General features: G+C 43.2%; 1 protein-coding gene and 1 long non-coding RNA gene across 9 annotated transcripts; one reads left to right on the top strand and one right to left on the bottom strand.

The window, feature by feature from the left end:
- Window positions 1-31679: 31679 nt before the first annotated feature.
- On the bottom strand, window positions 31680-40547 carry ZNF302 (zinc finger protein 302). Of its 8 annotated transcripts, none has more exons than XM_019016423.4 (5): window positions 40386-40547; window positions 39244-39320; window positions 35152-35272; window positions 34811-34897; window positions 31680-33824 (listed from the first exon to the last, which is right to left on the bottom strand). In XM_019016423.4, exons 2-5 carry the CDS (start codon window positions 39250-39252, stop codon window positions 32839-32841), a joined length of 1203 nt encoding a protein of 400 aa, XP_018871968.3. In that variant the 5' UTR covers window positions 39253-39320; window positions 40386-40547; the 3' UTR covers window positions 31680-32838. The 8 variants fall into 8 exon arrangements, with proteins under 8 accessions (XP_018871968.3, XP_063557287.1, XP_063557285.1 ...); XM_063701217.1 differs by having other exon boundaries at window positions 34811-34894; XM_063701215.1 differs by having other exon boundaries at window positions 34811-34894; window positions 40207-40479.
- LOC129528493 (uncharacterized) lies at window positions 40438-141556 on the top strand. The gene is made up of 4 exons (XR_008673717.2): window positions 40438-42500; window positions 140553-140742; window positions 140829-141019; window positions 141291-141556. It is a non-coding gene; the product is annotated as an uncharacterized lncRNA (long non-coding RNA).
- The last annotated feature ends 2623 nt before the right edge of the window (window positions 141557-144179 follow it).

Raw genomic sequence — 144179 nt, 5'->3', positions numbered from 1 at the left:
GTTCTAAGAGTTTTTGCTGGTCCTTTTAGGTTTTTCTATATACAAGACCATGTCATCTGCAAGCAGAGACTGTTTGACATCCTCCTATCCAGTCTGGATGCACTTTATTTCTTTCTGTTGCCTAACTGCTCTGGCTAGGACTTCCAGTACTATGTTGAATAAAACTGATGAAAGTGGCCATTTTTTTTTCTTGTTCCAGATTTTAAAGAATGACATTTCAATGTTTCCTTATTCACTATGATGTTGGCAGTGGGTTTGCCATATATTTCATTTATTATATTGGCATACATTCTTTTTACACCCAGTTTGTTAAGAGTTTTTATAATGAAGCACTGTTGAATTTTATCAGATGCTTTTTCTGCATCTATTTACATGACTGTATGGTTCTTGTTCTTCCTTCTGTTGATGTGATGTGTCACATGTATTGATTTGTGTATTTTGAACCATCCTTGCATTCCTGGGAGAACACCCACTTGATCATGGTGAATGATCATTTTGCTGTGCTGTTGGGGTTGGTTTGCTAGAATTTTGTTGAGGATGATGGATATTGGCCTATAGTTGTTGTTGTTGTTGTTGTTGTTGTTTTCTGTATGTATGTGTGTCCTTGTCTGGTTTTGCCATCAGGGTATTGCTGGTTTTGTAGAATGAGTTTGGAAGAATTTCATTCCCTTCAATTTTCTGGAAGACTTTTTGAAGAATTGGTATTAGTTCTTAAATATTCTGTACAATTCTGGAAGAAAATGGAGCCTGGGTTTTTTCTTTGATGGAGACATTTTATTACAGGTTCAATCTCATTACTTGTAATTGCTCTATTCAGGAGTTCTATTTCTTCTTGGTTCAATCTTGGTAAATTTTATGTGTCTAATAATTTACACATTTCTGGTACGTTTTCTAATTTGTTAGCTTATAGTTACTTGTAGCAATCTCTAATGATACTTCGTTTTTGCATGGTATCAGTTGTGATGTCTACTATTTCATTTCTGGTTTTATTTACTTGGGTCTTTTTTCACAATCTAGTTAATGGTCTGATGATTTTTTTTCTTTTAACAAAACCAACTCTTCATTTGTTGATCTTCTATACTGTTTTTTAGTCTCAATTTCATTTATTTCCGCTGTGATCTTTATTATATCTTTCCTCCTGCTAAATTTGGGTTTGGTTTGTATTTGCTCTTCTAGTTCCTTGAAATGCATTAAGTTTTACTCGAAATCTTTCTTTTTTTTTTTTTTATGTAGGTAGTTACTACTAAACTACCTTGTTATTATTGCCTTTTCAGTACCCTATAGATTTTGTTATGTTGTGCAGGTTTTATTTGAACTTTTTCTACATTTTTGATGAAGATATTTATTATCAAAATTCTTGCTAATATTGTGTTTGCTGGATCACACAGGCTTTGGTATGTGGCATTTCTATTTTAACTTGCTTCAAAAAATTTTTTAATTTGCTTCTTAATTTCTTTATTTACTCATTGTCTCATTTTTATATATTTGTTCATTTTAGAAAATTTATCTTGTTATTGATTTGATTTATAGTGTTACTTCATTGTGGTCAGAAATGATACTTGATGTGATATTTTCACGCAGGCAAACGATGTATAATAATCACATAAGAGTCAACGGGAGGCTGGGTGTGGTGGCTCACACCTGTAATCCCAGCACTTCAGGAGGCCAACGCAGGCAGATCACGAGGTTAGGAGTTCAAGACCAGCCTGGCCAACATAGTGAAACCCCATCTCTACTAAAAATACAAAAATTTTTATTTTTTGTATTTTTAATCCCAGCTACTTGGGAGGCTGAGGCAGGAGATCATTTGAACCCAGGAGGCGGAGGTTGCAGTGAGCCGAGATTGCACCATTGCACTCCAGCCCAGGCAACAGTGCTAGACTCTGTCAAAAAAAAAAAAAAAGAAAAAAAGAGTCAATGGGGTATCCGTCACCTGAAGGATTTATTATTTGTGTTACAAATAATCTGATTATACTTTTTCAGTTATTTTAAAATATACAATTAAGTGATTATTAACTATAGTCATCCTGTTTTCCTATCAAATACTAAACCTTACTCGTTCTTTGTTAAATGTTCTTATGGAAAGAAATAATATTTTGCAGCTGTTGGATGAAATAGTCTATAAATATCTGCAAGAGCCATTTGGTCAGAAGTGCAGCAATTGTGTCAAGAAATTTTGAATTTTTCCACATATATATAAACTTCCCTGTTTTCTTGCCAGTTTTGATTTCTGGTTTCATTCCACCATGGCTAGAAAAGACACTGAATATGATTCTGATCTTAAATTTGTTAAGACTTGTTTTCGAATTAACTTGTGTTCTATCCTGGAGACTGTAGTGTGTATTCTTGAGGAGAATGTCTTCTGCTGTTGGGAGGAAAGTTCTGTGTGTGTCTGGTAGATCCATTTGTTCTATGGTTTTGTTTAAGTCTGTTATAGGTTGTCTGTCTAGATGGTCTGTCTATTATTAAATGCGACATGTGGAAGTCTCCTACCATTTACTATTACCATTTTGTTAACATTTTTGTTTGCCCTGTAGTTCTTTTGTCCCTCTGTTTCTACTCCCTAGGTGTCCTTTCACTGTGACCTAGGGTGGAGAGGAAGACAGTGGCAGTGTCCCCCCAACAGTTTTCTCTCCTTGGTTCCTGTGTCCCAGCATTGTGTTAAATGTGCTGCCCATTGTTGTAGGCGTGGTCCTCCAAGTCATGGAACCTTATGAACTAAGTTATGGGGTTAACCATGCTTTACCCACACTGCCTTAGCTTATCGATCTGTGTGATCTGCCTGGCTTCCTGAAGAAATGGATCTCTGGAGAGACTGTGTCCCCTTTGGGCAAGGCTTCTTTAACAGAGTCAATGTGCTAAATTACTTGCTATTATGGCCTGTGCTAAAATATTTACCCCTAGCAAAATGGTTCTGTTTAACCTCTGTACTTAAAATCACTTTACTAATTAAGTACTGCTCTCATTGGAGACAGAAATGAATGTAGGGACCTAATGGTGATTTTTCCTGCTGTTGGCACAGTATAGGCGCTAACATTTGCCTGTGAAAGACATTTTCCTCCTAATTGTTGAAGCTGGAGCTTTCCCATTCACAGAAAGACCTTAGAGGCTGATTTCTAGCGGTGCAAAAAGAAAGAATTGAGAAGCTGCAGTGTTACTGTAAAACACCGGCAATTTGCCACATGAAGAGGATTTATATTTCCACTAGGTGGCGCTGTTGGCTTAGAAATAACATGTGCTCGCCAGAGGAAGGATAGAGATGCTTGTTGAGTTGCTGCACGTGGTGTTTGCTGATCTTTCCTAACAGAACTGTTTCCCTGAACTGTAAAATTTCCTGCACACTGCACACACAGAGGATAGGAGACATAGTGACTGCAGATAGAAAAGAAAGGAAAATTTTGTGACAGGATAGCTGGAGATCCATGATCAACACTTGGATGGGCTGTTGGAGGCTGGGTTCAGTCCCGAAGCCTTTGAATAATGCCAGGGTGTACCCTGGACAGAAATTCTCAGTTACCCTAGGACTTCTCCCAGCCTCATGTGATGGCTAGGAACTCTGTGGAAAAAAAAAAAAACTGGTTTGAAGACAGCCTTGAGATTAAAGGGCAGATTTGAGGCTCACTCCATACTCACCAGTCCAATGTTTCTATCTTCCATTCTGATCCTGATCCTGGATGAGAACCGCCAGATGAAACAGCTTGGTTGACTGGGGTATATACCCTGTTTCTTTGTCTCAGTCGAAAAAAATTCAGGACTCGAATACACATGAGGAGTGGGTTTAGGAGCAGGAAATTTAATAGACAAAGAAGGAGAGAGAAAAGGCTTCCTCATGCTGAGAAAGCAGGTCGCCCAAGAGAGGGTCTCCAGTTTGCAGCAGGATGCAATCGATTTTGTGCAGAGGCTTAGGGAGGTGGTGATTGATTTACATAGGGCCCAGGGGATTGGTTTGACTAGATGTTCCATTTGCATAGCCTGCAAAAAGACTGGCCTTCCCAACCTACTCTTTTATTATGCAAATGTGGTTCTACCTGGTGGGTCACCATGACTCCTACACACACGGTGACAAGGAAAAGGAGAACAGGAACCACCATATTCAATGTACCTGGCTTCCAGGTACCGCTGCTGGCATTTACATATGAAAGCTCCTAGTTTTCATATATGTCAGGCTGCTTTCTGTTGGAGAAGAAATGGTTTGGGGCTGCTTTTTATTAAAGGAAAATTCCACCGAGAACTTTTACCCTTTCTAGCTGCCTAAAAATAATTTCTTAATAAATCCTGTATTAGAAAGACCCAGGGCTCATGGTTTGGAGAAGATTCATTCCATAGTCTCATGTGCTCGAGAGGCTGGAGGCCAGGAGGTCAGAGCCAAGGGTCTAAAATTGAGCGTGAGTGGTGCCATGGACACAGGAGGTCCTGGAGGTTCCCAGGCTAGCCTACAGAGCTGAACAGCCAGAGCCAGCCCACAAGCCCAAGGGCTAGCTGAATCCGCCTTCCTGACCCTTCCCTGCGTCATTGGTGTCTGCTCCCTCCTCTCTACCTCCTCATTCACGAGGTTCCTTTTCCTCCCAGATTCCCAGGGAAAGGCCTTGGTGGGAGAGTACCTTGTCATGCTCTTATTTTAATGCTGAATTTAGAGAAAAACCATATAATACCCTTTTGAATTTAGTCAATATATTCATACATAGAATTTTTGCAAGATTTATTTTTACACTTTCTACCACTTGTTTGAACTTTTAACTTCATATTTTCTAATTTAAAACAATTCTTTAACCCTAGGCAAGAATTTACATTTTTATGCCTCTTATAACCTTTTATTAAAATACATTTTACTGTTGCTACACACCTCACATGTAAATCTATTTCCAGTAGTCTCAATTACATATCATAATGGTAAGTTGGTGGAAGAATAAGCACTCCCACCCACTGCCCTAGAACCAGCAGACCGTCCACCCAGACTAAGGCGCAGGCACACACAGCTGCGCTCACCAGTCCACTGAGCACATGCTGCTTGTCCTCGTCTGCCAATTTGCCATTGATACAGTTCTTCAGCTTTCTAGCATTGGACAATATTAATGAGGATGTTCAGTATTGTGCCACATGATCAACATATTCATCAGGGGTTCCCACCAGGAAGAGATCAACATCCTTTTTCACAACTGGGCAGATGTCACAATCTGGAACACAATGACACGTGGACAGACCCTTGAGAGACACTCATCAGAGCTTACACATCCCTTTCCCTCCATGTATGCTCAAAACTGCCCTTGGATGCCATCAAAGCCCCAGCATCCACATCCGCAGGCATTCACAGCCTGGCACCTACTTGCCCTGGAGATCAGGAGCACAGTAGTGAATAGCAGCCCGAAAGTAGGAGCCAGCTTCATGGTGCCAGTGGCAAGTTCGTCAGGCCCCATTTGAGGCCCTTTTATACCTGTGCCAGGTCTCACAGTGGGGCAGGAAAAGGCCTGTGTCTTGCCATTTGCTGATTATCTCCCCCTACCCATAGATGTATAAGGAGCTCCAATGTGCTGCTACATCCTCAGGGCTCAGACCAGGACCAACACAAAGTAGATGCTCTATAAATGTCTGTTAGATGAATTGAAGGGACATCCCATTGCTCTGGAGTCTATAAACTACACATTTTTAAAACTTATTTTGGTTTCTTATTTTTTTAAGACAGTCTCCTTCTGTTGCTCAGGCTGGATTGCAGTGGTGCAATCAGAGCTCACTGCAGCCTCAACCTCTCAGGCTCAAGCCATCCATCTTAGCCTCCCAAGTAGCAGGGGCCACAGGTGTGCACAACCAAGCCTGGCTAACTTTTTTATTTTTAGTTTTTGTAGAGATGGGGTTTCCCCATCTTGCCCAGGCTCATCTCAAACTTCTGGACTCAAGCGATCCTCCCACCTCAGCCTCCCAAAGTGCTGGGAGAGACACTCATCAGGGGTGAGTCACTGTGCCTGGCCTCTGGAGTCTATGAACAAGAACTTTTACAGATACTTGCTGTATATTTGCTTATTAAATTGCTTTGTATTAGTTAAATAAAGTGAAAGTTTTCAGTACTTCGTTAGTTCAGAATAAGGCAGTTTTTGGCTAGAGGTTCTTGGCTGACCTTTTCTCTGAGTCAGTAGTGACAGAATAAGGTTTGCTGAAGCCGCAGAGTCAAAGGTAGAATGCAAGGTTTTTGGCCTTGATTAGCACCCTGTACAAAACAGGATTCACATCTGGTAAGGGCTCTTGGTTGAGAGGTGCCAAGCAATGAGCTCCAGCTGTCAGCTGTTCATCATGTCTTCTGGTGTGTGACACTGTCTTAGTCCTGCCTTGCTTTTTTATGGCTTTGGTAGTCTTGAGGTGGTGGACATCGTCAAATGCCCACCAAGCTGAGTTTGGCATTTTTTCTCATAATATTTACATTGGGATTAGGGTTTTAGGGAACACACCCTGGAAGTGCAGGACCCTGTGACATCAATGTCTGGGCACTGGTTATCACTTATCACTTGATTAGTGTCATCTGTGTTGGCTTTCTCTACTGTTTTTCCCTTTCCCTACTATTTTCTTGGGAAACATTCAGCACATACTCAAGGTGGGAGGGCAGTAAGCTTGATGGTGGCTAGATGTTTCTGAAGACAAGAGTAGGGTGGCCAGGTGTGGTGGCTCAAGTGTACAATACCAGCACTTTGGGAGGCAGAGGCAGGAGGATCCCTTGGGCCCAGGAGTTCAAGGCCAGCCTGGGCAACATAGTGAGACCCTGTCTCTTAAAAAGTAACAAAATTAGCAGAGTGTGGTGGACTGTGGTCCCAGCTACTTGGGAGGCTGAGGTAGGAGGATTGCTTGAGAGCCTGGGAGGTTGAGACTGCAGTGAGCTATGATCACGCAATTGCATTCCAGCCTGGGTGACAGAGGAAGACCCTGTCTCTAAAAAAGAAAAAGAAAAAAGTAGGAAATGGGGAAAACAGTAGCAGGGAGGGGAGGATCTATATATATATAATTTGGAATTATTCTGTAAGGAATATCTGTCTTTTCTTCCTCATTTATTTATTTGTTCAATCATTTATTTGTATTTTTTTCTTCCCTTTTTTTTGTTTCTTTTTTTATTTCAATAGGTTTTTGGGGAACATGTGGTGTTTGTTTACATGAATAAGTTCCTTAGTGGTGATTTCTGAGATTTTGGTGCACCCATCACCCAAGCATTGTACACTGCACCCAGTGTATAGTCTTTTATCCCTCACCTCCCTGCCACCCTTTCCCCTGAGTCTCCAATGTCCACTGTATCATTCTTATGCCTTTGCATCATCATAGCTTAGCTCCCACTTATGAGTGAGAACATAATCATTTATTTTTATCAGTATAGACTCACATGTAGTTGTCCCTTTGGATTTATGGGGGATTGGTTCCAGGACCTCCCATGGACACTAAAATCCACAGGTGTACAAGTTCCATATATAGAATGGCATAATATTTGCATATAACCTGCACACGTCCTCCAGTACACTTTTAAGTCGTTCCTAGATTACTTACAATTCCTAATGCAATGCCCACATATAACTTCCTTCACATGGATTCAACATAGCGTTCGGTATGGGATATATTCAAGTTTTGCTTTTTGAAATTGTGTGGAATTCCCTCCCCTACTCCCCAAGTATTTTCAATCTATGCTCAGTTGAATGAACAGATGTGGAGCCTACAGGTGTGGAACCCACGGATACAAAGGGCCAACTGTATGTTATTTTATACTATTTTATACTCTGGGTTATAATCCCATACTAGTGATTTATTTCATTGCTCAGATTGTTCCAGATTTGATCCTTGGGAGCTTTCTCAGGCCTCCTTCTGCTAGAATTTTCATAGACAATCTCATCTTGTTTGTGCCAAGAAACTGTTTTCCTAAAGAAGGTTCTCCATGGTATTTTGGCTACCTACAGTGGCATAAACCTGTCCTTGGACCTTCTGTGGCTTTTATCTCCTAATTTTGGGAGAGTGCTACTTTTGGAGCCAGGAAAGGTGGGGGAAGAATGTGGCCAGAAAGCAGAGGTGACAGTTGGGGGTGGGACAACAGAGCATTTGGGGCTGAATGGTGCCACTTAGAAAGGTCAGCTGCAGTTGCTCCTTGGCCAAGGTACAACTGCTTCTCTCCAGAGCCACCAGCAGCAAAATCAACAGCAGCTGGATCAACATCTTTAGCCCTTTGTTTCCACAGAGTGGGAGGGGCTTCCTGTGGGCACCACTTCTCAGGTGAGGAAAGCACATGTGCCAGGTCCCAGCCCACGGGCATTTGTTTATAAAGCAGCAGAAGCCCTGCCCTGAGCAGAACACTCCAGTAGACAACACAATGAAGGGGGCACTGCTTGTGCTGGCCTTGCTGGTGATCAGAGAGCTGTGCTTCCAGACAGGTGAGAGTGGGAAGGAGGAAACAGATGGCCCTCCTATCCTTGCCCCACTCTCTCCCATTATGCCCCCTATGGTGATCTGTCAGCAGCTTCCAGGGACAGATTTAGGGGCCAGTATCACACTGAATGGGCAAAAGCTGGAAACATTCCCTTTGAAAACCGGCACAAGACAAGGATGCCTTCTCTCACCACTCCTAGTCAACGTAGTATTGGATGTTCTGGCCAGAGCAATCAGGCAAGAGAAAGAAATAAGTGGTATTCAAATGGGAAGAGAGGAAGTCAAATTGTCTCTGTTTGCAGAAGACATGATTGTATATTTAGAAAACCCTATCATCTTAGCCCCAAAACTCCTTAAGCTGATAAGCAACTTCAACTTGGCTGTGGGTTTGTCATAAATCGCTCTTATCATTTTGAGATATGTTCCATCAATACCTAGTTTATTGAGACTTTTTAGCATGAAGGGCTGTTGAATTTTATCAAAGGCCTTTTCTGCATCTATTGAGATAATCATGTGGTTTTTGTTATTGGTTCTGTTTATGTGATGGATTACATTTATTGATTTGTGTATGTTGAACCAGCCTTGCATTCCAGGGATGAAGCCAACTTGATGATGGTGGATAAGCTTTTTGATGTGCTGCTGGATTCAGTTTGCCAGTATTTTATTGAGGATTTTCGTATCGATGTTCATCAGGGATACTGGCCTGAAATTTTCTTTTCTGTTGTGTCTCTGCCAGATTTTGGAATCAGGATGATGCTGGCCTCATAAAATGAGTTAGGGAGAAGTCCCTCTTTTTCTATTGATTGGAATAGTTTCAGAAGGAATGGTACCAGCTCCTCTTTGTATTTCTGGTAGAGTTTGGCTGTGAATCCATCTAGTCCTGGGCTTTTTGTTGTTGTTGTTGTTGGTAGGCTATTAATTACTGCCTCAATTTCAGAATTTATTATTGGTCTATTCAGGGATTCAAATTCTTCCTGGTTTAGTCTTGGGAGGGTGTATGCATCCAAAAATGTATCCATTTTTTCTAGAGTTTCTAGTTTATTTGCATAGAAGTGTTTATAGTATTCTCTGATGGTAGTTTGTATTTCTGTGGGATCAGTGGTGATGTCCCTTTTATCATTTTCTATTGTGTCTATTTGATTCTTCTCTTTTCTTCTTTATTAGTCTGGCTAGTGGTCTATCTATTTTGTTAATCTTTTAAAAAAAAACCCAGCTCCATGGGTGGAGCCAAGATGGCCAAATAGGAACAGCTTCAGTCTACAGCTCCCAGTGTGAGCAATGCAGAAGATGGATGATTTCTGCATTTCCAACTGAGGTACCAGGTTCATCTCACAGGGGAGTGCTGGACAGTGGGTGCAATGCACTGTGCATGAGCCAAAGCAGGGCAAGGCATCGCCGCACCCAGGAAGTGCAAGGGGTCAGGGAATTCCCTTTCCTAGTCAAAGAAAGGGGTGACACACAGCATCTGGAAAATCGGGTCACTCCCACCCTAATACTGCACTTTTCCAACGGGCTTCACAAACGGCACACCAGGAGATTATATCCTGCATCTGGCTCAGAGGGTCCTATGCCCATGGAGCCTCACTCATTGCTAGCATAGCAGTCTGAGATCAAACTGCAAGGTGGCAGCGAGGCTGGGGGAGGGGCGCCCACCATTGCTCAGGCTTGAGTAGGTAAACAAAGTGGCTGGGAACCTCGAACTGGGTGGAGCCCACCACAGCTCAAGGAGGCCTGCCTGCCTCTGTAGCCTCCACCTCTGGGGGCAGGGCACAGACACACAAAAGACAGCAATAAACTCTGCAGACTTAAATGTCCCTGTCTGAGAGCTTTGAAGAGAGTAGTGGTTCTCCCAGCACACAGCTTGAGATCTGAGAATGGGCAGACTGCCTCCTCAAGTGGGTCCCTGACCCCCAAGTAGCCTAACTGGGAGGCACCCCCCAGTAGGGGTGGACTGACACCTCACACGGCTGGGTACTCCTCTGAGACAAAATTTCCAGAGGAACGATCAGGCAGCAGCATTTGCGGTTCACCAATATCCACTGTTCTGCAGCCACCGCTGCTGACACCCAGACAAACAGCGTCTGGAGTGGACCTCCAGTAAACTCCAATGACCTGCAGCTGAGGGTCCTGACTGTTAGAAGGAAAACTAACAAAGAGAAAGGACATCCACACCAAAAACCCATCTGTACGTCACCATCATCAAAGACCAAAGGTAGATAAAACCACAAAGATGGGGGAAAAACAGAGCAGAAAAACTGGAAACTCTAAAAATCAGAGCACCTCTCCTCCTCCAAAGGAATGCAGCTCCATACCAGCAGCAGAACAAAGCTGGACGGAGAATGACTTTGATGAGTTGAGAGAGGAAGGCTTCAGAAGATCAAACTACACCCAGCTAAAGGAGGAAGTTCAAACCAAAGGCAAAGAAGTTAAAAACTTTGAAAGAAAATTAGACGAATGGATAACTAGAATAATCAATGCAGAGAAGTCCTTAAAGGACCTGATGGAGCTGAAAACCACAGCATGAGAACTACGTGATGAATGCATAAGCCTCAGTAACTGATGCGATCAACTGGAAGAAAGGGTATCAGTGATGGAAAATGAAATGAATGAAATGAAGCATGAAAAGAAGTTTAGAGAAAAAAGAGTAAAAATAAATGAACAAATCCTCCAAGAAATATGGGACTATGTGAAAAGACCAAATCTATGTCTAATTGGTGTACCTGAAAGTGATGAGGAGAATGGAACCAAGTTGGAAAACACTCTGCAGGATATTATCCAGGAGAATTTCCCCAATCTAGCAAGGCAGGCCAACATTCAGATTCAGGAAATACAGAGAACGCCACAAAGATACTCCTCCAGAAGAGCAACTCCAAGACACATAATTTTCAGATTCACCAAAGTCAAAATGAAGGAAAAAATGTTGAAGGCAGCCAGAGAGAAAGGTCAGGTTACCCACAAAAGGAAGCCCATCAGACTAACAGCAGATCTCTCGGCAGAAACTCTACAAGCCAGAAGAGAGTGGGGGCCAATATTCAACATTCTTAAAGAAAAGAATTTTCAACCCAGAATTTCATATCCAGCCAAACTAAGCTTCATAAGTGAAGGAGAAATAAAATACTTTACAGACAAGCAAATGCTGAGATATTTTGTCACCACCAGGCCTGCCCTAAAAGAGCTCCTGAAGGAAGCACTAAACATGGAAAGGAACAATTGGTACCAGCCACTGCAAAAACATGCCAAATTGTAAAGACCATCAAGGCTAGGAAGAAACTGCATCAACTAACGAGCAAAATAACCAGCTAACATCATAATGACAGGATCAAATTCACACATAACAATACTAACCTTAAATGTAAATGGGCTAAATGCTCCAATTAAAAGGCACAGACTGGCAAATTGGATAAAGAGTCAAGACCCATCAGTGTGCTGTATTCAGGAAACCCATCTCATGTGCAGAGACACATATAGGCTCAAAATAAAGAGATGGAGGAAGATCTACCAAGCAAATGGAAAACAAAAAAAGGCAGGGGTTGCAATCCTAGTCTCGGATAAAACAGACTTTAAACCAACAAAGATCAAAAGAGACAAAGAAGGCCATTACATAATGGTAAAGGGATCAACTCAACAAGAAGAACTAACTATCCTAAATATATATGCACTCAATACAGGAGCACCCAGATTCATAAAGCAAGTCCTTAGTGACCTACAAAGAGACTTAGACTCCCACACAATAACAATGGGAGACTTTAACACCCTACTGTCAACATTAGACAGATCAATGAGACAGAAAGTTAACAAGGATTTCCAGGAATTGAACTCAGCTCTGCGCCAAGCGGACCTAATAGACAGCTACAGAACTCTCCACCCCAAATCAACAGAATATACATTTTTTTCAGCACCACACCACACCTATTCCAAAATTGACCACATAGTTGGAAGTAAAGCACTCCTCAGCAAATTTAAAAGAACAGAAATTATAACATACTGTCTCTCAGACCACAGTGCAATCAAACTAGAACTCAGGATTAAGAAACTCACTCAAAACCTCTCAACTACATGGAAACTAAACAACCTGCTCCTGAATGACTACTGGGTACATAACAAAATAAAGATGTTCTTTGAAACCAACGAGAACAAAGACACAACATACCAGAATCTCTGGGACACATTCAAAGCAGTGTGTAGAGGGAAATTTATAGCACTAAATGCCCACAAGAGAAAGCAGGAAAGATCCAAAATTGACACGCTAACTTCACAGTTAAAAGAACTAGAAAAGCAAGAGCAAACACATTCAAAAGCTAGCAGAAGGCAAGAAATAACTAAAATCAGAGCAGAACTGAAGGAAATAGAGACACAAAAAACCCTTCAAAAAATTAATGAATCCAGGAGCTGGTTTTTTGAAATGATCAACAAAATTGATAGACCGCTAGGAAGACTAATAAAGAAAAAAAGAGAGAAGAATCAAATAGACACAATAAAAAATGATAAAGGGGATATCATCACCGATCCCACAGAAATACAAACTACCATCAGAGAATACTACAAACACCTCTACGCAAATAAACTAGAAAATCTAGAAGAAATGGATAAATTCCTTGACACATACACCCTCCCAAGACTAAACCAGGAAGAAGTTGAATCTCTGAATAGACCAATAACAGGCTCTGAAATTGTGGAAACAATCAATAGCTTACCAACCAAAAAGAGTCCAGGACCAGATGGATTCACAGCCGAATTCTACCAGAGGTACCAGGAGGAACTGGTACCCTTCCTTCTGAAACTATTCCAATCAATAGAAAAAGAGGGAATCCTCCCTAACTCATTTTATGAGGCCAGCATCATCCTGATACCAAGGTCGGGCAGAGACACAACCAAAAAAGAGAATTTTAGACCAATATCCTTGATGAACATTGATGCAAAAATCCTCAATAAAATACTGGCAAAGCAAATCCAGCAGCACATCAAAAAGCTTATCCACCACGATCAAGTGGGCTTCATCCCTCAGACGCAAGGCTGGTTCGACATACGAAAATCAATAAACGTAATCCAGCACATAAACAGAACGAAAGACAAAAACCACATGATTATCTCAATAGATGCAGAAAAGGCCTTTCACAAAATTCAACAACTCTTCATGCTAAAAAAAACTCTCAATAAATTAGGTATTGATGGGACGTATCTCGAAATAATAAGAGATATCTATGACAAACCCACAGCCAATATCCTACTGAATGGACAAAAACTGGAAGCATTCCCTTTGAAAACTGGCACAAGACAGGGATGCCCTCTCTCACCACTCCTATTCAACATAGTGTTGGAAGTTCTAGCCAGGGCAATCAGGCAGGAAAAGGGAATAAAGGGTATTCAATTAGGAAAAGAGGAAGTCAAATTGTCCCTGTTTGCAGATGACATGATTGTATATGTAGAAAACCCCATTGTCTCAGCCCAAAATCTCCTTAAGCTGATAAGCAACTTCAGCAAAGTCTCAGGATACAAAATCAGTGTGCAAAAATCACAAGCATTCCTATACACCAATAACAGACAAACAGAGAGCCAAATCATGAGTGAACTCCCATTCACAATTGCTTCAAAGAGAATAAAATACCTAGGAATCCAACTTACAAGGGACGCGAAGGGCCTCTTCAAGGAGAACTACAAAACACTGCTCAATGAAATAAAAGAGGATACAAACAAATGGAACAACATTCCATGCTCATGGGTAGGAAGAATCAATATCGTGAAAATGGCCATACTGCCCAAGGTAATTTATAGATTCAATGCCATCTCCATCAAGCTACCAATGACTTTCTTCACAGAATTGGAAAAAACTACTTTAAACTTCATATGGAACCAAAAAAGAGCCCACATTGCCAAGTCAATCTTAAGCCAAAAGAACAAAGCTGGAGGCATCACACTACCTGACTTCAAACTATACTACAAGGCTACAGTAACCAAAACAGCATGGTACTGGTACCAAAACAGAGATATAGACCAATGGAACAGAACAGAGCCCTCAGAAATAATGCTGCATATCTACAACTATCTGATCTTTGACAAACCTGACAAAAACAAGCAGCAGAGAAAGGATGCCCTATTTAATAAATGGTGCTGGAAAAACTGGCTAGCCATATGTAGAAAGCTGAAACTGGATCCCTTCCTTACACCTTATACAAAAAGTAATTCAAGATGGATTAAAGACTTACATGTTAGACCTAAAGCCATAAAAACCCTAGAAGAAAACCTAGGCATTACCATTCAGGACATAGGCATGGGCAAGGACTTCATGTCTAAAACACCAAAAGCAATGGCAACAAAAGCCAAAATTGACAAATGAGATCTAATTAGACTAAAGAGCTTCTGCACAGCAAAAGAAACTACCATCAGAGTGAACAGGCAACCTACAAAACGGGAGAAAATTTTTGCAAACTACTCATCTAACAAAGGGCTAATACCCAGAATCTACAATGAACTCAAACAAATTTACAAGAAACAAACAACCCCATCAAAAAGTGGGCAAAGGATATGAACAGACACTTCTCAAAAGAAGACATTTATGCAGCCAAAAGACACATGAAAAAATGCTCATCATCACTGGGCATCAGAGAAATGCAAATCAAAACCACAAAGAGATACCATCTCACACCAGTTAGAATGGCCATCATTAAAAAGTCAGGAAACGCTCTCCCTCTCCCTCTCCCTCTCCCTCTCCCTCTCCCTCTCCCTCTCCCTCTCCCTCTCTCCACGGTCTCCCTCTGATGCCGAGCCGAAGCTGGACGGTACTGCTGCCATCTCAGCTCACTGCAACCTCCCTGCCTGATTCTCCTGCCTCAGCCTGCCGAGTGCCTGCGATTGCAGGCGCGCGCCGCCACGCCTGACTGGTTTTCGTATTTTTTTGGTGAAGACAGGGTTTCGCTGTGTTGGCCAGGCTGGTCTCCAGCTCCTAACCGCGAGTGATCTGCCAGCCTCGGCCTCCCGAGGTGCCAGGATTGCAGACGGAGTCTCGTTAACTCGGTGCTCAATGGCGCCCATGCTGGAGTGCAGTGGCGTGATCTCGGCTCGCTACAACCACCTCCCAGCCGCCTGCCTTGGCCCCCCAAAGTGCCGAGATTGCAGCCTCTGCCTGGCCGCCACCCCGTCTGGGAAGTGAGGAGCGTCTCCACCTGGCCGCCCATCGTCTGGGATGTGAGGAGCCCCTCTGCCTGGCTGCCCAGTCTGGAAAGTGAGGAGCGTCTCTGCCCGGCCACCATCCCATCTAGGAAGTGAGGAGCGCCTCTTCCCGGCCACTATCGCATCTGGGAAGTGAGGAGCGTCTCTGCCCGGCCGCCCATCGTCTGAGATGAGGGGAGCACCTCTGCCCTGCTGCCCCGTCCGGGATGTGAGGAGCGTCTCTGCCCCGCCGCCCCGTCTGAGAAGTGAGGAGACCCTCTGCCTGGCAGCCGCCCCGTCTGAGAAGTGAGGAGCCCCTCCGCCCAGCAGCCACCCCCGTCTGGGAAGTGAGGAGCGTCTCCGCCCGGCAGCCACCTCGTCCGGGAGGGAGGTGGGGGGGTCAGCCCCCCGCCCGGCCAGCCGCCCTGTCCGGGAGGTGAGGGGCGCCTCTGCCCGGCCGCCCCTACTGGGAAGTGAGGAGCCCCTCTGCCCGGCCAGCCGCCCCGTCCGGGAGGGAGGTGGGGGGGGTCAGCCCCCGCCCGGCCAGCCACCCCGTCCGGGAGGGAGGTGGGGGGATCAGCCCCCCGCCCGGCCAGCCGCCCTGTCCGGGAGGTGAGGGGCGCCTCTGCCCGGCCGCCCCTACTGGGAAGCGAGGAGCCCCTCTGCCCGGCCAGCCGCTCCGTCTGGGAGGGAGGTGGGGGGGTCAGCCCCCCGCCCGGCCAGCCGCCCTGTCTGGGAGGTGAGGAGCGCCTCTGCCCGGCCGCCCCTACTGGGAGGTGAGGAGCCCCTCTGCCCGGCCACCACCCCGTCTGGGAGGTGTACCCAACAGCTCATTGAGAACGGGCCATGATGACAATGGTGGTTTTGTGGAATAGAAAGGGGGGAAAGGTGGGGAAAAGATTGAGAAATCAGATGGTTGCCGTGTCTGTGTAGAAAGAGGTAGACATGGGAGACTTTTCATTTTGTTCTGTACTAAGAAAAATTCTTCTGCCTTGGGATCCTGTTGATCTGTGACCTTACCCCCAACCCTGTGCTCTCTGAAACATGTGCTGTATCCACTCAGGGTTGAATGGATTAAGGGCGGTGCAAGATGTGCTTTGTTAACCAGATGCTTGAAGGCAGCATGCTCGTTAAGAGTCATCACCACTCCCTAATCTCAAGTACCCAGGGACACAAAACTGCAGAAGGCCGCAGGGTCCTCTGCCTAGGAAAATCAGAGAACTTTGTTCACTTGTTTATCTGCTGACCTTCCCTCCACTGTTGTCCTGTGACCCTGCCAAGTCCCCCTCTGCGAGAAACACCCAAGAATGATCAATAAAAAATAAAAATAAAAAATAAAAATAAATAAATAAATAAAGTCAGGAAACAACAGGTACTGGAGACGATGTGGAGAAATAGGAACACTTTTACACTGTTGGTGGGACTGTAAACTAGTTCAACTATTGTGGAAGTCAGTGTGGAGATTCCTCAGGGATCTAGAACTAGAAATACCATTTGACCCAGCCATCCCATTACTGGGTATATACCCAAAGAATTATAAATCACGCTGCTATAAGGACACATGTACCCGTATGTTTATTGCGGCACTATTCACAATAGCAAAGACGTGGAACCAACCCAAATGTCCAACAATGATAGACTGGATTAAGAAAATGTGGGACATATATACCATGGAATACTATGCAGCCATAAAAAATGATGAGTTCACGTCCTTTGTAGGGACAGGGATGAAGCTGGAAACCATCATTCTCAGCAAACTATCACAAGGACAAAAAACCAAACACCGCATGTTCTCACTCATAGGTGGGAATTGAACAATGAGAACACATGGACACAGGAAGGGGAATATCACATACCGGGGACTGTTGTGGGGTCGGGGGAGTGGGGAGGGATAGCATTAGGAGATATACCTAATGCTAAATGACGAGTTAATGGGTGCAGCACAACAATATGGCAGATGTATACGTATGTAACAAACTTGCACGTTGTACACATGTACCCTAAAACTTAAAGTATAATAATAAAAAGAAAATGAATAAATGAAATACTGGAGAAGAATCTAAATGCATAAAATGGATGTAAAGTGTAAAGAGGTTTAAGACATTTCTCTTTAGTTAAGAAGAGGTACACTGAAATTTAAAAGAGTAGACCAACACAGAATATTTAATTTCCCATGATATTTGAAGTTCATCTTCATCCTATACCTGTAGTTAAATAAACATGATAAAAACTTGAAAAAAAAAAAACCCAGCTCCTGGATTCATTGATTTTTTGAAGGGTTTTTCATGTCTCTAGCTCCTTCAGTTCTGGTAGCATATTACTTATTTTTTATCTTCTGCTAGCTTTTGAATTTGCTTGCTCTTGCTTCTCTAGTTATTTTAATTGTGATGTTAGGGTGTCGATTTTAGATCTTTCTTGCTTTCTGATGTGGCCATTTAGTGCTATAAATTTCCCCCTAAACACTGCGTTAGCTGTGTCCCAGAGATTCTGGTACGTTATTTCTTTTTCTCTCTCTCTTCTTTCTTTCTTTATTTCTTTCTTTTGTCTCTCTCTCTTTCTTTTTCTTTCTTTCTTTCTTTCTTTCTTCCTTCCTTCCTTTCTTTCTTTCTTTCTTGAGAATGGAGTCTCACTCTGTTGCCCAGGCTGGAGTGCAGTGGCAGTGATCTCGGCTCACTGCAAGCTCTGCCTCCCGGGCTCATGCCATTCTCCTGCCTCAGTCTCCCAGTAGCTGGGACTACAGGCACCCGCCACCACACCCGGCTAATTTTTTGTATTTTTAGTAGAGACAGGCTTTCACAGTGTTAGCCAGGATGGTCTCAATCTCCTGACCTCGTGATCTGCCTTGGCCTCCCAAAGTGCTGGGATTACAGGTGTGAGCCACTGTGCCCAGCCCGTTGTATCTTTCTTCTCATTGGTTTTAAAGAACTTCGTTATTTCTGCCTTAATTTCGTTATGTACCCATTAGTCATTCAGGAGCAGGTTGTTCAGTTTCCATGTAGATGTGTGGTTTTGAGTGAGTTTCTTAATCCTGAGTTCTAATTTGATTGTACTGTGTTCTGAGAGGCTGTTTGTTATGACTTCAGTTCTTTTCCATTTGTTGAGGAGTGTTTTACTTCCAGTTATGTGGTCAGCTTTAGAGTAAGTGCTGCGTGGTGCTGAGCAGAATGTATATTCTGTTGATTTGGGGTGGGGAGAGTTCTGTAGCTATCTATTAGGTCTGCCTGGTCCAGAGCTGAGTTCAAGTCCTGAATATCCTTGTTAATTTTCTGTCTTGTTGATCTAATATTGACAGTGGGCTACTAAAGTCTCCCACTATTATCGTGTGGGAGTCTAAGTCTCTTTGTAGGTCTCTAAGAACTTGCTTTATGAATCTGGGTGCTCCTGTATTGGGTGCATATATATTTAGGATAGTTAGCTCTTCTTGTTGCATCGATCCCTTTACCATTATGTAATGCCCTTATTTGTCTTTTTTATCTTTGTTGGTTTAAAAGCTGTATTATCAGAGACTAGGATTGCAACTCCTGCTTTTTTTTTGAGTTTCACTTGCTTGGTAAATATTCCTCATTCCCTTTATTTTGAGTCTATGTATGTCTTTGCATGTGAGATGAGTCTCCTGAATACACACTCTGATGGGTCTTGACTCTATCAACTTGCCAGTTTGTATCTTTTAATTGGAGCATTTAGCCCATTTACATTTAAGGTCAATATTGTTATGTGTGAATTTGATCCTTTCATCATGATGCTAGCTGGTTATTTTGCACGTTAGTTGATGCAGTTTCTTATAGTGTCGCTTGTCTTTATATTTTGGTGTTTTTGCAGTGGCTGGTACCAGTTTTTCTTTTCCATATTTAGTGCTTCCTTCAGGAGCTCTTGTAAGGCAGGCCTGGTGGTGACAAAATTGCTCAGTATTTGCTTGTTTGCAAAGGATTTTATTTCTCCTTCACTTATGAAACTTAGTTTGGCTGGATATGAAATTCTGGATTAAAAATTCTTTAAGAATGTTGAATATTGGGCCCCACCCTCTTCTGGCTTGAAGGGTTTCTGCAGACAGATCTGCTGTTAGTCTGATGGGCTTCCCTTTGTAGGTAACCTAACCTTTCTCTCTGACTGCCCTTAACATTTTTTTCTTCATTTCAACCTTGGAGAATCTGACAATTATGTGTCTTGGGGTTGCACTTCTCAAGGAGTATCTTAGTGCTGTTCTCTGTATTTCCTGAATTTGAATGTTGGCCTGTCTTGCTAAGTTGGGGAATTTCTCCTGGATAATATCCTGAAGTGTGTTTTCCAACTTGGTTCCATTCTCCCCATCACTTTTAGGGACCCCAGTCAATCGTTGGTTTGGTCTTTTCACATAGTCCCATGTTTCTTGGAGATTCTGTTCATTCCTTCTCATTCTTTTTTCTCTAATCTTGTCCTCATGCTTTATTTCATTAAGTTGATCTTCAATCTCTGATATCCTTTTTTCTGCTTGATTCAGCTGTTGATACTTGTGTATGCTTAGGGAAGTTCTTGTGCTGTGTTTTTCAGCTCCAGCAGGTCATTTATGTTCTTCTCTAAACTTGTTATTCTAGTTATAGTTAGCAGTTCCTGTAACCTTTTGTCAAGGTTCTTGTCTTCCTTGCATTGGGTTAGAACATGCTCCTTTATCTCAGAAGAGTTTGTTATTACCCACTTTCTGAAGCCTACTTCTGTCAATTCGTCAAACACATTCTCTGTCCAGTTTTGTGCCCTTGCTGGAGAGGGGTTCCAATCATTTGGAGAAGAGGCATTCTGGTTTTTGGAATTGTCAGCATTTTTGGGCTGGTTTCTCCCCATCTTCATGGATTTATCTACCTTTGATCTTTGAGGCTGCTGACCTTTGGATGGGGTTTCTGTGTAGGGGGGTCCTTTTTGTTGATGTTGATGTTATTGCGTTCGTTTGTTAGTTTTTCTTTTAACAGGCCCCTCTTCTGCAGGTCTGCTGCAGTATGCTGGAGGTCCACCCCAGACCCTATTTTCCTGGGTATCACCAGCAAAGGCTACAAAACAGCAAAGATTGCTGCCTCCTCCTTCCTCTGGAAGCTTTGTCTCAGAGGGGCACCGGCCTGATGCTAGCCAGAGCTCTTCTGTATGGGGTGTCTGTCAACCTCTGTTGGGAGGTTTCTCCCAGTCAGGAGGCATGGGGGTCAGGGACCCACTTGAGGAGGCAGTGTGTCCCTTAACCGAGCTCAAGCACTGTGTTGGGAGAACCTTCCTTGTCAGGATCTACTCCTCTTGTCAGAGCCAACAGGCAGGAATGTTTAAGTCCACTGAAGCTGTGTCCAAAGCTGCCCCTTCACCCAGGTGCTCTGTCCCAGGGAGATGGGAGTTTTATTTATAAGCCAGCCTCTGACTGGAGCTGCTGCCTTTCTTTCAGAGATGCCCCACCTAGTGAAGAGGAATCTAGCAAGGCAGTCTGACCACAGTCACTTTGCCTCACTGTGTTTAGTTCAGGCCAGTCCTTAGCAGGGTCAGGGGAAACCCACCTACTCAAGCCTCAGTAATGGCAGTCACCCCTCCCCCCACCAAGCTGTATCATCCAAGGTCGACTTCAGACTTCTGTGTTGACAGTGAGAATTTCAAGCCAGTGGTTCTTAGCTTGCTGGGTTCTGTGGGAGTGGGACCCATCAAGTGAGACCACTTGGCTCCCTGGCTTCAGCCCCCTTTCCAGGGGAGTGTATGGTTCTGTCTCTCTGGGGTTCAAGGCGCCGCTGGGGTATGAAAACTCCTACAGCTAGCTCAGTGTCTGCCCAAACAGCCACCCAGTTTTGTGCTTGAAGCCCAGGGCCCTAGTGGTGTAGGCACATGAGGGAATCTCCTGGTCTGCAGATTGCAAAAACTGTGGGAGAAGCATAGTATCTGGGCCAGATAGCACAGTCTCTCACAGCTTCCCCTGGCTGGGGGAGGGAGGTCCCTGGCCCCTTTCAGTTCTCAGGTAAGGTAACGCCCCACCCTGCTTCTGCTCACCTTCCATGGGCTGCACCCATTGCCTAACCAGTCTCAATGAGATGAACAAGGTACCTCAGTTGAGAATGCAGAAATCACCCACTTTCTGCATTGGTCTCGCTGGGAGCTGCAGACCGGAGCTGTTCCTATTTGGCCATCTTGCCAGATCCCTCCAACTAATGACTATTTTTTTTTAACTCTAAAATCCTCATGAGGGACAAATATAAACAGAATTTAAATAAATGAAAATATTGAATGGGAATTTTCAATAGAATAAAGGTGCGTTTTCTGCTAAAAATAGAAGCCAGTTTAATGTAATAACAATGAAAATACCAATAAGATTTTTTTTAAATTGATACATAATATTGTAGATATTAATGGGGTATGCATAATATTGTTACATGCATAGAATGTTAATGATCAAGTAACAGTATATGTGGTATCTCTCTATCTATCTATGTATCTATCTATCTATCTATCTATCTATCTATCTATCTATCTATGTATTTTAAGAGATGAGGTCTTGCTTTGTCACCCAGACTGGAGTGCAGTGACACAATACTAGCTCACTGCAGCCTTGAGTTCCTAGGTTCAAGTGATCCTCCTGCCTCAGCCTCCTGAGTAGCTGGGACCACAGGTGAGAGCCACTGTGCCTGGCTAATTTTTTCAGTTTTCTTGTAGAGACAAGATCTCACTCAGTTGCCCAGGCTGGTCTTGAACTCTGGGCCTCAATCAATTCTCCTGCCTTGACCTCCCAAAGTGCTGGGATTATAGGTGTGAGCCACCACATCAGGCCTCTATCTCTATTTGCCCATTTTGCATTGCTTTAAAGAAAGACCTGATACAGGGTAATTTGTAAAGAAAAGAGGTTTATTTGGCTCACAGTTCTTCAGGCTGTACAAGCATGGCACCAGCATTTGCTCAGCTTCTGATGAGGCCTCAGGAAGCTCATATTCATGGCAGAAGGTGGAGCTATAACAGGCAAGTCACATGTGAGAGTGGGACCAAGAGCAGGGAGGTCCCCATCTCTTTAATCAGCCAGATCTCCTGTGAGCGAGTTACCACTGGGAATGGTCCCAAGCCATTCAAGAAGGATCCACGACCATGACTCCAACACCTTCACTAGGCCCCACTTCCAACACTGGGGATCACATTTCAACATGAGATTTGGAAGGGACACACATCCAAACTACATCACCATCATTTTGAGTATTTGTTATTTTCATGTGTTGAGACAATTCAAATCCTTTTTTCTGGATACTTTAAAATATACAATACATTGTTGTTACCTATAGTCATTCTATTCTGCCATCAAAGAATGAGCTTATATATTTTATCTACCTGTATTAACCTAGCTCTCTTCATTCCCTCCCCTTCCCAGCCTCTGATATCTATCATTGTAATCTCTGCCTCGATGATCAACTTTTTTAGCTCCCACATGGAAGTGAGAATATGCAGTATTTGTCTTTCTGTGTCTGGCTTATTTCACTCAGCATAATGACCTCCATGTCATCAACGTTGCTGTGAATGATAACATTTCATTCTTTTTTATGGCCATATACTATTCCATTGTGTATATACACCACATTTTCTTTATGCATTCATCTGTTGATGAATGCTTAGGTTGATTCCATATCTATGCTATTGTGAATAGTGCTGCAATAAACATGTGAGTGCAGGTATCTCTTTGATATACTGATTAATTTTCCTTTGGATAAATGTCCAGCAGGGGAATTGCTGGATCATGTGGTACTTCCATTTTTAGTTGTTTAGGTTTTTGAGAAATCACCATACTATTTTCCTTAGTGACCACACTAATTTACATTCCAGGCAACAGTGTATAAGTGTTATCTTTTCTAAACATCCATACTAGCATCTGTTATTTTTGTTGTCTGTTTAATAACAGCCATTCTAGCTGGGGTAAGATGATATCTCATTGCAGTTCTGATTTGCATTTCCCTGATAATTAGTGGTGTTCAGCATTTTCTTCATTCACCTGTTGGCCATTTGTCACATTTTGAGAAATGCTTGTTCATGTCCTTAGCCCAATTTTTAATGGGATTATTTGTCTCTTTGTTTTTTTTAGTGGGGAGTTGTTTGAGTTCTTCTAACGAGATTTATTTTAAAGAAAAAGATGTACTTTATCCTTATAAAATAAATCTTCCATTTATCATGACCCAACAATCCCTCTTCTAAGTATTCACCCAAGAGAATGAAGATTTATGTTCACATAAAAAACCTAATCAGCGGTCGGGCACTGGCTCACACCTGTAATCCCAGCACTTTGGAAGGCCAAGGCTGGTGGATCACGAGGTCGGGAGTTCGAGACCAGCCTGTCCAATATGGTGGAACCCTGTCTCTACTAAAAATACAAAAATTAGTTGGGTGTGGTGGCAACCACCTGTAGCCTCAGCTACTCGGGAGGCTGAGGCAAAAGAGTCGCTTGAAACCGGGTGGCAGAGGTTGCAGTGAACCGAGATCACGCCACTGCACTCCAGTCTGGGCGACAGAGGGAGACTCCATCTCAAAAAACAACAACAACAACAACAACAACAACAACCCTGATCAGCAATATTTATAACAGTTTTACTCAGATTTCAGTTTATTGAAACTGGAAACAACTCAAATGTTGTTCAACTGGTGGATGGATACACAAAGTGTGTTACACTCATGTAATTGAACTCCATGAAGCCACAAGAGGAACAAACTATTGACACATGCAACAACATAGAAGAGTCTCACGTGGATTAAGATGAATGAAAGAAACAAAACTAAAAATGCTACTATTGGATGGTTCATTTAAATGACATTCATAATATACTTAGAAAAATAAGTGAAAATGCTGAGAAAGAATTTTAAAATAGAGTATTAGGGACAAGAAGCCCTATGAAGCATTCTTTAAAACACACATATGCATGTGAGCATGCACCAATAAGTGAACTCTCAGTGGAAAGACAGAAATACATCTAAATAATCAAAATTTTGTGAAAAAAGGTAACTTGCTAATCAAGGCGATCTGGATTATTTTGTAAATAAAGTGGTGTTGAATCTACTGATTGAACATCTGAGGGAATTAAACAGTTAGCTCTACTTCTCACAGCCTACTTCAAAATTAACTTCAGATCTCTGAAATATTTCTACATTGAAAGAGTAAGAAAAAAAATCCCATGAAACTCTTGGGAAAAAAATAAAGAAGAATATCTTTTAGAATCTCAGAAGAAAGAAGACGATTGCAAAGATTAAAAAACCCAAATTGATAAATTTGACTTCATAAAAAATGAAATATTATGCATGGCCAACTGCATCAAAAAAAGTTCAAAATGTTAGGAGAAAATTATGGTGAAGATATTTGCAAGTCATATTACAATTGGCTTATTTTCCTAGTATGTATGGAGTCCCTCCACAGCTCCTACAAATGATAAGAAAAAGACCAACATACTGGTGGGAAAAGGAGCAAATGTTCCTAGCAGAAAAGTTCAAAGAAAACAACCAAAAAAAGTGGCTTTGAAACATATGTTAGCATTCCAGGTTTTGTGCTAGGTGGTAGGTTCATGAATGACTACTACATTATTAATAATCATTCAATGAAGAAGTTTATCAGAGGACATCATGAATCGAGGTTAATTCAATAAGTCTCTGCACCATTAAAACATTTATCCTGGGATGGCTTTTTGTCTCTTCTATTGGACTGGCAAGGACAAAATGTCTGACAAGCAATGTGTCAGAATGTGGAGAAACAAGTGCTCACACACTCTGCTGCTGGCACCATAAACTGGGCAAACCCTTCCCTAGAGGCGATGCCAATATAGAGCCTGGAAGTGGGGCACAGCCCACACAGAGAATGAAGGGGAGGAGTGATGCAAAGCTAGGCGGTGGTGGACATAGAGGAAGAGTGGCAGGGAAGCTGAGCTTGGCAGGAGGTGACAAAGGACAACAAAGGAAGTGAGTAATAAAGACTGTCCTGGAGTGATAAGTAGAGTATAAAAATCAAAAAACTACAAGAGCTGGGCATGATGGCTCACACCTGTAATCCCAGCACTTTGAGAGATCAAGGCAGGAGCACTGCTTGAGCCCAGGACTTCAAGACCAGCCTGGGTAACATAGCAAGACTCCATGTCTACATTTTTTTTTTTAATTAGCCAGGTGTGGTGGTGCATGCCTGTGGTCCCAGTGACTCCAGAGACTGAGATGGGAGGATCGCTTGAGATCAGGAGTTCCAGGCTGCAGTGAGTTATGATTGCATCACTGCACTCCAGCCTGGGTGACAGACTGAGACCCTGTCTCTGGAAAACAAACAAATGAACAAATATATATTACAAGGAATGGCAAGGAGAACTATGAAAAATGGTGGGAAATGAAAAGAGAGGAGACAAATGGTGAAGATGCTGGGAAGTGACAAATCTTATATTCTGGAACTCTCTTCCCCTAGGGAAGTTTTGAGTTCAGTCTTCAATGAATGATTGATTATTAACAATGTAGTAGTCATTCATGAACCTACCACTTAGCACAAAACCTGGAATGCTAACATATGTTTCAAAACTGAAAACTCAATCCGAACCTTTCTTCAGGACACCACTCAAATGCCACATTATTAGTTTCTCTGGCCGTATCTCTTCTACCCACTTTCTGGCCTCCAATTGCCTCCCTCCTTTCCCTGCTTTCTCTGCTAACATGCTCATATTTGTTGGGCTATCTTTTTTGTTATTTCTCTGCCACTACCAAATGTAAGCTACATAAGGGAAAAAATTTAGTCATTAAAGAAACATCCTCCACGTAGAAATTATCAATAAATATTTGCATATATTGGCCCCCGCCCCCCCCCCAAATCCACAGTTACTCCTGAAATCCTTAATTCCATTACGTTCTTTGCCTACTCTGGCATGATATTTATTATAAGAAATAATACTCTCCCCATGTTTGTAGTCAATAGAATGTCATAAGACATCAAAACAAGACAAAAAGATTACTGTATCTGGCCACAATGGTGTAGCATGGGCCAGATTTACACTCCCACCTAGAACATCGAACACTCAACAAAAATGATAATTTTCAGAAATGGGATATCAGGCAGCACAGAAGAGTGATCTCTGGGAGAGGGAAACAAGGAACCAAGTAATTGCCTCAGATTCCCTTCAGAGAATTTCCAGACTGCAATGCAGGAAGGGGGAATCCCAGGGAAAATCAGCAGTCTCTGAGCTCCTGAGACAGAGTTAGGACTCTACGGTGGCCAAGGTGGCTACATTTTCAGGACAGGAGACTACAGAGGAGAGAGCTGCACAGAGAGATCTTCAGGGTTCTGCAGAAAGTCCCTGTTAAGTCCTCACTGAATACTGCTGTTTATGCATGTGAGAAAATAGCCCAAGACTAGGGAACAACCACCTGAAAGGAGCAGGGGGAAGCAATGTCTGGAATTTACACAGGGCTGGAAATACTTTGTATTCCTAAAGCCAGAGAGGAATACCCTGGTTATTCATGGGGAGACAAGTAGATAACTCAAGAAAGGTATTATATAAAATTCACTTTGCATATGGCTGCCTTTGTGCCACCTAACAAAACTTGCAAAAAGTTTCCAATGGATTAAACTATTTCCAAATAACTTAACTGAGTAACAGAACAAAACTCAAGAATATTTGTAGAAATGCAGAGTTATCCAGCACCTAAAAAATTAAATTTCACAATATTTTGCATTGAAAAAATAATTACCAGGCAGGCAAAGAAGCAGAAAAGTATAACCTATTATCAGAACAATCAACCAGTATAAACAGACCCAGAAATGACACACATGGTAGAATTGGGAAAGAAGTATATTAAAACAGTTATTAAAATTGTATGAAATGTTCAAGAGAGTAAAGGAACACTTGACAAAACACAGACATATTTTTAAAAAGACCCAAAAACATGTTTAGAAAAAAATACATGTTTTGGGAGGAAGTAGGATAAAATAGTTGAAAAGAATCCTCTAGTGATCATCCCCTCCTCCCTACAGAAACACCAAATTGAACAACTATCCATGCAAGAAAGCCCGGTTCATATGAACTGATGTGAAGTACCACTCTCATAGAAGAGTCTTTTGATGCTTCTTCCTAGTGGCCCTCTGGGTGCTACTTAGCTATTGCCTCAGATAATGTGAAGAGCTACATTACCCAGAAGGATGTGCTTCATATGTCCAAATGACAGCCTGGGACAGGAGTGTTTCCTGCAGCCTGCATTATCATGGGCTGAACTTTTGGTACTGCAAGGGTGAACTTTCATTTGTCACATGACTTGTCTGCCCACACCACCCAGTGGATGCAGGAGGCTCTTTGGGACCAAGCTAGGAAGGCCACTAAGAAGGATAGGACCCATCTAGACACCTTTGCAGGGCCTGGGAGAGAGTTCAGCTGAGTCTGAAGTACTGATACAGTCGCTTCCCTCCTAGCACAGGTGTGTTAACTATCCCCCAGTCTCACATACTTGGACTCTCAACCACATGGCTGTGGCACACTGACATGGAAGATCGTGGAATCCTGGGATTCTTCAGGCCTTCTCTTCCTGCTGATAGGGTCACTGTCTGTCCAGAGTCCTAGGGTTACATCAAGTATTACAAGAGAAAATTCCTCTTTCTGGAAATCAGTGGTATGTGGTGGGGAAGTATGAACTACAACTTCTTAGTACCCCTCACCATTCATGTACAGCAGCATGTGCAGATCCTCAGGAGAGGCATAGCCTGCAGAATCCAGAGACATGTTTGGATCGTGCTGTGCCCTATCTCAGGGCTGTGGCCTTGTGCAAGCTACCTTGCTACCTTTCACCTCCATTTTCCTAAGGAAGGCTTAAAGGGGAAATATTAACCATCATTCATTCTAGGTGAGAGTACCAGAGATGGCTAATGTTTAATGTGTGTTCCCAGTGCCCAGCACCATTCAGGGACATTCTGGATGCTATTTCTAAAGAGAAACAGTCCTAGAAATGCGTCCTCTACTCCATCTTCCTTTGCTCACTGCTCTCCTGCCAAGCTGTCCTGATCATTCCAAGCTCTTTCCGACTTCCCAGTCTTTCCCTCTGCCTGGGACACTGAGTCCAGATCTCTGCAGTGTCTCTCCCTCTCCTCTCCTCCTTTGCATCCTTCCCTGTTCTGCACCAATGTCACCTACTAGGAGAGTCTTTTTTTTTTTTTTTTTGGCCTTGCTGGTTCTAGGTTAAGTATTTCTCATCTTCTGGAATCTTTGTGCAGGGAATGTGGCACACATACAAAAGTAGAGATCAGGACTTGGTTGGGTTTTCCAGGGTGGTGTGGGAGCAAAGAGGCTAAATAACAATAATAGCTACATTTATTGAGCTCTGAGGGTAACTCGTTATGTAGCACCATTATGTAGCACTTCATTTAATCCCAGTTTTCTCAGAGTTAGTTTCTATTATTCCTGCTTTACAGAAAAGGAACCTGAGATTTGGAAAACTTAAGTTACCTTCCCAGGGTCACGCAACTCTTGGCAGAAACTCACACCCTGTACGTTGATCCCTTGCCTATGTTCTTTTGTCTTCACCACCATTCCTCCTCAGTGGGCTGGAGAAGCCTGCGGTGACACCTGACAGATTTTCTTTGACCAAACTCTATCCAGGCCCCTCTGAGCCTTCTTGAATATGCCTGTCAACTGTGGCCTATTGAGACTTGAACAACACTAACATTTTCTAATGACTCCTAAAGTGCCTTTCCAAAAAACTCAAGGCTGTCCAAAGAATTTCTTCCAGCCAACACCTGAAGATAAGGCCCATCTCCCAGCCTCTGTGGGAGGATATGAGCCTAACTCAAAAGTGCCAGTAGCAAACCCAGATAAGACTGCACATAGACCAGCCCCCTCCCTTCCTAATTTTTCACTTTTCTGACTCCACTGAACCCCTCCTCACCACCCCCTATTTCTTCACCCTCCCTTTAACATACTCATTTACCTTTGTACAAATCAAAGCTTAGTTGACTTCATGCCAAATTCCTTTCCCCATTGCAATAGTTATCAATTAGTCTGTTCTTACCACTGTCATTAATGTCCAGCTTTGTTCGTCTTTGACACACCTAGTGAGCTTTGCAAGGCAGGCAGGCCTCCCTTGGCAGGTAAGCGTGGTAATAAATGGGGTATGGGACACATTCTAGGCAGAAGGAGCGGCATGGCCAAAGGAAATGTTTTTTGTTCAGTGAGGCAAGAGAGCCTTATGGTTGCCAAGAGAAATCCCAGTCTTCTGAGATCTGTCCTAGGAGGGCAATATTGTGTGGTCTTTTACTAAATGTTCAGATGTAGCCTATATTCCTAAGATGTGTGACTCTGAGAGAGACTCAGGTCACTAGCACAAAGATGATTACGGCCTTTACCTTACAGTATGTGGGAAGATTATTAAAAGCAGGAAAAACACGGGAACAAACTTCCATGCAGAGGCACTTTGTTGCTTGCTTTATATATCTTTTAATTCTCACAACCACCTGATAAGATGAAAAATATTTTTGTTTTGATGGAGACATCGGGAAATGAAGTGACTTCCCCAAGTGTATAGAATAAGCAAGCGACAGTCCCAATAGGCTGAATTCACACCTAGCAATTTGTGTCCAGAGCTGACAGCATTTAATTGTCTGAATGCAGCACACAAAGCAAACACAAGGCGCAGTGGCTGCTGCTATTAACGGTATTGTATTATGATCATTATAGTTTTTCCCTATTTCTTTGATGCCAGAGTGCTTACCCTCAGCACCTCTCGGGCCATACGGGCCACACGGCCTTGTCATTGTCTTGTATCTTCCATTAATTACTTCTGCATATAAAGCTTTTTTCCTCTAACACAATTGCAATTTGTTTAAAAACTGACTCCCCCTCAGCAGCAAAGAATTAAGCTCCCAGGAAGTACTCAGTGATATGTGCATTGGTTCTTTCTAGATGTTTACCAGCAACTGAGTTCTAATTACATTTGACTGGCCCAAAGCTAACAAGAAAACTCTGACTTTCCAGGCATTGGTGACCTTCAATGACAGGCTGTAACCTCCATTCAGGAAGAGTGAGGGCAGTGGCACCCAGCCCATGGGACTCTGTACTCAGAGATGATGCCAAAGACCTGTAGTCTTCTGGTCTCAGTGGGTAAACCCTCCCCTTTCCTCCATGTGGAAGCCTGATGTCTCCTTCACTCGGCCCATTTTCCAACTCTGTAGGGCATCCTCCTTCCTTCTCAGAGACCTACTGAATTCTCATCTCATCTCCTATCTGGTCTCTTTGTTTCTCCTTGTCATTTTGGGCAAGAAACATTCCCTCAAAATGGCTCAGATACTAAAGGATTTGTTGGAAGGAAATGGGGGTGTTTTGTAAACGCTCTCCCCCAAAAATGTGAAACAGTAAACAGATAAGAGTGGCAAGTGATTAGATGTGACATCTGAGACCAGAATAATGAAGCAACCATGAGAAGACGACGATGATGAAATCAATAGCTATAGCTAATACTTATTGAATGCTATTGAGAGGGCAGGCATTGTTGTAAACATTGTGCATCGATTAACTCATTTAATTTTCATAATAATGCTGTGAAATAGGTTTATTACCATTTTACAGATGGAGAAACTGCAGCATGACCCAGTGAAACAGTTTGTCCAAGGCCACAAAGCCAGTATACATGTAACTTGGATTTAAACCCAGTAACAAGACTCCAAAGCTTAATGCTCTTCACACACACACATCTCGAAGCTCTTAAGGAGTATGGAGTGTTTCTTAAGTCCACAGAAGATGCTCAAGAAATGGTTAATAGGTATGATTGAGGAAACAATATGTTGTCAGTGACACCATAATATTATTATATTCTGGACAGTGTTAGTGTCCCCTAAGAACGTGTGAAAAATGCAAATTCAAATCAACTCATATAGAAACTCTAGGATTGAGGCTTAGCAATCTGTGCTTTAACACGTCCTTCCAGTGATTTTGACACACCACTAGAGCTCAGAACTACTAGATTCCTTTATCCCATCCCTGTGTAATACACATGAGTAATGCTCGTAAATTTTCTTGAAATGTATTTAATTAAGCCTACTGGATATGGACTCAATAATCCTCACCAAAATACTGCTATTCTTAGTATAAAGAGCAGGCCATTTTTCTCGAAGTTTGCTAGTTTCCCACTAAAGGCTATACTAAGGCTAATCTTAGTGAAATTTTTTTTTGTCGGAAACAGTCACAGAGAAAGAGTTCATGATATACAAAATGATTTTATTAGATGCCAAATTTTTATTAACACCATTTTATTTCTTTTGCAGCTTTAATTTTTAACATTATAACATTTACTGGCTCCTCTGGGTGACTAAATATCTTCACATGCCCACTAGCTAAAAAGAATTTCTAAGTAGAACTCAACTGAAACTGCAAGCTACTGCTCTAAGAAATGCATACTTATGTTTATTTGCTCTCCTATATAATCCTGTTTACAAATAGCATCACTGCAAACATTTACATGTAATTTCTAAATCCTTCAGGTTGCTCTACCATTCATCTTCTTATGTCTGGCAAGATAAACACTCTTAGTGAACACTTTGCTGCATCTCTTAAATGAGATTTGTCTCCAGTTTATTTCCTATAGAATAAGGGATGCACTTGGAACTGAAAAATTCCTTCAATGTCTAAAGTTTCCACATTCATACAACTTTTCTCCTGTAGGAGTTTGCAGGAGATTCCTATTGCCTATAGTCTTTCCCACATTTGCTACATGTACACAGATTTTTCCTAGTGTGAGTATACTTACGTCAATTAAGGGATTAATACTGACAAAGGCTTTCCCACATTTATTGACTTCATATGATTTCTCTACAGTATAAACTCTAATAAAAACATCTGCATCATTGCTAAAAGTCTCCCATGTTCACCACCTTCATACAACTTTTCCCCAGTATAAATTTTTCTGATGTTAAATAAGGGAGGATCTATGAATGAAGTTTACCATGATAAACACTGCTTCTCTTCTGTAAGATTTCTCACATATATAGAGATTCATATGATCTAAAGGCTTTTCCACACTTACCACACTATTGGGTTTCTCTCCATTATGTACTCTTTGATGGGCAGTAAGATTCGAGCCTTTGCTAAAAGCTTTCCCACACTCACTACATTTATATGGCTTTTCTCCAGTATGAATTCTCTGATGTACAGTAAGGTTTGAACTACAGCTGAAGGTCTTCCCACATTTAATACATTCGTAAGGTTTCTCTCCAGTATGAATTCTGTGATGTTGAAGCAGGGATGACCTATGACTAAAGGCTTTCCCACATATACTGCATTCGTAGGGTTTCAATCTAATGTGATTTCTCAAATGCATATTCAGTGATTCAAGCTGGTTAAAGGATTTCCTGCATTTCTAAACTTCAAACGGTTTTTCTTCAGTATGAATACTCTGATGTTGAACAAGAAATGAGAAGCTACTAAAGACCTTGAGACATTTGTTGCATTCATATTTTTTCTTCATACTGTGAATTCTTTGATGTTGAGTAAGGTGTGAGCTACAGCAGAAAGCTTTCCCACATTCACTACATTCATAAGGCTTCTCTCCAGTATGGCTTTTCTGATGGTGAATGAGAGACGAACTATGAATGAAGGCCTTTCCACATATACGACACTCATAGCGTTTTTCTTGCGTATGAATTCTTAGATGCTGAATGAGAAGGGACACACGACTAAAAGACTTTCCACAGTTCATACATTCATATGGTTTCTCTCCCGTGTGAGTGCTCTGATGGTTAGTAAGTGATGAGCCATGGCTAAAGGCCTTCCCACATTCAATACATTTGTAAGGTTTCTCGCCACTATGGCTTATCTGATGTCGTGTAAGGGATGAGCCATGGCTAAAAGTCTTCCCACATTCACGACATTCATAGGGCTTCTCTCCTGTATGAATTCTCCAGTGGCGATTGAGGATTGACTGTTTGCCAAAGGCTTTCCCACATTCACTGCATGTATAGATTTTCTCTCTATTACAAGTCTGGGGAAGGGTAAGAGATTTGCCCTGGTTGAAGGCTGCCCCACTTTTATTAGAATTTAAAAGTTTCTTTCCACCATTTATTCTCTCACTTTTTATAACTGACTTTTTTGATAAATTCTTCTTTAATATATCATATTTGTGTGAATTCCCTTCAGCAGAATTGTTTTGTGGTTCAGAAAGAGTAGACTTTGAATGAAAGGTGCTTCTAAATGTGTCGCATTCTGTATATTCCAAATTCTTATTAGAATTTGAAAATTTATAACTTTGTTTTACAACTTTTTCCATTGTTACTGGTTGGGGTGAATCTTCATCATAAATATCCTTCTTTGTTGATAATTCCTTGTTTTCCCATCTTGATTCCCAATCTGAAATATATCAAGAAAGCAAAGCACTGCCTTTTTTTTTTTTTTTTTTTTTTACTTCTTGAAAAAAGCTTATATAGTGGAATTAGGAGAATTGGATAAGAAATGAAGCACCCAGAAAACACATAGCTCTGACAACTCAAATATTTCAGTGACTTCCAAAAAATGCTCAAATAGAGCAGAGAATCCAAAGTTCACAGAAGCAGGAACAGAGTGTGATAAAGGAAATGGGTAAGCTATACGAAATGGATGAAATAGTATGGAAAAAAGGAAAGTATCAGAAATAAGATGTGGAAGGCATTCAGGATTACAAATCATCATTTTGTGCCTATATTCACGTGGGAAAGATTGCATTTTGTTTCATAGCCTTTTTTTCCAACCTTCCATTAATCTCAATTTGCTGCTGGATTATCAAGCTTAAAATACAGAATTGATACTACTATATTAAACAACTGCAGTAAAAACAAAGTAATCTAAATGCTCTTTATAGCTGACAAAGATACAGGCTTTCTGAGGTTATGAAGAAACTGTGTGAATCATATTATTTCTTGAACATTAGAAAATATTATTCCTAGAAACATTTATATGTCCCTTCCTTCCTCTAATATGTTCATGTTTCATCTACAAAGCTCAGCTTAACAAGTGATTTTCCATCTAACTGACAGCTTTTCTTAGCTTAAAACTATTAGTATATTTTTCTTAAGTAGAATTAAGAAAGAATAAATTGTCTTACTTTGTCATGAATGTAGTAACAATTTGAATTATTATGATGGCAAAAACCTCTAACCTTGATTAGGTGACATGAATGATACAGATAATAATTTGAGAGGAACAATTGTTTTGAAAATCTAAGCTAAATATCCCTCAATTTTTCATTTCTATCTGAGATCTTTGAAGACAGTATCCCTAAAATTCTTCCACACTCACTATAAACATCTTTAACAAAATCTTCCTTTGTCTCGTTCACCATGACTCATGTGGAATCATACCTTTTGACAGTTTTTTCTCCATCATCCAGGGCTCTTTTCCATCCTCCAATAACATGATCACATATGGCTTAGTTACGGAAAGACCTGCTTACAGGAAGAATATAGAATTGTTTAAGCCGTGGTCCTCTATTATGAGAGGCCATCACAAGAGGGACCACAGGAATGGATGAAGGGTGTTCACTGAAATGGAAAGATAAGCTTCAGGCAGGGCACAACAGAGCTGCACATTTCCTTGGGAGCATGGTACAGAAATTCAGCCATTTACTTAGGAGAATCTCCAGCAATTCAGGGTGGCAAAAGAAAGGTGTCCCCTATTGGAGTGGAAGGGGTAATATCCTTACCTACAGAGACCAGGTTCTCATAATTCTGGACCATCACATCCTTGTATAAGTCCCTCTGAGCAGTATCTAGGCATGCCCACTCTTCATGAGAGAAGTCTATAGCCACATCACTAAATGTCACCTGAAATAGCAAATATATTTAGGCTCAGCCATAGCCCAGGCCTCTTCTGTCACTGAAGAAGGGGTAAAATTAGCCTGCTTGTGGAAGAAATGGAACAAGATTCAGGAGCTGTGACAATGACTGGGAATGTGATGTCAGGTAAGTAATAATAGGACAGTTATGTAGTTGGAATTATCATACAATAAAGGGGACAGTTATGTGCTTAGAATTTTTATACAATAAGAATGAGAGACAAATATGAGAGCTTTGCTTCAGTAATTTTGTTAAAAGTTTAGAATTATATGAATTTTTAAAAATCAACATTTGACATTTGACAGCACAGAGTCAAGTATTTAGTTATATCTTTTATAGCTTACATGCTAGCTAAGTAATTAAAAATAAGGCTAAAGCGATTGTCTCTCAAATATGATACTTAGGAAGATTCACTAAATCTCACAAAAAATGGGTTCAGAAAAAAAAGACATCTTAATATTAAAGACTGATAGACATATGGTTTGATTATGTTCCCCAGAAAAGCATGTATTGAACTTAATCACCATTCTAATAGTATTGAGAGGTTAGATCTTTAGGAGACTATTGGGCCTTGAGGACTCTGCCCTCATGAATGGATTAATGTCATCATCAGGGAAGAGGGTTCCTTATTTAAAAAAATGAGTTCTGGTCCCCCTTTGCCTCTCTCTCTTCTCTTTGCCCATCCACCACAAAAGGACACAGCAAGAAGGCCCTTGCTAGATGCCTGCCTCTTGATCTTGGACTTCCCAGGCACCAAAACCATGAGATGAGAAGTCAATTTTCATTATTTATAAACTACTCAGTCTGGGGTATTTGTTACAGCAGCACAAATGGACTAAAACATACACATAACTGATTCATAAACAAAAAAGAAAAATATATTTGTGGTGTATACTTAAACTTCGTGCTGACAAACTTTTAATAATTAAAATATGAGACTCCTGGGTGAAAAGACTGAAGGATGGTTTCATGTCATAGATCAGGGGTCTAACACCCGGGCCACGGACTGGTACTGGTCTGTGGCCTTTAGGAACCGGGCAACACAGCAGGAGGTGAGTGGCAGGAAAGAGCATTATCACCCGAGCTCCACCTGCTGTCAGATCAGCTATAGCATAGATTCTTACAGGAGCGCAATCCCTACTGTGAACTGCACATGCAAGAGATCGAAGTTGCACGCTCCTTATGTCAATCTAACTAATGCCTGATGATCTGAGGTAGAACGGTTTCATCCCCAAACCATCACCTCCACCACCTCCCACTTCCATGGAAAAATTGTCTTCCAGGAAACTCATCCCTGGTGTCAAAAAGGTTGAGGACTCCTACCATAGACCGTCCTTAAATAGGACCTGGAAGGGGAAAAAAATAAGAGTAGATTTCAAAGAAAATATTCTAAGGAAATGCTCACAGATGTGCTTAGAAATTCTTCTCAATAGTACTCATTTCACAGTATTATTTAAAATAGTAAAACTTTAGAAGTTTAAATATTCAATAATAGCTTATTGGCTAGTCAAATTGTAATATGTGCAAAAAGTACAGCCATTTAATACAGAGTTATTACTGTCTGTGATTTGTAAGACTGCTCTACTGTGGTAATTTTTTAGCTCTGAGAGTTCATTCAGTATTGTATTACTTTATTTGGATATTTTGCATGCATGTTCACCAGTGACATGGATCTTTGGTTTTAAAGGCAGAATTTACTTTTCTCAGGTTTGGAGAAAATAATTAAAATTCGAATCACCTTCCAATGGCAGAAAATCCTCTCCACAAATGTAGAAAAAAAAAGAAAGCAGTTTTATTACTGAATAAGCTAAATCAGACCTTGATGCACTTCCCAAGCAATCCACTATTGAGATGAAAAGGACAGGAATACATCTCATCTTTTTATATAGGCAAGCAGATACAATCCAACACACGTTTTCCAAATAAACAATAACTTATCCTCAAGTAAGATTTGACAGTTCAATTTGCTACCCAAAATTTCTTCTAAATTCACCTGTTAATTGGAGTTGCCACTGTGTTAATTGCCTATATCCCAAATAAAAATAACATTTCTCATATCTTTGAAAAACCAGTCTTTACAACTTAGAGCCAGGGATGCTTCTTTCTTCCCCTTCAGTTGCCTGGGCAGCTTGAGATGTTCACTCATCTCAGTTCCCAAAAGAACATAGGGTATCTATCCTAGCACTTATTTAAATTTCTTACGCTTTCTTACTTTTCTACAGTGCCACAATCTTCAATACAGGAGCCACTAGCCAACTTGGCTACAACATTTAAATTAATTAAAATGTAAAAATAAAATAAGTAAAGTTTAAAATTCAGTTTCTCAGTTGCTTAAGCCACAGTTCAAGTACTCAATAGTCATACAGGGCTGGTGGCTACCGTACTGACCAGTACACATGCAGAGCACTTCCACCACTGCAGAAAGTTCTCTTAGACAATACTGCACTAGATCATGAAGTCCTGTGTGTCAGTGTACACCACAATCCATGTACAACTTTTCCTACCAGGGACTTCATAAGTGTTTAGAAGATGAACCAATGAATGGTTTTGGCATTAGTTCACTTTAGCCTTTACTTTGTTTTTTCTTTTAAGAGGCAGGTTCTTGCTCTGTCACCAAGCTGGAGTGCAGTGACATAATCATAGCTCACTACAGGCTTACACCAGAGGGCTCAAGAAATCTTCCTACCTCATCAGCCTCCTGAGTAACTGGGACAACAGGCATGCACCACCACACCAGTTTTTCAATTCTAATTATCTAATTATTCCAGGAAAACAGACTTCACCCAAGATGTACATCTGCTACTTACATCCCCTCCTGTGCAAGCTTCACCTTCCATGCCATGATTCTGCCCCACCAGTTCTTCATTACTCATCTTATTCACTCAACAATTACTTACTAAGCATCCATTTGGTGCCAGGTAACACTCTGGGTACTGAAGCTATAACAGTCAACAAAGAAGAAAAAGCATTCCCCCCACCAGGAACAGACAATGAGCATGTGCATATACTGAACATACAGTACATCAGCTAGTGAGTGACACGTGCTGTGGAAAACAACAAAGCAGTGATGGAGGAGTGGAAGCGCTAGGCGAAGGAAGGTGACTGCAATTGCAAATAGGCGTTCAGGGAAGCTGTTCTGAGAAAGTAACCACGGAACAAACACAGAAGGAGATAAGGATGCAAGCTTGTGCGTATGTGGGGGAAGAATATTCCACGTGGATGGCACAGCAACTGGTGACAGTGGCTGGAGCGCACAGGAATGAGGAGGCAGAGAAGGAAGGTGGGATCAGGGAGGTAATGGCCTAATTATACAAATAGGTCATTGCAGAAGTGACTCAGTTAGAGGCACTGAAAAATTTTAGGTTGAGGAATGACAGGAATTTATATAACAATAGGACCATGGTCACAGCTGTACTGAGAACAGACTGATGAGGGTTAAGGGCAGATGCTGGGTATCCAGCTAGGAGGCTACCGCAATAATCCAGGTGGCTCAGACTGGGGTGGTAGTGGTGGTGGTGGTGATGGGCTAACTAATGGTCAGATGCTGTATACGGTGTATCGTTTAGATCCAAACTAGAGGACCTGAATATGAGTTATAAGTCAAAAGGAAGAATCAAGGATGACTCCAAACATCTCTTCACTTGAGACCACATGGTACAGTTTTGACAACCATAAACCGAATAACCTTACATTCCAAAGTTGCATTGTGAATTACAGTTTTAAAATGTTGGCAAGACTAGAAAGTCTTCTAGCAGAAAACTGTAGAAAAGAGGAACACTGGGTGATGAGGACAATACCTTGGAGCTCTCCTGTGGGCTCCATCCTTCCTATAGTGAAAGGAACCATAGATCTAGTCCCTTAAATGGACTTGATTAGGTGGGAACAGGCAGGAGAAGCAAAGCAAACACACAGAGGCCTAATAAAGTGTTTCAGGAAGATTTGGGGACACACCGACTTACCTGAGACATTATTCTGCAATTTCCAATGGCCAACAGAGTCCCCTTTCCAGGTTCTTATCTTAGAGATGGGCAGTGTCCTGAGGGCACAGAAAGGCAGGAAAAAGCAGTCATGAAAAATCGGGCTTATGTTGCGGCAGCTGTGACACACCTTAATGGAAAAGCACACTGGTAATCACTCTCCGGAGCGTCAATCTCTCCCTGGGAAGGAACAGGGTGTTTCTCCGCAAGGGCTATTTACCAGGTGCCACCTGCGGGGAAAATCAATTATTCTGTATACAAAAGACTCATAAAACAACGGTAACAACTTTATCAGCTCGTTCAGTCTTCACCACTTTGCAAGGTGTGCATTCATATTATCCCAGATTTTTTTTTCTTTTTTCTTTTTTTTGAGACGGAGTCTCGTTCTGTCTCCAGGCTGGAGTGCAATGGAGCGACCTCGACTCACTGCAACCTCTGCCTCCCGGGTTCAAGCGATTCTCCTGCCTCAGCCTCTTGAATAGCTGGGATTATAGACACGTGCCACCACGCCCAGCTAAATTTTTTTTGTATTTTTAGTAGAGACGGCGTTTCGCCATGTTCGTTAGGCTGGTGCGGTGGCTTACGCCTTTAATCCCAGCACTTCAGCAGGCGGAGGCGGGCGGATCGCTTGAGGTCGAGTTCTAAACCAGATTTATTTTTTAAAATGAAGACAAAACTGAAATTCCGACATACTGAACCCATTTGTTCAAGGTTGCACAACTGAAAGCGCCGGCTTCATGACGACATAACCCAAAAAAAACTGTGGCTGGCGTCTGCTCTCGCGCCCACTTCGCTCTCACAACAGTGCCAAGAGGTCGGCGCCCTCATCACCCCGCGTTTACACGGCTCAACAGGAAGGCCAGGAAATGCCCAAGGCCCCGGCCGTGGTCAAACCGCGCGCGGACCCAGGGCCTTAGCCCCGCCGTCGCCGCGACCCACACTTGCCGGAGTCCTCAGCAGGGCCTCACCGTCCCGCAGGCGCCCCGAGCCCGCGTCTCCGCGGACCTGACGCGCCGCGTAGCTGGTGAGCGCGTAACGGCGGCCGACCTCCGGGAACGACACTGCCCCAAACCGTTCCTTAGCTTGGAAGCCGCCGCCAGGCCTGAGGCTATCGCGGGACTGACCCAGTGCACCGCCCACGGCGAACCACATTTCCCAGAATCCTCCCCCTGCGGGACAAACGTCCCGGGAGCCGCGAACTGCCGGCACCGGAAGACCACACTTCCCAAGGGTCTCTGCGGCTGCGCGGACCTGGTGCGCCGCGGGCAAACCGGTCACGGCTTTGTAAGTAGCTAAACCGCCTGGGGCCGTCGACCTAGAGCCGGCCAGCTGGGACCATGCGCAAATTGTCCTGGGGCACACAGTCGTCCTCTGGTGAACGATACACCTCGAAACCAAGGGACACCCTCTACTTATAAGGGCCATGGCGCCCGGACCAAGAAATTACATTTCCCAGAAAACTGCAGCCGTGCCAAGGTCTTCCGGGTCATTCCTGCGCTCACACAAACGTTTCCCTCCGAGACATGGGCAGCCCTTGCTGGTACCGCGCAAGTGCTCGCCGTTGCTAGCAAAGGGGCTCCTCTCATCCCAAACCCTGCCGCTATGCTGTTCACCTTCAGGTCTTTTTTTTTTTTTGGCACTCATTTGCCCAAGACGATAGCTCACAAAACGCCCTGTGGCCCGACTGTCACGACTGTAGTTCGCCAACCAAGGGCATTTCCTGGAAATGCAAGGGGACACGTATCTGTGACACTAATGGCCGTTCTGACGTGCGTTACGCCCCTGGAAGGACTTGTAAATACTGAACTTGAGTGAGCACTGGGAGGATGGAGACCCTCATCCTGGGAGGAGTCACTCCTCCCGCAGCCATCACAGCCTGACGCCCCCTCTCCCCAGAAGTGCTTCTTAGGCTTTGACCTTTCCCGGCCCACCCAAAAGGGCAATGGACCTCTCTGTATGCAAGCCAGAGCAGTCTACTGTTTGTGTATATTTGGGTTGTTTACTTTCTTTTTAACACTTAAATGTTAATTGACTTCAATCATTTTTAAAATTATAAATAGTGTCGCTATAGACTTTTTTGTACTTAGTAAGTACTGACCTGCATGATCTTCGTGAAGCAGTGCTTCTGTTACCAGAAAGGGGTCCGGGATCCAGACTCCAAGAGAGAGTTCTTAGAGCTCACGCAAGAAAAAATCCATGGGAGAGCACAGTGCAAAGCCAAAGCAAGTGTATTAAGAAAGTAAAGAAACAATGGGTACTCCACTGTTAGAGCAGCAGCTTGGGCTGCTGGACTAGGGATACTTGTAGTTATTGCTTGATGATATGCTAAACAAGGGTGGATTATTCATGAGTTTTCCAGGAAAGAGGTGGGCAATTTCAATTTCTCGGAGCTGAGGGCTTCCCAGCTTTTTGAACCATACAGGGTAACTTCTGAACCTTACCATGGCATTTGTAAATTGTCATGGCACTGTCTCTTAGCGTGCTAATGCATATAATTAGCATATAACCGAGAGGTGAAGCCAGCTGGGCTTCCGGATCAGGTGGGGCCTTGGAGAACTTTTCGGTATAGCTGAAGGATTGTAAATACACCAATCAGTGCTCTGTGTCTAGCTAAAGGTTTGTAAACACTCCAATCAGCAGTCTGTAAAAATGCACTGATCAGCGCTCTGTGTCTAGCTAAAGGTTTGTAAATGCACCAGTCAGCACTCTGTAAAAACAGACCAAACAGCACTCTGTAAAATAGACCAATCAGCGCTCTGTAAAATGGGCAAATCAGCAGGATGTGGGCGGGGCCAAATAAGAATAAAAGCTGGCCACCCGAACAACCAGCGGCAACCGCGCTGGGGTCCCCTTCCAAGGTGTGGTATGTTTGTTCTTTTGCTCTTTGGGTCTGCACTACCTTTATGAGCTGCAACGCTCACCCCGAAGGTCTGCAGCTTCACTCTTGAAGCCAGCGAGACCACAAACCCACTGGGAGGAAGGAACAACTCCAGACACGCCGTCTTTAGGAGCTGTAACACTCACTGTGAAGGTCTGCAGCTTCACTCCTGAAGCCAGCGAAATCGTGAGCCCACCGGGAGGAACAAACAACTCCAGCACGACTCCAGACGCACCGCCTTTATGAGCTGTAACACTCACCGCGAGGGTCTGCAGCTTCACTCCTGAAGCCAGCCAGACCAGGAACCCACCAGAAGGAACCAATTCCGGACACATAACAAGCAGCAGTGAGGACACCAAAGGTCAGTCTCCTCGCCATCTTGATTTTGGTGGGTTTTGGCCGGCTTCTTTACTGCAATTTGTTTAACCAGCAAGGCCTTTATGACCTGACCTGTAGCTTGTGCCGACTTCCAATGTTATCCTGTGACTTAGAATGCCTTAAGTGTCTGGGAAGTAGATCTCAGCCTCATTTTACCCAGGCCCTATTCAAGATGGAGTCGCTCTGGTTTAAACACCTCTGACACTTCTACCTTGGTGTATCCTGTGGGTGTGGTGGTGAATTCCTATAGCAGCCACAGTTTTAAAAAACACTGGTATCAGCTGGCTTCCTCTCAAGGCTTAGAGTATGTAATAAGGAAAGACTGGATTGTGCAAAGCATGTTCCCATCTATGATTTTACTATACAATGATGAATTGTTTTCCAAAGTTGTACCAATTTTCACTCCTACCAGAGTTTATGGTTATTTTGCTTGCCAGCTCTTACTGCCAACACTCTCTTTGTGAAACTTTAAAAGTTTAATAATCTACTAGGTGTGAAATAGTAACTCACTGTGGCTTAAAGTTGCATTTTTTAATTGTTAATGAGATTGAGAATCTTTCTGAATGTCTATTGGTCTTAGTATTCCCTTCTCTGAGAATTGCAGGTCTTTTGGTCAAGTTCTTTTGGAATGATGACCTTTTTAATATTAAAATGCAAGAGACATAGGAAAAAATGAGGTTTAAGGAGATAGTGAGATAGTGCAGTGACTAGGTTATTAAGATCGTTTCCCACTTAGAATCCTGGGCTTTCAACTGAAATAGTAACCGAATGTGTTTTCTGGAGTTTGGCATAATGTTTCTGGTTATGAAATTCTTAAATTCTTTCCTGCTTGGGATTTGCTGAACAACTTGAATCTGTAATGTGTCATCTCTGGTGCTCAGCAAACTCTTCCTCTCCCATATATTGCCTCTTCACCATTGTTTCTCTGCTTTGAGAACCCCAATTCGTTATGAGGCAGGTGTTACCACTCTATCCTCCAGGTGTCTTAAATTCTCTGTGATTTTCATCCAATCTCTGTGTTGCATTCTGGATAATTTATTCCGATCTATTGCCCATTCATAATTGTCTCTCCAGGACATTTTAATTTCAATTTTCCAAACTTTTTTAACATGGTAGGTATAGTTGCTTCATAATATGTATCTGATAATAACAATAATGGAAGATTTTGTGGGCCCCTTTGGATGTTTATTTCCAAATTCTTCAATCAGTTTGCTTTGCTTCCTTTTTTGTTGGTTATCTTTGTCCTTGAAAAGAGATTTCATGTAGCTTTCCCATATCCTTAGATGAAAGTGCCTTTCTCTTCTAGAGATTGTATAATTTCTTTTCAGACAAGACCAGGATCCCTACCACTTTGAAACCACTTTAAACCACACTTAAGACATAAAGTCCCTGCTCAGTCCATCCAGAAAAGCTTACATAGGGATTCTTCATTGTTTCTGCTTTTCCTCATGATCTCACTGGAAGAATTATGGTAGTTTCCCATTATGAGTCCTCAGATATTTGGAATATGAGTTAAGTTCATGAGTGGAGAGAGGGCCAACATTAAAGGACTAGATGTGACTCAGGGCATAGGTGAGAAGAACTTTAAATGGAGGGCTAGTCCTTTTGTTTCAATAGCTATGTCTGGCCATCTCATAAAAAGCATTCCTGTGAAGTTAAACCCCTAACTTGTGAATGCCCCATCGTTAGGGAAGCAGGAGTATAGGAGAGCCAGAGGATGCCATTTTAAGTATAGTTCCATTTTGAGACTAGCAAAGCACATTCCTTGTCGGTCATGGCCCATAGTCATGGGGTGTTTATAGTTGAGGAAACAGCCTAAAGATACCTATAGGGACGCTCCTACAACAGTGCAGAGTCCAGATGTCCCAATACCCGTAACAATATATGCTTTGAAGATAATAGCTATGTTTTGATGTACTTACACACTGGAATGTCCAGGTTAGTTTAAATGAATACTGTAATAAATTTTTTTATTCTGCCTGCTCACCCACACATAGGCCCAGCTTAGCTTAGTTTTTTCATAGATAAGACCCCTATATAAGAAAAACTTAAAGCCAGTGCATTCCTCCTCTTGTTTTCTGAGGGCTTCCTGCTCACCAATGGTGTAGCTTCTAATAAACTTGCTTCTTTCACTGCACTCTGCGACACATCTTAAATTCCTTCCTGAACAAGATCCAAGAACCCTCTTGGGGTCTGGATCGAGACCCCTTTTCCAGTGACACCCTGACTTGCATTGTTAGCAGAAAGGTTAGAGGCACTGGAATAGAGACTGAGGAGCAGAAATCAGGGGTGTGAGGTAGAGAGAATCATAGGCATAAGCAAGTCTGATTTAAACAAATATGCCAGACACTTGAGAAAGAAAATGAGGCATAGAGAGAGAGCAATAAGGAGAAACTAAAACACATTACATGCAATACTCAACCCACTCCCTTCCACTAGCTCTTAGCTGCCTTCTGTCCCTTTACTATTTAAAATAATGCAATGTTTACAATCAGTAATTTTTGCTGTTGGGATTTATCTGGTCAAGGGCACATTTTAGAATATGAACTTTGGAGAAGAAAAGCCAGTTTACGCTGATGCAGAAGCTGTTTAAAATTCAGGGTGTGCTATGATGTGAATGTCTGTCCCCCGCCCCCGCCACGGAATTCATATGCTGAAACTGAATCCCCAGTGTGACAATATTGAGAGGTGAGGCCTTTGAGGAAATGTTAAGTCATGAGGCTGGAGTTCTTATGAATGGATTGGTGTCCTTATAAAAGAGGCCCAAGCTTGTTTGCTCCTTTTGCCATGTGAGGTTATGGAAGAAGGTGTCGTGTATGAAGGGAGACAAAGTTTCAGGTTTGTGTTCTGGTGGAAGTTTAGGTTCAAATGAGTCCCATATTGATGATTAGGTTTCAACATAGGAATTTGGGGGGGATACAAATATTCAGACCACAGCAAAAGCCATTGGTAGACACATCGGCCCTTGGGACTATGAGGGATTTTAGATTTTAATGAGCTCATTATAAATCCCACTAATTTATCTTGACCAAGGAATAAAGATGGATACCCAGGAATCTCCACAGATAAGACTAGAGCTATGCTAGGCCACTATCTTATTACACGACAGCACAACATACAAAATAAATTGTAGATGCTGCTAAATTTGTAGATTAAATGCCTGTATCAAGAAAGAACTATCTCAAATCAATGACAGATTCAACCTTAAAAACTTGAAAAAAGACAATTGAAACTCAAAACAAGAAGGAAATAGTAAAGATCAGAGAGAAATTAATGATGTGGAAAACAGAATAGCAATAGAGAAAAACCAGTAAAACCAATACAGATTTTTTGAGATCAATAAAAGGGATACACCTCTGTGGATCTAGCAAAAAACAAAAATGTGAGAAAAAACAAATTACCAATTAGGTACAGATGAGATGACATCACTAGATACTACATAGTTTATTTATTTATTTATTTATTTATTCATTTAATTATTTATTTTTACACCCCACCTGGAGTACACTGGCCCCATCATGGCTCACTGAAGTCTTGAACTCCTGGGCTCAAGCAATTCACTTGCTTCAGCCTCCAAGGTAGTTTGGAATATGGGAGTGCACCACCACAACCAGCTTTTACAGGTTCTAAAACAGTAATAAGGAATTTTATGAATAATCTTCCAATACATTTCACAGTTGCCAGTTTGAAAATAAACACATAAAATTGAACAAATAAGTTAGACAACATAAATATTAATGGAGAAAATCCCATGGAATCTGTGAACAAAAATCTGGAATAAATGAATTTATAAAATTTACAGGGTAAATAATAATTTTTTTAAAAAAATTATACTTCTGTATACAATGATCAATTTGAAACTGAAATTTAAAAGCACTTTTTACAAGAGCATACAACATATACTTGAGACACATAAGATGTGCAAGATATATACATTGAAAACTACAAAAGATTGGTGAGGAAAATTAAAGATCTAAATAAAAGGAGAGATACACAATGTTTATGGATTAGAACACTCAATATTGTTAATGTGCTAATTCTTCTCAAATTGATAAACATATATTCAATGCAATCCAATCAAAATCCCACGATGCTTTTATTAGAAAATAACAAGTGAATTCTAAAATTCATATGAAAATACAAAGCACTTAGAATAGCAAAAAAAAAAAAAAAGATGCATAAAGTTAAACGATTACATTGCCTGATTTAAAGACATATTATAAAGTTAATTAAGACTTTAAAATGTTAGCAAAAATATAGATTAAGAAAGTCCAGAAATAGACCAACACATAGAAGATCAAATGATGTTTTAGAAAGGTGCAAAGGCAATTCACTGAAGATCATGTTTTCAACAAGTGTTGTTGGAACAACTGGACATCCATATTAAAACAAAAACCAGGCTAGGTGCAGTAGCTCACGCCCTTAATCCCAGCACTTTGGGAGGCCAAGGTGTATCATGAGGTCAGGAGTTCAAGACCAGCCTGGCCAAAATGTTAAAACCCCATCTCTACTAAAAATACAAAACTTAGCCAGGGGTGGTGCCTGTAATCCCAACTACTTGGGAGGCTGAGGAAGAGAATTGCTTGAACCCGGGAGGCGGAGGTTGAAGTGAGCCAAGATTGCACCACTGCACTCCAGCCTGGGTGACAGAGAAAGACTCCATCTCAAAACAAACAAACAAACCACAAAGTTCTGATCCCAAACCTCACACGGTATACAATATTCAAGAACTCAGCATGGATTATAAACCTGAATATATGAAACCTTCATTAAGTAACATGAGAGAATTTTTAAAATCTTGGCAGATACTTCTGAAATATACACCAAAAACATGTTCAATCAAAGAAAAAAATAACACATTCAACTTTGTCAACAGTAAAGATTTCTGCTATGGGGCCGGCTCTTTTAAGACGAAGGAAGAAAAGAGCCATAGGCTAGAAGACTATACTGGCAAACCACATATCTGAAGAAGGACTTGTATTCATTATTTATTAAGAACTCTCAAAACTCAATAATAAAGAAAAAAGTTTAAATGGGCAAAAGATTTGAATAGACACCTAACCAAAGAAGATAGAAGGATGGCAGTAGTACACATAAAAATTGTAAACATTAGTCATTAGGGAGATACAAAGTAAAATCGCAGAGAAATACCACTGCACACCAAACGGGAATAGTGAAAATTAAAGACTGACCATACCAAGTGTTGGTGAGGATATGGAGTACCTGAAATCCTCATAACACTGTGGTAAGAATGTAATGTAGTATAACCACTTTGGAACACAGTTAGTCAGTTTGTGAAAAGGTAAACATCCACTTACTCTGTGACTTGGTGTAATTATGCTTTTTATTTTCTGTATTTTATGATGACATCTTTTAAAGCTTGCTGGCTCTGGAAACTGTCCTCCCAGGATTAGTCTTTTCTTAGAGATGGCAAAATGCTCGACCTGGAGCACCTGTCTCATATACAACCAACTGGCACTGAATCTATAGCCCCAATTACCTCTTTATCCAACTCTCACACCCCACGCCAATATCTCCCCTGCACTGAAGCACCCCACGACCAGGTACCAGGTAACCAGAGACCAACACTATAGGCCAAAGCCTGCCGGAGTTATTCAAACTAGCTAATCATGAGCTGTTTACTCTGCCCTGCCTGGCTTTTCCCATGGGAACCCCAATAAAGGCTGTGGCCTATGGTTTCCCCTTGCTCCTGCCTGCTGACCACCATTGGTGCTCTCCATGTGGCCCTGTGTGGCATGGTGTGCCCCGGGAAATGTAAATAATAATGTTTTCCATCGCATTGGCCTGTGTGGTCACTCAGTCACTGCCATAAATTAGAATCCCACAGGTGGAAATGAGACACACCTCTTCCTCTGTGTGTGTGTGTGTGTGTGTGTGTGTGTGTGTAAGTGGGGGCAGGGCAGGTCTGCAGAGAGACCCACGGCCCTGGGCCATGCCTTTGGGGTGACAGTGTATCAGGAACTAAGCTCAGCATGCAGTGGGATGGGTTGGGTGTTGCTGTGACATCCTGTGTCCTCCCGGGAGCACCGTGGGATTGGGAGCAGGCTGAGCACTATGGTGCCAGCCCGCAGGTCCATGTGTGCATGTGCACCCAGGAGGCCCTGAGGCATGACGGTGTGTCTTGGCAAACATGTGTCTGCACTTGGCACGCCCTAGGCACAGAATCTGCCACCGAGTGCCGGTTCAACAAACATTTGATAAATGAGTTTGTTTGTCTGAATGGGTAGCAGATTAGGTGCAGCTTTCGTGAAAATTAGTAAATTGTAATTTAGATTCAAGGAACATTACCTGGAATAAAACACAGAACCTAAAGGAAGTGAGATATAGAAAGTGCGTTAGGATCACATGTTACACAGTGAAGAGATACTACGGTGTCCGGAATTGGTGGGTTCTTGGTCTCACTGACTTCAAGAATGAAGTCGCGGACCCTTGCAGTGAGTGTTACAGTTCTTAAGGCGGCGTGTCTGGAGTTGTTCGTTCCTCCTGGTGGGTTCGTGGTCTCGCTGGCTTCAGGAGTGAAGCTGCAGACTTTCATGGTGAGTGTTACAGCTCATAAAGGCAGTGTGGACCCAAAGAGTGAGCAGTAGCAAGATTTATTGCAAAGAGCAAAAGAACAAAGCTTCCACAGTGTGGAAGGTGACCCCAGCTGGTTGCCACTGCTGGCTGGGGCGGCCTGCTTTTATTCTCTTATCTGGCCCCACCCACATCCTGGTGATTGGTCCATTTTACAGAGAGCCGAGTGGTCTGTTTCCACAGGGTGCTGATTGGTGCGTTTACAATCCCTGAGCTAGACACAAAGGTTCTCCACCTCCCCACTAGATTAGCTAGATACAGAGTGTGGACACAAAGGTTCTCCAAGTCCCCACCAGAGTAGCTAGATACAGAGTGTCGATTGGTGCATTCACAAACCCTGAGCTAGACACAGGGTGCTGATTGGTGTATTTACAATCCCTTAGCTAGACATAAAGGTTCTCCAAGTCGCCACCAGACTCAGGAGCCCAGGTGGCTTCACCCAGTGGATCCCGCACCGGGGCCACAGGTGGAGCTGCCTGCCAGTCCCGCGCCGTGCACTGGCACTCCTCAGCCCTTGGGTGGTCGATGGGACTGGGCGCTATGGAGCAGGGGGCGGCGCTCGTCGCGGAGGCTGCGCAGGAGCCCACAGAGCGGGAGAGGCTCAGGCCTGGCAGGCTGCAGGTAGGGAGCCCCGCCTCTCCGGAAGGCAGCTAAGGCCCGGCGAGAAATTGAGCACAGCAGTTGCTGGCCCAGGTGCTAAGCCCCTCACTGCCCGGACAGGCAGGGCCGGCCGGCAGCTCAGCTCGGAGTGCGGGGTCCGCCAAGCCCACGCCCACCGGGAACTCCAGCTGGCTCGCAAGCGCCACGCTCAGCCCTGGTTCCCGCTCGCGCCTCTCCCTCCAGACCTCCCTGCAAGCTGAGGGAGCCGGCTCCCGCCTTGGCCAGCCCAGAAAGGGGCTCCCACAGTGCAGCGGTGGGCTGAAGGGCCCCTTAAGTGCCGCCAAAGTGGGAGCCCAGGCAGAGGAGGCGCGGAGAGAGAGCGAGGGCCGCCAGCATGCTGTCACCTCTCACTACATATGTGGGTGTTGAAGCCACTTGCCTGTGACTTCTGTCACCTGACTGGACCCTGATTGGTAAGGGTGACCAGGGGCAAAATCAGCAGAGGGGCGTAGCTGGGGGTCCTTGCTGGCCTGGCGACTCACTGAGCTGTGAGCAGCAGGGGAAGCTCGACCCGGGACCCCAGTGAGTATGGGTGTGGGGGGAGGGGCATGTGGGTGGCCCGGGTCGTTGTCAGGGTGGGCTCCCCCCATCCCACCTTCCTGTTACAGGAGGAGGGTCTCCAGGTTCTTGCTGTTTTGAACAAAGAATTGGGGAAAACGCACAAAGCAAAGAAAGAATTAAGCAACAAAAGCAGAGACTTACTGAAAGTGAAAGTACTCCAAACAGGGGGAGCAGGCCCAAGCATAAGGGCTCAAGAGCCCATTTAGAATTTCCTGGGGTCTAAATACCCTCTAGAGGCTTCCCATTGGTTACTTGGTGTACACCCTATGTAAATAAAGTAGTGGCCCGCAATCAGCCCCAATTAGCACAGCAGGAGTGGGAGGAGGGGCAGCAGCAGGGCAGGAGCTGGGGAGGGTGGGGCCCTGGGCCCAGGTTCTCCAGGGCTGGACAGGCTGCCTGGGCAGAGATCCGAGGTGCCTGTGGATGGTGTCACTTCAGTACCGTGTAGGCACCCTGGTTGTTGATTTCTTCCTGTGGGGAGGGGTGGGAGGCTGAAGGGAGGGGTCTTCTGGGAAGGAGGGATAGGATGGGGTTGACAGCAGAGGTTGAGTATCAGAGGGCGGAGGCCCAGCGCCCTGAGGTCTTTTCCCTGGGCAGCTGCCCGTCTGCAGGGACATTGCTTGGTGAGAGGTGGGGAAGTGTTTGGGTGGAGAGAGAGGCTCTCAGGGAACAGAGTCCCTGCTCTCAAAGGAGGTCAAGGGCTGTGAGGAGGCGCTGGTGGCCGGGCCTGCTGCATGACGGCCTGTCCCTCCTCGGGGTTCGTGGTGTTGGTCACCATGTTCTTGAGTTTGGAGGCTGTGTTTCTTTCCAGCTCCGTGGGATGGTATCTGTTGACAGAATCCATGTAGGTGTCCTTGTCCTCGGTCAGAAACTGGTTCATGACGGTCACGAGCTGCGGGCGTAGTTTCTTGGGATCTGCAGGGAGAGTAGGAGCACGTGAGCAGGGAGGGGTGGGTACCCCAGGGCTGCAGCGCGGCCCAGGGTCTCCTGGCAGGGCCTACCCGCGAGCAACAGCAGCAGCAGCAGGAGGCCCAGCAACCCCAGGGCTCAAGTGGGCGCCATGCGGTGCGGGGTCAGGACGACTAGGGTGCGGGTAACACTTGGGGTGGTGTGGAATCCTCTCCCTCTGGCATTTGGGGAGATGGGGTCTTTAAACTCAGGGTCCTGGGGGCAGGCCCAGTGAGCATGGCTTGGCTGGGACCTGGAGAGTCAGGGAGAGAGTGGAGTTTCTGGTGGCCCAGTGGGCGCAGCAGGTGGCATCTGCCAGGTACCCGCCCCCTGCCTGTCCAGTGGTGCAGGATCTAGGTGGCTGTGCACTGCAGGCATCCATGCACACTGGGACCCACAGGTGGCCCAGTGGCCTGTCACATTGTATGTGGGGCAAGAGGCTTGGGTGCACATGTGTGAGAATGGGATTCTGTGTGTGTGAGTAGAATGCGCTGTCGGGAGCGTGTGGGGTGTTTGGTACCTGAGGTTGGGGTGTGTGACTGTGTGGGACAAGCGTCTGTGATTATCTGAATATGTGGGTGTGATTGTGGCTGGGACGGGCCTTGTGGCTGCCTCTACCCTCCTTGTCTGAGAGAGACAGGGAGACATTGAGAAAGCCTGGTGTGGGGACCCTGCGGGACAGGGACAGGGGACCCCTCTGCACTTTGTACAATCTGGGGACCCTCCCCAAGGGGAAAAGCCAGCTACAGTGGAAAAGCACTGGCTGAGTGTGCTTCATCCTGGGGAGAGAGGCTGGGAGAATGCAGCTGAAAGGTGTGGGCTCCAGGAAGGCCGCAGGGGGCTGAGCAGCAGAGTCAGAGAACAGAGGACCTGGGAGCAGACGGCCGCCCTCCCTCCATCTTCCGTCCTTCTCTGGACCTCAGAGCACTGTGTCCCCTTCCCACTCGCACAGCTGCAGGTGGAGCCAGCTGGGGGGGCTCTCTAGAGGGAGTGGGGTCCTCTGAGGGCTGAGAGGGCCAGGTCCCTGAGGACCTGAGGCCCCTCTGGGCCTCCCAGGGCTGGGCCTGTGGCTCTGATCTGCTTTGTCCTGGGAGGGACATGCTCAGTGGTGGGGTTTGTGTAGCTGTCACTCACTCACCTGCCTGTGCTCAGCCACTCACCTCTCACTCCCATCAGCCCCACCCAATACACACGTGGGCCCTCAACTGCCATGAGGGGTAGTTCCTGCCTGTGTCACACACATCCATCCCACCCACCACACTGCAGGTTACAGGACTGCCCCACAAGTGCCACCATGCCCGCGTGAGGTCACCTGCATGACATGACCAGATCGTGCACTTTCTGTGCCAGGGCCAGGGCAAGCTTACACTTTCAGCCTTGGGGACACGGGGGGTGGTGGTGGCTGGTGGCCAGGGAGTCACCAGGCTGGAGACATCATCTACCTCCAGGAGAGGGTTGATATCAGACATCTCCCGTGTACCACTTTGAGCCACCTCAGCCTCACCTGGGACTCTGGCTGGCATTGGGACCAGCAGTTCCATGAAGGTTTAGACCATCTCTAGGCTTAGGAAGGGCCTCCCTTGTCATCACTGTGGTCCGGGCTGCACACCTTGTGACCAAGGGCTCTGGACAACAGATGCAGCCAGCCAGAGGGTGTGGGTGAGGGGCCTGGGCACAGGAGGGATGCGAGGCCTGCACCCTCATGGCCACCATTTCAGAGGGAGGACAACAATTGTTTGGGTTTATCCTGTGAGCGGTGGCAGAGAGCAGGGCCCAGGGCAGGTCCAGGGTCAGACAGGCATCCCGTGTTGCAGCCTTGGGGCCACCAGGTACATGATGGGGCCGGTGTGGGGGCGCCCCCTGTGCCAAACACCTGGGCAGGAGGTGCCCTGGGGTCGGTGGGTGGGTCAGGGCATTTGCAGGATTTCTGGTTTTTGTTAGAAATGCATGTCCTGAAGGATGAAGGAAGAGAGGGGGTGGTTGGGAGGGAGATACAGCTCCTGCTGCTTCCTGGCCTCTAAGTGGGGGTGATGGGTGGTGGGTGAGTGGCAGAGGGGTCAGCGGGAGCTGCAAGGCTGAGCCAGGGAAAGGGAGGCAGCAGGGATGCAGGCCTTGCCTGAGGCTGACTCAGGGCTAGGGCTTCTCAGTGGCCGGGGCCCTAGAGCTTCTGGACAGGGAGTTTGCAGGAACAGTGACACAGCACACAACACAGCACAACTGGGCACAACACAACCTGGCACAGCAGAGCACCATGCAGTGCACTGGGCTGCAGTAGAGCGTGGAGTGGGGTCTGTGGGACCCAGGGAGTCATGGAGCAAACTGACCTGAGCCACGTCCCTCAGCCAAGGCACAGGCACCTGGCCTTGAGCCACCTACTTCCTTGTGACACCCTCATGCCCTGGTGTCGCTGGGCAGGGCTGGGGCTGCTGTCCAAGGTGAGGTCTGACTAATCCCCTGCCTCTAACCCCCAGTTTTGGGAACTTGAGCATCTTCTAAGGGACCCAGTGGTGCTGTTGGGATTTCTGGGCACCTGGCCACACTGGCTCCCACTGTAGTCTGGCCTTGGGGCCTGCATGGCCTCTGCTTATTGAGCCCTGTCGTTCTCTGCCAGGGACCATTGGCCCTGTGGCCAGGCTGGCTCCTGGAGAATGGCCTGTCCCCAAAGCCTCCCAGCTCACCTGCTTTGCTTTTCTCCCGCACTGGGAGGTGGGAGCCAGGTTGACACTAGGGGAGGAGCTCCCTCAACTGTGGGTTCACCTTAGGGTTCTGGGCAGGGTTTTGGGAGATGAGACTTTCTGGATAGGGGCTGGAGGTCAACAGCATGCTGAGTGGGGAGTAGTCCCTTAGCAGAGGCGTCCCATGGGGGAGGGGTGGGGTGGGCGGGGAGGACGACCCAGCTGTGGAGGAGCTGGGGCAGGCAGGTTACACAGGTACAGCTCACACTCCCTCCTTCTCCCCATTGTCTCCTCCCCCCAATCCTCTCCTGTCTCTTCCTCCCTGCCCTGTTCTTTCTCTCTTTCCCCTCTGCATCTCCATCTTCTTGTCTCTTTTTCTTTATTCATTTATCCTCCCCTTCACTTTCCCTTTCTCCCTTTCCCTCCTCCCATGGCCTCTCATCTTTCTATTGTGACGTATGACACAAATACAGACTAGGACACACCATATAAACTGTATCTTAAGTGATGACTGTGATGCAAACCTCACAATACCCCTGCAGTTCAAGAAAGGTCATGGTGAGTCCCTCCCGGCACCAGCCTCACTGCCTAGAGTTGACCCCTGTCCTGACTTTGTGGTTTTCTGTTATTTTAGCGGATGGTTTTGCTACCTGAACATCTGCACATACAGTAAACATTAATTTTGGCTTTTTATAATTTTTATGGCCATGGTCATCGTGTGTGTTCTCCTGTATCTTACTTTTTTGTTCAACATTGCTGTTGCTATCAATCCACATTGCTGTCTTTATGGTTTAAAAAATGTGCCATTGTGTACTGATTCTATTATCATGAACAACACTACAGGGAGCTTTTATGTGTGTATGTCCTGGCACACATTTACATTCACATTTGTTAGGGTTTGTGCCCATGTGTGGAATTTTAGGTGTTAAGATATTCATATTCTTGACTGTTCTAGGAAACAGGAAACCTTTGAAGCAGTTGTACAATGCACACCCCCAGCCACACTGTAGTATTTCCTACTGCTCTAGATCGCCACAAGGTGGCATTGTCAGTGTCGTGTGAACCATCTGGTAGGCAGGTGTCAGGGGCGTCGGCATCTTATTGGGTTTCCATTTGCATTTTGTGGTGTAATGAGGTTGAGGCCTCTTAATATGTTTATCGGTCATTTAGTGAAATGTGAGTAGAAGGCTTTTTCCGCACTTTTATTCTTTTTTTTTTTTTTTTTGGAGACAGGGTCTCTCTCAGCCGCCCAGGCTAAAGTACAGTGGCATGATCTCGGTTCACTGCAGTCTCAACCTCCTGAGCTTGAGCGATCCTCCTGTTTCAGCCTCCTGAGTAGCTGGAACTACAGGCACATACCACTGTGCCTGGCTAATTTTTGTATTTTCAGTAGAGACGGATTTCACCATGTTGCCCAGGCTGGTCTTGAACTCCTGTGCCTTGGCCTCCCAATGTGCTGAAGGAGTTCTTTATATCTTTATATTTTCTTGATAAGAGCCCTTGTTTGGTTATTTGTGGAAAATGTCTTCCCCAACACTGTGGATCAGCTTTGTATTTTCCTTATGGTTTTTAATGAGCAGAAGTTTAAAGTTTAATATAATTAAATTTATCAATGTTATACTTTATGCTTCACCTTGTGTGTGTGTGTGTGTGTGTGTTGTTTAAAAAACATTTTTATCTCTTTATTGTTATTTTTAATATGGTTTTATTCCTTTTGAAAAAAGATTCTCATGTCATGGTCATAAAGATATTCTTCTACATAAAGATTTGTAAAGTCTTTATTGTTTTGGATTGCCCATTGTCTCTAAAGTACATGGAATGGACTTTTACGTGAAGTGTGGGTAAGAACTCCCTTTCTTTTTAATTATATAGATTCCCTGCTGTCCCAGTTTAGGACAGCGTTGTGTAATCTTTTGGCTTCCACGGGCCACACTGAAAGAAGAAGAATTGTTTTGGGTCACACATAAAATACACTAACATGGCCCGGCACGGTGGCTCACACCTGTAATCCCAGCACTTTGGGAGGCCAAGGCAGGTGGATTACGAGATCAAGAGATTAAGACCATCCTGGCCAACATGGTGAAAGCTCCTCTCTACTAAAAATACAAAAAAATTAGCTTGGAGTGGTGGCACACACCTGTAGTCCTAGCTACTTGGGAGGCTGAGGCAGGAGAATTGCTTGAACCTGGGAGGCAGAGGTTATGGTAAGCTGAGATTGGGCCACTGCACTCCAGCCTAGTGACAGAGAAGACTCCATCTCAAAAAAATTAAATTAAATTTAAAAAAAATACACTAACACTAACAATAGCTGATGAGCTAAAAAAAAAAAAAATCACAAAAAAACTCATAATGTTTTTTAAAAGTTTACAAATTTGTGTTGGGCCACATTCAAAGCTGTCCTGGGCCGCATGGGGCCTGCAGGCCGCAGGTTGGACAAGCTTGGTTTAAGAGAAGATGGCCCTTATTCCATTATTCTCAGTGTCCCTTTTGTCAAAAACCAAGTGCCCCATAGAGGGACGTAGTTTGCTTCTGAGTTCCCTATTTCATGTCGCTGGTCTCTTTGTCTGTCTCTATGCCAGTGTGGCACTGCGTTGAGTACACACTAAAGCTTTACTTAGTTCTTGACTCTGGCAGAGGGAGTCCTTCTACTTTGGCCTTGTTCCTAGAATGTCTTTGCTGGTTTTGGCCCTCTACAGTGCCAGATGTTTAGAAACAGCTTTTTGAATTCAATTTGGAGAGAATTGAAATTTTGATAATATTGAATATTCCTCTCCATAACACTGGTACATGTTGCCATTTATTTTGGTCTTCCTTATTTTATCTCAATTTTTTACATATGTATTTCTTTTTTTAATGTCATTGCACATTTATTTATTTTTTTATTATACTTTAAGTTCTAGGGTATATGTGCATAACATGCAGGTTTGTTACATAGGTATACGTGTGCCATGTTGGTTTACTGCACCCATCAACTCGTCGCCTACATTAAGTATTTCTCCTAATGCTATCCCTACCCCAGCCCCCCACCCCCGACAGGCCCCAACATGTGATATTCCCTGCCCTGTGTCCATGTGTTCTCATTGTTCAACTCCCACCTATGAGTAAGAACATGTGGTGTTTGGCTTTCTGTCCTTGTGATAGTTTGCTGAGAATGATGGTTTCCAGCTTCATCCATGTCCCTGCAAAGGACATGAACTCATCCTTTCTTATGGCTGCATAGTATTCCATGGTGTATATGTGCCACATTTTCTTAATCCATTCTATCATTGATGGACATTTGGGTTGGTTCCAAGTCTTTGCTATTGTGAATAGTGCTGCAATAAACATATGTGTACATGTGTCTTTATAGTAGAGTGATTTATAATTCTTTGGATATATACCCAGTAAAGGGATCGCTGGGTCAAATGGTATTTCTAGTTCTAGATCCTTGAGGAATCGCCACACTGTCTTCCACAATGGTTGAACTAATTTACTCTTCAACCAACAGTGTAAAAGCGTTCCTATTTCTCCACATCCTCTCCAACATCTGTTGTTTCCTGACTTTTTAATGATCACCATTCTAACTGGTATCTCACTGTGGTTTTGATTTGCATTTCTCTGATGACCAGTGATGATGAGCATTTGTTCATGTATCTGTTGGCTGCATAAATGTCTTCTTTTGAGAAGTGTCTGGTCATATCCTTTGCCCACTTTTTGATGGGGTTGTTTGCTTTTTTCTTGTAAACTTGTTTAAGTTCTTTGTAGATTCTGGATATTAGCCCTTTGTCAGATGGGTAGATTACGAAAATTTTCTCCAATTCTATAGGTTGCTTGTTCACTCTGATGATAGTTTCTTTTGCTGTGCAGAAGCTCTTTAGTTCAATTAGATCCCATTTGTCTATTTTGGCTTTTGTTGCCATTGCTTTTGGTGTTTCAGTCATAAAGTCTTTGCCCATGCCTAGGTCCTGAATGGTATTGCCTAGGTTTTCTTCTAGGGTTTTTATGGTGTTAGGTCTTACATTTAAGTCTTTAATCCATCTTGAGTTAATTTTTGTATAAGGTGTAAGGAAGGGATCCAGTTTGACCTTTCTACATATGGCTAGCCAGTTTTCCCAGCACCATTTATTAAATAGGGAATCCTTTCCTTATTGCTTGTTTTTGTCAGGTTTGTCAAAGATCAGATGGTTGTAGACGTGTGGTGTTATTTCTGAGGGCTCTGTTCTGTTCCATTGGTCTACATATCTGTTTTGCTACCAGTACCATGCTGTTTTGGTTACTGTAGCCTTGTAGTATAAAGTCAGGTAGCATGATGCCTCCATCTTTGTTCTTTTTATTTAGGATTTTCCTGGCTATGCAGGCTCTTTTTTTGTTCCATATGAACTTTAAAGTAGTTTCTTCCAATTCTGTGAAGAAAGTCATTGGTAGTTTGATGGGGATAGCATTGAATCTATAAATTACCTTGGGCAGTGTGGCCATTTTCACAATATTGATTCTTCCTATCCATGAGCATGGAATGTTCTTCCATTTGTTTGTGTCCTCTTTTATTTCACTGAGCAGTGCTTTGTAGTTCTCCTTGAAGACATCCTTCACATCCCTTGTAAGTTGGATTTCTAGGTATTTTATTCTCTTTTTAGTAATTGTGAATGGGAGCTCACTCATGATTTGGCTCTCCATTTGTCTATTATTGGTGTATAGGAATGCTTGTGATTTTTGCACATTGATTTTGTATCCTGAGACTTTGCTGAAGTTGCTTATCAGATTAAGGAGATTTTGGCTGAAACGATGAGGTTTTCTAAATATAAAATCATGTCGTCTGCAAACAGGGACAATTTGACTTCCTCTTTTCCTAATTGAATAGCCTTTCTTTCTTTCTCTTGCCTTATTGCCCTGGCCAGAACTTCCAACACTGTGTTGAATAGGAGTGGTGAGAGAGGGCATCCTTCTCTTGTGCTGGTTTTCAAAGGGAATGCTTCCAGTTTTTGCCCATTCATTATGATACTGGCTGTGGGTTTATCATAAGTAGCTCTTCTCATTTTGAGATACGTCCCATCAATACCTAGTTTATTGAGAGTTTTTAGCATGAAAGGCTGATGAATTTCATCGAAGGCCTTTTCTGCATCCATTGAGATAATCATGTGGTTTTTGTCATCGGTTCTGTTTATGTGATGGATTACGTTTATTGATTTGTGTATGTTGAACCAGCCTTGCATCCCAGGGATGAAGCCCACTTGATCATGGTGGATAAGCTTTTTTGATGTGCTGCTGGATTCGGTTTGCCAGTATTTTACTGAGGATTTTTGCATTGAAGTTCATCAGGGATATTGGTCTAAAATTATCTTTTTTTTTGTTGTGTCTCTGCCAGGCTTTGGTATCAGGATGATGTTGGCCTCATAAAATGAGTTAGGGAGGATTCCCTCTTTTTGTATTGATTGGAATAGTTTCAGAAGGAATGGTACCAGCTCCTCTTTGTACGTCTGGTAGAATTCGGCTGTGAATCCATCTGGTCCTGGACTTTTTTTGCTTGGCAGGCTATTAATTATTGCCTCAATTTCAGAACCTAGTCAGAGATTCAACTTCTTCCTGGTTTAGTCTTGGGAGAGCGTATGTGTCCAGGAATTTATCCATTTCTTCTGGATTTACTAGTTTATTTGTGTAGAGGTGTTTATAGTATTCTCTGATGGTAGTTTATATTTCTGTGGGATCGGTGGTGATATCCCCTTTATCATTTTTTTATTGCATCTATTTGATTCTTCTCTCTTTTCTTGTTTGTCTTGCTAGCAGTCTATCAATTTTGTTGATCTTGTCAAAAAACCAGCTCCTGGATTCATTGATTTTTTTTGAAGGGTTTTTTTGTATCTCTGTCTCCTTCAGTTCTGCTCTGATCTTAGTTATTTCTTGCATTCTGCTAGTCTTTGAATTTCTTTGCTCTTGAATCTCTCGTTCTTTTAATTGTGATGTTAGGGTGTTGATTTTAGATCTTTCCTCCTTTCTCTTGTGGGCATTTAGTGCTATAAATTTCCCTCTACACACTGCTTTAAATGTGTCCCAGAGATTCTGGTATGTTGTCTCTTTGTTCTCATTGGTTTCAAAGAACATCTTTATTTTTGCCTTAATTTTGTTATTTACCCAGTAGTCATTCAGTAGCAGGTTGTTCAGTTTCCATGTATTTGTGCAGTTTTGAGTGAGTTTCTTAATCCTGAGTTCTAATTTGATTGCACTTTGGTCTGAGAGAGAGTTTGTTGTGATTTCTGTTCTTTTACATTTGCTGAGGAGTGTTTTGCTTCCAATTATGTGGTCAATTTTAGAATAAGTGCGACGTGGTGCTGAGAAGAATGTATATTCTGTTGATTTGGAGTGTAGATTTCTGTAGATGTATATTAGGTCCGCTTGGTGCAGAGCTGAGTTCAAGTCCTGGATATCCTTGTTAATCTTCTCTCCGTTGATCTAATATTGACAGTGGGGTGTTAAAGTCTCCCATTATTATGGTGTGGGAGTCTAAGTCTCTTTGTAGGTCTCTAAGGACTCGCTTTATGAGTCTGGGTGCTCCTGTATTGGGTGCATATATATTTAGGATAGTTAGCTCTTCTTGTTGAATTGATCCCTTTACCATTATGTAGTGGCCGCCTTTGTCTCTTTTGATCTTTGTTGGTTTAAAGTGTGTTTTATCAGAGACTAGGATTGCAACCCCTGGTTTTTTTTGCTTTCCATTTGCTTGGTAGATCTTCCTCCGTCCCTTTATTTTGAGCCTATGTGCATCTTTTCACATGAGATGGGTCTCCTGAATACAGCACACTGATGGGTCTTGACTCTTTATCCAATTTGCCAGTCTATGTTTTAATTGGAGCATTTAGCCCATTTACATTTAAGGTTAATGTTGGTATTACATATGTATTTCTATGGTGCTCTTATACATGTATTAATTGATTTATTCCAAGGCATCTGTTCTTTTTAATGCCACTATAAATATTGCATTCTCTTAAAGTGTCAGTTTATAAATGTTCATGCTGCCATATAGAAAAGTATAATTATTCTATATTGTTTTGTATTCAGCATTCAAAAACTCTTTAATGTATTCTCTGTAGATGCTCTAAGATTATTTATATAAATATATCTAATGCATATTTGTTTTTTCCTCCTCAATCTTCATATATTTTACTTGCCTTGCTTTATTCCACTTGTAGAATCTCTAGTACAATGTTAGATAGCAATGGTGAAAGTAGGCATTTTTGTTTAGTATCTGAACTCAGGATGAATTTCTTTTTTGTTTGTTTCTTTCTTTTGCTCTTGATAGCATTTTATCTTATATAAATTGTTAAATTTCACATAATTTTAGGCTTATAAGAAAGTTATACAACATTTTAAAAGTATTTCTGGTTACCCTTCATTCAGATTCTAAAGGATAGCTTTTGATATTTCACCATTACATAAGAAGTTTAACATCAGATTTTTTTGGTAGATGGTCTTCATTAGATTAAGATATATTATGCTATTTCTATTTTCTAAGAGAATTTTTAAATTTTTTTTGAGACAAGGTTGTGCTTTGTTACCTGGGCTGAAGTGCAGTGGTGCAGTCATGGCTCACTGCAGCCTCATCCTCCTGGGCTTAAGCGATCCTCCCACCTCAGCCTCCCGAGTAGCTGGGATTTTAGGTGGGTGCCACCACATCTGGCTAATTTTTGTAACTTTTGTAGAGACAGCATTTTGCCGTATTGCCCAACATGGTCTTGAACTCCTGGCTCAAGTGATCTGCCCACCTCGGCCTCCCAGCGTGCTGGAACCATAGGCGTGAGCCACTGCACCCTCTGTAAAGGAATTTTTTAAATCAAGAAAAGATGAATTTTATAACATATCTCACTTGCATTTAATGAAATATGCATACAGTTTTTTCCCTTAGTCTCTGAATGTGTTAAATTACATCATATAATTTTGTAATTTGAAACCTACCTTGCGTTTCTGGTGTAAATCCTCCTTAATCAGCATATGGTTTTCTTTATATGTAATTTCATTCACTTTGCCAATATCTTGCATAGAACATTTTGTCTATGTCCTTGAGTGGTTGGATTTTGGTGTCAGGATGATACCAGCTCATTATGAATTGGGGGATGTAGAGGTGATGTATATTTATTCCAACAGGGTTAGTCTTCATTCCATAGCCTGCTTTGTACCCCAGGACCTGATCTTTTCTGGATTGCATTGTTGGGCAATGTTGCCCTTTGATTTTTTCCGGGGCTACAGTTTGGCAGTGGCTGCATTCCTCTTGTGACCTTGGCCTCTCCTGCAGTTACAGATCTTACTGGATTGTAGAAATGGCTCCTTTTCCTTGCCTCTCGTTAGATATGTTGCTCTTGCTTGCCTTGGGTTTCTCACTTTTCTTATTGATTTCCCTTAGCTTTGCTCACAGCACAGCCATAAGACTGTGAACCAGAAAGTATCTGAGAGAGGTCTCAATCAACTTAGAAAGTATTTTTCGAAGACTAAGGATGTGCCCATGACATAGATTCAGGAGGTCCTGATGACGTGTGCCCAAGGTGGTCAGAGTACAGCTTGCTTTTACACACTTTAGGGAGACATAATACATCAATCAGTGCATGTAAGATTTACATTGGTTCCATCTGGAAGGGCAAGAGGACAACTTGAAGTGGGGTTGGGGGGGCATCCAGGTCTTAGGTAGTTTTAAAAATTTTCAGATTGGCAATTGGTTCAAAGAGTTATTGTCAATAAAAAGGAATGCCTGGGTTGTGATAAGGGTTTGTGGAGACCAAGGTTTTATCCTGCAGATTAAGCCTCCAGGTAGCAGGCTTCAGAGCGAATAGATTGTAAATGTTTCTTATCAGACTTAAGGTCTGTGTTGATGTTAAACCTTGGTCAGCTTTTCCTGAATTCCAAAAGGGAGATGGGTATAATGAGGCAGGTCTGACTCCTCCTTCCATCTTCACCTGAACTAGTTTTTCGGGTTAACTTTGGAATGCCCTTGGCCAAGAGGAGGGGTCCATTCAGATGGTTGGGGGACTTAGAATTTTATTTTTTGTTTACAGCCATTCATTAAACTCTTGTCCTATGTCCTGCGTGAGTGTGCCATTTCTTTCCTGCAGGGACACTAATTGGTACAGAGAATGTACCCTCATTGTTTATTCTTTGATAGGATTTACATAAGATTGGAGTGGTGTAAGTGCCCGAAGGATTCTTCCTGCCTGCTGCACAAACAAATCATTCAGGGAGACCATGGCATTGCAGAGAGTTTAATTGATGGGAGGCTGGCCATGCCATGGGGGAAACAGAGTTAACATCAAAGTGATCTCATTGAAGGCCCAGAGGCTAGGGGTTTTTCAAAGACGCTTGGTGGGCATGGGGCTAGGGTATGTGGAGTGCTGATTTGTTGGATTGGAGATGAATTCATAGAGAGTTGAAGCTGTCTTTTTGCATGCAGTTCCTTCTGGGTGGGGCCACAGGAACAGCTGGTGAATCTAGGTGGAGCCATTGGTGTTAGACATTCAAAAAAACCTGAAAAGACATCTCAAAAGGCCAATCTCAGGTTCTAAAATAGTGATGGTATCTGCAGAAGTAACTGGAGAAGTTGCATATCTGTGACTGCCAGAATAATTGCTGGCAATTATTTAATATGTTTGTTAAATTTAATTTTTTGTTTTAATAGCTTTATTAACACATAATTTGTTTGTACTTTGGCCAGATTAAGGCTCCTCTATCCTCTTAGCCTGATGGTCTCTCATTAGCTTTACATAAACAGTTGAGTTTTGGGGAAGTTGAGCTTTAAATAGTATCATTTAAAGTATTAACTAAATGTTTCTTTTTAATGTTTCTCTCTTCATTAACCTATTAAGTTGATTCTAATTTTATTTTAAAATCTTGTATATGTTTATTAAATTAATTTTTTTGTCTTAATAGCTTTATTGAAATATATTTTACATATAACAAGTATGTTTGTCTAAAGTATATAATTTGTAACTTTTGACACTTGTAAAAATCGGAACAACTACCATAATAATCAAAATAATGAACACATCTCCCAACCAACATCATGTGATCTTCTAAGAGATAAAGTTTTACTTCTTTTTTTTCTGATTTAGATGGCTTTTTTTTTCTTGCCTCATTGCTCTGGGTAGGACTTCCAGTACCATGTTAAATACGAGTGGTAAGAGTAGGCATCCTCATCTTGTTCCTGATCTTAGAGGAAATGATTTCAATTTCTCTTTATTGATTATGATGTTAGCAGTGGGTTTTTATATATTACCATATTTGTGTTAAGTTCCTTCAGTACCTATTTTGGTGATGGTTTCAGTATGAATGGATATTGAATATTATCAAGTGCTTTCTCTGCATCTTTTAAGGTGATCCTGTGGTTTTTATTCTTTATTTTGTTAATGTGGAATGTCATATTGATTGATTTGCATGTGTTGAACTATTCTTTTATTTCAGGGATAAAGTCTACTTGGTCATATTGTATAATTCTGTTAATGTGTGTTTGAACTTTGTTTTCTACTATGTTATTGAAGATTTAATTGTGGATATTAGACTGTAGCTTTTTTTCTTTTCTTCTTTTGCTTCTATTATTATTTTAAATGGATGCAGTAATAATTGTATATATTTATGGGTTACAGTGGTATTTCAATACATGCATACATTGTGTAATGACCAAAGCAGGGTGATTAGCATATACACCTCCTCAAACATTCATCATTAGTTCGTATTGGGAACATGCAGTATCTGCTCTTCTAGGTATTTGAAAATATGCAATAAATTGTATATTACACTCACCCTACAATCCTATAGAACACTAGAAGTTAGGCTTCCTATCTAGCTGCACTTTTGTATCCATCCATCAACTTTTGGCTGTACTCCCACCTCCCCCAACTACTTCCTGCCTCAAGTAACCATTATTCTACACTCTTCTTCTATGAGAGCAGCTTTTTTACTTCCACATGTGAGTGAGAACACATAGGATTCATCTTTCTGTACCTGGCTTCTTTTGCTTAAAACAATGACTCCAAGCTCATCCATGTTGCTGCAAATGACAGCATTTTATTCTTTTTCATAGCTAAATCCTATTTCATTGTGTATGTATACCATATTTTTTCATCTGTTCACGTGTTCATGGACACTTAAGTCGATTCCATGTTTTGTCCATTGTGAACAGTGCTGCAATAAACATGAGAGTGCAGATATCTCTTTGATATACTGATTTCCTTTTGCCTGGATGTGTACCCAGTAATGGGATTGCTTGATCATATGGTAAATCTATTTTTAGTTTTTGAGGAACCCTCATACTGTTTTTCATAATAACTGTTCTAATTTACATTCCCACCAACAGCACACCAGAGTTCCCTCTTCTTTGCTTCCTCACCAGCATTTGGTATCTTTTGTCTTTTTCATAGTAGCCATTCTAACTGGGGTGAGGTGATATCAGAATGTGGTTTTGATTGGCATTTTCCTGATGAGGAGTGATGTTGAGCATTTTAAAAATACCTGTTGGTGTCTATGGCCATACCACCCTGAACATGCCAGATCTCGTCTAAAAATACCTGTTGGCCATATGTATGTGTCATCTTATGAGAGATGTTTATTCAGCTAATTTATCCATTTTTACATCAGATTACTTGTGGTTTTTCTTCTTGACATTGAATTGTTTGAGTTTCTTGTGTATTCTGGATCTTAATCCCTTGTTGAATGAATAGTTGACAATTTTTTTGGCCATTCTGCAAGTTGTCTCTTCTCTCTGTTGATTATTTGCTGTGCAATAGCTTTTTAGTTTAATATAATCCAGTTATCCTATTTTTGCTTTTGTTGCCTGTGCTTTTGGGTTCTTCACCATACACTGTTTGCCCAGATCAGTATTGTAGTATTTCCCCTATGTTTTCTTCAAGCAGTTTCATAGTTTCAGCTTTTAAGTCTGTAAACTATTTCGAGTTGATTTTATCAATATAATGAGAGATAGGGGTCTAGTTTCATTTTTTTGGCATACAGATATCCAGTTTTTCAGGCACCATTGACTGAAGAGACTGTCCATTCACCAGTAAATGTTCTTGGTGCCTTTGTTGAAAATCACTTGGTTGTAAACAGCTGGATGTGTTTCTGAGTTATCTATTTAGTTTCACTGGTCTATGTGTCTGTTTTTATGCAAGTACCATGCTGTTTTGTTTACTATAGCTTTGTAGTCTATTTTGAAGTCAAGTCATGCCATCTTTCAGCTTTGTTTTGTTTGCTCAATTACTTTGGCCACTCAGAGTCTTTTGTAGTTTCATATAAATTTTAGGATTATTTTTTCTATTTCTGTGAAGATATCATTGATATTTTGATAGGAATTTCATTGAATCTGCAGATCACTTTTGGTAACATGGTCATTTTCACAATAGTGATCCTTCTAATTATGAACATGGGATATGTTTTCATTTTTTGGTGTCTTCTTCAATTGATTTCCTCAGTATTTTATAATTGTTTTGGTAGAGGTCTTCTACCTTCTTTGTTAAATTTATTCTGAAGCATTTCTTTTTTTAATAGCTATTTTACATAAGATTGCTTTCTCGATTTCTTTTCTAATTTGTTGTTGATGTCCAGGAATTGTACTGCTTTTAATATGTTGATTTTGTATCCTTCACCTTTAATGAATTCATTGATCAGTTCTAAGAGTTTTTTTGGTGGTGCTTTAGGGGTTTTCTTTCTAAGAGATTTTTGGTGGTGCTTTAGGGGTTTTCTGTACATAAGATCATGTCCTCTGCAAGCAGAGACAATTTGACATCCTTCTTTCCAGTCTGGATGCCCTTTATTTCTTCTTGCCTAATCACTCTGGCTAGGACTTCCAGTACTATATTGAATAAAAGTGGTGAAAGTGGACATTCTTGCCTTGTTCCACATCTCAGCGGAAGAGCTTTGTACTTCTCCCTGTTCACTATGATGTTGGCTGTGGGTTTGCCATACATTGATTTACTGTGTTGGGCTACATTCCTTCTATACACAGTTTGTTAAGAGTTTTTACCATTAAGGACTATTGAATTTTATCATGCTTTTTCCACACCTAATGAGATGATCATATGCTTCTTGTACTCATTCTGTTGGTGTAGTGTGTTCCTTTTATTGATTTGTGTATCTGGAAACATTCTTGCATCCCTGGGTTGAATCCCACTTGGTCATGGGGAATGATTACTTTAATGTACTGCTGAATTTGGTTGGCTAGTATTTTGTGGAGAATGTTTGCATCTGTGTTTATCATGGATATTGGCCTATAGTTTTCTGTTGTTGTGTGTGCTTCTCTGGTTTTGGTATCAGGATAATGTTGGTCTTGTAAAATGAATTTGGAAGAATTCCGTACTCTTCAATTTTCAGGAAGAGTTTAGGAAGAATTGCTGTTATTTCTTCCTAAATGTTTGGTTGAGTTCTGCAATGAAGCCATTGGAATCCAGACTTTTCTGTGATAGGAGATATTTTATTACAGATTTAATTTCTGACTTGTAATTGGTCTGTTCAGGAGTTTGATTTCTTTTCAGCTCAATCCCGGTAGGTTATATTTTTCCAGGAATTTATACATTTCTGCTAGGTGTTCTAATTTGTTGTCATATTGTTCATAACAGCCTCTACTGAGGAAAAATCTAACCATGGAAAATCAACCCTGGATGAAGCCCAATTCCGCAGTGATGTGGCTGTCACCCACACCACAGGTCCACATACTAGTGTGAGTCAGGCTCAGCCAGGTGAGCAGGAGGTTTGGCCAAGGGGCACCAGGAAATCCTCATCTTTGCCGTTGGCTCAGCTGGAAGATCCCCAATGTCCATAGGTTTCTTGGGATTAAAGCAGAAAGGTAAATGTCAGGCCTGGTGAGTTTCCAGGTCTCCGGTATGCTCAGCCCCAGCAGCTGAACCACACCACAAGGGTCAGACGCTCCACCTCTTGCTCCAGTCCCTCTCTCGCTAGATTTTCTGTCCACTGACCTCAACCAGTGTGACTCAGTGTCTAGTGAAGTCATGCAGAGCCCATGCTGGAGACACATAGGGCATTTACGCTCTGATTATTGCCCTCAGGACACTTAGGGGATGACTTAGGAGTGGAGGAAGAGGAAATGGTGGGGCTGAGGGTTCACCCTTGACTTGAAGAAGAAGAACAGATGGTCAGGCATTGGAATCACCCTAGCAGAGATCAGAGACAAAAAGAAACTTGACAGATGGGGCACAACAGAGTGGAAAGCTGGGGTGCACAGGAAGAGGGCAGTGGGATCAGGTCCCAAGGGCATCAGGCTGGGTCTGCCTGTTCAGCTCCTAGGTTCAAGCGATTCTCCTGCTTCAGCCTCTCGAGTAGCGGAGGTTACAAGCACCTGCCACCACACCCAGCTAAATTTTCTTTGGTATTTTTAGTGGAGACGGGGTTTCACCATGTTGGTCAGGCTGGTCTTGAACTCCTGACCTCAAATGATTCACCCATCTCTGCCTCCCAAAGTGCTGGGATTACAAACATAAGCAACCACGCCCGGCCGGTTTGATTTTTAAACTCCAAATAGTTATTGCAAAAAGTTTTTTTTCTTTTAAGTAAATTCACACACAAAAAAAGAAATCGAAAGTGGTGGTGGTGACCAGCAAGAGGAATAATAATTACACATTACACTCATCTTTATGTGTGTGTGTCAGTTCTGTTCAGGTTAACACTGAAACTCCAAACCCAGAACCCAGAGCCTCAAATCTGTGAGTGGAATGTCTTGAGATGGGCACGTGGAAGTCAAAGGATCTCTCTCTTTTTTCCTTCCCTTTTTGAAGTTATACATAAAAACTGTTTACCTTCTGTACTGTTCCAGAACTTTTACATACAGTGTCAGTCCTAGTTGTGAAAGATCCAGGCTGGGCACAGTGGCTCACGTCTGTAATCCCGGCACTTTGGGAGGCTGAGGTGGGAGGATCACGAGGTCAGGAGTTCAACACCAGCCTGGCCAACATGGTGAAACCCTGTCTCTACTAAAGATACAAAAAATCAGCTGGGCGTGGTGGCACATGCCTGTAATCCCAGCTACTTGGGAGGCTGAGGCAGGAGAATCGCTTGAACCCGGGAGCCGGAGGTTGCAGTGAGCTGAGATCTCACCACTGCACTCCAGCCTGGGCGACAAAGCAAGACTCCGTCTCAAAATAAATAAATTAATTAATTAAACAAATCATAAAATAAAAAAGAACAATCCAAAGAGAAACTCAATTTGCAGTCCAACACAAAGAGGGGAATTTCTAAAATAAATAATGCAACACGTTCTTTTTGCATTTAAAAAATTCATTTTAATAACCAAAAAAGTGTGAAGTTTAAAAATATTAAAGAGTAATATATTAAAACTGTGGAAAAAAGGAAAAAGACACATCACAAAATTTTAACGTTAATACAAAGATCATAATTTAACATAATATATTCTGTGGATTTGCCATCTAGATAAATATGAACAAAATTAATTTAAAAAGCATAGCTTGGCAATAAATATGTTTTGATTAAAGGACATTGTAATTTTAAGAAATTATTCAATTTCATGACAACTTACAGATTATGGGTAGACTCATGGTAACCAGACAAATATTCTCTAACATTTTCCTTATTCTTTCAAACACATGTGAAATGCTTTTGCATCCTCAGAGAACTTACATCAACAGCTTCTTTGTCCAAAATTTCTCAGGACATTTTTAACTGTTTTCATTAACTTATAGTTGAAACTCATGGCCTTTGATCGTTAAAAGCTGAATGTTATGTGTGTCTGAATTAAATAACATGAGATTTATTCTTGTCTTTATCTCCATGGATTTAAATTCCACCTACATGTTGAAAACATATATTTTTGTCTCCAGGCCTGAGTCTCCCATGAGCTCCAAACTAGTGTGTCTCACACTGTCTGTGTCTCATCCTCCTGGATGGCTAATGGATATGTTGATTGGAAACTTATCCAGGCCAGTGGGGATTCCGGATCTTTGCCCTAAACCTGCTTCTCCCCAGGCTTCACCTCTCAGGAGTGGCATCTCATCCACCCAGCTGCTCCAGCCCAACGTGACCCCCTTCCCCACTGCCCCTTGTTCCAGGTACACTGGCCATTTCTCCAACACACTAAACCCTTTCTCATCATGCTGCATTCTCTGCCCCAGACCTTCACCTGGTGGCTGCCTCAGGTTCTTCAGGACTCGGGAGATGTCTCCTCACGTGCCTTCTGGGACCACCTGACCCAATGTGGCACCCCAAGCCAGTCCCACCCGATCACATTTCCCTGTTGGGTGGTCCTTGTGGTTCTCATCACTATTACAATTTTCTTCAGCTTTACAACCCCCTCTTCACCTTGGATGTGAACTTCAGGGAAGCAGCGCCCTCATCTGCCTTGTTCTCCATGGGGTGTCCAGCTCTGGGAAGAGGCCTGACCTGTGGCAGGAGACACTCCTTCCCTGGCTGAGTGCATGGGTGATGACTGGGGCAGACAGTGTGTTAAGTGAAGGCAATTCTGGGGACAAAGGCGAGAAGACGTGGCCTGAGATGGGGGCCAGAAATGTCTGACCCGGGAGGAAATGACAGCTGAGAGGTGACAAAAAGAATGAGTGGAGGGGAGAAAGGATATTTGGGGCAGTGAGAGTCTGGGAGGGAGACAGAGGAGTTTAGGGCAGTGTGGGCTGATGGGCACAGGTGACCATTGCCTGGGAGATCCAAGGAGGCTGCAGAAAGGGCCTGAGGTTTGAGGAGGGACCTTCCCCAGAGGGAGTTGGTGGAGCCTTGTCAATGCATTGAAGGCCACTGAGACCTCCAGCGAGGACGAAATCAACTGAAGGGTGAGGTGGGACAGAGGCACCATGCCTGAGAGTGGTGCTTGTTCCCTGTGACCTCAGTGTCCCCTGTCATGGTCACATGGCCACAGAGACCCCCATGGCCTCATGCAGATTGCCTGGTCCCAACAGCCCGAGGAGCAGAGCTGAGCTGCAGGTATTTATGGGGACGCTGAGGCCTGTGACTCAGCCAGGAGGGCAAGGTTTCCCAGCCTCCAGCATCTGGAGTCCTGGGGGGTTGGGTCAAGGCGGGGTGGGGTTGTGTTGGGGGTAGAGAGAAGGAGGACTTGGGTAGGAGGAGATGGAGGATTGTGTTAGGGTTGATTTCCTGGGCTCAGAAAACACACATGTGTACACATTCCTGTTGAGTTCTTCCTCAGTCACATAATTTCGCAGGTAGACCCTGGTCACACACTGCATATGTGGTCACAGCCAACCCCACAGAGACGCCAGGATACAGAGCTGAGCTGCAGGTGTTTATTGGGGATGGTTTGTTGGTGGATAGAGTCAGGCCAGGAGTGTGGGGAGCCCTGAGGAAGGGAGGGCCAGGTGGGTTGCAGGGGTCCTCAGATCAGAAGGAAGTATGTACACATCTTTGCAGTCATCGCTGACAGCGATCCTAGACTGTTGGGAAAGAAAGAAAGTGGGGACCTGGGAGCCTCTGTGAAAGCATCCCCAGACCCATCATTACCACCCAGTCCCAGAGGTCAGAGGAGCTCCTTAAGGTCTGTCCATTTCTTGGGGATCCCAGGCTCTGGACAAACACAGTGAGTGTGGGTTGTGACTTCTGCTTGAGTGTGACTCTGCAAGTGTTGGTGTAACACACGTGTATGCATGTGCCTGTGCAGGCATGGAGTGTGTGTGTTGCTGTTAACAGCATCCTGTGTGAGTGTGTGTTGCTGTGTGCTCATCATCAGTGCATTGATGTAGTGATTGTGGTTCCCTGTGTCCCTGGGCCTCTCCCGGGCACCAGGGGCAGAGGTTCTCCCCTTGCAGGGTTGCAGTGTCTGGGTTCAGGGCTGAAAAAGGTGAGGCAGGAGGCCCTGTTGAGGCCTGTGGGCGCCTTCATCTGATCATGAGCATCCTGGGATGTGGCTTCCTGCTCAGGATATGGCAAGCAGGAAGGGAAGGTAAGTGTAGGGCACAAGGCCTGGGACTTGTGGCTGTGCAGCATGTGCAGGTTCCCCAGGGCACACTCACCATATTCCAACAACAGCAAGGCTTTCTGGGAATGAAACAGAGGCAAAGCATTGCTAGAACTTGAGGAAGGACTCCTCCGTCAGGAGGCTGGGGTTGTATTGAGCAAGCTCCCGCTTCAGGTCCTCTGGGTATGCAAAAGCAACTCTCCCAAACAACTTATAGAAATCCAGGCAGGCATCCCCTGTGGTGGATGAGGCAAGGTAAGAAAGCAGCAGAGGTCAGAATTCACTGAAACCTCCCCTGGCAAATGTCTGCAACAGTGACAGCTGAGACCCTGGGATGGCAATGACAGTGAAGGAGCAGGGCCACCTGTTTCCTCTCAGCCCTGCCCGCTTCTTTCTCACCCAGCTGGACGCTGCAGATTAGAGCCAGCAGAAGAGCACAGGCGGTGGGTGTCATCCTCATGACAGTGGAGTCTGGTCCCAGCAGGCAGAGACAGGGAATTGGCCATGGATGAGCTTTATGTATATCTGGACAACTGACACACACCTTCGTGTGTGTGTGTGTGTGTCTGTGTGTCTGTGTGTGTCTGTGTATGCACATAAGTGGGGTCAGGGCAGGTCTGCAGAGAGACCCAGGGCCCTTGGCTATGCTGTTGGGCTGGCAGCATATCAGGAACTCAGCTCAGCCTGCAGTGGGAGGGGTTGGGTGTTGGCGTGACAGTCTCTGTCCTCCCTGGAGTGTCCTGGGATTGGGAACGGGCTGAGCACTGTGGTGTGAGCCTGCAGGTCTGTGTGTGCATGTGTGCCCAGGAGCCCCTGGGGCATGACCCTGTGTCTTGGCAAACGTATCTGCACCTGGCATCCCCTAGATCAGAATCTGCCACTGAGTCCAGGCTCAACAAACATTTGCTAAGTGAGTTTGTCTGAATGTTTGCCTGTGCGTTTATTGTCCCTTCACAAAGATATTTCTGGGTAGACATCTGGGTTCGTGTGTGTGTTTCTCCCTGTGTCTGTGTTCATGAGCGACACCTGGGCGTGCAGTGGAAGGAGCACAGGCTCTGGACTGCACACTTGGGTGAGGCACTTTCAGCTCTGAAGACACAGAAACTCGGCTTGCTCATCTGTGAAACTGACAGCAATTCCCACCTCCCAAGCTCATTGTGCTTCAGTTTATATAAAGCCCCTCACACAGGTTCTGCAAAGTGGGCACTCAGTTAATAGTACTTATTACATATGAGCCTTTCATAAAATATTGTGTTAATTATAAATGTTTCTGCTTGCATCAAAATTATGGGAGTCCATGGAAATGTCCTAAGTGTCCGTCAGCACATAAATGAATACATGTGATATATTAATATAATTTGGCCAAAAAGATGAACTTTTTCTATATGTGTGACATGGCTGACACTTAAGAAATAAAACGAAGTGAAATAAGCCAGACGCAAAAGGACAAATGTGGTATGGTTTCACTTATATGAGTTACCCAGAATAAGCAACTAACTCTATAAAACAAAAGTAGAAGAGAGGTTACAAGGGGGCAGGGCAGAGCCTGGGGAGTTATTTCTTGATGGGTACAGAATTTTTGTTTGAAATGATGAAAAAGTTTTGGACATCGTTAGTGGTGATGGTGGCACAACATTGAGAATTTACTTAATGCCACTGAACTATACACTTAAAGTTAAAATGATTTAACTTCATGCTATGTATATTTTACCAGAGTAAAAAAATAAAAATAAAAATAAAAAACAAGGCTGGGGCTGGGCAAGGTGGTGCTCACCAGTAATCCCAGTGCTTTGGGAGGCTGAGGCAGGAGGATCTCTTGAGGCCAAAAGTTTGAGACCATCTTGGGCAACATAGTGAGACCCTGCCTCTACAAACAAAATTTTTATTTTAGGCACTATCTGTTGACTTTCCAATATTGCAAATGAAGTGGAAGATTTAGTTATCTGTCTGCTCATATGCCACGTTACCCATCATCCCAATAGAGTTCTGCAAAACTTTGGTTGTTGATATACTCACAAATCATAAATCACAAATCACAAATCTTCTGTTGTTGATATACTCATAAAGGCATAAATGTTATTCACAGATGGGATATATAGTACGTTGTAATTACCTTTCCTACCTTCTTGTACAGCCTTTTTTCTTTTTCTGTAGAGAGTAATTGTCTTCTTTTTTTTTCTGCTTAACTTCCTGACTTCTTGTGGATATTTACACCTCACATTGTCCATCTTTATCTTCATCAGGTGTTCCACCAATTTTTCTCCTTAAATTAATATTTTTTTGAAACTTTTACTCAAATTTGGACTATCCTCATTGAACAGAAATTATCTAATGTTCTCCTTTTACCATCATTCTAGGAATAGTTTTTTAATTGATACATAATATTTTCCATGTTTATGGAGTACATGAGGTATTTTGTTACAGGCATAGAATGTGTAATTATAAGGTCAGGGTATTTGAAGGGTCCATCACTTGGAGTATTTATCATTTCTATGCATTGGGAACAATTCAAGTCCTCCCTTCCAGCTACTTTGAAATACACAATGTTTGGTTGTTAGTTATGGTCATTCTATTCTGCTATCGAAAGATGGAACTTATGCCTTTTATCTAACTGTATGCTTTCATGCGTTTACCTCCCTCTCTTCATCTCCCCCCACCCACACCCTTCCCAGCCTGCAGTGTCTATCCTTCTACTCTCTACCTTTATGAGGTCAACTTTTCTAGCTCCCACACATGATTGAGTGCATGTGGTATTTGTCTTTCTATGCCTGGGTTATTTCAAATAACATAATTTTCCCCAGTTCCATTCATGTTGCTGCAAAAGACATGATTTCACTCTTTTTTATAGTAATAATATAGGGATAGTATTCCATTGTGTATATGTACCACATTTTCTTTATCCATTCACCCACTGATGGACACTTAGGTTGAATGAGTATCTTGGCTATTGTGAACAGTGCTGTGATAAACATACAAGTGCAGGAATCCCTTTGATAGACTGACTTCCTCCTTTTCGGATAGATAACCGGTACTGGGATTGCTGGATTGTATGATAGTTTTAGTTTTAGTTTTCTGAGAAATGTCCATACTGTTTTCCATAGTGACTGTGCTAATTTACGTTCCCACCAATAGTATCTAAGAGTTCATTTTTCTCCATATCCTCACTAGCGTCTGTTGGTTTTTGTCCTTTTAATAACAGCCATTCTAACTTGGGTGAAGTGATATTGCATTGTTTTTTATTTGTATTTCTCTGATAATTTGTGATTCTGAGCATTTTTTCATATACGTGTTGGTCATTTGTATGTCATCTTTAGAGAGATGTTGGTTCATGTCCTTTGCCCACTTTTTTTTTTTTTTTTTTTTTTTTTGAGACGGAGTCTTGCTCTGTCACCCAGGCTGGAGTGCAGTGGCACGATCTCGACTCACTGCAACCTCCACCTCCTGGGTTCAAGCAATTCCCTGCCTCAGCCTCTCAGGTAGCTGGGATTACAAGGACCCGCCACCATGCCCAGCTAATTTTTTTGTATTTTTAGTAGAGACAGGGTTTCACCATGTTGGCCAGGCTAGTCTTGAACTCCTGACCTCGTGAGCCACCTGCCTTGGCCTCCCAAAGTGCTGGGCTTACAGGCGTGAGCCACCAGGCGCCCCTTTGCCCACTTCTAATGGGATTGTTTTTGGTGGTGTTTCAGTTCCTGCAACACAATCTGTTTTGAAGAAAACCTCACATATGTGCCATGGTACAATCTTTCAGCAGCTCCCTATGTTAGTTTTAGGGCCCACAAGGGTGGAGGGGCTCTCCTGTGGGTAGCATTGCAGGAGTCCCCAGTGATACTGAGGACACTGAGGATCTCCCACTAGCCCTTTACCTTTATAGAAAAGAAAAACAAAATCCTTTGAGACAGAACTGATCTTTTATCGTCTGCTCAACTAAATTGCACAGAAAGAGAGGCTGGAAGCCTGACTGGTAAGAAGTTTTTACCCTTTTTGCCAGCTTGTCAGCTTCCTGGGTTCCCTTCACTGCGGCTTCCAAACCAGCAGAGTGGCATTGGAGACCCTGCTTGCTGCACCAAAACTGTGGGGACAAGGCTCTTAGCCTCTGAAAGGTTTACTGTAAATCACTGACATGAGGAAGATTGATTTTTAGAAGAAATGGCATTCAAATTTATTTAATGTGTATATATGGGAGCCTTCAGAATGAAGACCTTTAGCTAATCTTTCCTAGATCTAGACTAGGAAAGATCTAGCAGGGTCCCTTCAAAATATGTCAAAGAAATATATTTTTGGGGTAAAATGATTTCTCTTAACTGGTCCTTGTTTCTAGTGCTGGAACTTGACTTTCTGCAACTGCAGGAGTTTTAGTCGACATAAGAGGGGCCAAGAGTTGGTCAAACCTAACAGAAGATCAACCAAAACTAGAAATAGAAAAGGTGATCACCCAATTTACATACTGTCAAGATCTTTGAGCATAAAGAGAAGTTATAGCCATCTGGCAAACGACCTTGACCTTCCGCTACCAAATTCCAAAACGAAACTCCAAACCAGCTCCACGGGGACTCAAGATATGGAGACAGCCTCAGGCCAAATTTAGTTCAATTTGCCAATTCCCCACTTTGGGTCAGCCATTGGATTTTGACATAGTGACCAAAACCCTGGGCATTGACACTCTCTGTCACCATTGTATTAGACTTACTCGGCCTCAGCACGGAATTCACAAGTCATGATGTCAGATCAGTTAAATAATTGTGTTCTTGCTGATCTAGCCAAAGGGAGACCATTCAGTGCACGATGGATGTCTGCATATACACATTTAAGATTTGACAGGATACAGTGCACCAGGGGGACTATTACGACGACTACCAGAAAATAATACCAAGAGACCAAAGTGTACTCCTTCACAGGAGGCCCTATGAACAAAACCAGTCAAAACCAAACAAGTCAAAGTCCAGGCATATAAGCAGCTCAATAGTATTTGAGTCCAGTTGGTCATAATCTTTGTTCGGGGTGTGATGGTGATTAAGTATTCACCATCACACCCTGAATATATTCAATAATAAGTCAGGTTGCTGGGCTAGGGCATTAATAGTACCTATAAAGAAGGAAAAATTGAGAAGGGGAGACCTCAAATTAGTTTCCTTAGGAGATATAACCAAGTGGTGATAACTTCACTCTCCCAACCTTTTTAAAGTTGTATGAGCTCTAAGTCCCTGCATTTATAACTTCACATCTGGAAAAAAAAATAATAAAGAGGTATCCATTTATGTCATTAGCCTGGTACTGTAAGTCATAGTAACCTGGAGACCCACCAGAAAAAAACATAAAGATTCAAAAACCCTGGAAAAGCTAAGCTTGCCATTCATGAAAAGTTTTGGACATCGATAGTGGTGATGGTGGCACAACATTGTGAATGTACTTAATGCCACTGAACTATACACTTAACATAGTTAAAATGATTAACTTCATGCTATGTATATTTTACCAGAGTTAAAAAAAAATTTTTTTCTTCATGTATTGAAATTTTCTTCATGTATTTGATAAAAGTATCTAAAGAAATAGCCACCTTTTAAATTAAGCTTTCCGTAGTAGCAAAATCAGGGGAAGTGTAGATACAGCACTCAGTTTGATTCAGCACAAGTCCCCAACATGATCAAAATGATGTAAAGCAGCATGAGGCTGGGTGCAGAGGCTCACACCTGTAATCCCAGTACTTTGGGAAGCCAAGATGAGTGGATCACTTGAGCCCAGGAGTTTGAGACCAGCCTGGGCAACATAGGGAGACCCTGTCTCTATTAAAAAAAAAAAAAGAGAGAGAGAGAAATTAAAAATTAGCCAGGTACGGTGCACACCTGTGATCCCAGATACTCAGGAGGCTGAGGTGGGAGGATCCCTTGAGTCCGGGAGGTCGAGGCTGCAGTGAGCCCCACTGTATTCCCACCTGGGTGACACAGCAAGACCTTATCTCAAATAAATTAAGCTGCATGATATTCTATTATGTGTTTTGTTAGATGCATAGGTTATCATCTACCTTTTGGAGGGTGGCTTCTACTGAACCACTGGAAGGTTTGGTTGGCCATAAAGTCCAAGATTTTCCCCAATTTATGGATCTGTTCTGAATTCCACACTACCAGCACCCTACTACCACCAAGAGCAAGCCCTCAGGAACCCCACTGGAACCTTTCCTCGGTAGAAACTAGCTTATCTTAGTCTCTTTCAAGGCCGATGATCATTTTGTTTACTGTTTTGGCCTCTGATTATGAAAGGTATTATGGGAACTTTCAGAGGAAGCTATTCAAAAGGCAGGAGTGAGACCCATCAAAGAGCAAGATCTAAACCAGTGAAGAGGAAGAAAGGGTAAGCAAATTCTCTGCGGACCCAAGATAGGTCCTCAAGCATTGGAAAAGAGCGCCTCCTGGTGGTGTTTGAGCAGAAGTAAGTTAAATTTGACCTGTAAGCCTGATGGCTCCTGAACAAAGTTCAGTGGGAAAATTGTTTGTGGTCCCTTTACAGCATGCTGTTAAGGTGTATAACCACATGAAGAAGGACCCTACTGGATTTGTTCTGGTGACATTTTATAGCAATTACTTATGATACTATGCACGAATAGCCTGCATACATAGTCCCCAGATCTTGAGTATGTGATGCCTGGGAGCATAATACATCTTTTGCAGGCATCACTCGAATGTGTTCTCTGTATTTGGTAGTGATTAGGTTACTAATTGGAAAGGTTAGGATATTGTTTCCAGCAAGTGTAGGAAAACAAGTGGTAGTGATGTCTAGAATATCAAGATAGCTTTCTGTTCTTCCTTTGGTCAGGGTGAATTGGGAACACAGGGAGGCATTGGCATTTGTGAAATTGCTTGAGTTTTTGGCATTAGCCCACAAGCCCAAGGATTGCTCAAGTTTTTTGCTACAGAATAAGCCTTAGGTAAAGCTATCCACAGATTATGGTCCCATGGATTTTCCTGTAAGGAAAAGGAAATAATTGGGGCAGAAGAAAATTAGGGGAAAAAAAGTAAAAGTAAAAGGATATGGCTTTCAGGATGGAGGTAAGTCTTGGCCCATGGTTTTAGGAGAGCTGTCCATATGTAGGATGCTGTCTGCTTCTGGAGAAAAACTTCAAGAGTCTGCAGAGGTCCCTTTGAATTGTGTGATATAGATCTAAGGTTTGCAACCCTGAAGTTCTACTGCAATTTGGGTGGTAAGAAGAACTTGATATGGTCCCTTTTAATGGGGTTTAAGGGCAATCTTCCTCTGATATCATTTCCAGAAGACCCAATCTCCAGATTCCAAATCATGCAGGGCTTGATTGTTCTCATTGGTGGATCATGAAAAGCTTCCTTTACCTGGTGATAATATATTTTGGCATTAAACATTTGAAGTATTTAGTCATAATAAATTTAAGAGAGTGAAATTCTATTATTAGGGGCATAAACTTTCCAGTGACTATTTTATCAGGGGCCAATTTATGCTTTCTGGTGGGGATAAATCTGATTGCCATCAAGGCCAATGGTAATACAGTTGGCCGTGGAAATATAATCAATTCAGTGAGCTTTGCCGATTTCAGTTTTGTTTTTGTTTTTGTTGTTGTCATTGTTTGTTTTTTTGGGGGGATGGGTGTTCCTTTTTGTTTGTTTGTTTTGGAGACAGGATCTTCCTCTGTCATCCAGGCTGGAGTGCAGTGACGCAATCTTGGCTCACTGCAACCTTCACCTCCTGGATTCAAGCGATTCTCCTGCTTCAGCCTCCAGAGTAGCTGGGATTACAGGCATGCACCACAGGCTAATTTTTTGTATTTTTAGTAGAGATGAGGTTTTGCCATGTTGGCCAGGCTGGTCTCGAACTCCTGACCTCAAGTGATCTGCCCACCTCAGCTTCCAAAAGTGCTGGGATTGCAGGCGTAAGCCACTGCACCCGGCTCAATTTCAGTTTCAAAATGCCATTTGTCCTTTTGACTTTTCCAGAAGACTGAGGGTGATAAGGACAGTGTTAATGCCACTGTGTCCATGACATCTTATGTTATATAACTACTTTATAACTTGTCCAGTAAAATGGTCTCCCTTTATCACTGGGGATTTCTCCAGGGATGCCCCAGCAAGGAAACACATTTTCTAATAACTTTCTAATGACTTTTTAAACTACTGTCACAGCCTCAGCTTACCTACCTCTACCCAACCAGAAAACATTCAAACTCTTAAGAGAACATACTGATATGCCATTGAAGTTGGCAATTGAGAGAAATCCATCTGTCAATTTTTAAATAGCCCATCAGGTGGTGTATTCCCACCTGAAATTTTAATTGCCTTTCCAGAATTACGGGTTTGACAAACCAAACATTCATTATTTTCTTCTCTAGAGAGAGTTTTTGCCTTATAGATCTGATCAGGAAAAAATAAAAACAATATAAATAAATAACACAAAATATTTATTATCAACCATTTTAGCAATTTTAGAAAAATCACCCAGCCATTTTTTTTTTATGATTTTGCCTGTCTCATGATGAGTTGTGGAGTGTAGCGCTTTTAAGAATTGAAGCTTGAGGGACTCACGATGGACCCGGTGTCTGTCTGCGATGTGATGCTGGAGAACTTTGCACTTGTGGCCTCACTGGGTAAGTCCCTCATACCTCAGCATCCCAGGCTGGACTCTTTGCTTCCCCTTTTTTCCAGGAGCTGCTGTTTCCTTCCCACAGCCAGGCTGTGGACACTGCTCCCTTCCTAGCTTTTCTTGCATAGATGCTGTGGGTGTCAGGGCTGGACTGAGTGCATTCTCTGTCCCCTCCCCAGGCAGCCCCACTACCTGGTGCCCTAAGGCCTTGCAGGGAAGGAGATGGGGGCCAGGAGTCTTGCAGTGAACCCAATAGATCCCACCAGGCTTGGCCTCGCCCTGGCAGAGTGACTATACAGAATCATTGTACCTCTCTGCCCCCAATTCTGCCCCCTTCCCTCCTGGTGGCATTTCCTCTTGCCTCACTGTGCTGGGAATTGCAGGACCAATGTGGTTACTATTTGCAGGGACCACTGGGCTGTTCCTATAGGATCTTCTTCTGAGGCTCTTTTTGTAATACTAGTTTTCTTTCCTGGGGTCTGTCATGGGGTGGGTTACTCTGCGCTCCTGCTGTCCACTCACCTGCCTTGTCTTTCCCTTAGGCCTTGCATCTTCCCAGACTCAGGTAGTTGTCCACTTGGGGCTGGAGGAAGAGACATGGATGCCTGACAAAGCTATGGGAGGAGGGACTCTGTGGGGGACTGGCTCTGGTAAGTGGGAAGTGAGGGATGGCTTAACGTCAGGGCTGGGTTCTCATGATTCCAGCAACCTTGCCAGTGTCCATCATTGTTTTTATACCAAGGGCAGGGGCCATAACTCTTTTCTATGTTTTGCATTCTTGACATTTTGCCCATTTCTCTTTCCTACACTGACATCTGGCCAGGGCCGACTCCCACCTCTCTGATTTCCAGGTCTCACCCCTTCCTTTCCACTGTTCCCTCTGCAGTGTTCTCTAACCCTGAGCTACACATAATGTTTTGTGAGATGTTCACATAGCCTAAGTAGTTCTTGAACAGCTACTCAGTTGCAGTTGGTTTTCCTGAGTCTGGACACACCCTTTTGTTCAATGCTCCTGTGTCACCAGCAGACAAGCTCCTGCTAAAAGCCATTGCAGAGAAGTGAGAGGGAGATGCAGCCTTTCCTTCCTGGGCTGCATCCCATCGCTGTGCCCTTGCTCCTCCCTAGACCTCCCCATTGTATCATGATGCCAGGCTTAGCGCAGTAGACTCTTTGTCACCTGTAACCCCCGTAGCCCCCCAAGAGTCCTGTGTACTTGTTCCTGCATTTGTAAGACACACACTGTGATAGGGCTGCCTCTCCCACGAAAGTCAGTCCTAGACCAGGAGTCTTGCAATGAACCCAGTAGATCCCACCAGGCTGTATGTATACTTCAATATTTCTTTGCTTTCAGGTTGTTGGTTTCTAATGGAGGATGAGGAGCCATCTTCTCAAGGAGTGTCACAGGTCAGGGCTCCTAAGGCAGGTCCAGCTGCCCAGAAAGCCTCCCCTTGTGGGATTTGTGGTCCAGTCATGAAAGACATTTTGCTCTTGGCTGAGCATCAGGGAATCCACCCTGGGCACAAACTGCACACACGGGGGGCATGTGGGAGACAATTCTGGGTCAGTACAGACACCCCCTAGCACCAGAGGCAGCACAGTGGAGAGAAATGCCTCAGCAGAGATAAGGATAGAGCTTTGTTAAGAACTGCAGAGTCTACATGTCAGTGAATCCCTTCACATGTGGGTACTGTGAGAAGGACCTCCTGCCCAGGTCAGGCCTTCTCCACTACCAGACCCAGAATTCACCCAGAAATACTGAGTGCAAGGAGGCCTTTCACATTGGAGAAGGGTATCACAGGTGCAGTGACTGTGGGAAAGCCTTTAGCCACAGAAATAGGCTTTGTGAGCACCAGAGAGTCCACAGCAGAGAAAGACCTTACAAATGCAGTGAATGTGGGAAATTCTTCAGTCATAACTCTAGCCTTACTGTACACCGGAGAGTTCACATGGGTTTAAAGCCTTATGGGTGCAGTGAATGTGGGAAAGCCTACAGAAAAAGCTCCCATCTTGTTCAACACAAGAAAGTTCACACTGGAGAGAGGCCTTATGAGTGCAGTGAATGTGGAAAAGCCTACAGCAGAAGCACCCACCTTGTTAGGCATAAAAACCTTCACACTGGAGAAAGGGCTTACAGATGCAGTGAATGTGGGAAAGCCTATAGCAGCAAACACACTCATTCAGCACCAGAGAGTCCACACTGGAGAAAGTCCACACTGGAGCGCAGCAAATGTGTGAAATTATTTAGCCAGAATTCCAGCATGATTATACACCCGAGCGTTCCCAGTGGAGCCAGGCCTTATGAATGCAGTGAATGTGGTAAATCCTTTAGACAAAGCTATGGCCTTACTGAACACCAGAGAATTCACACTGGGGCAAAGCCTTAAAAGTGTAGCAAATGTGGGAAATGCTTCAGCTGCAAAATCACACTTGCTCGGCATTGGAGAATCCACACTGGAGAAAGGCCTTATAAGTGCACTGAATGTGGGAAGGTTTTTAGCCAAATATCTGGCCTTATTGCACATCAGAGAGTTCACACTGGTGAAAGGCTGTAGGAGTGCACAGAATGTGGGAAATCTTTTAGCCAAAGATCCAGCCTCATTTTACACCAGAGAGTTCACACTGGTGAAAGGCCCTATGCGTGCAGCGAATGTGGGAAAGCCTTCAGCGTTAAATCTATACTTGTTCAACACCTGAGAGTCCATACTAGAAAAAGACCTTGTGAGTGTAGTGAATGTAGGAAATTATTTAGCCACAAGTCCAACCTCATTAAATATAAAAAAAAATCACACTGGAGAAAAGGCTTAAACCAACAGCCTATGTGGTGCCAGAAAGTTCACCCTGGAGGAAGGCCTTGGAATGCAGGGAGTATGCTGTCTGCTTGGTCCACATAGTGGGTGACACCGGACAGAAGCTCTGAAAGTAGCCTTTGTGTAGTAGCTATCAGCCAAAAGTTAATCTCACATCTGGACATCCATGCTGGAGAGATTCCGTGTGAGTGCCAGGTAGGTGGGAAGCTTTCAGGAGTTGCATTGCACTTTCTAACCTGCCCAAGGCTCTTACCTGAGTTCTGTCACTGCCGGTACCTGTGGGAGAAGCCATTTCACCTCTACCAGCTGGCAAGTGTACCTTAGGTTACCCAGGGTGCTCAGTGAAGACAGACCTCTGTACTCCCTCCGCTTCCCTGGAGGAAATCATGAGTGGGCTGAGGCCATTGGAGACCACCATAATTATATTCACATACTGCATGTGATTCATAGAGCTCAGGGCAACAAAATAGAGGGTATGTGCCCCATCTAAACATGCTTCCAGAGTGTGCTATAGCTGTGAGGCATGAGGGTACACAGATATTCTCAGGACTTCCAGATTTAGTCTCCTGTGCACAAGGTCAATGGCAGAGCAAATAATCTGAATGTGTTCTGGATTGCTGAGGCTGTTGTGTCTGTTCACCTCTAGGCCATTGCTACACAAGCAAGAAACGGGACAGAGAGGAGAGATCAGAGTCTAGGCATGTGACTTCTGTGACTCACAAACAAGCTTTATTGCTCACTAGTCTTTGCTCCCGTTGAAGCAGGGCTGTCCCTTCCAAAGAATGAGAATAGTTATGGAGTCCCTTATATATGTACTAAATTTTCTGGGTTTTCAAGAGAAGCAGGAGACCCAGATTTTTTATGTGGAGCCATTTTTTAAAGCTCTATTGAGATACTGTCATGCAGTAAACTGTGCATATTTAAAATGTGAATGTATTAAGTGTTATCTGATGTGTACACCCAGGAAACCATCACCATAATGATGATAATGAGCAGATTCATCACCTGCAAAGTCATCTCAGCCCCTTTTAAAATCCCTCTTTCCCTCCCTCCCTGGCACCCCATTCCCACAAACATTGATTTACTGTCTTTTGCAGTAGACTTATTTTCTTTTTCTAAAACTTTACATAAATGGAATAACAAAATGCTGTTTTTTGCTTTTTTCTCACTCAGCATAATTATTTTGAGATTCCTCCATGTTGCATGTATCAACACTTCATTGTTTTATTACAGACTCGTGTATAGCTTTATATAGATACTCCACAATTTTTCTGCTCATTTGTTAAAGGACATTTGGATTGCTTCTAGTTTGGGGCTATTACAAATAAAGCTGCTATCCACATTCATGTACTAGTCTTTCTTATATGTTAATACCTAGGAGTAACAGGACTGAGTGTTTCATTTCTACCTGTGGGATGTTAATTTATACAGGTGACTAAGTGACAACACAGAGAAGCCAGTGCCATTGAAATAATTCACCATTCACATTTTCCAAGATAAGGAAAGGCATCATGCCACAGAGGGCCACATGGAAAGCACCAGTGTTGGTCAGGAGGCAGGAGCAAGGGGAAAACATAGGCCACAGCCTTTATTGGGGTTTCCATGGAAAAGACCAGGCAGGGCAGAGTAAGCAGCTTGCGATTAGCTAGTTTGCATAATTTCAGCAGGCTTTGGCCTACAGGGTTGGTCTCTGGTTGCCTGGTACTTGGTCCTGGGGTGCTTTAGTGCAGAAGAGATATTGGCGTGGGGTGTGAGAGTTGGATAAAGAGGTAATTGGGACTGTAGACTCTGGACTGGTTGGTTGTATATGAGAGAGGTGCTCTGGGTCAAGCCTTTTGCCATCTCTAAGAAAGGGCTAGCCTTGGGAGGGGCAGTCTCTCCAGAGCCAGCAAACTTTTAAAGATGCCACCATAAAATACAGAAAATAAGCATAAGCACACCAACTTACAGGGTAAGTGGATGTTTACCTTTTTCAAACTGACAAATTGTGTTCCAAAGTGGTTATACTATTTTACATTCTCTCCACAGTGTTACGAGGATTTCAGGAACTCCATGTCCTCACCAACACTTGGTATGGTCAGTGTTTAATTTTCACCATTCTCATTTGGTGTGTAGTGGTATTTCTCTGTGATTTTACTTTGTATCCCCCTAATGACTAATGTTTACAGTTTTTATGTGTAGTACTGCCATCCCTCTGTCTTCTTTGGACTTTTAAGTGTTCAAATCTTTTGCCCATTTAAACTTTTTTCTTTATTATTGAGTTTTGAGGGTTCTTAATAAATATTGAATACAAGTCCTCCTTCAGATATGTGATTTGCCAGTATAGTCTTCTAGCCTATGGATCTTTTTTACCTTCATCTTAATAGTCTGTCCTATAGCAGAAAATTTTACTGTTGACAAAGTTGAATGTGTTATTTTTCCTTTGATTGAACATATTTTTGGTACATATTTCAGAAGTATTTGCCAAGATTTAAGAAATTATTTCATGTTACTTAATTAAAGTTTTGTACTTTTAGGTTTATAATCCATTTTGAGGTAGTTCTTGAATATTGTATACCGTGTGAGGTTTGGGGTCACAGCTTTACAGTGTTGTTTTTTGGTTTTTGTTTTAATACGGATGTCCAGTTCATTCAACAACATTTCTTTAAAACACGATCTTCAGTGAGTTGCCTTTGCACCTTTCTTTAAAATTATTTGATCTTATATTTGTTGGTCTATTTCTGCACTTCCTTAATCTGTATTTTTGCTAATATTTTAAAGTCTTATTTAACATAATTTTATACTATGTCTTTAAATCAGGCAATGTAATCCTTTAACTTTTGTACTTCTTTTCAAATTTTTTCTGTTTTTATTTTGTTTTGTTTTTTGGCTTTTCTAAGTTCTTCGCATTTCCGTATGAATTTTAGAATTTAGTTGTCATTTTCTAATAAAAGTATTGTGGATTTTGATTGGGATTGCATTGAATATATGTATATCAATTTGAAGAGAATTTTAACATTAACAATATTGAGTGTTGTAACCCATAAACGTGGTGTATCTCTCCCTTTATTTAGATCTTTACTTTTTCTCAGCAATCTTTTATAGTTTTCAGTGTATATATCTTGCACATCTTATATGTCTCAAGTATATGTTGTATGCTCTTGTAAAAAGTACTCTTAAATTTCAATTTTAAATTGGTCATTGTTAGTACATAGAAATATAATTTTTATAGAAATATTCATTATCTACCCTGTAAACCAGAGGTGTCCAATCTTTTGGCTTCCCTGGCCCACAGTGGAAGAAGAATTGTCTTGGGCCACAGATAAAATATACTAAGACTAACGATAGAATGATGAGCTAAAAAAAAAAAATTGTAAAAAAAAAAAACTCATAATGTTCTAAGAAAGTTTACAAATTTCTCTTTTTTTATTATACTTTAAGTTTTAGGGTACATGTGCACAACGTGCAGGTTTGTTACATATGTATACATGTGCCATGTTGGTGTGCTGCACCCGTTAACTCGTCATTTAACATTAGGTATATCTACTAATGCCATCCCTCCACCCTCCCCCCACCCCACAACAGGCCCTGGTGGGTGATGTTCCCCTTCCTGTGTCCATGTGTTCTCATTGTTCAATTCCCACCTATGAGTGAGAACATGCGGTGTTTGGTTTTTTTGTCCTTGTGATAGTTTGCTGAGAATGATGGTTTCCAGCTTCATCCATGTCCCTACAAAGGACATGAACTCATCATTTTTTATGGCTGCATAGTATTCCATGGTGTATATGTGCCACATTTTCTTAATCCAGTCTATCATTATTGGACATTTGGGTTGGTTCCAAGTCTTTGCTATTGTGAATAGTGCCGCAATAAACATACGTGTGCATGTGTCTTTATAGCAGCATGATTTATAATCCTTTGGGTATATACCCAGTAATGGGATGGCTGGGTCAAATGGTAATACTAGTTCTAGATCCCTGAGGAATCGCCACACCGACTTCCACAATGGTTGAACTAGTTTACAGTCCCACCAACAGTGTAAAAGTGTTCCTATTTCTCCACATCCTCTCCAGCACCTGTTATTTCCTGACTTTTTAATGATGGCCATTCTAACTGGTGTGAGATGGTATCTCATTGTGGTTTTGATTTGCATTTCTCTGATTCCCAGTGATGATGAGCATTTTTTCATGTGTCTTTTGGCTGCATAAGTGTCTTTTTTGAGAAGTGTCTGTTCATATCCTTCGCCCACTTGTTGATGGGGTTGTTTGTTTTTTTCTTGTAAATTTGTTTGGGTTCATTGTAAATTCTGGATATTAGCCCTTTGTCAGATGAGTAGATTGCAAAAATTTTCTCCCATTGTGTATGTTGCCTGTTCACTCTGATGGTAGTTTCTTTTGCTGTGCAGAAGCTCTTTAGTTTAATTAGATCCCATTTGTCAATTTTGGCATTTGTTGCCATTGCTTTTGGTATTTTAGACATGAAGTCCTTGCCCATGCCTATGTCCTGAATGGTACTGCCTAGGTTTTCTTCTAGGGTTTTTATGGTTTTAGGTCTAACATTGAAGTCTTTAATTCATCTTGAATTAATTTTTGTTTAAGGTGTAAGGAAGGGATCCAGTTTCAGCTTTCTACATATGGCTAGCCAGTTTTCCCAGCACCATTTATTAAATAGGGAATCCTTTCCCCATTTCTTCTTTTTGTCAGGTTTGTCAACGATCAGATAGTTGTAGATATGCAGCATTATTTCTGAGGGTTCTGTTCTGTTCCATTGGTCTATATCTCTGTTTTGGTACCAGTACCTTGCTGTTTTGGTTATGTAGCCTTGTAGTATAGTTTGAAGTCAGGTAGTGTGATGCCTCCAGCTTTGTTCTTTTGGCTTAGGATTGACTTGGCAATGCGGGCTTTTCTTTGCTTCCATATGAAGTTTAAAGTAGTTTTTTCCAATTCTGTGAAGAAAGTCATTGGTAGCTTGATGGGGATGGCATTGAATCTATAAATTACCTTGGGCAATATGCCCATTTTCACGATATTGATTCTTCCTACCCATGAGCATGGAATGTTCTTCCATTTGTTTGTATCCTCTTTTATTTCATTGAGCAGTGGTTTGTAGTTCTCCTTGAAGAGGTCCTTCACACCCCTTGTAAGTTGGATTCCTAGGTATTTTATTTTCTTTGAAGCAATTGTGAATGGGAGTTCACTCATGATTTGGCTCTGTTTATCTGTTATTGGTGTATAGGAATGCTTGATTTTTGCACATTGATTTTGTATCCTGAGACTTTGCTGAAGTTGCTTATCAGCTTAAGGAGATTTTGGGCTGAGATGATGGGGTTTTCTAAAATACAATCATGTCATCTGCAAACAGGGGCAATTTGACTTCCTCTTTTCCTAATTGAATACCCTTTATTTCTTTCTCCTGCCTGATTGCCCTAGCCAGAACTTCCAACACTGTGTTGAATAGGGGTGGTGAGAGAGGGCATCCCTGTCTTGTGCCAGTTTTCAAAGGGAATGCTTCCAGTTTTTGCCCATTCAGTATGATATTGGCTGTGGGTTTGTCATAAATAGCTCTTATTATTTTGAGATACATCCCATCAATACCTAGTTTATTGAGAGTTTTTAGCATGAAGAGCTGTTGAATTTTGTCGAAGGCCTTTTCTGCATCTATTGAGATAATCATGTGGTTTTTGTCTTTGGTTCTGTTTATATGCTGGATTATATTTATTGATTTGCATATGTTGAACCAGCCTTGCATCCCAGGGATGAAGCCAACTTGATCGTGGTGGATAAGCTTTTTGATGTGCTGCTGGATTCGGTTTGCCAGTATTTTATTGAGAACTTTTGCATCGATGTTCATCAACGATATTGGTCTAAAATTCTTTTTTTTGTTGTGGTGTCTCTGCCAGGCTTTGGTATCAGGATGATGCTGGCCTCATAAAATGAGTTAGAGAGGATTCCCTCTTTTTCTATTGATTGGAATAGTTTCAGAAGGAATGGTACCAGCTCCTCTTTGTACCTCTGGTAGAAATCAGCTGTGAATCTGTCTGGTCCTGGACTTTTTTTGGTTGGTAGGCTATTAGTGATTGCCTCAGTTTCAGAGCCTGTTATTGGTCTCTTCAGGGATTCAACTTCTTCCCGGTTTAGTCTTGGGAGGGTGTATGTGTCCAGGAATTTATCCGTTTCCTCTAGATTTGCTAGTTTATTGTGTAGCGGTGTTTATAGTATTCTCTGATGGTAGTTTGTATTTCTGTGGGATCGGTGGTGATGTCTCCTTTATCATTTTTTGTTGCATCTATTTGATTCTTCTCTCTTTTCTTCTTTATTAGTCTTGCTAGCGGTCTATCAGTTTTGTTGATCTTGTCAAAAAAACAGTTCCTGGATTTATTGATTTTTTGAAGAGTTTTTTTGTGTCTCTATCTTCTTCAGTTCTGCTCTGATCTTAGTTATTCCTTACCTTCTGCTACTTTTTGAATGTGTTTGCTCTTGATTCTCTAGTTCTTTTAATTGTGATGTTAGGGTGTCAATTTTGATCTTTCCTGCTTTCTCTTGTGGGCATTTAGTGCTATAAATTTCCCTCTACACACTGCTTTGAATGTGTCTCAGAGATTCTGGTATGTTGTGTCTTTGTTCTCGTTGGTTTCAAAGAACATCTTTATTTCTGCCTTCATTTTGTTATGTACCCAGTAGTCATTCAGGAGCAAGTTGTTCAGTTTCCATGTAGTCGAGTGGTTTTAAGTGAGTATCTTAATCCTGAGTTCTAGTTTGATTGCACTGTGGGCTGAGAGACAGTTTGTTATAATTTCTGTTCTTTTACATTTACAGAGGAGTGCTTTACTTCCAATTATGTGGTCAATTTTGGAAGAAGTGCGATGTGGTGCTGAGAAGAATGTATATTCTGTTGATTTGGGGTGGAGAGTTCTGTAGATGTCTATTAGGTCCACTTGGTGCAGAGCTGAGTTGAATTCCTGGATATCCTTGTTAACTTTCTGTCTCGTTGATCTGTCTAATGTTGACAGTGGGATGTTAAAGTCTCCCATTATTATTGTATGGGAGTCCAAGTCTCTTTGTAGGTGTCTAAGGACTTGCTTTATGAATCTGGGTGCTCCTGTATTAGGTGCATATATATTTAGGATAGTTAGCTCTTCTTGTTGAATTGATCCCTTTACCATTATGTAATGGCCTTCTTTGTCTCTTTTGATCTTTGTTGGTTTAAAGTCTGTTTTATCCAAGACTAGGATTGCAACCCCTGCTTTTTTGGTTTGTTTTGTTTTCCATTTGCTTGGTGGATCTTCCTCCATCCCTTTATTTTGAGCCTATGTGTGTCTCTGCACATGAGATGGGTCTCCTGAATACAGCACAATGATGGGTCTTGACTCTTTATCCAATTTGCCAGTCTGTGTCTTTTAACTGGAGCATTTAGCCCATTTACATTTAAGGTTAATATTGTTATGTGTGAATTTGATCCTGTCATTATGATGTTAGCTGGTTATTTTGATCATTACTTGATGCAGTTTCTTCCTATCATTGATGGTCTTTACAATTTGGCATGTTTTTGCAGTGGCTGGTACCGGTTGTTCCTTTCCATGTTTAGTGCTTCCTTCAGGAGCTCTTGTAGGGCAGGCCTGGTGGTGACAAAATCTCTCTGCATTTGCTTGTCTGTAAAGGATTTTATTTCTCCTTCACGTATGAAGCTTAGTTTGGCTGGATGTGAAATTCTGGGTTGAAAATTCTTTTCTTTAGGAATGTTGAATATTGGCCCCCACTCTCTTTTGGCATGTAGAGTTCCTGCCAAGAGATTAGCTGTTAGTCTGATGGGCTTCCCCTTGTGGGTAACCCGACCTTTCTCTCTGGCTACCCTTAACATTTTTTCCTTCATTTCAACTTTGTTGAATCTGACAATTATGTGTCTTGGAGTTGCTCTTCTCGAGGAGTATCTTTGTGGTATTCTCTGTGTTTCCTGAATTTGAATGTTGGCCTGCCTTGCTAGACTGGGGAAGTTCTCCTGGATAATATCCTGCAGAGTGTTTTCCAACTTGGTTCCATTCTCCCCATCACTTTCAGATACACCAATCAGACATAGATTTGGTCTTTTCACATGGTCCCATATTTCTTGGAGGCTTTGTTCGTTTCTTTTTATTCTTTTTTCTCTAAACTTCTCTTCTCATTTCATTTCATTTATTTGATCTTCTGTCACTGATACCCTTTCTTCCAGTTGATCGAATCGGCTACTGAGGCTTGTGCTTTCATCACGTAGTTCTCATGCCGTGGTTTTCAGCTCCATCAGGTCCTTTAAGGACTTCTCTGCATTGATTATTCTAGTTAGCCATTCGTCTAATTTTTTTCAAGGTTTTTAACTTCTTTGCCATGGGTTCAAACTTCCTCCTTTAGCTCAGAGTAGTTTGATCGTCTGAAGCCTTCTTCTCTCAACTCTTCAAAGTCATTCTCCATCCATCTTTGTTCCGTTGCTGGTGAGGAGCTTCATTCCTTTGGAGGAGGAGAGGCACTCTGATTTTTAGAGTTTCCAGTTTTTCTGCTCTGTTTTTTCCCCATCTTTGTGGTTTTATCTACCTTTGGTCTTTGATGATGGTGACATACAGATGGGGTTTTGGTGTGGATGTCCTTATTTTCCTTCTAACAGTCAGGACCCTCAGCTGCAGGTCTGTTGGAGTTTGCTGGAGGTCCACTCCAGACCCTGTTTGCCTGGGTATCAGCAGCGGAGTCTGCAGAACAGCGGATATGGGTGAACAGCAAATGTTGCTGCCTGATTGTTCCTCTGAAAGTTTTGTCTCAGAGGAGTACCCGGCCGTGTGAGGTGTCAGACTGCCCCTACTGGTGGGTGCCTCCCATTTAGGCTACTCAGGGGTCAGGGACCCACTTGAGGAGGCAGTCTGTCCGTTCTCAGATCTCAAGCTGCGTGCTGGGAGAACCACTACTCTCTTCAAAGCTGTCAGACAGGGACATTTAAGTCTGCAGAGGTTTCTGCTGCCTTTTGTTTGGCTATGCCCTGCCCCCAGAGGTGGAGTCTACATAGGCAAGCAGGCCTCCTTGAGCTGTGTTGGGCTCCACCCAGTTCGAGCTTCCTGGCTGCTTTGTTTACCTACTCAAGCCTTGGCAATGGCAGGCGCCCCTCCCCCAGCCTCACTGCTGCCTTGCAGTTTGATCTCAGACTGCTGTGCTAGCAATGAGCGAGGCTCTGTGGTTGTAGGACCCTCCGAGCCATGCATGGGATATAATCTCCTGGTGTGCCGTTTGCTAAGACCGTTGGAAAAGCACAGTATTAGGGTGGGAGTGACCCGATTTTCCATGTGCCGTCTGTCACCCCTTTCTTTGACTAGGAAAGGGAATTCCCTGACCCCTTGTGCTTCCCGGATGAGATGATGCCTCGCCCTGCTTCGTCTCACACTTGGTGCGCTGCACCCACTGTCCTGCACCCACTATCCGACACTCCCCAGTGAGATGAACCCGGTACCTCAGTTGGAAATGCAGAAATCAGCCATCTTCTGCATAACTCACGCTGGGAGCTGTAGACTGTAACTGTTCTTATTCGGCCATCTTGGCTCCACCTCACTTCTTTTATAATATTAAGGGTTTTGCTGCAAACTGCAGAAATGTTACTCAGTAGAATAAGCAGATAATACTCTGAGTAATACCTCAGATAACAAGAATGCAACACTGGTGCATTGGCCAGGAAAGGAAACATCAGAAAGATGAGTAGGAGAGGACCTCCAACACTTTACTTTCATTTCCAAGGCTCCTTATCCTCTGTTTTTTTCTTGTAAGATCAAACAAAACACTGGGCCCCTGTCAGCCTATTAAAAGCTTCTAGAGTGGCTGCCAGCCTTACAAGATTCATGGGACAGGCTTGATGGAGAGGACTTTATCAATCCCCCATCACTCTTGGGTGTTGGGAATGTTGGCTCTGTTCCAACCTAGCTCCCTTTCACAGAAGATCTAGCCATCGTGTGGGGCTGGAAGAAGGTCCTCGGGCAACTGAAGGCATCTGGCCGAGGCTGCACCTTGGTGTTACCTGAAGACTCCTGGACTAACTCCAGTCCCCAACAGCCCACCAGGACTTCCAGACTTTCCTATCACATTTTCTTCCTTTCTTTTCTTTTTTGCAGCTCTCATGTCTCCTATCCCTTCTTTGTATGCTATGTTGAGGGAGTTTTTACAGCCTGGGGAGATAACCTTGCTGGGTAAAGTTAGCAAGTACCTTAGTAACCAGGAATGTAACTCAAAGAATTGCTGCTTCTGTGATTTCCTTGAGATGGGGGGATTTCAAGATTTCAACTAAACTTTCAACTAAACTAAACTAAACTAAACTGAACTAAACTTTCACCTAGTAAGGGCTTTTTTGTTCCCCAGTGATAGTCATTCATGGCACTCTATAGGAGGATGTTTCACCCTGAGTGAATACCCTCCTCTCCATTTGGGTTGTTTTATTCCTCCACATAAAAGCTCAGCACTGCCCAGTGAATTTAAACAGTTCCTCCATGAGACAAATTGTATTTTTGCTGGGAGGCATATTGTGGGGACAGCCCACCAAACCCCACACCTCTCTGCCTAGAAAGAATTTGGAGTCACAGTTTTTACCTAACATTTCAGTTATTGCCACACCACCTAGGAAAATAGGATTTTTCTGTGTTGGGGGGCCCTATTGACCCTTTTCCCAAAACCTCTAGTTCCCCAACTCTTTTTCCTCCTGCATCCCTCTATAAGTGATCAGACCTCATGCCCTATTTGTAGGCAGGAAACTCCACTTTCAATAGTCAGGAGGAAGCTGCCCTTGAGAGACAAATTCTAGGCTCAGTACTGTCCTCATCGAAGGCAGGACAGCCATTTAATCCTTATATTTTTTGAGGCACCTGTCCTAAACACAACTACATTGGCATTTAAACAAAAGAGGATTTTATGCTTAGAAGTCAATTGGTCCCATTCTCTGGGAAATCAGGGCTTTGCTAGGGCCACAGTAAGAGAAGCCAGGGACAGAGTCAGGACACTCCTTCCATTAAATGGTCTTACTCAAATCCAATTACTGCACAATCCCTCCTGGGCCCCTGGGGTACCATGGGAGCCTTTTAGGTTGAGTAGGTCTGGGATACCCAGAGATAGGTAGAGAGCTAGGGAATCTCACAGGTAAACATGACTACTCCTGCTGACTAGCTCCTCTGGATCCATGGGTGGTAATGCTTGCATCCATGGGCAGCACAATTGATGGCCACCAGGACCCAGAGGAGATGGGAGGAAAGAGGAGAAGGAGGATGCCCTTTCTACCTTTCTCTGTAGCCTGGGTCACTCCAAAAGGAGGAAGTGGACTAAGGTATGCCTTTTCTCCCCTCTCTTTCCAGATGCTTAACAACCCATCTTCATTCAAGCCTGCACTTTCCTCAAGTGCAGCCTGAATCTCTTTTAATCCTCAGACCCTGAAGTTTGCTTTAGGAAAGTCCCAACTTCACTCACATATAGAGTATTTAAACTCTGCTGGAAGGATGTTAGGTTACTCTTAAATCAAACCCTAACTGCTGCTGAGAAACAGGTGGCCCTGCAGGCAGCAAAGAAATTTGGAGATGAACTTTGTGTCTCATACAGTGCCAGGGAAGGGGAAGAGCCTTATACAATTGGGAGAGTAATAGTGCCCTTAAAGGACCCTAAATGTGACCATAATAATAGCATTGGTGAGTGGAGAAGAAAACTCTTTCAAATGCGTATATTGGAGAAGCCACAAAGGACTATAGCCAAACCTATTAACTACTACAAGCTTTCCATAATAGATAATAAAAAAAAAAAACTAGATGAAAACCCCTCAGCCTTTTTGGAAAGGCTGAGAGAAGCTTTAGTGAAACACACCTTTCTATCTCTCATTTCAATTGAAGGACAGCTAATCTTAAAGGACAAGTTTATTACTCAGGCAGCCCCTAATATCTGAAGGAAGTTGCAAAAACAGGCCGTGTCCAAAGATCTCTCTGATTTTTCTCACCCTCAAGTTGAAGCTTTGCAGTATGTAGATGACATTGTCCTCTGTGCCCCAACTGAGAAAGTCTCAGGAAGACACTGAGGCTCTCCTCAATTTTTTAGCTGAAAGGGGATATAGGGTTTCAAAATTTAAGGCTCAGCTCTTTCAAACCTCAGTAAAGTACCTATATCTAGTCCTGTCAGAAGGAACAAGAGCACTAGGTAAGGATATGATTAAGCCCATTTCCTCTTTGCCCTTCCCAAAATGCTTAAACATCTGAAGGGATTCTTAGGCATTACTGAATTTTGCAAACTAGGAATACCCAGGTACAGTGAGATAACTCGCCCTTTATACCACCTCATAAAAGAAATGCAAGCAGCTAAAACTCAGTCCCTGACTTGGGAACCTGGGGCTCAAAAAGGCTTTAACCAGTTAAAACAAGCCTTGCTTAAAGCACCAGCCCTTAGTCTTCCCATAGGAAAGACATTCAGTCTCTATGTATCAAAAAGGAAGGGAATGGCCCTGGGAGTTTTAACTCAGGCTCAAGGTCCAGCTCAACAGCCAGTAGGTTACCTAAGCAAGGAGCTTGAGTTGATGGCTAAAGTATGGCCAGCTTGCCTCTGAGCAGTTACAGCGGTGGCTTTACTGCTGTCAGTGGTCACCAAGTTAACCATGAGGAATGACTTAACTGTATATAACCCACATAATGCGGCAGAACTGCTGTCTTCTAAGAGAAGTCCCTGGCCAACAGATAATCACCTCCTCAAAGATCAGGCTCTGCTGTTAGAGGAATCTACAGTCCAGTTAAAAAACCTGTCCTTGCCTGAACCCAGACACTTTCCTCCCAGAGGAAACTGAAGAACCTGAATATGGCTTTGAACAGTCGTGCAAACCTATGCAGCCAAGGAGGATCTCAAAGAAACTCCCCTAGAAAGCCCAGAAGCCAAACATGCTGGTAAAAGGGTAAAAGTTTTTTTACAGTCAGACTTTTGGCCTCTCTGTCCCTATGCAAACCAGTGAAAGGAATGATAAGAATCATTGTTTATATTCCCTGTAAAGTTTTAATTAATGAAAAAGGATATTCTTAAAGAATGCTCAGCTTAATTAAAAGTGGATATCCAAGTTATAGGTATATTTAAAAGATTTTTATGTTTTTCTCTCCTTGGATCTTGTTTTTCTGAAAAGGTTTTTTTTTTCTCAGTTGACTAAATTACTTTTCTCCACTTTGTCTTGCCAGTCAATGCATGTATGAAAGGCCCTAGATAGCTTCTGATGGCCTGGGACTCCTTGGGAAAAAAAAAAAAAAATGCCAAGGATTCCATTTTGTGAGACATCTCTCTTTTCCTCATGAAACCCCAAGAATTAGAGGTGAATATAACCCACTCAAAATCTCTTTTTGCCTTTCAGGTATGCCTGTTTATTAGGCCCTAGAAACTGTATGCTTTCCTAGCCCTGTTCTTAAAGAGCTCCACCCTGAGGCCAATAATCCAATTAGAAAATTGACAAACAAAAAACCTTACAACTGCTGGGTTTTCTTCTGTCTGTGTAGTCATATATACGTTATGTGTGTAATGGTTATACAAAAAAAGTTATAATTAACTGGCTTTAAAAATAAGCACTTAGATAAAATATTTTTTGAAGGAAAAATAAAAGCTGTAATGCCTTTTACTTCATGTGACTTTAATCTTTCAGGAATAGGAACACTATTTAAGGATTATAAATAAGGAATAGGAACATTCTCTTTTTTTTGCATATAGCTTGAATTTATTTTTAAAGTTTTCCCAGTATACATTCTCATAAACATAATTACTGATTTCAAGTATTGGAACATTCTCTTTTTTTGCATATAGATTGAATTTATTTTGAAAGTTTTCCCAGTATACATTCTCATAAACATAATTACTGATTTCAAGTATTTTTGTAACTTTTGACATTATTGCCAAATGGTTTGATGTTAATACTATAAGATTTGCTCCATCTCCATCGCTGCTGGAACATCTCATGGCCCCAATTTCACTGCCAACTCGTTGGAACTATGAATTATAATTTAAATGCTTTTTCCTAGGCAGAAAATTTATCTGACTTTTTTTTATATATACTTTAAGTTCTAGGGTACATGTGCACAACGTGCAGGTTTGTTACATATGTATACATGTGCCATGTTGGTGTGCTGCACCCATTAACTTGTCATTTACATTAGGTATATCTCCTAATGCAATCCCTCTCCCCTCCCCCCACCCCTGGTGTGTGATGTACCCCACCCTGTGTCCAAGTGTTCTCATTGTTCAATTCTCACCTATGGGTGAGAACGTGCAGTGTTTGGTTTTCTGTCCTTGCAATAGTTTGCTCAGAATGATGGTTTCCAGCTTCATCCATGTCCCTACAAAGGACGTGAACTCATCCTTTTTTATGGCTGCATAATATTCCATGGTGTATATGTGCCACATTTTCTTAATCTAGTCTATCATTGATGGACATTTGGGTTGGTTCCAAGTCTTTGCTATTGTGAATAGTGCCGCAATAAACATATGTGTACATGTGTCTTTATAGTAGAGTGATTTATAATTCTTTGGGTATATACCTGGGTCATTTCCAATTAAGAAAAGATTATTATATTGAGAACACGTTCCAAAATTGTAGAATGGTGCTTATCTATAAAATGCTAGTATCTGATAGGCAATTTAGGATTTCTTGCTTCCTGGGTTTACCTAAAATGTGCCAAGGAAAATGTGTTCTATTTTTTTTAAAAGAAGAATAATTTTATCTAATTCAAAAGTTATCTAAAAGTTAATTCCAGTTGTGCACTTGAAAAGGTTATTCATCCAAGTAACTTTCTGTATTGCCTTTAAAGCCCTGTGTAGTTGAGTTACAAAGCTTTGATTCTTGGGTCTAAAAAAGCGACATTATTATGTTATTTCTCACCTTAATTGTCTTGAATAGTTAAAATCCTTTGCAACTTCAAAAATAACTGCGCAAGATTCTTTTCAGGAAAAGCAATTTCAGTCACCTTGTGCTCAGTAATTAAGGTTTTTGTCTTTTCATGCTGGTGGCCTGGGTTCAATTCCTGGCTTAGGGAATCAGTCTTTTCTGATTTTATGTGTGTTTGACTTTTTGCCATTTATTGCTTCCTTTCCTCTTTGTGGACAGCTTCTGATTTCGTGTCTTGAAATTTTCTTTTTCCTGAACTACCTTTGGGGAGATTCTACATCTCATAAAAATTGCTTGCCATCTCTTTGCCAATCGCTTACCATCTCTTTGGAGACACTTCATGCATCCAAGGTTACCATCCTCTTAGTTAAGACTTACTGATTTCATGTAGAAGGTTACCTTTAGTAAAAAAATTCAAAAGCCAGAAATATTGGCCCTTTGTCTTGTCTAAAAGCTGGTAATAAAAGATTTTTAAAGAATCTTAAGATCTCTGTACTTAAAAGTTGACTTAATTAAAGCTGATATTTGGCCTATATATGCACGAATATTGTTTTAAAGCCCCCACTCTCCCTCTAAAGATTTCTTTATTGATGAAATTCTGTCTTGGATCTCCGTTTTTGTCTGTGTATTATGTGTGTTATATGTGTGGTGTAAAAGAGCTGTAATTAATTGTCCTAAATATAAGCACTTAAACATATTGTCAGAAAAAAATAGAAACTTTAATGGATTTAGGTCATGGGACTCTAATTTCTTTTAAAAAGACAATGTAAAAGATTATTGGTAAAATAAAATAAATATATTCAAAATTTAGACATTTGGTCTAAAGTAGGCAGGCTGAACCTGTTTGCCATGTGTTTTAAGGCCATAAACTGCTTCTGTGACTTTAAATAATTGTTTGACTTGTCTGTTTTATAGCCATTAGATTTTAGGTAAGGCTTGGGCCAGGTCCCCTGGCTAAGTTTGGGAGAGTTGGACACTATCTGCAGCTCTATCCTCATCCTGAGATCTGCAATCTGATACATGGTTAAAATTGCTTGTTTACCATCTTTTCCACCAAAAATAAGAGTTGCTGAAAGTTAATATTATAACATGTGCTTGAAACTACTGGAGAAAGAGTTTCACATGCAGGGTGTGTAAGGAAGGTAAAGTGTAATTTTGGTAAAAGGTGATAAAAGGTATGGGAGTATGACTTTTGTTAAAAAGATGTAATTTTGTCTAGTTCAGCGGTTTTTAAGGATTGTCCTAACCTAAAAGAGTAATGGGGGAAAAAAACTAAAGGTTCAAGCAAGTTGTGAAGAATTTGTGAAGCATTAATCTTGTGAAGGAAAGTCTGTGGGTATGAGAAACTTGGCTAAGATTTGAAGGGCATTATTTAATTTCTCTGTAGGTAAAACAATAAAATAAAAGCACACTGATACAGGGCCAGAATCTGGGCCCATGTATTTGAGTAATAGGTTTTTCTTATAGAATTAATCTGCTGTTTAACAGAAGATTGTAAAGGGTTGTAAAAGGTTTATAAAAAGTTTGCATTATGGTCAAACTAGTTAAGATTGGATAGATTTCTTTGTAAGGTTTTATTAAGAATTGGATTTAACCATTCAAACCCAGCAATCCCATTACTGGGTATAAATCCAAAGGGCTATAAATCATTCTATCATAAAGACACATGCGGGGGAGGAGCCAAGATGGCCAAATAGGAACAGCTCCGGTCTACAGCTCCCAGCATGAGCGATGCAGAAGATGAGTGATTTCTGCATTTCCATCTGAGGTACTGGGTTCATCTCACTAGGGAGTGCCAGACAGTGGGCGCAGGTCAGTGGGTGCGCGCACCGTGCGCGAGCCGAAGCAGGGCGAGGCATTGCCTCACTCGGGAAGCGCAAGGGGTCAGGGAGTTCCCTTTCCTAGTCAAAGAAAGGGGTGACAGACGGCACCTGGAAAATCGGGTCACTCCCACCCGAATACTGCGCTTTTCCAACGATTTCAAAATAATAAGAGCTATCTATGACAAACCCACAGCCAATATCATACTGAATGGGCAAAAACTGGAAGCATTCCCTTTGAAAACTGGCACAAGACAGGGATGTCCTCTCTCACCACTCCTATTCAACATAGTGTTGGAAGTTCTGGCCAGGGCAATGAGGCAGGAGAAGGAAATAAAGGGTATTCAATTAGGAAAAGAGGAAGTCAAATTGTCCCTGTTTGCAGATGACATGATTGTATATCTTGAAAACCCCATTGTCTCAGCCCAAAATCTCCTTAAGCTGATAAGCAACTTCAGCAAAGTCTCAGGATACAAAATCAATGTACAGAAATCACAAGCATTCTTATACACCAACAACAGACAAACAGAGAGCCAAATCATGAGTGAACTCCCATTCATAATTGCTTCAAAGAGAATAAAATACCTAGGAATCCACCTTACAAGGGATGTGAAGGACCTCTTCAAGGAGAACTGCAAACCACTGCTCAAGGAAATAAAAGAGGATACAAACAAATGGAAGAATATTCCATGCTCATGGGTAGGAAGAATCAATATCGTGAAAATGGCCATACTGCCCAAGGTAATTTACAGATTCAATGCCATCCCCATCAAGCTACCAATGACTTTCTTCACAGAATTGGAAAAAACTACTTTAAAGTTCATATGGAAGCAAAGAAAGAGCCCACATTGCCAAGTCAATCCTAAGCCAAAAGAACAAAGCTGGAGGCATCACACTACCTGACTTCAAACTATACTACAAGGCTACATAACCAAAACAGCAAGGTACTGGTACCAAAACAGAGACATAGATCAATGGAACAAAACAGAGCCCTCAGAAATAATGCCGCATATCTACAACTATCTGATCTTTGACAAACCAGAGAAAAACAAACAATGGGGAAAGGATTCCCTATTTAATAAATGGTGCTGGGAAAACTGGCTAGCCATATGTAGAAAGCTGAAACTGGATCACTTCCTTACACCTTATACAAAAATCAATTCAAGATGGATTAAAGACTTAAACTTTAGACCTAAAACCATAAAAACCCTAGGAGAAAACCTAGGCATTACCATTCAGGACATAGGCATGGGCAAGGACTTCATGTCCAGAACACCAAAAGCAATGGCAACAAAAGCCAAAATTGACAAATGGGATCTAATTAAACTAAAGAGCTTCTGCACAGCAAAAGAAACTACCATCAGAGTGAACAGGCAACCTACAAAATGGGAGAAAATTTTCGCAACCTACTCATCTGACAGAGGGCTAATATCCAGAATCTACAATGAACTCAAACAAATTGACAAGAAAAAAACAAACAACCCCATCAAAAAGTGGGTGAAGGACATGAACAGACACTTCTCAAAAGAAGACATTTATGCAGCCAAAAAACACATGAAAAAATGCTCACCATCACTGGCCATCAGAGAAATGCAAATCAAAACCACAAGGAGATACCATCTCACACCAGTTAGAATGGCAATCATTAAAAAGTCAGGAAACAACAGGTGCTGGAGAGGATGTGGAGAAATAGGAACGCTTTTACACTGTTGGTGGAACTGTAAACTAGTTCAACCATTGTGGAAGTCATTGTGGTGATTCCTCAGGGATCTAGAACTAGAAATACCATTTGACCCAGTGATCCCTTTACTGGCTATATACCCAAAGGACTATAAATCATGCTGCTATAAAGACACATGCACACGTATGTTTATTGCAGCACTATTCACAATAGCAAAGACTTGGAACCAACCCAAATGTCCAACAATGATAGACTGGATGTCCAACAATGATAGACTGGATTAAGAAAATGTGGCACATATACACCATGGAATACTATGCAGCCATAAAAAATGATGAGTTCATGTCCTTTATAGGGACATGGATGAAATTGGAAATCATCATTCTCAGTAAACTATCGCAAGAACAAAAAACCAAACACCACATATTCTCACTCATAGGTGGGAATTGAACAATGAGAACTCATGTACACAGGAAGGGGAACATCACACTCTGGGGACTGTTGTGGGGTGAGGGGAGGGATAGCATTGGGAGATATACCTAATGCTAGATGACGAGTTAGTGGGTGCAGCGCACCAGCATGGCACATGTATACATATGTAACCAATCTATTTTAAACTCTTCCAAAAATAGAAGTAGAGAGAATACTTTCAAACACATTTTATGAAGCCACCATTACCATGATTGATACCAAATCCACATAAAAGACACTACAAGAAAATAAAATTACAGGAGTAACATCAGCAACATGGCAGACTAGAAGCTCTTACTGCTTCTAACCCCCAAAGACAGTATGAATATGAATAAACAACTACATACTTGAGGGAGAGTACAGGAATGCATCAGAAAAGTAACAGAAACTCTAATGAACACAAACTCAGGATGCCTACATTGAGAATGAAAAAAAAAAATGCTGGACCTCCACTGTCCCATCCCCTCCCTACACATGATCAGCTGAGAATTAGAAGGAACTTCTCCTAATTCAGTGAGAAGGTAAACCAGAGGATCCCAATAACCCCCATCAACATATTGGACACCCACAGACCTCACCACTGGAGTATTTTAGACACTAAGCCTGACTGAGGAAGCTGCCTAGAGTCCATATATATATATACACACACACACATGCATATATATGTGTATATGTATATACACATATATATACGTATATATGTGCATATATATACACATATGTGTATATATGTACATATATATACACATATGTGTATATATGTACATATATATACACATATGTATATATGTACACATATATACACATATATATGTATATATGTACACATATATATACACATATATATGTGTATATATATATACATATATATATATATATATAGCTGTGCTCCTTCCAGAGAAGAAGCCCACCCTGTGTCCTGCTCCCTGTGGCCCATACAGCTATTGCACTGTGCCATCTCACATTTAGAACTATGACTGGAGTGCATCTTGCTCTGGGGGCTAATAGCCACAGATCCCCTTCATGCCAGAGGTTAAGCCACTGTTGAAGCACTCCAGCCCAGTGGCCTAACATCCCCAAGCTGAGCTTTGAGCAGCTGTTACACCCTTCCCCTGTGGTGCTGAGCAGAAAAATAAGAATTGGAAGGCCCCCTAAAGCCTTGACCAATGATATTAACAACCTAAGCAACCACTGTCACAAACATCTGCAGTCTAGGCCATGGGATCACTCATAGTTATTGATAACATTCAACACAGATAAGGAAACTACATGTAGACCATACCACTATACTAATTTGGAAACAGTCACCAATTTCTTGCCAACTGGCACAAGAATATCCAACTGGAGGGGAAAGTCTTACTTTATGAAAGCAACTCTAAAAAGTTTGAAAGAAGCAATTGTTCCACCAGATGTACAGATAACACTAAAGTGCCAAAAGAAACATTTAAAAGCAAGGAAATATGACATTACCAAAAGAACATAATAACTTGCTGGTAAAAGACATCAATGAAAAGGAAATAAATGACCTATGGAAAGGAATTCAAACTACTAATCTTAAGGAAACTCAACAAGATAAAAGAAAATACAGACACAATTCAATAAAATCAGATAAACTATTTATGATATGAATCAGAAATTCAATAGAGATAGGAATAATAATTTAAAAACAAACAGAAATCCTGCAACTGAAGAATTCAATGAATGAAATTTAAAAAATAAAATGGACAGTATCAATAGCAGACTTGATCGAGCAGAAGAAAGAATCTCTGAACTTAAATATAGGTCACTTAAAATTACCCAGTTACAGAAAAATTAAGATATAAGAGTGAAAAACAGTTATAAAACTTATGCAACACCACTAGGTGAATAAATGGTGGAACTCAGAAGTCCCGGAAGGAAAAGAGACGAGAAAAGGCATAGAAAACTCACTTAATGAAATAATTGCAAAAAAATCTCAAGTCTGGAGAGAGAATGGACATCTAGATCCAAGGCCCCAAAAAAGATTCAGCTGAAAGTTCCTCCCAGTGGCACATTACAGTCAAATTATCAAAAGTCAAAGAAGGAGGGAGAATTCTAAAAACAGCAAAAGCGTCAAGTCACATATAAAGAAATTCCCAGTAGACCAATAGCAATTTTCTTCACAGAAACTTTACAGGCCAGGAGAGTATGGGATAATATATTCAAAGTGCTGATAGAAAAAATTTGGCCAGCAAGAATACTATACAGAGCAAAGCTATGCTTCAGAAATGAGGGAGTAATAACATTTTTTCCACAAAAGAAACTCTAAGGACATTAAACACCATCAGACAGGCTTAAAAAGAAATACTCAAAGAAGTCCTACATCTGGAGGCAAAAAGATAATAATCACTATCATGAGAACACACAAAAGTGTAAAACTTATGGGTGGGGCAGATACATAAAGGAGAAAAAGAAAGGAATCAAAGGTTATCACTACAGAAATCCACCAAAGTACAATGACAAACAATGACAGAGGAAGAAAACAACAAAGGATATATACAACACTCAGAAAACAGTTAACAAAATCACAAGAATATGTCCTCACCTATCAATAATAACTCTGAGTGAAAACAGACTAAATTCCCCACTTAAAAGATAGAAACTGTCTGAATTGATATTTTTTAAATGACTCAAAAATATGCTGCTTACAAGAAACTCACTTCACCTATAAAGATATATACCAATTGAAAATGAAGAGATGATGGCCAGGCCCAATGGCTTACACCTATAATCCCAGCACTTTGGGAGGCCAAGGGGAACAGATCACTTGAGGTCAGGAGTTTTGAGACCAGCTGGGCCAACATGGTGAAACCCATCTCTACTGAATATACAAAAATTAGCTGGGCATGGTGGCATGTGCTTGTTGTCCCAGCTGCTCAGGAGGCTAAGGCAGGATAATCACTTGAACCCAGGAGGTGGAGGTTGCAGTGAGCCAAGATTGCACCACTGCACTCCACCCTGGGCAACAAAGTGAAACTCCGTCTCAAAAAAAAAAAAAAAAAGAAAAGAGATGGAAAAAATATTCCACACAAATGATAATCAAAGGCAATCAGGAGTCAGTATGCTTATATCTGATGATGTAGATTTTAACGTAAAACTATAAGAGACAAAGAAGGTCATTCATAATGATAAAAGGATAAATGACTCCATGACAAAGGATCATTAATAAGGGCTCAAGTGATACGGGATCAAATGGTAAAAGATCAATCAATATACCAAGAGGGTATGACAATTCTAAATACATATGCACCCAACACTGGAACACAAAGAAATATAAAACCAATATTATTAGATTTAAGGAGAGAGATAGACTCCAATACAATTACAGTTGGGGAGCTTCAACACCCCACTCTCAGCAGTGAGCAGGTCATCTACACAGAAAATTGACAAAGAAACATTGGATTTATGCTGCACGTTAGATCAAACAAATCTAACAGACATTTACAGACTATTTCATCCAACAACTGTAAAATATAAATTCCTTTCATAAGACCATTTAAAAAAGAATGAATAAGGTTTAGTATTTGATAGCACAACAGAGTGACAGTAGTGAATAATAATTTAATTGCACATTTTTAAATGATGAAAAGAATATGATTGGGTTATTTGTAACACAAAGGATAAATGCTTCAGGTGATAGATATTCCATTTACCCTAATGTGATTATTACATATTGAATGCATGCATCCAATATCATATCAAGTATCTATTCTGTGTACAATAAAATAACACTACAAATCAATAACAAGATAAATTTTCAGCCAGGCACAGTGGCTCATGCCTGTAATCCCAGCACTTTGAGAGGCCAAGGTGGGCAGATCACGAGGTCAGGAGATCAAGACCATCCTGGCCAACATGGTGAAACCCGGTCTCTACTGAAATACAAAAAATTAGCCAGGTGTGGTGGTGCATGCCTGTAGGCCCAGCTACTTGGGAGGCTGAGGCAGGGGAAATCACTTGAATCCAGGAGGCAGAGATTGCAGTGAGCTAAGATCATGCCACTGCACTCCAGCCTGGCAACAGAGTGAGACTATCCAAAAAAAAAAAAAAATGAATTTTCTAAAACACAAATATATGAAAATTCAACAATGAGTTAATAAAGAAATTAAGAAGTAAATTTTGGGCCAGGCACATTGGCTCATGCCTGTAATCCCAGCACTTTGGGAGGCCAAGGCAGGTGGATCACGAGGTCAGGAGTTCAAGACCAGCCTAGCCAATATAGTGAAACCCAGTCTCTACTAAAAATACAAAAAAAAATTAGCCAGGTGTGGTAGCAGGCACCTGTAATCCCAGCTACTTGGGAAGCTGAGGCAGGAGAATCCTTTGAACCCAGGAGGCGGAGGTTGCAGTGAGCCAAGATCATGCCACTGCACTCCAGCCTGGTCAACACTGCGAGACTTCATCCCAAAAAAAAAAAATAGTAAATTTTAAAATTTATTGAAACAAATTAAAATAGAAATGCAACATACAAAAGCCTGGGGGATGCAGCAGAAGCTATATAAACAAGAAATTTTGATGATAAACACCTACATTTAAAAAGTAGAAAGAGTTTATATGAAACCAATACAACATATCAAAATCTATAGGACACAGCAAAATCAATAACTGGGAAGTTTAATAGTAAGTACTCACATCAAAAAAAAAGAAAGATTTCAAGTAAAACTTAACAATGAATTTCAAGGAACTAGAAGAACAAATACAAATCAAACCCAAAATTAGTAGGAGGAAAACTATAATAAGGATCACAGCAGAAGTAAATAAAATTGAGACTAAAAAACAGTACAGGAGATCAAAAAATGAAAAGCTGGTTATGTTTAAAAGATAAAAATAATCAACAGACCATTAACCAGACTATGAAACAAGAAAAAAGACACAAGTAAATAAAACCAAAAATGAAATAGTAGACATCACAACTGATATCACACAAACACAAAATATCATTAGAGACTGCTACAAATAACTATAAGCTAACAAATTAGAAAACCAACCAGAAAATATGTAAATTATTGGACACATAAAATTTACCAAGATTGAACCCAAAAGAAACAGAACTCCTGAATTGAGCAATTGCAAGTAATGAGATTGAATCTCTAATAAAATATCTCCCATCAAAGAAAAAACCCAGACTCCACTGACTTCCTTCCAGAATTCTACAAAATATTTACGTAGAACTGATATCAGTTCTTCTCAAAGTCTTCCAAGAAATTGAAAAGAATGGAATTATTTCAAACTCACTCTACAAAACCAGTATATATCCTGATAGAAAAACCAGACAAAGACACACGCATACAGAAAAAAAAAAAAACTATAGGCCAATATCCATAATAAACATAGATACAAACATCCTCAACAAAATACTAGCAAACCAACCTCAACAGCATAGCAAAATGCTAATTCACCATGATCAAGTGGGATTTCTCCCAGGAATACAAGGATTGTGAATGAAAATATACAAATCAATACTTGTGACACATCACATCAACAGAAGGAAGAACAAGAACTGTAAGATCATATAAATAGACACAGAAAATGCATCTGATAAAAGTCAACAATGCTTCATTATAGAAACTCTTAACAAACCGGGTATAGAAAGAATGTACCCCAACATAATAAAATAAATATATGGCAAACCCATCGCCAAAATCATACTGAATAAAGAAAAGTTGAAATGTCATCCTCTAAAATCTGGAGCAAGACAAGAATGGCCACTTTCATCACTTTTATTCAAAATAGTACTGGAAGTCCTAGCCAGAGCAATTAGGCAAGAGAATGAAATAAAGAGCATACAGCCTGGATAGGAGGATGCCAAATGGTCTCTGCTTGCAGATGACATGATCTTGTATATAGAAAACCCTAAAAGGACCAAGAAAAAACTTATAACTGATAAAGGAATTCAGTAAAGGCACATGATATAAAATCGACATACAAAAATCAGTAGTATTCCTACACATCAGCAACAAATTAGTAAAGGAAGAAATCGAGAAGTCAATCTCATGTAAAATAGCCACCAAAAAAAAGAATAAATTTAACCAAAGAGGTGAAAGATCTCTACCAAAAAAGCTATAAAACATTGATGACAGAAAGTGAAGAAGACATCAAAAATGAAAAGATGTCTCATGTTCATGACTGGAAGAATTAATGTTGTAAAAATGAGCGTATTACCAAAAGCAATCTGCAGAGTCAATGCAATCACTATAAAAATACCAATGACATCTTCACAGAGGTAGAAAAGGCAATCCTAAAATTGGTATGAAACCACAAAAGACTCCGAATAACCAAAGCAACCCTGAGAAAAATGAAAAAAGTTGGAGGCATAACACTTCTTGAAGTCAAAATAGACTATAAAGCTATAGTTTTTTAAAAAAATAGTATTGGACTGGCATAAAAACAGACACATAGACCAATGGAACTAAATAGACAACACAGAAATAAATCCACATATTTACCATCAACATAATTTCAACAAAGGTGCCAAGAACATTTACTGGGGATTGGACAGTCTCTTCAATAAATGGTGCTGGGAAAATTGGATATTAATATGCCAAAAATATGAAACCAGACATTCATCTCTAATCATATTTTTCCTTCAATCAACTTAAAATAGATTAAAGACTTATATGTAAGAGCAGAAACTATGAAACTACTAGAAGAAAATATGAAGAAAAATTTTCAGGACATTGGTCTTGGCAAAGATTTTATAGAGAAAACCTCAAAAGCACAAACAAAAAAAGAAAAAATAAACAAACGGGACTATAACAAACTAAAAAGCTTCGGCACAGCAAAGGAAATGATCAATAGAGAGAAGAGATGACTTGCAGAATGGGAAAAAATATTAGCAAACTATTCATCTGACAAAGGATTCATATCCAGAATATACAAGGAACTCAAACAACTCAACATGGAAAAAACACACAAATAATCTGATGTATAAATGGGCAAATTAGCTGAATAAAAATCTCTCAAAAGATGACATACAAATGGTCAACAGGTATTTTTCAAATGGTCAACATTGCCAATCATCAGGGAAATGCAAATCAAAACCACAATGAGCTATCATCTCACCTCAGTAGGGATGGGTATTATCAAAATTACAAAAGATAACAAATGCTAGTGAGGAAGCAAGGAAATGGGAACTCTTGCATACTGTTGATAGGAATGTAAATTAGGATAGGCATTATGATATGGAGGTTTCTCAAAAAAACAAAAATAGAATTACCATATGATCGAGCAATATCATTACTGGGTATACATCCAAGAAAAAAAGAAAATTAGTATATCGAAGACATATCTGCACACTCATTTATTGCAGCACTCTCGTTTATTGCAGCACTATTCACAGCCAAGATTTGAATCAACCTCAGTGTCCATCAACAAGTGAAAAGATGAAGAAAATACGGTGTATATATATATATATGCAATGAGACACTAGCCATAAAAAATTATAAAATTCTGTCATTTGCATCAACATGGATTAACTTGGAGCCATTGTGTTATGTGAAGTAAGCCAGGCACAGGAAGATAAATGCTGCATGTTCTCACTCATCTGCAGAAGCTAAAAAAGTTCATCTCATAGAAGGAGAGTGTACAATAATGGTCACTAGAGGCAAGGAAAAGTTTGGGAGAGGGGTTTATAGCCAAAGGTTGATTAATGGTACAAAGTGCAACTAGATAGGAGGAATAAGTTCTAGTTTTCTATAGCAGTGTAGGGTGAGCATAATTAACAATTTATTGTTAAATTACTGATAAGTCTAATAATGTTGCAGGATACAAAATATACATACAAAAGTTGGAGACATTTATATACATTGATAATGAACTATCCAAAAAAGAAAATAAGGCAATTACATTTCCAGTAACAACAAAAAGAATAAAATGCTTGAAAATAAACTTAGCCAAAGAGGTGTAATACTTGCACACTGAAAACTATAAAACACGATGAGGAAAATTAAAGAAGACACAACTGAATAAAATGACTTCGTACTTTCATGGATTTAAAGAATAAATATTGAAATGTTCATGATACCCAAAGTGATCTACAGATTCAAGCCAATCCCCATCAGATTCCATGAATCCCAATGGCATTTTTTATAGAAAAAGGAAAAAAAATCCCAAAATATTTATGGAATCACAAAAAAGCTCAAAAAGCCAAAAGAATTCTGAGTGAGAAGATGAAGCTGGAGGTATTAACCTAAAAAATGAGAGAAAATATTTGTAAACCATATATTTGATAAGGGGTTAATGTCCAAAATATGTAATTAATTCATAGAACTCATTGCAAAAAACAATCCAATTAAAAATGGGCAAAGGCCCTGCATAGGCATTTTTCCTAAAAAGATATACAAATGACCAACAGATGCATGAAAAGATGTTCACCATCACGAATCATCAGGGAAATGGCAATCAAAACCACAAGATACCATCTTACAAACATTAGCATGGTTTCTATCCAAAAGACAAGAAATTGTAAGTGTTTGCAAAGATGTGAAGAAATTGGAACCCTTGTGCACTATTGGTAAAAATATAAAATGGTACAGCCTTTATGAAAAACAAAATGGAGGTTTCTCAAAAAATTAAAAATAGAGCTACCATATGATCCAGAAATCCCACTTCTGGGTATATATCTAAAGGAAATAAGATCAATAGATAGGCACCCCTAGGTTCATTGAAGCATTATTCATGGTCACGAAGATAGGGAAACAACCTAAATGCCTGTCAATGGATGAATGGATAAAGAAAATGTGATATATATACACACACACAAAAGCTATCTATCTGTCTATCTTTGTTTTATAAAATATACAATGGAATACTATTCAGCCTTTTAAAAAAGAGAGAAATCCTACTCCTTTCAACAATACGGATGAACCTGGAGGACATTATGCCTAGTGAAATAGGGTAGACACAGAAACACAAATCCTGCACGACCTCACTTCTATGTGGAATCTAAAATGACTGAACTCACAGAATTAGAGAGTAGAATGGTGGTTGCCTGGGGCAAAGTGTAGCCGGGGGATGAATGAGTGAGAAGTTGTTGGTCAAAGGGTACAGAGTTTCAGCTATGCAAGGTAAGTGAGCTCTGAAGATCTAATGGACAGCATGATGACCACGATTAATAATACTCTATTGTAGAGAGGAGTCCTCCTTTATCTGCAGGGGATACATTCCACAATCCCCCGTGAAAGCCTGAACCCATGCATAGTACTGAACCTTGTATACAATATACTATGCTTTTTTTTTTTTACAATGCATCCATACCTATCATAAAGTTTAATTTATAAATTAATTGAGAGATTAACAGGTACTAATTATAAAATAGGACAATTATACCAATATACTGTAATAAAAGTTATATAAATCTGGTCATTGTCTGTCTCTGAAAATTCTTATTGTACTGCCTCACCAATTTTTGGACCCTAGTTGACCACGAGTAACTGAAAGTGCAGAAAGCAAAACTGAAAAAGGGAGAAGCTGTTGTACTTGAAATTTGCTAAAAATTTATATCTTAAGTGTCCTCACCAGCAAAAAAAAAAAGAAAGAAAGAAAGAAAGAAAAACCTGTTTCCTACCCCTCAAAAAGTTTCTTCTGCTCTCCCTTTTTACTCAAATAATCTCCCCGCCCTTAATCATTAGTAGGCACTGGTGTGCTCTTCATCCCTATAGCTTTGCCTTTTCCAGAATTGCTAATAAATGAAATCATGCAATATGTAGCCTTTGAGTCTGGCTGACTTCAATACCTTTTTATTTTAAAATTCTAAATATCTTAAATCTATGATGGATATGTCAATTACCTTGAGTATGGTGGTCACTTCACACTGTAAATATATACATTAAAGCTGTACATTTTAAATATACATAATTCGTATTTGTCAATTATGCCAATAAAGCTGGCATAATTAAAAAGAATTTTTTAGTAACTACGTAAAATTTTTAAAAAACTAGGTAAAATTAAAAAAAACTACGTAAGATTTAAAAAAAAAATTTTTTTTAAAGTACGTAAAATTAAAAAAAAATTTTTAGTAACTACATAAAAATATATTAAATATATTGACACAGAAGAACCAGATTTCTAAAAAAACAAATTGGGTAATCTTATTTCCAGTAATTAAAACATCTGAAAAAATGAATATGAATAAAGATACATTGATACCTTTAAAATTTTAAGATTAGCCGGGTACAGTGGCTCACGCCTGTAATCCCAGCACTTTAGGAGGCTGATGTGAGTGGATCACTGGAGGACAGGAGTTCGAGACCAGCCTGACCAACATGGAGGAACCCCGTGTCTACTAAAAAAATACAAAAAAAAAGTAGCCAGACATGGTGGCACATGCCTGTATTCCCAGCTACTCGGGAGGCTGAGGCAGGAGAATTGCTTGAACCTGGGAGGCAGAGGTTGCGGTGAGCCAAGATCGCACCATTGCACTCCAGCCTGACAGCCTGGGCAACAAGAGCAAAACTCCGTCTCAAAAAATAAATAAATAAATAAATAAAATTTTAAGATTATAGGTAGAATTTGTCAATGAGAAAATTATTGAAAGAAGCCAGACTCAAAAAGTTACATCTTACATGATTTCATTGATAAGCAGTTCTGGAAAAGGCAAAGCCACCGGAATGAAGAACAAGCTGGTGGCCACTCAGGATTAAGGGCAAGGAGACCATCTGACTACAAAAGCACAGCACAAGGAGTATCTGAAGTTAGGAAGCAACATCTCTACTGTAGTGGAAGTGCCTACGACTCCAGCCATCCATACAAAACCTACATAAGACAGAGTTCTCAAAACTCATGGAAATGCACATCACAAAGAGTGAGTTTGCTGCATGTAAATTTTTTAACATTTAAGACTCAAAAAGCTATGAAGAAGTATTGATACACACAAGACCAATGAAGCCGAAAGATTATAAGATCTGTGAAGGAACTCAGACCAAAAACAGTGCATGTTGTACGATTCCATGTACATGAAGGGCTAGAAAATGCAAACTCATCTATACTGACAGAAAGCACATCAGTGGTTGCCTAGAAAGAAGGAAGGGGACAAAGAGGCAGGAGACAGACACTTAAAGAGGTACAAGGAAACTTTCATAAGAGATGAATCTGTTCATATTTTGATTGTGGTGGTAATTTTCTGGTTTTCACAACTGTCAAAAGTTACAAGTTGTACATTTTAGATATACATGCTTCTTACATGTCATTTATACTTCATTAAAGCTGTTATAATAAAAATAAAAATATACAAGATATAAAAATACAATTAGGAACAACTTAATAGAATAAGGCATGTAATAATGGAGGAATATGCACTTTTTAACTGCATGGGGATCATTTAAAAAATTGACCATGTATTAGAGTATAAAGTAGATCTCAACAAATTTCAAAAGATTTAAAAATCTCTAGAGGATATAATTTGATCTCAATGCAATTTTCATAGAAATCAATAACAAAAAATGATTACAAACTTCATATCTATAGAAAGTAAGGATTCAATTGGCCCACTTTTACTGTGTCACAAACACCCTGAAAATTCAATAGATTAAAATGACAATCATTGATGATCACTCATGTGCTGTAGTTTGGCTGGTGTTTCAGCTGATATAAGCTAGGCTTGGCTAGATGGTGAGCACTCAATCTGTGGGCCTGGTAGGACTTGGCCACTCCTGTAGGTTGGGCTCAAATCTGATCAACAGCTATTCATTCAGGGGCTCACCCTAAGGAACCATCACTTACTAAGGAAAAGGTAATCTCATAGTGACCACAGGGATGTGAGAAGGAAAGACTAACTGCATGGTCCTATTGAAGCAATTAACTCCCTATTGTCTGCTAACAGCCCATTGTCCAAATCTAGGGACATGGCTGAGCCTGACATCAATGGAGTGAGGGGAAATGGGGAACTGCGCCTGAACTGGGAGGGCAGTGAGTGGTGTATGGACACTGAATGACGACATGATTAGGATCATGTAAAAGACTGTCTGGCAATATAGCAGCACAAAGTAAATATTCTTGAACATTAAATTAATCTGCTAACAACTGACAAACTTACCAAAAGAGAGACGTTAAAAAGAAAAATGGGAAAGACACAAATAATGAATAAGTTATTTAAAAGGAGATCTCCCTAAGACCCTTCAGCCATTAAAATAAGAGTATATTCAGTAGATTGAGGTGGGAGCATTGCTTGAGCCCAGGAGTTTGAGGCTACAGTGAGCTATCATCTCACCTGTGAATAGCCCCTGCACTCCAGCCTGGGCAATATAGTGAGACGTTATCTGTTAAAAAAAAAAAAAAAAAAAAAAAAAAAGTAACAAAACATTAAAAAATAAGATATTATGGAAACTTTGTCTGTATTTTAAATTAGGTGAAGTGTTTAAATTCCAAGAAAAATATTCAAATACTGACATGAGAAGAAAGAGAAATCCTGCATAGTCATTATGTGCAAACTGTGAACAGCAGGCCTAGGCTCTTTCCCTATAATTAATCCTGGAACAATGACATTGCTCTCATTTTCCTCCAGCACTGCCTCCTTAGAATGGACTTAGATCAATGAGAAATGCTGCATTTCAGGCACTGTTTATTGTGAAAGCTTTGCTTGGGGGATTGCACCTGAATTGGGAGGGCAGTGAGTGGTATATGGACATTGAATGAAGACATGATTAGGACCATGTAAAAGACTGTCAGGAAAGCAAGGCAATGACTTTCCTGAACTAACATGGACATGGAGCTGTCCTCCAGTGTTGTAAGATATTCTGGATCAGACAGTGATACATGAACATGCCAAGGTGAGCCTCGTGCACATTAATTTCAATTCCCAAATAACTATCCTCCTGAATGATGGTGTGAAATGTTAGACTGCTGCTGCTGGACATCTCTCACCCCACCAATAACACTGAAAATGCTGAACATGCTTTTTCTTTGTCCTTTCATAAATCTAAGTTAATTTAGAGTCAGGTGAACATCTATTGTGCCTGTGAGTTTTATTGCCCAGAAGAATCTGCAACTGTTGCTGGTGGCCATGCAGTCCTCTAATTATCTGTAAAATTAAATTAAAATTTTTAAAGATTTTGCAAAGAAAATCCCATGCAGATAGCTTTTCTGGAAAGTTCTGGCAAATACTTAATGAGGAAACCACTCTAACCTTACACAAATTCTTCCAAACAATAAAAAATGATGGTTCATTCTCTGTATCCATCAGTGTCCCTGCAGGAAGGAAATGGCAAACTCACATGGGACACCTGAGGAGAGTTTAATGAATGGCTCTTGGCTGTGGGGTGAGCAAAGTTAAAAGAAGCCAATAAGAAAACACCCAAGGCTAGCAAAAGCAAAATATCTAAAGGGAGATAAGGAAAAGGAGCTATTACTACAATGAACTGAGACCAGTAACTGCAGGAAAGGTCAAGCACACGGGACCTTTGACCATCAGTAGAGGGGTGCAGCTACTGTCAACCTGTAGCCCTAAGGGAAGTCAGCTGGGAGTGAATTACTTCATCTCACCCTCCTCTTCCTTTTCATTTCCCACCTTATCTCCAATGTATCAACCCACAAAAAAACAAAGGGCAACGTAGCCGAATGATGCAATCCAGAAAAGGCCATGTTCTGGGGTATGTAGCAGGTTGGGGAAAGGGTAGACTAGATCTCTTAGAATAAATGGAAACCACCACTGCATCCGCTGATTCACTTAATGAGGCTGGTATAATCCTGACACCAAAATCCAACCACTCAAGGACATAGACAAAATGTTCCACACAATATATTAGCAAAGTCAATGAGATTATATATAAAAAGAATAATGATACCAATTAAGGCAGATTTATCCCAGAAATGCAAGCCAGGTTTCACATTGAAAAATCATCTGATATACTTGAACACATTAACAGAACTAAGAAAAAACGATATGCACATTTTATTAAATGTAAATAAGATGTATTCTAAAATTCATCATCTTTTTTAAAAAAATGCTCTTAGAAGACAGAAATAATATATCCTTAATCTAACAAAGAGTGTCTACCAAAAGTATCCTACATTAACTTCCTATGTAACGGTGAAATATCAAAAGCTATCCTTTTGAATCTGGATGAAGGGTATCCAGAAATACTTTTTAAAATTTTTGTAGCTTTTCATAAGCCTGAAACTGTGCCAAAATTTAAAAATTATTATAAAATAAAAAGCTGTCAAGAACAAAACACAAACAAGAAACCCTTCCCCTTGGGTTCAGATACTAAACAAAAAAGCCTACTTTCACCATTGTTACCCAACACTGTATTAGAGATTCTACAATGCAATAAAGCAAGACAAGTAAAAATCTGAGGATTGAAGAGGAATAAACAAATAGGCATTAGATAGAGTTATATATAGTCTTAGAGCATCTACAGATAAAATATTAAAAGTTTTTTTAAATGCTGAATACAAAACAATATAGAATAATTAAAATTTCCTATACAACAGCACATGCATGTATAAATGTACACTTTAAGAGAAGATAACATCTACAATGGCATTAAAATAGCAGGTGCCCTGGAATAAATAAATTAATACATTCATATGAGTGGTACAGAGATACATAGGTAAAAATTATTGAGAGAAAATAGGGAAGACCAAAATAAATGGCAACACGTACCAGCTTTATGGAGAGGAATACTCAATATTATCAAAATTTCAGTTCTCTCCAAATTGAATTCAACAAGCTGTTTCTAAACTTATATGGGAATGCAGAGGGCCAAAACCAGCAAAGACACTCTAGGAACAAGGCCAAAGTGGAAGGACTCCCTCTACCAGAGTCAAGAACTAAAGCTTTAGTGTGTAGTCAACACAGTACCACACTGGCATAGAGACAGACAAACAGACTAGTGAGACAAAATAGAGAATTCAGAAGCAAACTACGGCCCTCTGTGGTGCACTTGATTTTTGACAAAGAGGACACAGAGCAGTAGAATAAAGATTATCTTCTCCTAAATGGTACTGGGACAACAGGATATCTAAATAATTAAAAAGTTATTGGACTCTTACCCACACCTTACACAAAAGTCCATTCCATGTGGATTATAGACCTCAATGGACAAGGCAAAATAATAAAGACTTTACAACTCTTTATGTAAAAGAATATCTTTATGACCATGAGATAAGAATGTTTTTTAACATAAACAAAATGCACACACACACACACCACACCCCGAGCAGAAATATAGCATTGATAAATTTAATTATAGTAAACTTTAAACTTCTTTTTATTAAAATCATTAAAACATACAAAGCTAATCCACAGTGGTGTTGGGGAAGACATTTTCAACAACTAACCAAACAAGGGCTCTTACCAAGAATATAGAAAGAACGCCTACAAATCAGTCAGAGGTGGAAAAAATAGAAAAGAACATGCAATATATAAATGGGAAGAAAGAGTCCATTCACATTTCACTAAATGACGAATAAACACATGAAGAGGCCTCAACCTCATTGCACCAGAAAATGCAAATGGAAACCACAGTGAGATGCCCCTGACACCTACCTACCAGATGGTTCACACAACACTGACGATACCAGCTTGTGGCAATCTAGAGCAGCAGGAAATACTACAGTGTGGCTGGGGAAGTGCATTGTACAACTGCTTTCAAGGTTTCCTGTTTCCTAGGATAGTCAAGAATATGAATGCCTTATCACCTAAAATTCCATACATGGGCACAAACCCCAATAAATGTGAATGTAAACGTGTACAAGACATCAACATATGAAAGCTCCCTACAGTGTTGTTCATGATGATAGAATCAGTGTACCAGGGTAGACTTAAACAATGGAGATAACAACATGGATGAATATCAACAACAATGGGGAACAAAAAAGTAAGATATGGGAGAACAGACACATTACGATCCCAGCCATATAAATTGTAAAAGAGCAAAATTAACGTTTACTGTATATGAAGATGTTTAGGTAGAAAAACCATCCGCTGAAACAACAAGTTAGTTAATGGGTGCAGCACACCAACATGGCACATGTATACATATGTAACAAACCTGCACGTTGTGCACATGTACCCTAAAACTTAAAGTATAATAAAAAAAAACACCATAAAATCAGGACAGTGGTCTACTCTAGGAGGTGAGGCTGGTGCCTTGAGGGGCTCACAATGATCTTTCTTGAACTGGAGGGCATATTGTGAGGTTTGCATTACAGTAATCACTTAAGATACACTTTACATGGTGTGTACGTCTCCATACTTGTGTTCTATGTCACAATAGAAAGATGATTAGAGGTCAGGGGAGGAGGGAAAGGGAGAAATGGGAAGTGAAGAAGGGGAGAAATGGAGAAGGAAGAGGAGAGGCAGGAAGACTGAGGAACAGGGGGAAGAGGGAGAGAACAGGGCAGGGAGGAAAAGACAGGAGAGGACGGGAGGGAAGACAGGATGGTGTTATGGTTTGGCTCCATGTCCCCACCCAAATCTCGTCTTGAATTTTATGCCTATAATTCCCACATGTGTGGGAGGCACCTAGTGAGAGATCATTGATTCATGAGGGATTTTCCCCACACTGTTCTCATGGTAGTGAATAAGTCTCACGAGATCTGATGGTTTGATAAGGGGAAACCTGTCTTGCTTGGCTCTCATTCTGTCTCTTGCTGCTGCCATGTGAGATATGCCTTTCACTTTCCACCATGATTGTGAGGCCTCCCCAGCCACGTGGAACTTTAAGTCCAATAAACCTCTTTCTTTTGTAAATTGCACAGTCTCAAGTATGTCTTTATTGGCAGCATGAAAAGAGACTAATACAGATGGGGAGAAGGAGAAAGGGCAAGCTGCACCCATGTGACCTGCCTGCCCCAACTCCTCCACAGCTGGGTCGTCCTCCCCACCCATCCCACTCCTCCACGATAGATCCCTCTGCTGTGGGACCACTCCCTGCTCAGTAGGCTCACCTTCTAGAAAGCCTCATCTCGCAAAAACCTGTCCCAGAACTCTAAGGTGAACCTACAGTTGAGGGAGCTCCTCTCCCAGTATCAGCCTGGCTCCCAATTCCCAGTGCAGGAGAAAAGCAAAGCAGGTGAGCTGGGAGGAGTGCAGGATTTGGGGGCAGGCCATTCTCCAGGTGCCAGCCTGGCCACAGGGCCAATGGTGCCTGGCAGAGAACCACAGGACTTGGTAAGCAGAGGCCAAGCAGGCCCCAAGGCCAGATTTGAGTGGGAGCCAATGTGGCCACGTGGGCAAGAGGCCTGACTAAACAGCCCAGGAATCCCATCTACACCACTGGGTCCCTGGAAGATGCTCAAGTTCCCCAAACAACTGGGGATCAGAAGCAGGGGATTAGAGTCACACTTCATCTTAGACACCAGCCCCAGCCCTGTCTCAGCCACAGAGAGACCAGGGCATGGACCTGTCACAAGGAAGTGATTCCTGCATCACAGCACAGGCTGGAAGCAAGGCAGGAAATGGGGACTGGCAGATGCCACATGCTGTGCCTACAGGGCCACACCCAGCTGCACTCTCGCCCCTACCCTCCCCATCCCAGCAAAGCCATGCCCCATGGTTTTCCCCCTGGGTCCAGACCCCACCACCCCAAAAGCCTGGCTGAGGTGTCCAAAAATCCTCTGCAGGATGCCCAAGTTCCTCAAACAACTGGGGATTAGAGTCCCCTCTAGTGACCTCACCTTGGACAGCAGCCCCAGCCCTATCCTCAGCCCCAAGGACGCCAGGGCATGAGGCTATCACAAGGAAGTGGGTGGCTCAAGGCCAGTGCCTGTGCCTTGGCTGAGGGACACGGCTCAGGTCAGTTTGCTCCATAATTCCCTAGACCCTACAGAGCCCATTCCACGCTCTGCTGCAGCCCAGTGTGCCGCACGCTGCTCTGCTGTGCCAGGTTGTGTTGTGTTGAGTTGTGCTGTGTCATGTGCTGCGTCACTGTTCCTGCAAACTCCCTGTCCGGGAGCTCTAGGGCCCTGGCCTCTGAGAATTCCTAGCCCCGAGTCAGCCTCAGGCAAGGCCTGCATTCTTGCTGCCTCCACTTCCCTGGCTCAGTCTTGCAGCTCCCGCTGACCCCTCTGCCACTCACCTACCACCCATCACCCCCACTTAGAAGCCAGAAAGCAGTGGGAGCAGTCTCCCCGACCCCTCCATTCTCTGCCCCCTCTGCCCCCTCACTCCATTCTCCAGGACTCTCTATCCTAACATGGCTCTTGAAAACGCCCTGACCCACCCACCAGCCCCAGGGCACCTCCTGCCCAGGTGTTTGGCACAAGAGACGCCCCCACACTGGCCCCATCATGTGCCCTGGAGGCCTCGAGGCTGCAGCATGGGATGCCTGTCTGGCCCTGGACCTGCCCTGGGCCCCGCTCTCTGCTGCTGCTCACAGGGCAAAACCAAACAATTGTTGTCTTCCCTCTGAAACGGTGGCCATGAGGGTGCAGGGAAGGCCTCGCGTCCCTCCTGTGCCCAGGCCCCTCACCCACACACTCTGGCTGGCTGCATCTGCTGCCCAGAGCCCTTGGTCACAAGGCGCGTAGCCCGGACCACAGTGATGACAAGGGAGGCCCTTCCTAAGCCTAGAGATGGTCTAAACCTTCATGGAACTGCTGGTCCCAGTGCCAGCCAGAGTCCCAGGTGAGGCTGAGATGGCTCAAAGTGGTGCACGGGAGATGTCTGATATCAAACCCTCTAGGGAGGTAGATGATGTCTCCAGCCTGGTGACTTCCCTGGCCTCCAGCCACCACCACCCCCAGTGTCCCCAGGGCTAAAGGTGCAAGCTTGCCCTGGCCCTGGCCCTGGCATAGAAAGTGCACGATCTGGTCATGTCATGCAGGTGAGGATACCTGTGTGCCAGGTAACCTCAGGTGGGCATGGTGGCGCTTGTGGGGCAGTCCTGTAACCTGCAGTGTGGTGGGTGGGATGGATGCATGTGACACAGGCAGGAACTTCCTCTCATGGCACTTGAGGACCCACATGTGTATTGGGTGGGGCTGATGGGAGTCACAGGTGAGTGGCTGGGCACAGGCAGGTGATTGAGTGACAGCTACACAAACCCCGTCACTGAGCATGTCCCTCCCAGGGCAACGCAGATCAGCCACAGGTCTAGCCCTGGGAGGCCCAGAGGGGCCTCAGGTCCTCAGGAAGCCTCCTGGCCCTCTCTACCCTCAAAGGACCCCCCTCCCTCTAGAGACCCCTCCAGCTGGCTCCACTTGCAGCTGTGGGGGTTGAGAGGGGACACAGTGCTCTGGGGTCCAGAGAAGGAAGATGGAGGGAGGGCGGCCCTCTGCTCCCAGGCCCTCTATTCCCTGACTCTGCTGTTCAGCCCCACTGCGGCCCTCTTGGAGCCCACAGCTTTCAGCTGCAGTCTCCCAGCCTCTGTCCCCAGGACAAAGCCCACTCAGACAGTGCTTCTCCACTGTACCTGGCTTTTCCCCCTGGGGAGGGTCCCCAAATGGTGTAAAGTGAGGAAACATCCCCTGTCCCTGCCCTGCTGGGTCCCCACACCAGGCCTCCCCCATCTCTCCCTTTCTTTCTCAGACACAGACCCAGATGCAGAGGCAGAGGCGGCCACACAGCCCCTCCCAGCCACAATCACAACCTCATATTCATATAATCACAGACCCTCCACCCCACATAGTGGGTGGAATCCTGCCAGCGTATTCCACTCACACACACACAATCCCATTCTCACACACGTGCACCCAAGCCTCATCCCGCACACACAACATGACAGGCCACAGAGCCGGCTGAGAGTCTCAGCACACATGGACACCTGCACTGCACAGGTTGCAGCCCAGGCTGCAGGACCACAGGTGGCAGGGACGACACAGCAGGTGGCCGGCCAGGGAGTGGCAGTGGCCTCCATCCTCCCTGCTCGGCCACAGCCCCTGCTTCAGCGTCTGCCAGTCCAACTGTCAACTCATCCACTCAACTTTACAACCGGAATGTGGGGGCGTTCAGGGCCCTGCCACTGGTGACGGCCACTCTAAGTCCTACCCAATGCTGGGTAGGTCCTTTAAGAGGCCCAAGTCCTGGGCGCTACAATGAGGTTCTGTACGTGCACAGTGACGGCTCATGCCTGGCCGAGGTGAGCCCACTCAGTCTGGGTGGCACAGCCTAATCTAGGAAGTGCTCTGCGTTTCTACATGGCTCTCAGCAGCTCAGTGAGTGTCCTCTGCACTGGGCGTGTCCCTCAGGTGCTCCTAGCCAGACCCTCCCTTGACACAGTAGGGCACAAACCGCTATTGGAGCGGCACTGGCACCCAAGTGTACAAGCGTCAGCATCCCTGCTGCCTTCCCCACCCCCAGCTGTCCCCACCTGCTGATTCTGCCCCTGGGGTCACACTTACAATTTAGGGTCCTGTCAGGAGACAGAAATCACGTGAGTGACATCAGCTCGCTCATATGTAGGTGCTGGGAAAAGGGCTTGTGGGGTGCCTGTATAAACTGGCCATAAAAATATGGGAATAAGTTGTGGAAAGCCACAAAAGGCCTCTGAGGAGGAAAGCCTCCTAATTGCCATCATGTTCCCATGCTCAGAGCAAGACCCGCTGTCTTCTCTGTAAACACTGTGCTCAGGGAGAAAGACACTTCTTTGAAACACTGGAATGTGGACAGACGTGCAGGCTCCCAGTTAAGCCCGCTCCTACGAGCTACTCTCCGATAAGTTAAAGTTATGCTATTTGAGCACAAAGGAGACTAATTTAAACTGCTATTGCTATAGATTATGCCTGTGACGCACTGCCACCCTTTCACTGTTTCTCCCTGAACATCTGCTTCTTAGATCTAAGGGATTGTACTCAATAAATAGTGTGGAGACCAGAGCTCGGCGCCTTTTGCAGCCTCCATATTTTGCACCGGCCCCCTGGCTCCCCACCTTTCACTCTTAACTTGTCTCTTCTCAATCCTTTGTCACCACCAGACTTCGGGTACCCTATGGGTGGTGTTGAGGTTGGTCCCCAACATGCAGGGTCCCTTCACTGTGTCACATGTGTCCCTTACACACTTGCTATACATCTCATGTCCTTTAGGTTCTGTGTTTTACTCCAGATAATGTTCTTTGAATCTAAATTACAGTTTACTAATTTCTCAAAAGCTGCACCTAATGTGCTATCCATTCAGACAAACATACTCACTTAGCAAATGTTTGTTGAGCCAGCACTCAGTGGCAGATTCTGTGCTAGGGCGTGCCAAGTGCAGACACACGTTTGCCAAGACACAGGGTCACATGTGCATGCACACTCAGACCTGCAGGCTTACACCAGTGTTCAGCCTGCTCCCAATCCCAGGGAGCTCCAGGGAGGACAGAGAGAATGTCACAACACCCAACCCCTCCCACTGCATGCTGAGTCCAGTTCCTGATACGCTGCCACCCCAACAGCATGGCCCAGGGCCGAGGGTCTCTCTGCAGACCTGCCCTGACCACATTCTCACACACACACACACACACACACACACACACACACACAAAGAGGCGTGTCCCTTGTTCAGATATACATAAAGCTCACCCATCGCCAAATTCCCTGCCTGTGCCTGCTGGGACCAGACTCCGCTGTCAAGAGGGTGACATCCGCCGCCCGTGCTCTTCTGCTGGCTCTGATCTGCAGTGTCCAGCTGGGTAAGAAAGAGGCGAGCAGGGCTGGGAGGAAGCGGTGGCCCTGCTCCTTTACTCTCATCACCATCCCAAGGTCTCATTGGCCATGGGAGGTCTCGCTGAATTCTGACCTCCTCTGCTTTCTTATCTCACCTCATCCTCCACAGGGGATGCCTGCCTGGATATCAATAAACTGCTTGGGAATGTTGTGTTTGATGTGTCCCAAGACCTCCTGAAGGAGGAGCTTGCTCATTACAACCCCAGTCCCCTGACAGAGGAGTCCTTCCTCAAGGTCCAGCAATGCTTTGCCAATGTCTCCGTGACAGAAAGATTTGCTCATTCAGTTGTTATTGTGAGTGTGCCCTGGGGGACCTGCACACACTACATGTCCACACGTCCCAGGCTTCCACTTCCCTGCACTTGCCTTCCATCCTGCTTTCCACGTTTTAAGCAGGAAGCCACATCCCAGGATGCCCAAAATCAGATGAAGTTCCCCACCTGCCCCAACAGGGCCCTCCTGCCTCACCTCTCCAAGTCCTTGACCCAGATGCTGCAACTCTGCAAGGGGAGAACCTCTGCCTGCCCCTGGTGCCCAGGAGAGGCCTAGGCATGCAGGGAACCACAATCACTGCACCAAAGCACTGATGATGAGTACACAGCAACACACACTCACACAGGACGCTGTTAACAGCAACACACACACCCCATACCTGCCCACACACGCATACACGTGTTATACCAACACATGCAGAGTCACACTCAAGCAGGAGGCACAACCCACATCCACCATCTTTGTCCAGAGCCTGGGATCCCCAAGAAGCAGACACACTCAAGGAGCTCCTCTGAGCTCGGGGACTGGGCAATAACGATGAGTCTGGGGAGGCTTTCACAGAGGCCACTGGCTCCTCTCTTTCTTCTTTTTCCAACAGAAGAAGATCCTTTAGAGCAACGATTGCATAGAAGCAGCCTTCTGATCTGAGGACCCCTGCAGATCAGATATTGGCCCTCCTGCCTTCCTTGGGGCTCCCCGCGTTCCTGGCCTGGCTCTGTTCCTCACTACAGAGACCCCAATAAACACCTGCAACTCAGTTCTGTGTTCTGGCATCTGTGTGGGGTTGGCTGTGACCGCATATGCAGAGTGTGACCAGGGTCCAAGTGTGAAAATATGCGGCTGAGGAAAAACTCTACAGGTGTAGCATAGACATGCCTGTTTTCTTTTTGGCGGGGAGGAGGGTGGCTGGAGTACATTGGCGCGATCTTGGCTCACTGCAGCCTCCACCTTATGGGTTCAAGTGATTCTCCTGCCTCTGTCTCCTGAGTAGCAGAACACAGCCACACACCACCACGCTTGGCTAATTTTTGTATTTTTAGTAGAGACAGGGTTTTGCCATGTTGGCCAGGCTGGTCTCAAACTCCTGACCTCAAATGATCCACCTACCTCAACCTCCAAAGTGCTAGGATTAGAGGCATGAGCCACTGTGTCCAGTCGATATGCCTGTTTTCGGAACCCAGGAAATCAACCTTAACACACTTCTCCATCTCCACCTACCCAAGCCGTCCTTTTTTCTCCCCCTACCTCTACCCCACAACCCCTCAATGCAGAACCTCCAGGGCTCCCCAGGACTCAGGATGCTGGAGGCTGGGAAATCACACCCTCCTGGCTAAGTCACAAGCCTCAGCGTCCCCATAAATACCTGCAGCTCAGCTCTGCTCCTGGGGCTGGTGGGACCAGGCAATCTGCATGAGGCCATGGGTCTGTGTGGCCATGTCACCATGACAGGGGACATTGACATTGAGGTCACAGGGAACGAGTGCCACCCTCAGACACGGCCCCTCTCTCCCACCTCATCCCTCAGTTGATTTCATCCTCGATGGAGGTCTCAGTGGCCTTCAATACACTGATGAGGCTCCATCAACTCCTTCTGGGGGAGGTCCCTCCCCAAACCTCAAGCCCTTTCCGCAGGCTCCTTGGACCTCCCAGGCGGTGGTCGCCTACCCCTATCAGCTCACACCGCCCTAGACTCCTCCATCTCCCTCCCACCCAGGTGTCTCTCAGATGACACCCTCCAAACCCTGTCCCTCCCTCCTGCTCAGGCCAGCGAGACCTCCATCCCTCTGAGTCTCCCTGCCTCCAGCCTCACTCCCCTTCCATGGGAATACCAGCCTGGATCTTCTTTCTCCCTGGATCTTTGAGAGCTCATTTCCCTACAAGTGCAGACCCACCCTTCAGCAGGGCACACACGGCTGGCCAGGACAAGGCTCCACTGCTGACCACACCATCTTTGCGCTCCCAGATTTCAACATTCTTCTCCTCCCTCACTCCCACTGCCCAAAATTCCCTTTCTCCCTTCCACCCATTCTCCTTGTCATCCCTCAGCCGTCATCTCCTCCCAGGTCACACGTTTCAGTCCCCCATCTCAGGATACATCATCTCCCCTCTGTCCCCAGAATTGGCCTCATTTAATGCACTTTCCATCCCAGTCATCACCCATCCACTCAGCCAGGGAAGAAGTGTCCCCTGCCACACATCAGGCCCTTTCCCAGAGCCGGGCACCCAGTGGAAAACAAGGCAGGTGACGGCCCTGCTTCCCTGAAGTTCACATCCAAGGTGAAGAGGGGGTTGTAAAGCTGAAGAAAATTGTAATAGTGATGAGAACCACAAGGACCACCCAACAGGGAAATGTGATCAGGCGGGACTGGCTTGAGGTGCCACATTGGTCAGGTGGTCCCAGAAGGCACCTGAGGAGACAACATCTCCCCTGAGTCCTGAAGAACCTGAGGCAGCCACCAGGTGAAGGTCTGGGGCAGGGAATGCGGCATGACGAGAAAGGATTTGTTGTGTTGGAGAAATGGCCAGTGCAGCTGGAACAAGGGGCAGCAGGGAAGGAGGTCACGTCAGAAAACGAGGCAAGTGCCAGGTCACGCAGGACCTTGCAGAAAGGTGGATCCTTTCCATGTGCAGTGAAAAATCCTGGGAGGGGATGAGCAGGACTTACGAGGTCACACTTTCCCTGTTGGAATAGAGTAACGGGGGCAGCAGTAGAGGCAGGAAGACCAACTGGGAGTCCCTATGGCCGTCCAGGTAGACACCGTGGCCTTGTCACAGTGCAGCCCTGGAGAGACACGAGGGAGACAGAGGCTGGGGCAGTACTGACAGCACCTGCTGTTGAATTGAATATGGGGAGAGGATGTGGAGAGAAGGGGAATCAAAATGATCTCATCACATTTGGGCTGGAGCAGCTGGCTGGATGTGATGCCACTGCTGAGAAGGTGAAGCCTGGGGAGAAGCAGGTTTAGGGCAAAGATCCAGAGTCCCATGCTGGCCTGGATAAGTTTCCCACATCCAAGACATCCATTAGCTATCCAGGAGGACGGGACACAGGGGGTGTGAGATGCTCTAGTTTGGAGCTCATGGAATAGTTGGGCCTGGGGACAAAAACATGTAAATTTCAGCATTTCAATGGAATTTAAATCTGTGGAGCTAAAGAAAATAATACAGATCATGCTAATTATTCAGTCTCAATTAAAACTCAGCTTTTAGCAATCAAAGATGGAGAGTTTCAACTAGAAGTAAATGAAAAGAATTAGAAATGCCCTGAGAAATTTCGGACAAACATGTTATTGATATAAATACTTTGAGATGCAAAAGAATTTCACATGTGTTTGAAAGAATAAGGAAAATGTTAGAAAATAATTGTCACTGAAGATGAGTCTACCCATGATCTGTCAGTTGTCCTGAAATTGAGTAATTTCTTAAAATGACAATGTCCTGTGAGAGTTTACTTTAACTAAAATGCTTACGACTCTGTTATTCTTAATGATATGTGATGATCTCTGTATTGTTGGTATAAGGAATTATATTCCCTACTTGTATGTTTTATAGAATATTGAATTTCAGCCATAACTTAGTAATATTAACCTAGCACTATATGGAGCTCCTCTGGCACCCACTGAAATGCCTCATCCACATCCTCTTCAACAAGAGTCTTGCTGCCCAACTGTAGGAAGTGCTGTCTCTGAAACAGAAGAATGGAAGGATAGATGGATAGCTGGAGAGATGGATTGTTGGATGGATAGGTGCATAAATGCATCTATGGATAGATGATGGATGGATGGATGGATGGATGGATGAATGGATGGATGAATGGATGAATGGATGGATAGATGGATGAATGGATGGATGGATAGATGGATGGATGGATGGACGGATGAATGAATGGATGGATGGATAGATGGATGGATGGATGGATGGATGGATGGATGGATGGATGGATGGATGGATGATGAGTGCATGGATGGATGGAAAATAGAATCATAGCTGAGATCCATGTTCCATTTGAGAGAGGTCAGGTCACGACATGAGGACACCTGGGACCTCCTCCAGGCCCTGTGTCCTTGGGCTGTGCAGGACCTTGGAGGTGGAAACCATACCTCTTCTGACCTCAGTCCTCTCCTGTGTAATGTGAGAAAAGTGGGCCAGGTAACATCCTCAGGTGTGGTCTAGGGACAATAGGCTTCAAAGCCATTCTCAAGGTTGAAATGGGGTCATACCCACATTCCTGGTTTCCCAGGCCTTGGATCCAAGGACATACTCAGAGAACTTGTGACGAAGAAATGAGTAAACAATGAGCAGGTGGTTTTATGTCCTTGTTGACTCTGACCTGGATTATGGCAGCTGCCTCCTTCCTCCAGGACCAACTCCCTGGGCTCCAGGCCATCCCCACAGCTGCCAGAGTGACCTTCCCTGCACTCCATGGCAGCACCTGCGGCTCCAGGAAAAGCCCTCGGGGGCTCCTGATCCTCCTTCCTCAGGATAAAATGCAGGCCCTGTGCAGGTCATTGGAGGCCCACATCTTCTGTCCCCACACCTGCCTTGAACTCACCCTCCTCCTTCATCATCCACACTGCCCTGGGATCTGGTCCATGACTGTAGGTCTCACCCCCTAGACTGCAGCACAAAGGGTCACCATGATGACAAGCCCTTCTCCACTGAGCCTGTGTGGGGAACCCTGGCCCATCCTGCCAGCTCCCCCTCCACTCCTCCCTGCAGCCTCCAACTCTGCTCATCTCCCCTCACCCATGACAGCCAGAGCCCCTGGAGGCCTAAGTCCACCTTGCTGCTGGGTTCCTTGACCTACTAATAGGATACAAAAGGCACAGGGACATTTTAATGCCTTAAGTGCAAGTGAGACCCCTCAGACCTGTCACTCAGGTCCAGGGGCCTCCCAGGACTCCTGAGCAAAACCTCTGCCAGGCTCCCACCAACTCAGAGCTGGCCTCCTGCCCTGGCTCTGAGCCACTCCCTGGTAGAAGACAGGCCGTTGAGCCATCCTCTCTGCCCTGACCAGTGCTCCCCACACCTCCCTTTAGCTCAGTCCCATTTACCTCTCCTGCCTGAAGTCAGCCTCCCACACCCTTCAGAGCCACCTCACAAGGTCACCCCAGTCTTAGGTGGGCAGTACGTCTAAGTGTTGACCTTCCCATAGCCTCCCTCCAACCCCTAAGTCATTGCCCAGAATGCAGAGGTGACCTCTTAGAGTCCAGGTCTCATCACATCACCACACACCCCAGACACCTGCCCATATCTCTCAGCACAGAGTCCATACCCAGTGCCAGAACACACAATAGGCAGGACCCAGCCTGCTGACCTTGAGACCTGATCCTCCACCCTCCCTCTGTACACCCCAGCTTTCCACTTTGCTGGGCCCCATCTCTCAGGTTTCTTTTTGTCTCTGACCTCTGCCAGGGTGGTTCCAACACCTGACCTTCTCCAAGTCTCCTTCTCCAAGTTCTCCTTCTCCAAGTCAAGAGTGAACTCTTAGCACCCCCATTTCCTTCTCCTCCATCCATCGGTCACCGCATATGTGCCCTGAGGAGTGTGACCAGGTCACCAATGCCCTGTGTGTCTCCTGCATGTGCTCTGCATGACTTCACTAGACACTGGGTCATGTTGGTTGAGTGCACAGGACATCAGCAGAAAGTCTAGTGAGAGAGGGACTGGAGCGGGAGATGGAGCATCCGACCCCTGTGGGGTGGCAAGCCCTGAGGCTGAGCATGCCAGAGGTCTGGAAACTCACCAGGCCTGACATTTACCTTTCTGTTTTAATTCCAAAAACCTATGCAGGTTAGGGATCTTCAAGCCGAGTCAATAGCAATAAGAAGCATTTCCTGGTGCCGCTTGGCCAAGCCTCCCGCCCACCTGGCCCAGCCTGACTCACACTGGTATGTGGACCTGTGGCCTGGGTGACGGCCACATCACTGAGCACATCACTGAGGAAGGAAGTGGGCCTCAGCTAGGGGCGAATTTTCATGATTAGATTTTCTCTCATTAGAGGCTGTCATGAACAACAATACAACCACCAATTTGAAAACCTAGCAGAAATGTATAAATTCCTGGAAAAATACAACCTACCAAGATTGAACTGAAAAGAAATCAAACTTTTGAATAGACCAATTACAAGTGACAAATTGAATCTGTAATAAAATGTCTCCTATCAAAGAAAATTCCAGACTCCAATGGCTTCACTGCAGAATTCCGCCAAATATTTAGGAGGAATTAATAGCAATTCTTCTCAAACTCTTCTAGAAAATTGAAGAGTATAGAATTCTTCCAAATTCAGTTTACAAGGCCACCATTATCCGGATATCAAACTCAGGGAAGGACACAACAACAAAGAAAACTATAGGCCAATATCACTGATAAACGTGGATGCAAACATCCTCCCCAAAATACTGGCCAACCAAATGAAGCAGCACATCAAAATGATCATTCCTATGCCAAGTGGAATTCAACCCAGGGATGCAAGGATGGTTCCTGACACACAAATCCACAAATAAGACATATCACATCAACAGAATGAGTACAAGAACCATATGAACATCTCGATAGGTGCAGAAAAAGCATGATAAAATTCAACAGTCCTTCATGGTAAAAACTCTTAACAAACTGAGTATAGAAGGAATGTAGCCCAACACAATAAATCGATGTATGGCAAGCCCACAGCCTATTCACATCATAGTGAATAGGGAAAAGTACAAAGCTTTTCCTCTAAGATCTGGAACAAGCCAAGAATGTCCATTTTTCCCACTTTTATTCAATGTAGTAATGAAAGTCCTAGCCAGAGCAATTAGGCAAGAAAAAGAAATAAAGGGCATCCAGACTGGAAAGGAGGATTTCAAACTGTCTCTGCTTGCAGAGGACATGATCTTATGTACAGAAAACCCCAAAAGCACCACCAAAAAACTCTCAGAACTGATCAATAAATTCATTAAAGGTGCAGGATATAAAATCAACATACTAAAATCAGTACCATTCCTGAACATCAACAATAAACTAGAAAAGAAAGAAATCAAGAAAGTGTAATGACACTTGATACCTTTAAAAATGTAAGATCATAATTAGAATTTGTAAATGATCAAATTATTAAAAGATGCGAGACTCAAAAAAACTACATATTGCCGGGTGTGGTGGCTCACACCTGTAATCCCAACACTTTGGGAGGCTGAGGCAGGTGGATCATCTGAGGTCACGAGTTCGAGACCAGCCTGACCAACATGGAGAACCCCGTCTCGACTAAAAATACAAAAAATTAGCCAGACATGGTAGCACATGCCTGTAATCCCAGCTACTCGGGAGGCTGAGACAGGAGAATCGCTTGAACCTGGGAGGCAGAGATTGCGGTGAGCCAAGATCACGTCATTGCACTCCAGCCTGGGCAACAAGAGTGAAACTCCGTCTCAAAGAACAACAACAACAACAAAGCTACATATTGCATGATTTCATGATAAGCAGTTCTAGAAAACGCAATGGTATCAGAATAAAGAATGAACCAGTGGCCACTCAGAATTGAGGACAAGGAGAATATTTCACTACAAAAGCACAGCACAAGGAATATTTGAAAGTAAGAAAATGGCATCTCTATTGTGGTGGTAGTGCTTGAGGTTCCAGACATCAATACAAAACCTACAGAAGGCACAGCTGTCAAAACTCATGGAAATAAACATACATCAAAAATAGTGAGTATCACCGTATGTAGTTTTTTTAATTTAACGTTCAAAAAAGGTATAAACTATTCATACACATGACACAGATGAACCAGAAGGACAACACTCTCTGAAGAAATAATAACATTCCATACTGTATGATTGAATTTACATGAAGCAAATTAATCTATACTGACATAAAGCTGATCAGCGGTTGCCTAGAGAGGAGGAAGGGGTTAAGGAGATGCAGGAGAGGGTGTTACACAGAGGCACAAGGAGGCATTTGGAAGTGAGGGATGTGTTCATTATTTTGATCATTATGGTGGTTCTGATTTTTGCAACTGTCAAAAGTCACAAATTATGTACTTCAGATATACATATTTGTTATATGTCAATTATACTTTATTAAAAGATATTAAAACAAAATAATTTAATTTAATAAACATACAAGATTTTAAAGTACAATTAGAATCAACTTAATAGATTAATGAAGAGAAGAACATTAAAAAGAGATATTTACTTTATAATTAAAATGATAATAGCCCTTCCCCAAAACTCAACTGTGTTTATAAAGCTAATGAGAGACCATCAAGCTAGGAGGATAGTGCCTGATTGTCCCTCTTAATTTGGCCAAGGTATAGACATAAACAAAAATTATAAACTATACACTTTAGGTATATGTAATTGTTATATGTCAACTATACTTCAATAAAGCTATTAAAACAAAATAACTTTAATAAACATATGAAATAATTGCCACCAATTATTCTGGATTTCACAGATATGCAAATTCGCCAGTTACTTCTGCAGATACCATCACTATGGTAGAACCTGAGATTGGCTTTTGGAGATGTCTTTTCAGGTTTTCTTTGTGTGTCTAACGCTGATGGCTCCACCTGGATCCATTAGCCACTCCTGTGGCCCCATCCAGAAGTGACTCCATGCAAAAAGACAGCTTTGACTCCCTATTCTTTCGTCTTCAACCCAAGCCCTCACCACTCCATATAACCAAGTCCCCTGCCCACCAAGCATCTTTGAAAATCCCATAGCTTCTGAGCCTTCAATGAGATCATTTTGATGATAACTCTGTCTCCTACATGGCATGGCCAGCCTCCCATCAATTAAACTCTTTCTTTACTGCAATGTTATGGTCTCTGTGAATTGATTTTGTTTGTGGAGCAGGCAGGAAGAACCCGTCGGGCACTTACACCACTCCAATCTTATACAAATTCTTCCAAAGCATAAATAATGAGGGTGAATTCCCTGTACCAGTCAGTGTCCCTGCAGGAAGGAAATGGCACACTCACACAGGATACGTGACAAGAGTTTAATGAATGGCTATAAACAAAAAATAAAATTCTAAGGCCTGCAACCATCTGAATGGAACCCTTCTCTTGACCAAGAGCATTCAAAGTTAATCTAAAAAACTAATTCAGGTCATAGTGGAAGGAGGGGTCAGATATGCCTCATTATACCTATCTCTCTTTTGGAATTCAGGAAAAGCCGACCAGGATTTAACATCAACACAGACCTTAAGTCTGATAAGAAATATTTACAATCTCTTCTCTCTGAAGCCTGCTACCTGGAGGCTTCATCTGCATGATAAAAACCTTGGTCTCCACAATCCCTTATCACAACCCAGACATTCTTTTCAATTGGTTCACTCTTTGAACCAACTGCCAATCAGAAAATTTTTAAATCTACCTACTACCTGGAAGCCCCCCCATCCCCACTTCAAGTTGTTCTGCTCTTCCAGATCGAAGCAATGTAAATCTTACACACATTGATGGATGTATTATATCTCCCTAAAATGTATATCCTGACCACCTTGGGCACATGTCCTCAGGACGTCCTGAAGCTGTGTCACAGACACATCCCTAGCCTTGGCAAAATAAACTTTCAAATTGATTGAGACCTCTCTCAGACACCCTTGGGTTCACAGGCTTATGGCTCTGCTGTGAGCAAAGTAAAGGGAAACCAATAACAAAATGCCCAAGGCAAGCAAGAGCAAAATATCTAATGGGAGGCAAGGAAAAGAAGCTTTGCTACAATCCAGTGAGACCTGTAACTGTAGGAGAGAGCGAGCTCCCAGGACCTTCGGCCACTAGGATAGGAACGCAGCCATGGCCAACCTGTAGTCCTGAAGGAGGGCAACTGGGAGTGAGTCCCCTCATCTCACTCTCCTCTTTCCTTCAGTGCCCTGCTATATCTCCAATGTGTCGACCCACAAAAACCAAAGGGCATTGTAGCCCAATGATGCAATCCACAAAAGGCCATGTTCTGGGGTACAAAGCAGACTGGGGAAAGAAGAGGACTAGATCTGTTGGAATAAATAGAAATTACCACTACATCCCCAATTCATAATGAGCTGGTATCATCCTGACACCAAAATTTAACCACTCAAGGACACAGACAAAATGTACCATGCAAGGTATTGGCAAAGTGGATTAAATTACATTTAAGAATAGTATATGCTGATAAAGGAGGATTTACACCAGAAATGCAAGGTAGGTTTCAAATTAGAAAATTATTTGATGTAATGGAACACAATCACAGAACTAAGGGGAAAAAAACTGTACACACAGTTCATTCAATGCAAGTGAGATGTGCTATAACATTCATCTTTTCTCGATTTAAAAAATTATCTGACGCAGGATGCAGTGGCTTATACCTGTCATTGCAGCATGTTGGGAGGCCAAGGTGGGCAGATCACTTGAGCCAGTAGTTTGAGACCACGTTGGCCAACAGGGCAAAACTCTGTCTCTAAAAAATTTACAAAAATTAGCCAGGTGTGGTGGCACCCACCTGTAGTCCCAGCTACTTGGGAGGCTGAGGTGGGAGGATCACTTAAGCCCAGGAGTTTGAGGCTGCAGTGAGCCAAGACTGCACCACTGCACTCCAACCCAGGTGACAAAGCAAGACCCTGTCTCAAAAAAGATTGAAAAATCCCCTTAGAACATAGAAATAGAATAATATATCTTTAATCTAGCAAAGAACATCTACCAAAAATATCTTATGTTAAACTTCCTATTTAATGATAAAATATCAAAAGCTATCCTCTTGAATGTGGATGAAGGGTATCCAGAAGTACTTATATATAATGTTGTGAACCTTTCTTAAAAGCCTAAAATTATGTGAAATTTAACAATTTATATAAAATACAATGCTGTCAAGAGCAAAACAAACAAACAAAAAAGTTCCTCTTGAGTTTAGATACTAAACAAAAAGCCTATTTTCACCATTGCTATCCAACATTGCACTAGAGATTCTACAAATGCAATAAAGCAAGACAAGTAAAATATATGAATATTGAAGAGGAAGAAACAAATACACGTTAGATATATTTATATAAATAATCTTAAAGAATCTACAGAGAAAATACTAAAGAGTCTTTGAATCCTAAATACAAAATAATATAGAATAATTAAAATTTTCTATATAGCAACACAAACATTTATAAACCTACACTTTAAAAGAATGTAACATTTACAATGGCATTAAAAAGAACAGATGCCTTGGAATCAATCAATTAATACATGTATAAGAGCACCATAGAAATATATATGTAAAAAATTATTGAGAGAAAATAGGGAGAATAAAAATAAACGGCAACATATCCCAGCATTATGGAGAGGAATACGCGACGTCATCAAAACTTCAGTTCTCTCCCACATTGAATTCAAATAGCTGTTTCTAAACGTCTGGCACCACAGAGGGTCAAAAACAGCAAATACACTCCAGGAACAAGGCCAAAGCAGAAGGACCCCCTCTGCCAGAGTCAAGAACTAAAGCTTTAGTGTGTACTCAACATAGTGCCACATTGGCATACAGACAAACAGACCAGTGACATGAAATAGAGAACTCAGAAGCAAACTATGTCCCTCTATGGGGCACTTGCTTTTTGACAAAGGGACATTGAGAATAATGGTATAAGGGCCATCTTCTCCAAAACCAAATTTGTCCAATCTGCAGCCCTCAGGACCCTTGCGGCCCAGGGTGGCTTTCAATGCGACCCAACACAAATTTGTAAACTTTCTTAAAACATTATGAGATTTTTGCGATTTTAAGTTTTTTTAGCTCATTAGCTATTGTTAGTGTTAGTGTATTTTATGTGTGACCCAAAACAATCCTTCTTCTTCCAGTGTGGCCCAGGGAAGCCAAAACATTACACACCCCCGTCCTAAACAGTACTGGGACAGCAGGGAGTCTATATAATTTAAAAGTAAGAGGACTGTTACCCACATTTCACACAAAAGTCAATTCCATGTACCTTAGAGACCTCAATGGACAAGGCAAAAGAATAAAGACTTCACAAGTATTTATGTAGAAGAATATCTTTATGACCATGAGATGAGAATCTTTTTTCCAAAGGAATAAAACCACATTAAGAAATAAAAATAAAAAGATAAGACTATTTATTAAGCAAAACACACACACACAACATCAAGCAGAAAGGAAGCATTGATAAATTTCATTACAGTAAGCCTTATACTTCTGTTCAATAAAAACCATCAAGAGAATACAAAGCTAATAATCCCCAGTGTTGCAGAAGGCATTTTAAATAAATAACCAAACAAGGGCTCTTATCAAGAAAATACTGGCCGGGAGTGGTGGCTTATGCCTGTAATCCCAGCACTTTGGAAGGCTGAGGTGTGTGGATCACCTGAGGTTAGGAGTTCAAGACCACCCTGGCCAACATGGTGAAACCCTACCTCTACTAAAAATACAAAAATTAGCCGGGCCTGGTGGTGGGTGCTTGTAATCCCAGCGACTCGGGAAGCTGAGGCAGGAGAATAGCTTGAACCCAGGAGGCAGAAGTTGCAGTGAGCCGAGATCACGCCATTCCACTCCGGCCTGGGCAACAAGAGTGAAACTCCATCTCAAAAACAAAAAAAGAAGATAGCAAGAACTCCTCACATTGGGAGGTCGAGGCGGGTGAATCACCTGAGCACAGGAGTTCGAGACCAGCCTGGACAACATGGCGAAACCCCATTTCTACTAAAAATGGAAAAATAAGCCACGTGTGGTGGCATGCGCCTGTAGTACCAGATACTCAGGAGGCTGAGGCAGAAAGATCACTTGAGCTCAGGAGGTTGAGGCTGCAGTGAACTGAGATCATGCCAGTGCTCTCCAGCCGGGGCAGCAGAGAGAAACCCTGTCTCCAAAAAAAAAAAAAAAAAAGAATATACAAAAAAGTCCTACAAATGACCAGAGATGGAAAAAAGAAATGAACATGCAATATATAAACGGGAAAAAAGCCTTCTACTCACACTTCACTAAATGACCAATAAACACATAAAGAGGCCTCAACCTCCTTACACCAGAAAATGCAAATGGGAACCCAATGAGATGCCCCTGACACCTGCCTACCAGATGGTTCACTCGACACTGATGATACCAGCGTGTGGCGATCTAGAGTGGCAGGAAATACTACAGTGTGGCTGAGGGTGTGCATTGTACAACTGCTTTCAAGGTTTCCTGTTACCTAAGACAGTCAAGAATATGAATGCCTTATCATCTAAATTTCCACACATGGGCACAAACCCATACACATGTGAATGTAAATGTGTGCCAGGACATCCACACATAAAAGCTCCCTGTAGTGTTGTTCACGATAATAGAATCAGTACACAATGGTCGACGCTTTTAAACCATAAAGAGAGCAATGTGGATTGATACCAACAAAAATCTTGAACAAAAAAGTAAGATATGGGAGAACACACACATGGTGACCACGGTTATAAAAACTGTAAAAGAGTAAAATTAACACTTATTATATGTGAAGATGTTTAGGTAGCAAAACCGTCCACTAAAACAAGAAACCACAAACTCAGGACAGGGGTCAACTCTAGGCAGTGAGGCTGGTGCCGGGAGGGACTCACCATGACCTTTCTTGAACTGCAGGGGTATTGTGAGGTTTGCATCACAGTCATCACTTAAGATACACTTTATATGGTGTGTCCTAGTCTGTATTTGTGTCATATGTCACAATAGAAAGATGAGAGGCCATGGGAGGAGGGAAAGGGAGAAATGGAAAGTGAAGGGGAGGACAAATGAATAAGGAAAAAGGGACAGGAAGATGGAGACGCAGAGGGGAAAGAGGGACAGACAGGGCAGGGAGGAAGAGATAGGAGAGGACGCGGGGGGCGTGGGAGAGGATGGGGAGAAGGAGGGAGTGTGAACTGCATCCGTGTAACCTGCCTGCCCCAGCTCCTCCACAGCTGGGTCGTCCTCCCTGCCCACCCCACCCCTCCCCCGTGGGTCTCTCTGCTATGAGACCACTCCCCACTCGGAAGGCTGCTGACCTCCAGCCCCTATCCAGAAAGTCTCACTGCCCAAAACCCTGCCCAGAACCCTAAGGTAAAGCCACAGTTGAGGGAGCTCCTCCTCCGGTGTCAACCTGGCTCCCACCTCCCAGTGTGGGAGAAAAGCAAAGCAGGTGAGCTGGGAGGAGTGCAGGATTTGGGGACAGGCCATTCTCCAGGTGCCAGCCTGGCCGGAGGGCCAACGGTGCCTGGCAGGGAACCACAGGGCTCAGTAAGCAGAGGCCACACAGGCCCCAAAGCCAGATTGCAGTGGGAACCAGTGTGGCGAGGTGGGCAGGGGACCTGGCTGAGGTGCCCAGAAATCCCATCAGCACCACTGGGTCCCCTGGAAGACGCTCAAGTTCCCCAAACAACTGGGGATTAGAGACAGGGGATTAGAGTCAGACCTCACCTTGGACAGCAGCCCCAGCCCCGTCCTCAGCCCCAGGGACACTAGGGCATCCGGCTGTCACAAGGAAGTGGGTGGCTCAAGGCTGGGGGCCTGTGCCTTGGCTGAGGGATGCGGCTCAGGTCAGTTTGCTCCATGATTCCCTGGAGCCTACATGACTCCCTGGACCCTGGGCCACGCTCTGCTGCAGCCCTGTGCACCGCATGCTGCTCTGCTGTGGCAGATTGTGTTGTGTCGAGTTGTGCTGTGTTGTACGCTGCATCACTGTTCCTGCAAACTCCCTGTCCAGGAGCTCTAGGGCCCTGGCCTCCAAGAAGCCCCAGTCCCGAGTCAGCCTCAGGCAAGGTCTGCATCTCTGCTGCCTGCACTTCCCTGGCTCAGCCTTGCAGTTCCCACTGCACTCACCTACCACCCATCAGCCCCACTTAGAGGCCAGGAAGCAGCAGGAGCCGTCTCCCCCATCCATCCATTCTCTGCCCCCTCTGGCCCCTCCCTCCATCCTTCAGGACTGTCTATCTTAACATGGCTCTTGCAAACGCCCAGACCCACCCACTGACCCCAGAGCACCCCCTACCCGTGTGTTTGGCCAGGGGACACCCCCACACCGGCCCCATCACGTGCCTGGTGGCCCCGAGGCTGCAGCACAGGGTGCCTGTCTGGCCCTAGACCTGCCCTGGGGCCTTCTCTCTGCCACCGCTCACAGGACAAACCCAAATAATTGCTGTCCTCCCTCTGAAATGGTGGCCATGGGGGTGCAGGGAAGGCCTCCCATCCCTCCTGTGCCCAGGCCCCTCACCCCCACACTCTGGCTGGCTGCATCTGCTGTCCAGAGCCCTTGGTCACAAGGCATGCAGCCCGGATCACAGTGATGACAAGGGAGGCCCTTCCTAAGCCTAGAAATGCTCTAAACCTTCATGGAACTGCTAGTCCCAGTGCCAGCCAGAGTCCCAGGTGAGGCTGAGGTGGCTTAAAGTGGTGCACGGGAGATGTCTGACATCAACCCTCTCCAGCCTGGTGACTTCCCTGGCCTCCAGCCACCACCCGCCCCACAGTGTCCCCAAAGCTGAAGATACAAGCTTGCCCTGGCACTGGCCCTGGCATAGAAAGTGCATGATCTGATCATGTCATGTAGGTGAGGATACCTGTGTGCCAGGTAACGTCAGGCTGGCATGGTGGCGCTTGTGGGGCAGTCCTGTAACCTGCAGTGTGGTGGGTGGGATGGATGCATGTGACACAGGCAGGAACTTCCCCTCACGGCACTTGAAGACCCACATGTGTATTGGGTGGGGCCCATGGGAGTCACAGGTGTGTGGCTGGGCACAGGCAGGTGATTGAGTGACAGTTACACAAACCCCACCACTGAGCACGTCTCTCCCAGGGCAAAGCAGATCAGACCACAGGCCCAGCCCTGGGAGGCCCAGAGGGGCCTCAGGTCCTCAGGGAGCCTCCTGGCCCTCTCTGCCTTCAGAGGACCCCCTTCCCTCTAAAGACCCCTCCAGCTGGCTCCACCTGCAGCTGTAGGGGTGGGAGGGGGACACAGTGCTCTGGGGTCCAGAGAAGGAAGGAAGATGGAGGGAGGGTGGCCCTCTGCTCCCTGACCCTGCTGCTCAGCCCCCTGCAGCCCTCCCGGAACCCACACCTTTCAGCTGCAGTCTCCCAGCCTCTGTCCCCAGGATGAAACCCGCTACTTAGCTGGCTTTTCACCTCCAGATGGCATAAAGTGAAGAAGGGTCCCCTGTCCCTGCCCTGCAGGGCCCCCACACAAGACTCTCCCATCACTTCCTGTCTCTCTCAGATGCAGATGCAGAGGCAGAGGCAGCCACATGCCCTGTCCCAGCTGCAATCACACCCTCATATTCATATAATCACAGACCCCCACCCCACACAGTCAACACCCCAACCTCAGGTGCCACACACACACCCCACACGTTCCCGCCAGCGCATTCCACTCACACACACATATCCCATTCTCAAACGCGTGCACCCAAGCCTCGTGACGCACACACGACCGGGCAGGCCACAGAGCCAGCGGAGTCTCAGCGCGCATGGATGCCTGAACCGCGCAGGGACGCGCCCAGGACCGCGCCCAGCCAGGGGTCCCCGTCTGCACCTCAGCTGCCTGGATCCAGCACCATGGGAGGGGCTGGGGGCGGGGCAGGGGCGGGGACCCGCAGATGCAACCTGCTACGCTGGAGTGCCACAAACCCCACTACCGCCCCTACCCTCCCTGTCCAGCCAAGCCACGCCACCCGGGCCCGCCCCCAGGACACAGAGTTTAAGGACAGTGTCTCCCGAGATGCCAGAGGGACCTGCGTCCGCACTGCCCCAGTGTGACCCACATACCTACCGGCCCCGACCCCGAACCGCATGGCGTCCGCCCGAGCCCTGGCGCTGCTGGGTCTCCTGCTGCTGCCGCTGCTCGCAGGTAGGCCCCGCCAGGGAAGCCCGGGCCGCGCTGCAGCCCCTGGGCACCCACCCCTCCCTGATCACACGCTCCTACTCTCCCCGCAGAGCCCAGGAATCTCTGCCCGCAGCTTATGACGGTCATTAACCAGTTTCTGACCAAGGACAAGGACACCTACATGGACTCTGTCAACAGATACCACCTCACGGAGCCGGAAAGAAACACATCCTCTAAACTCAAGGACTGCGTGACCGACACAATGACCCCCGAGGAGACACAGGCCGTCGTGCAGCAACTGGTGAGTGCAGCAGGGCCCGGCCACCAGCGCCACCCCACAGCCCTTGACCTCCTTTGAGAGCAGGGACTCTGTTCCCTGAGAGCCTCTCTCTCCACCCAAATACCTCCCCACCTCTCACCAAGCAACCTCCTCGCACACGGGCAGCTGCCCAGGGACAAGACCTCAGGGCGCTGGACCTCCGCGCTCTGATGCTCAGCCTCCGCCGTCAACCCCATCCTATCCCTCCTTCCCCAGAAGACCCCTCCCTTCAGCCTCCCACCCCTCCCCACAGGAAGAAATCAACAACCAGTGTGCCGACAGGATACTGAAGTAACACCATCCATGGGCACCTCGGGTTCCTGTCCAGGCTGCCTGTCCCACCCATGAGAATCTGGGCCCAGGGCCCCACCGTCCCTAGCTCCCGCCCTGCTGCTGCCTCTACTCTCTCTCCTGCTGTGCTGACTGGGGCAAGCCTGGGAACGGCTGCCCCCCACCTCCCCACCCAGGCCTGTCTCCTGCGGGACAATGCTGCCTAATAAACTCACCTGCATCCATCCAGCTTCTGTGTGTGTTTTTCAGCCAAGGGGGAAGTGGGAGGGACTGACCCCCGAAGGGCGGGTGGAAGGGCAGGCATCTCTCAGAGAGGCATGGGACAACCTGATGGGGTATCCCCACCCCACTGCCCCTTCCCTGCCTCAACCGTCACCCTCCACCTTCAACACTGCCCCTGCCATCTGCAGCTCCACCCCCGACTCCACCCCCACCCCAACTCCAATGTCAACTGCCACACCCACCTGGCCAGAGGGTTCCCTGCTCAAGTCCTCTGGGTTCCCTGCAATCTGCGACCACACCTCCTTCTCCTCAACCTGGAATTCAGCTTCCCCAGCTCTGACCTCAACCTCCCCGTGCTTCCCCCACCAGAATCTCCCTTGCTTCTCATCCCCAGTCATCTGTTCACACCCATTCAGCATTGACCATGGCCCCTCCTCAATCCCATATCACGGCATCAAAAGCCCCAAGCATCCCTGATCTAGATCCCACATCCAGCTCTACGCCCCAACTCTCCCATCCAGGGCCTACACCACCCAGGAGCCTTTCAAGGGGGGGTCCTCATCCATTTGTACGCAGCCCCCAGTGGGATGCAGAGACGTGAGGACTCATCCTGGGGCCTCCTTCCCCATCCATCCCCAAACTAGGTAGCTGCAGGAACAAGAGAAATCAGGGAAGACTGGGAAGGGTCAGGTTCTCACCACAGCCCAGTCATCCCTGGCCTTGGCCCCAGACATCCACACACATCCACACACACACACACACACACACACACACACACACACACACACAGCAGGCCTAGAGCTGAAGGACACTTGTGAGCTTGCTGGAATCTGTTTAAGAAATAAGCTTGGTCCACGGTCCAAGAAAACTACATTCTTTTAAAGAAAATGAAAATATCCTCAAGGGAAAAACATAATTTAAGTCAAATCATGTCCTTTTGTCGTGGAGCCCCGTGTCCCGCTCAGACAAGGGCTTTCCTGAAGCGCGACCTGGGTGTCCCCTCGCAGCCGCTCCTGAGCGAGCCCCACGGCTGGAGCTGCGCGGGGTTTTTCACGGGGCTAGCAAGGGGGCTCCAGAAGAGGAAAACAGGCAGGAACTGGCTGTCAACATCTATCAGATTCCCCAAGGCCAAATCCCACAGTAACCACGTGGCCACAGACAGTGCCCTTTGCAGGCCCCCTCTCCAAGGGTGTCATTCGTCACCTCCTCCTTGGACCCCACCCAAGCCAGTCACCGTCCCACCCACAGTGGGCACAGTGTTAGGAGATGCAGAACACGCGTGTCCCCGCCAGTCCAGCCTTCCAGTCTGCACCCTGCCCTGAAGGCATGCTTGGGGGACATGTCGGCGGACGGGGATGCAGTCCCGGGCCCCTGAACAACGGACAGCAGCTCCCACCAAGACCTGCCAGGAAGATAGCCGGGTCACCTTGCACGCCTGAGTGGGGCCGCGGCTCTCTCCAGCCTGGTGGCCCAAGGCCTGCCTGGAGACTACAGGCTGCAGGGGTTCCCTGAGGGGAAAGCCATTGAGAAGGCCAGTGGGAGGCAGGGCTGCGCAGGGCAGTGGCTTGAGCAGCCCCAGACAGTGAATACATAGAATCTTCCCTGAGGGCATCAGGCCCCTGCAGGGAGCAGCTTGGTAGGAATGAGGCAGGAGAACAGGGTCTGGAGGCACGGAACCTAAGGCCGATTCACTCTGACTTCCTAGAACTACGTCAAACAGAAAACAATTTTCCACACCTAAGTAAGAAAAGGACCAGAGACTACTCCCTTTGCAAGCCTACTTCCCCTTTTTCTGCATGGCAGATGGAAAATTGAAAGTATCTGATTGGTTGCAGAAAACAACCAATTGCTTTCCACAACCAATCAGATGCTTGTATAGGGTGTAACTTTTGTAATTTCACCTCAGCCTCTGTTTGCTTTCTGCAACCAATCAGACTGATTGTGGGCCATTACATCATTTACATAGGATGGACACCAAGTAACCAATGGGAAACCTCTAGAGGGTATTCAAACCCTAGAAAATTCTGTAACCTGGGGGCCCCTATGCTCGGGCCTGCTCCCAGCAGCCTGCTTCCATCATGTGGAGTGTTTTGTTTTGTTTTGTTTTGTTTTGTTTTGTTTTGTTTTGTTTTGTTTTGTTTTTGAGACAGAGTCCTCACTCTGTCGCCCAGGCTGGAGTGCAGGCTGGGTTCAAGCGATTCTCGTGCCTCAGTCTCCCAAGTAGCTGGGATTACAGGCGTGTGCCACCACGCCCGGCTAGTTTTTGTACTTTTAGTAGACATGGGGTTTCACCATGTTGTCCAGGCTGGTCTCTAACTCCTGATCTCAAGTGATCTGCCCTCCTCAACCTCCCAATGTACTGGGATTACAGGCGTGAGCCACCATGCCTGACCATGTAGTGTGTATTTTTGTTTTCAATAAATCTTTGCTTTTGTTGCTTCATTCTTTCTCTCATCGCTTGGAATGTACTTTCATTTTCAGTAAATCTCTGCTTTTGTTGCTTCATTCTTTCTTTCCTTGCTCTGTTTGTGCGGTTTTGTTTTGTTTTTTTTTCCAATTCTTGCTTCAAAACAGCAAGAACCTGGACACCCTCCACAGGTAACAGGAAGGTGGGATGCGGGGAGCTCAC

The sequence above is a fragment of the Gorilla gorilla genome, chromosome 20 (genome assembly GCF_029281585.2).
Source record: "Gorilla gorilla gorilla isolate KB3781 chromosome 20, NHGRI_mGorGor1-v2.1_pri, whole genome shotgun sequence".
Lineage (NCBI taxonomy): Eukaryota > Metazoa > Chordata > Mammalia > Primates > Hominidae > Gorilla > Gorilla gorilla.
This window is presented reverse-complemented; position numbering and strand designations above follow the sequence as displayed.

Coding starts and splice junctions, on each gene's coding strand:
- ZNF302 (XM_019016423.4), bottom strand. Junction 34,898..35,151: donor TGAGAACCTGGTCTCTGTAG/GTAAGGATATTA, acceptor TCTTCCTGTAAG/CAGGTCTTTCCGTAACTAAG. Junction 33,825..34,810: donor GGAGAAAAAACTGTCAAAAG/GTATGATTCCAC, acceptor GATATATTTCAG/ATTGGGAATCAAGATGGGAA.